Source organism: Platalea leucorodia (assembly GCF_965183815.1).
Source record: "Platalea leucorodia genome assembly, chromosome: 9".
Classification (NCBI taxonomy): domain Eukaryota; kingdom Metazoa; phylum Chordata; class Aves; order Pelecaniformes; family Threskiornithidae; genus Platalea; species Platalea leucorodia.
In genome coordinates, this window is record NC_138831.1 from 7,634,610 (window position 1) to 7,778,497 (window position 143,888).

The window sequence follows — 143,888 nt, forward strand, 5'->3', positions numbered from 1 at the left end:
TGTGTTTGGTAACACCCTTTCACCAGGGTTTTTATGTTAGTGGACTTTGCCTGCTCTCTGTCCTGCACGGTCCCCTGGTGTTTCTTTTTCCAGCAAAGCGGGGGATGGGGTGTCTAAGTTCTTCAAAACAGAAGACAATTATTTTCTCTGCAATTTCATGGACTGTGGGTGTTTGGACAGCTCTAAAAGGCTATTTCTAACCAGATGGGAAAGCTAATTTATCCTGACAAAAACTGGGTGTTGTTTTATAAGTAGGAATAATACACTGTCTGGTTCTCTGTGCTTTACAGTGCTTAAATAATAACTTTGGGAATATTAACTAGATTCCCTCAGAAACAAATTGAGAAGAGGGGCTTTCCCCTTTCACACTGTCCCTGGGACAGAGGGGAGCCTGGTCAGGGTTTGTCTAGTTGTGAGGATGCAGGCTCTGCTCCACCTTTGTGGGCACCTGCGAAGCTGCAGTCAGCTGTACCTGGGAGTACCTGAGCCCTCATTTGAAATGAGGATGCAGCAGGGCCTGGGAGCCCTTGGTGGGGAAGGGAGACCTCAGTGCTGCCCATCTTGGGCTGGGGAGAGCTGGTGCTGCGCTGGGGGAGCTGCACCCCTCCCTGCCAGTGTCTTGCAGTGCTGGCATGATGCTGTAAGGAAAAAATGAGCTCAACAGGCTGTTGGAATGGGTGGTAAAAGCTGCTTTTTTTTTTTTTTTTGATTTTAATCCTTCCACCAAACTTCAAAAACAAGGTGAATTTTTTTATTAGTTTCAATTTGATGAAACACAAATTTAAAACCCTACAAATTTAAAAACATAGTCCTGGGAGGAGGGAATGGATTTCAGTGTTCTCAACAGTGCTATAAATAGTATGTCAGCAACCAGCATGACTATTGCAACAGCTTTAGCCAGATTGCAGACCTGAAGGAAATTCATATAAAGTTTATCATGAGAAAGGGATGTTATGTTAATTGTTATGAAAAGGAATGTCTCCAGTTGTTTTTTGGCGGTTATCTATTGTTCTAACTAGTTCTCTATGACAGGTAATAAATCTTCTATTTTGAGGTGCTACTGATAATCTGACTTCAGCACATGCTGGCAAACTAGTCATACTGTTAGCAAAACTTCCAATTAAATCCAGCAATGTTCCTTATTCAAACCTGAAGGCTTACAGCACTGTTTCTTGCTCAACCCCAAAGCCTGAGAAAGCAGTGGGGAAAACTGTAGTCGGTGTGATGAGAGCAAAGATAACGTGAATTGCCTGCAAGGAGAGCAAGAGCAGGGGCTGATGTTCAGGGATGTTATAGGCAGTCCTTTTGACATCTGAAGGTTCTTGCTTTCCCATAATTTACACTTGTCTAGTCCATTTTCTGTTTCTGATCTCCAAAAGTGGGATGTAGAGAACTGCTCATTTCCTAAAAGTTTATTGAAATCGTGTTGCAGATTACAGGAATCGGTGGCATGCCCTACTCTTCTATCTACCCATCAAGTACTAATTAGATGCCTTTTACAAGAACATCCAAGTGGGTCAATGTCTTTAATGCCTTGCGTGGCCAGGCTTTCACCAGTGAAACCTGCTGAGTATTTTGATTTCATTTGGAGCGCGCCCCTTGCTGCTGTGACCTTGCCTGGGTTGCGCAGCAGATGATGCTTTGCCTCTCAGCCGGGCCTCATCTGCAGCCCTGTGCTTGCGGCACCCTCTGCAAAGGATGATGTGAGTTTGAACTTTCCCTGGCTGAAGAAGAGACTGAATTTTCCTCCTGTGCTTTGCGTGAGAGCTCAGATCAGCAGGGTAAAAGGCAAGTAGCAGTTTTAAGGAGAAGGAGCTGTTGTCGTTCTCTGAAGTGGTGGGGTACCAGCTCCTGGCTCCAGGCTGTGGGTGCATATGGAGTTACATGGGTATGCCTTGGAGAGCGATGGTGTTTAGGATGTTTCCTATCCTTTGCATTTTTAGTAGCTATCTTACACAGCCAGCTGTGAAAAATGCCTTCCAACTTGCAGGGCTGTGCTGGTGTGAATTTGGGGATTTCGGTGAGTTTGGTTTTTCCACTTTGTGTTTTGGGAAATTTGCACCTACTGTGCTGCCAAATTGCAGAGCTTTAATCCAGACTGAGGGAGGCAAATAGATGCTGCCCTAGCAAGGAAAGGACAGGGGAAATACCTCTTGGGATACAGAGATGTGCATGCAGTATGCCTACCTCATCCCTTTCTAAGGATGTAAGCGATGTGTATGTCCTTTATACCAGTACTCAGGGGCAAAGTTTGGGTTTGCAGTATTTCTCATTCAGTCCTGGAGCTGGCAAGGTGAATCGTCCCACCACTGGCTAGCCCTGACCCTCTAATCCCTTACCCTGAAAAGAGCTTTTCTCATGTGAAACAGCAGCAAGATGGGTTCAGGGTTTTGTTATTGCTCTGATGCCCTAAACAGGAGCTGGGCCAGGGCACAGCACAGATGTGCAGACCTGTCCCTCGTGGGGCTGGGACAGCTGAGGGCATCTTCTCCATGCAGGATGTGGTGTGAGCACCTTCCTCTGTGGTTATCCCAAAGCAGCTCTGCTTTCTGCAGCTGTACCTCGGAGCTGGTGCACTGACATTTTCCCTCTTCTTTTAAGAAAAAAAAAAAAACCCTAGCACTTAAACATTTGCTTTGGTAAAGGATGAAATGGAAAAGTAGGTCAGATTTGAAGGATCCCAGCCCTGACAGCATCCCTTCTAGAGCTCCAGACGCAGGTTTTTGGAGAGAGACAGAAAATGACTGCAGCGGTGCTTCTCACGCTCATTTGTGCTCTTTGTGTTCCTGTGCACAAAATCACCCTCAAAATGCCCAGGATAAATTATATCCCCATGCTTTTAAGGGAAGGATTCGGTTGCCAGCAATATATTTATGAAATGAAGCTACCCCTGTTCAGCTCCTTTGAAACTTCGCTGGGTTTTACCAGGAAGCAAGGTTATTTTTTGCTTTTAAACAGTCTAAGCTAAATTAGCTGGAACCTAATTACAGAATGCTTTTGATTAAAGCCAGACAATGCGCTCTGGAAGCTAGGATCAAAAATGACAAGACTTGATGTCAGTGAAGGATTAAGAAGGAAAAGAAAAATGACTGATTAATTTTTAAAATCAAATCAGGATCACTCTTTGTACATGGAACAAAGGTTGCAGGGAAGTCAGGCAAACGTTCTGGACACGGGAAAACTTGACTTTCAATAATACAACTTTTAATTTCATTTCACGGCCACATAACTGAAATCCAAAAAGAAACACCAAAGATGATTTCTGCAGCTATTCTTAGAGATTCGGAGAGAAATAATTGTAAGTCTTGTGTGAGATCTAGAAATCTTAAGATAGTTTGACTTGTAGACATGATACTTTTTGGTCAACATCAGCTGTGCAGCCAAACAGCTGGCTGCTTGCCTTAATCACTGAACCTTTAGAGAGTGCTCCATAATTATTTTCATACCATACTCTGAAAATAACCCTGCTTAAAGAAATTGTGCATGTTGCTAGAAAAACAAATGCTGATTCAACAAAGCTCCTTTCAAAAATACTTTTGTACCTTTAGCTTAATAATGAGCAATGGCCTCATTGCTGTACTGATTTGAATCCTGAAGACTTCTTGTTGTCTGTCTGGCAATATACTGAGACATGCGTTTTTTTCCAAGCTATTTTGCTCTGAAACAAGCACACGTGGGTTTCTGTATGCGGACTTTTTTCAGCTTCTGAGGGTGGCATATTCTGCAATACTGTGGCATTTCAGTTTATTGACCTTAACATACGGTGTGGGGGATTGATGTCCCTGCTTCACCATATCCTCTGGACACAAGGAAAACTGGGAAATGAGGTTCCTTGGGAAATTAGCTTTATTAAGGATTATTTATAGGCAGGGGTGCAAACCTAGAATTGAAAATGGAACAAGGGGGGAGGCTCAGGGGTGCTGGGAAATGTGGTACAGGAGCTGGCTGGGACCTAAGGGGCACAGACTGGTCTCTCCCATGGATCCCCGCACGTGGTTCCTAGTCACATGGATGGCAATTCTTGGCTATCCCAAGGTCTCATATTTTGTTGCTTGTCTTCACTCTAAAATTTAATAACAGATATCAAACAAATGAAGCCAAGCCATGAAATGCCTGGCAATTGGCATCAGGATGGGAGAGTGAACTCCCCTGTGCCAGGAAAAGGTTAAAAGCTCCCTGGTGTAGAATACAGCCCCAGGGGAAAATATTGTAACCTAATCAAAATGACTGGTAGCTTTTGAAACAACGGAAAGATCCAAGAGATGGCACCAAGCTCTCCCTTTTTGGGGGATAATATATTGTGAACAAATTTGATGGAGACCCCGAGAGGATGAAATGACCCTCAATAGTGTGGATCTTGAGAAGAGTGACAGGTAGAGTGTGAGACTGAGGCCTGGCTGGAGCTGGGAAATCTGGTGTGCTAAGCGCCATATGGTCCTCCTAGCGCGTGTGCGAGACCTCATTTCCACACCCAACTGCTCACAAAAAAAATAATGCTGGTGCTATCGCCAGTTGCCTTAAACTCGCTTTAAACTGGGTGACCTCACCGTCTGGTCCTTGCTGCTGCAGCCTGGGTCACCCATAGGTCACAGGCTTTGTCCTCTGCCACATGCAAAGAGAAATGCATTTTCAGGATTTACTTCTTATAGGTGTGTGTGCATGTATATGTAGGTAAGTATATCTGGCTTACATTTAATGTCCAGTCCAGCAGAACAAGAGATCGTTCCCTGCCATTTCCCCATTAGGAGGTGGAAGTAAAATTTAAACCAAAGATGCCCCAAGCAAAGACAAATCCCCGCTGTCCTCTTTCAGCCCCTGGAGGTTGGCATGGCTCTGCCTGCTGCAGCCCTGGGCAGGGGCAGCATCACTACCATCCCCGAAGTTAGCGTCCCCTTCTGGCAATGACCATTTCTCCATTTCCACAGGGACAATTTGGTCCTGAGCCACATGCTCAGGAGTGGTGCTCGCACAGCCGTGCTTGCATTGAACTGCTGCTTGCATCGATCTGATGCTTTCCAGCGCAGTGTGGTCTGCAGTCCATGGGCGTGGAGTGAAAGGCCAAATTTAGTTGGCCTGGTGCTTGGAGGACACAGTGGGAAATTATTTGCCAGAATACAGGTTCAGGCAGGTCAGAAGTCTAATGTATCTTTTGGTAAAGCCCTGGGAGAAAACCTTTCCAAGGTAAGAGTGAGAGGTAGGCACCTCTTGTTGCTTTTCCTACTGATATATAACATCTAACAGATGTAGTTCTTGCACTTGCCATTAATCAGGGAAGCTTCCCACCCTCTGTAGGGTTCCTAGAAATAGGAAAGAAATCACTGCTTGTAGCTGGACAAGATGCTAATCCTGAAATGAGGACTTTAGCTTTTAAACTTGCCATATCAGGATTTCTGCCAATTAAGTTGATTTTTCCAAAGTGAGGAGGGAAGAGCACTCAAGCAATAGTGTCCTGTGGGGGGCTTTGGCCCCCAGCAGTGATGCAGGACTGGTATTGTCGTTTCCCCTATGGCACTGGTGGGCCCTCTCCAAGGAAAGGAAAGGGTGGGAGGTTTCTGTCTTTAGGGAGCATGCTCGTGGTGGGAGGTCCTGTCCCTGTGAAACACTTCTGGTCTCCCCAGACTCTTTTTCATTCATTGTGGAGATTTGTAACTGCACCTCTATGGCATTTTTTGATTAATGCATGTCAAGCACAGTCATCCAGGTGTGAGAATAGTGAATATAATTTAGTATCTTGGTGTATAGGTTCTTGCTGTATCTCCAGTAATTGCAGACATATCTCTGCTAGTTTGAACATATGTTTCAGAGTGTGTTTTATTATGTAGTATCAAAAAAGCGTGGATCTCTAATGTCATTTGCAGAGCAAGGTTTGTACTAGGAGGCTCAAGAACTGAGAAGGAGATGCTTTTACTTCTGAGATAACTGGGACCGTGTGTAAAGAGAGCAGCTGTGAAAGGCAAGAGAGATACCCTGCCATATTGAAGTACAAATACTAATAGCCATCTGGAAGACTGAATAATGGCAAGAAGAGGCCCCAAGCACTGACTAAAAAATCAGGTTGCTGCCATGGTTCTGCAGGGATTTCCAGCCCAAGGGGGAGCTGAGGTGGGGATGGCCAAGCACTGCAGAGCACCAAGCCAAAACACAGCTGGGATGGTAGAAAGGGAATGGAAAATGCAGCTCGAGGGAGCTCCTGTAGCCGCGCAAGCCCAAGTGTGCTGAGCTAGAGAGCAGTGGGGAAACCATCGAGTTTTCAAGAGAGCCCAACCTGCCAGTGGTGAAGGTCTCAAGAATGTTTGCTTTTGTTTTTCTGTCTTTGGCAATTTTTGAACACTGAAGTTTAAGCGCTACTAAAAATCTCAGTATTATAATAGGAGGTAATTAATAAAGGGTTGAGTGAATTAGGCTTCCAGTTTTCCATGGCAGTCAATGGAGATTGGGCATACGTTTTTTCAGAATATACTACCAATAAAATGAAGGAAAAAAGATTCTCTACATCTCTCCCATCTAGTGCTCAGTTATGCCTTTACTAAATGTTTCGGTATTTTTTTTTAATCTCAGGAGGTTTTTGAACTGCTTCAATACATCCACAGCTGTAAGTCTCTCCATGAAAGAAATCTGTTATAGGAAACAGCATGTGAGAGTCACGGTAAACTGCAAGCAATGAAACTTCCCACAGCTGAGAACTTTGGTGGTTACTTGTGCCGGTGCAAACTAACGATGGCTGATATCAGGTACCAGAGCTGGAAATCTCTGCAGGCGGGAGCGTGGATACCCTGTTCTTCTTGGGGACTGAACTAATTTCTTCTTCAGGTGTGAGAGCCGAAGGCGGGTGGCTCGCAGTGACCTGGCCCTGCGTCTCTGCACCAGTGGGGGAAGCTGTGGCTGAAAGTCAGAGGGCCAACTTTGTTTCAGTACCTGCTTGTGCCTTTTGGAGACTTAGGGATGATCTGTCCCTATGCATCTGTGAAGGCACTCTGCCTCCCATGGCACCACGCCACCAGCAGGCAGTTACTAGAATTGCTGAGAAGTGTTTTGGATTTCCTAGAGGTTGTTATTTAAATAAATAAAAAAGCTTACTTGATAATGTTTTCCAAGGAAGAGTTCTCCATTTTTCTTTCCTGTTTTTTCTCCTAGGGCAGAAAGAAAGGAGGGCGCAAAATACAACCACTGTTTTGTGGGGTTTTTTCCTTGAAAAAATGAAATGTAGTTGTAATTCTGACCTCAAAGTTGGTTTTGATAGGGTAAAAAAAGATTATTAAAAAAAAAAATAGAATTGGACTCAGTCCCATTGCTAGCACAGACTTCAGCTGGGTTTGTTGCAGATCCATGGCTTTGACACAAAATCCTCTGCCTCAAATTCCAATGAAACCTTTAAAAGCTCATCTCCCTTGATATGCATCTTGTTTACTCCAAGAATACATTTGGATTTTTTTTTTAAAATAGGGCTTTAGTCTGAGCAAAACTAATTGACTTATTAAACTTTTGCAGATGGCTGATTCCGTACAGGGCATAAAAGCTTCAGGTATTTTTTTAGGCAGATATCGCAGTCTCTGACCTACTTAGGGCCCAAATCCTATTTGAGCACTGGTGTCCTTCTGGTGGCACAACTGGTTGTCAGGGTGGCAGTGAAGTGAATATGCAAATATTTGCAGAATTGGAGCCTAAATCTAGTTGCTGGATATGTGCTGTTAAATAGGGTGATGGGTTTGTGCCCTCAGTGCTTTCCTGAGCCTTTGCTGGGGCAGGACCTGACTCCATCACAAAACCCTCGTGGTGATGTTTTAACGCCACAAGGAACTGGAAACGCTGCCGGCGAGCAAGGGCAACACAAGCATGGATGGACAGAGGGAACTGCTGCTCCTTGCCAGGCTGTGCCACCCAGGATATATTATAATTATTAAGGCTATGTTGGGAAACGAGGCCAGAACGATGGCAACGCAGGACAGAAAATGCTGTTCTGCTGTCAAGGAAATGCTACAAAAGCAGGAGCGAGCGCTGAGGGAGCAGGCGGGCAGAGCCGCAGCCCCGCTGCCGCGGGGGCGGCTGGCAAGTTCGCCCCGGGAGGACGAGAGGGGAAAGAAGGACACGGTGCAATGTGGTGCCGTCCCCTGGCCCTGCTGCTTCCACGGAAGCATGAATAGTTTCTTTGCAGGAGGGCGGGGGGGGGGGGGCAGTTTATTTTCTTCCTTTTTTTTTTTCCTTTTCCTTCCCGCCCCGAAATAAAAATGATTTAAAAAAAATAAATAGTAATAAATTTAAAAAGTGGCGGCGTGAGGGGGAAGCGGGCGCGGGCGGAGGCCGGGGCGGCGGCGCGGGGCGGCGCGGGGGGCGCGGGGCCCCGCCCGGCTGCTCCGCCCGGCGTGCGCGGGGGCAGCGCCGCGCATCCCCGGCTGGCGGGCGGCTCCGCTCCGCTCCGCTCGGCTCCGCTCGGCTCCGCGGGGCTGCGGCGCCATGGAGGCGGTGGACCAGGTACCGCGGGGCACCGCGGAGCCCGGGGGGCGGGATGCGGGATGCGGGGGGGGGAGCGCGGAGCGGGCGCGGTGCTGACTCCCTCTCTCTGCCCGCAGCTCGCCTCCGCGGGCACTTTTCGCGTGGTGAAGGAGCCGCTGGCCTTCCTCAGGGTGCTCGAGTGGGTGAGTCCCTTGGGTGGGGGGTTCGGCCGCGGGTGGGCTGGGGGGGGCTGTCCCCAAAGTGCGCTGCGCCCCGCGGAACAGGTGGGAGCCGGGCTGGGACGGCGGCGGGGGCTGCGGAGGGGCTGGGGACGGGGGACACGGGGGGTAGGGGCGAGGGGCTGAGGCCGGGGACCCTCATCCTACAGCGATGTGGCCGGCGGGGCGGGCTGGAGGCTGGGTTTGTGAGTGCCGCCCCCCCCCCCCCCCCCCCCCCCCCCGTGCTGGATGTAAAAGAATTTTTTTTAAAAAAACGAGGAAAAACCAAAAAAATCCTCATTATGCATTTAGCAAACTTGTCTCTGGGCCGAGCGGGGAAGGAGGCAGATAATTGGTTTGAGGAGCAATGTCACTGTTTGTTGCTCTGATGCTCATTTGTAGTGAAGTCTGCAGGTCAAATGACATTCATCGCCAGTAGGTCTGCGGGAGGAGAGAGCCTCTCTGAGCGGAAAGTTCAGAACATGTCATGGAGGATTAATCACATTCCCCTAACGCCGACTGGCTGGGGAATTATGTAAGCCGCGTATTTTGGGGGGCGCGTCCCCGTGCGGGTGCGTTTATCCACATGTTCACACCCGCCGGGCGCAGCCCGGCCGCGGGCTGTTTGCGAGGGGGTGTTTTGGCATGTTGGGGGCAGCTGCTCGCCCCGGACCCGGTCCCTGCCCACGGTCAGCAGCTCCTCTTCCCTGCTGGTCTCCTCGAAGCACCAGGTCCTGTGGATCTGGGTGATGGGGAGGTGGCGGTGCCATGGGTTTGGGACAAGGTGGCCCCGCAGCAGGGTTACCTGCGTGCAGAGGATGGACAAAGTTCCTTGTGTTCCTTGCCCAGAGCTGCCGCAATCCCACCCGATGCTGCTGCTCTTGCCTTGAGGAGAAGTCAGGACGTCCAGGGGTTGAGCCCCAGACACCGGTCAGGGGGTGCTTCAACCACTCTGCAGCGCTCGCCGCGAAGCAGGAGAACGGGGAGCAAAGCTATTTCTATGGCAAATAGCTGCTAGGACCGTGGTCTCTTGACTGTCTGGCCGGTGAAGCTGTGTCTGATGGTGGTTGGGAAGCGAGGTGCTCCGGGAAGGGCTCTGGGCCGGGGGGCACAGGCTGTGCCCTCAAGGAAGCTGTTCCCGCCGGTGCGTTGGCGTCCTTGGGACAGCAAGTGGGAGCTCTTTTCTCTCTTGGCAGTTTCCTAGGTCTGTAACTTCTTCTAACAGCCGAATATAAAAGCTGCCTTTGTCATGGTTGATAGCTATACGTAGAACTCTTCTGGCTGCTCTATCTGCACATTGCCTGTTGGTATATATATATAAATGCACATGCGGCTGTATGTAAACAGGCTGAGGTGTGTCAGTCCTTGGCAATAAGGGAAGGAGGGAGAAGGGTGCAGAGTGTGTTAACACTTAAGATGGTCTGAGAACTTACTTTGTCCCCTTTTGACGTGTCTGTGTAAGTAGAAGTAAGCACATTTTAGTGTATGATATCTCAGAGTGTGGAAGACTTCGTTTTGGTTTAGGTTTTTTTTAGCGTACTTGAAAGGCTTTTTAGATTACCCAAATTCTAGCTCTATTCACTTCATCTTGTTGCTCCCATCTTCCTTCTCCTCTCACCATGCCTACCAACTGCTCTCCACCTCTCTCTACCATCTCGTCTCAACTAAATGTCCATTCCTTTTATCAGCCTAATTATCATTTTAAACTTTAAAAAAAGACTCAATGCTCCAGCCAATTCTGCGTCTGCTCCCACATTCCCCGGCAGCCTTGTAGCCCTCAGTGCGCTTGATCAGAACAGGCAAATTACACCGCTAATTGCTGGATTTACAGCTGTTTCATTTCAGGTGTTCAATGATGTGTGAGTGGGGTTTTTTATGCAGAAAGTGCTGGTGACAGTGGAATTTATTAAACCTGCTGTTGTTAACGCTGATGAGTTTTCTGGAGCTTTGCAGCAATCACCTGTCAGAGGGTGCGACCGGTGTCGTGCCAGTGACATGGCAGCTGAATCATAACGCCCAGTTTGACAGAGTTTTAGGAACTGGGAAAGCAAGTGCAAGTAATTTTATTGTTGTTTTCTTTTGGCTTATTTGTCATCTAAAAGGGAGGTGTTAACTTCTGCTTTTGGAAAACTTAGGGTTTTTAATGCATATTTCCCAGAAAGCCAAGGTTTGGATTTCTAGTGTGAAAAGCAAGCAGGTAGGACACAGAGGTGGGGAAAGCCCTTTCTGCAATCTAAGAAGGGGAAAACTGGCATTTCTGCCCTGTTGTTTGTGTACTATAGCCCATATGCTACTCATGGCACCTCTTAACACCTCCCACTTGAGTCCTAGATTGCATCTGCAAAGAAATAAAGTTCATAGCCCAGCTGGTGATGCAGCGATTCTGGGTGTTGGGTGGCTCTTGTGCTCGGGGGGAGGCTTTGGGGTGTTGCAGCACAGATGGCAGAGGTGTGGGGGGGTCCTCAGAAAGGCTGGTGGGGTGGCAGTGGTGTAGACCGAAAATGGCCTCAGCTGGTCCAGGCAGTCCAGCTTTGAATGTGCAAACTCATCTTTTGGGCAATTTGAGTAGGCCCACGGTGGCTCAGGGGACAGCACGTCTTTATTCACAAACCTCTTGTACAACGGTGCTGCTGAAATTTGTGTATTAACGAGTGCAAACATCTGCAAGTCTGGAGACAACCAGGGTGGCTGTAGGTTTCTCAAGTGTGAAACTCTAACTGTTGCAGAAGCAATCTATAGGTGTGCAAATTCCAGTTTACCTGTAGTCTGGCTCAGACATGGGCCTCTGTCTCGAGGAGCAGGGACTTCATCTGACCTTCTTCAATCTTCTGCTTTGACTGTCACCTAACACCCAGAGAGAAGATGCTGAGATAAGACTGATTCTTCTGAATATTCACAGCACTGTAATATGTTTTCATTTGTATTTCTCATGTACTTTGTAATCTCATTTTCAGCCAAGAAATTGCATTTAGAATTCATTAAAAGACAATATTGGCTCAGGCCCAGGGAAGATTGAGAGAGAGGGAAGAAAAAGAAAAATTACTTTTAGCAATTAAGCAAGAGTTGCATTTTTTGAACTCTACCTTGGTAATAGGTTGTGTACCTACAGTATGTGGATCACAAATCTGGGCTTGGAAAACTGCACACAGCTGTACAAGATCGGCCCTAGGTGTTTCCAGCTTTGAGTCAACTCTTGCTTCGTGGCATGTGCTGGGGGCAGGGAAAAGCTGTTTAAAAGCCGTGTTTGTTCTTGCTCCTCTTTATTCTCTTGGCTGCTACTCCACAGATCTTTGCATGAGAAGAGGGTCTCCTTCTGAAGCTTATTTCTCATGGTAATCTGCTGTGGCACTACAACCAGTTGCAATGTCACTGTTACAACTTCACTTGAGAAATGACTGTTCTATACGTGCACCTGACAATAATGAATAAGGAAAGATGAAAGAGAAGAAATATGTTCATTCGTCTCCCTGGATTAATTTCAGTCCTGTGGATCTCTGGATGTGTTTAGACTGCTTTTACTGGGGTCCGCAAAAAGTAAGCAAGACAAGCAAGTTTGTTGTGGTCTGTTTGTTTTGCAGTCCTTGCCTCTCTGGAGCCCTACAAGAGCAAATCCAGTGAAAACCAGGGCTCTGCCTCCCAGTGGGATGTGTACATGAACTACCTCCTCTATAATCAGGTGGTTACCTGCGAAAATATTTTTGTAAAAATGGAAACTTTGTATCACTAGGCTGAGGTTTTTTCATTACTTTTGCTGCTTCCTCACAGTGATTTGCCACAAACAACTTTCCTCCTGCAGACCCAAAGCAACCTGACATTTGTCCAGTTTTCGTGTGAAATAACAGGAGCTGCAGTGCTGCCCGTAACACCTTTCCCTGTAATCCTTGACAAATAGCAGAGATGCAGAAACTCCACCATTTTGCAAGTTGGGAGGCGCTGCGATTGCCGTGCTGGTTATCTGCAGGTTGTTGTTTTAAAAGACCGTGCAACAAGCTCCCTACTCGGCTGGCTTGCAGCCCTGCCTAGGCTGGTATGGGCACAGCAGAGGGGGTATTTTGGGCACAAAGACCGTACAAGTGGCTCAGTCTAAGCCAGCGCTGCTTGCATCAGGGCAGATGTGAGTCATTTATGTTGCAGGACAAATCTTGTGGATACTGAGGCTTTTCTTGATAGGGCAACTTGGAAGTGGGCATTAGGATGTTTAATGAACCCAAATGAGTCTGAGGAGTTGTTTTAATTCTTGCCTTTGTGCAGAAAAAAATACATTCCAGGCCTTGCATGAGTGCAGATCATCGCTGCTCATGAGCATCTTCACGGGATGTGCCAAAGATTTCCAAAGCAGCTCAGGGCATTTGGACAACAAATCCCCATCCACCTCTGGTGGAAATCGGACAAAGGAATTGCGAGGCGGTTTCAAAACTCTGTGTGTACATGGACCAAGCTAACTTTGCTTTGCTTCCTTGCCTTCATGATGTGGTCATTTGACTTGTGAGCCAGGAAAAAGGCCAGGCTGTTGTCAGCCTGGCAAGAGTCAAGCTTGCTTTGATTGTACAGCTTCTGAAAGGGTTAGCAACCCTTGCCTTGCAAACAGATGTGTATTTGGAAGGCAAAGGGAATCTGCATCTTGAAAGACTGATAATAAGTCTTGTCTTTTGTCCTAATGCTGATTGCTCATCTGGCCATGGAGCGCTTTTGTTGGATTATATTTGCATGCATATGAATGGACATAAGTAGCTGCATGCTTTCAAGTGTGTCCTAGAAAAGCCTAAATATCTTGAGATGCTGAAAATAAATGAAAAATAAGAAGGTAATGCTTGCGTGAGGCATGTGTGATTAGTAGCTTGCTCTGTATAGTGTATTACAGGCCTGAGATATTTTATAGTTGCTTGAGACTCTTCATCACGTTTGCTTGTGCTTGTTTCATTTTTGATTAACCAGAAGGCTGCTTTCTACTATGGCACAGGCAGAGACTTTAGGTGATGGAGCAGGGTAACCTTGCTGAAGCTTAATGCTCCTCATGGATGCAGGGCTGCAAGAGTTGAGTGTTTGATCTTCTCTACCCTCATATTGAAAGAAAAGCCTTAATAAAAAGAATATTTCTTTCTGCCTGCCGATGTTGCTTATGCAATGCCAGGATGAGAAGCTGCATTTAGTGCTGGGTCCATCCATTTTGATGTGTAAGATACACAAGCAGATGTAAAAAACGTATTGTCAATTTTTTTGATGTCTGCCTTGGGATGTAGGTATCTGGCTGTTCTTGAAAACCTGGTCCCAGTTACTGCCTCAAAGGTCTTGTATGTGTAGAGTCAGGTCAATAAAACATGTGCCACTTAATCAAAAAATGTAAATCCATTTCTATGGTATTTTAATATTAGAAAGGTAATTACCATGTAACTAACCCTTCTCTGTAAGCTGCCATTAATTGGATGATTTCTTATAGGCAGCTTAGCATAATGCATGCAAAATACACTGCAGCTCTGTACAGACAAAAATTGCCACAGTGAAACAACGGGATGTGAGCATCCAAGAGACCCGGGCCCTGCGAGCAGGCTTTATCGGTCCTTGCCATTGGACGTACGACTTCTGAACACGTATCGGGGCACCGGTAATCTGCAGGCAGGAAACTCTGTTGGCCAAGTTATTTTTATGAGGAAGAACTGGGAGGTGGATTTTGCCATTAGACATCAGGCTCTGTTTTGTGCGATAGGAAAGATCTGAAAAGTTTTTGTAGTCTCGCTGAAGACAGATGTGAAAGCCATAGGTCACTCTGTCAGTGAGACTGGATAAAGGCAGCAGAAGAATAACAGTGTCTACATGGTATTTTACCTTGTGGTCTTAAAGTCTCAACTTCTGGGAGTCTTGTGATTCTGAAACCTTTGGCTTTGATAAACCATATGCTTTTAGATCTAGAGCAGAAAATCTGTCTTGTGATCCCATGGCTTTATGCAGACTGCGGAGAGTTGGCTGTTCTGCACGCTGTTCACAGGCGTGTTTATCTGTGTGCCTATCTTGTTGGAAACTGAGAACTGTGCTAATCTTGTCCCATCGAAAAGTTGCTGTTAAAATGGCACAAACGCTGGTACAGGCAAGGAGGGAAGGAGAAAAGGTCAGCAATGCCTGACCACGTTGCAAATAAATGACATCTTTCATCTGAAAAGTACCTACCATTTTCCACTTAGGCTCACGTTGTGATCGTGGAAGAGTTGATTTTAAAAGGTCACCTAACAATTCATTTAAATCCTGATGATTCTCAAGCAGCCCACAGTGGGACCTGGTATAAACGAGTTATGTAGGATTAGCACATATGGTTGAGATACAGTGCTCCAGGAGGCAGGAGTTTTTGGAGTTATGTACTGCTTCCATGGAAATCTCTGGGTGAAACTGGTAAAATCTCCTCATGGTAAGCCACCCTCTCAATGGCAGAATCCTCTGGCATTATCCAAGTGTGGCTGTTGGAAGCATTAAGAATAGAACATGAGGAGAGAGACTCATTAATGCTAAATTTGATTATATATGCAAACCAGGTTTCTATGAAAGGAAGAACAAAAATGATCTGACTTTCAAACTAGCAAGAAGATGCATGGAGTTAGAGGGTTCTGCCATTAGACATACACGGTTAAAGTCTCCTTACCAGTTTTTATAAGGGAGATGTTTCAGCCATCACTCCTGTAAATGAGCATCTGCATAATTGGAGCCCCGGGTAAAAGCCCTGCATGTTGACGTTTCTGGATTCAAATGTTGCAGTCTGGGGAGGACAGGCTTGGAGGTGCTTGTGATAAAACCCTTTCATCGTTTGGATCCTGTGGTCCCTAAGTTAACCTGGATTCATGGCATTACGTGTGATCTCAAGAGGCAGGAGACCTCCTGGTTGCGGGCTGAAGTCTCCACTCTGCTCCGGGAGAGGGGACCCCCTCCTGACACGGGAGAAGCAGAGAGCAGGTAACGCTGGGCTCTGCGCAGGGCTGGCGATGGAAGGCAAAGTGCTCACGCCACGCCTCTGCAAGCGCAGCTTTCTCCTTTGCCACTGAATAAAAGCGGTTAAGTAGTATTATGGTCCTGGGGTGCAGTGTGGAAAACAGCACTCGGCCGGCTGTCCAGCCCAGCAACTGGCCAAAGGGGTCTTAATGGCTTTTACTCTCAGGGGGGATCTGCAAAGTGCTGTAAAGAACATTATGGAAGGGAACATACAGTGTGGAGGTGCTGCTTTTAAGGTGTCTGAACAGAGTGGCATATGTACTGCAAAGTGTGACATAGTTGCTAAGGTGACAGCTTGCTTGCTTTTTGGCAAAAGCAAAAGAATACTGAATATAGACAAACTGTAAGCTTTTGCTTTGTTTAATTTGCACGGTTTTATCTTCTGGCCATTGTAGAGACTTCTCAGGTTTCTTTGGAAGCAGTGTTTTCCCAATACTTCACTCGGTTAGAAAAGCTAATATTGCTCCCCATTCTTAAGGAAATGCTTAAACCGCATAAAATGATGGGGGTTTCAATGATTATAATTGTAGATACAAATTATGGCATTAAAAGGGTTTGGTAATGGCATTCAGTCAAGTAAGGAAGTATTCTCTAAGAACCTTTTATATAAACAAAAAATATTAGGTGTTGCCTCATTAGCAGCCTATGGATGTGGGCACATCCATGGGTGCACAATCCAGAAGATTTTTACATGTAGTATTTGTATGCATTTGCAAACTGCTCAGACCTAAGCTGAAATGCATGGTGAGGTGAGAACTCCTGTCGGTCAGGCTCAGAGGCTGGTTGTGGTGAGAGGGAATGAAGTCCAGCCAGGGACTCTTGCACCGGACAGCTTGGTCACTGCCATGGTTGAGTATTTTCATAATGCTGCTAGGGGAGAAGGATCAGCAGAGGATTAGACTGACGTGACCCCTCAAGAGTGGGGGTTTTCCAGACGAGCAGCCATCTACGGCATGAAGCAATGCTATGGTCCTCAGTGTGGAGAGGAAAGCAGAAAGGTCTCACGAGCCTGATGCTAATTTTGGTCCTTGAAGCAGTTGGGTATGTGCACAATCCAGGAAAACTGGCCAGGAAAGGCTGAAGTAATGTGCTCCTTGCCCTTTATTGTTTTACCTTTCCTTTCTTTGTGATGTTCTAGTGGATAGATAAATGTGTTTCTCTGAACAAGCTGTTCTGTCTGTGCCTTTTCCAAAATGCCTTAGCATCTGGGCAGAAGGCTGTGTTAGAGGCAGAGCCTGCGGGAGCTGCTGAGCTAATGCTGGGGGAAGGAGAAAGTGCTGCAGCCTGGAGCTTGGGATAAAAGTTGGGAGGAGCTCTGTGGGCTCCTGTTCCCAGATAAGTACTGGTGCAGGTGCCCCAGACCCAGTTTGGCAGTGCCATCGCAGAGCAGAATTTAGCATGGGTATTTTCCGAGTGGTCAGAGATCATGACACCCTATGCAGGGAGGGATCGGGGATGTCTCTTTGCTAAGAAGATCCCAACGAGCATCCTAGGCACTGAGATGTGCCAGGCAGCAGTGGGGAGGTAGTCTCCTATTTCTCTGCGTTAAGGAAGCAGGAGAAAAGCCGTGGACCAGGAAGATTTCAATGAAGTGTTATAAATTTTCAGATGGGAGGTGTACAGTTGAGACCCACTGTCAGAAATAAATCTGGTTTGACTGTCTTGCAAAACTCCCGACCTGTCAACTTGATCTTTATTCCATGAGAAATACCAGAGCCTGCTGCAAACAGCCCGACTCAATATTCACTAGAAGCGCTCCTGAAGTATTGAGGGTGAAATTCTGCCCAGATCTCTGAAAGAAATGTTACCTAACATCGGCAAGATCATTGATACATCAGGAAATAATTTATAGTAACATCTCTTCAGTAGCTCTTTGAATTTCAAAAAGAAGTTTGTGTCTGTCCTCAGTCTTCACTTCTCCTGATGTTAATGCTCTGCCCTCCTGTGTTATTTCTCAGGTGATGCAAATCCAAAGTATCTTTGGCTTGAAGGGATAAGCCTCAGCTCAAATCCTTTGGCACTTGCATGTTGGGTGCTTGTATTGGGGCCTCATGTTTGACACAGCATCCGAATATTAGGTGAAAAGCCTCTGTGGCAGCCCAAATAATACTATAGAAGTAACAAAATCTTCCTTGCCAGGTTCCCAAAAACCAAGGAGACAACTGGCTTCTTGGTTCAGCCTCCCTGATGTGGGCCGTATTATGGCCTATGGCGGCTTTCAGCATCCAAGTCAAAATACCCCAGGATACCAGGAAATATCTTACAGTTATTTAACAAGCGAACTTGGGCCTTGCTTGAAGTGTTTTCAGAATAGTCTTCTCCCTGGCTGTGTGCTGGAGGTATGCTCGAAGCAAAACAAAACAAGCCAAGCCCCTCATCTGTGTGCAAGTTCAAAACCACATAGTTGCTTCCCCCTGCTACTGCTCACACAGAGGTGATGTTGCACACAAGAAAGCACTGATCTGCATCGGTTTTTTTACCCCATTTAAAACAACCCTCGTATGGAGAGAGTGGTGGCTGGGAGCAGTTGAACATGGCAAGGTCACAGCTCCCTGTTGGGACTATAAGGGGAATGATGCCCTTGGGTGTATGTTGTGCCCAGCCCAATGGGGTTAGGTTTGATACCGGAAATTGGGTTATTACTGCAGAATACATATATTGCAATAATTATCCTTTGGAGTTGAGCAGTTTTGTCAAGTGATTTTTTAGAGACTGTGCTTGAAAAACCTCTCCTTGCAAAACTAAAGCCAGTGTGGGATTCCCCCACTGCCAAATCCAGCAGCCGATAAATCCGGCAGAGCTCTCCTGATTGTCATCTCCAAGGGCAGTCAGCGTGCTGGAGTGGAATTAGGTCCCGGTTTGAAAGAACACGCCTGCCAAAAATTAAACAATGGATGCCTTCCTATTTAATTTTAACATTTTAATTAAATTCTTTGCTGCTGTGTGCCTTTGATCTCAGCAAGCTGATATACATGGTGTCTGCTGTTGTGTTGTAGCAGCGTTTTGTTCTAATCTTGCACGCAGACGCAAGGACGCATTTGAGTATGGATAAAAGTGCAGAAGCTGCATGCTGCCAAGTACTGAGCGCATCGCAAACTGACTTTTCCGATTGGTGACCAAAGGCATGTGGACAGGGAGATTATTCATGAATATGGCTCAATAGAGCTTCTTTCTGAACATATTCTCTCCCCATTTTTAATCTCCTGTGAATGGTGCTGCAAGAAGAGTTTCTGTGATGGAATTACTCATTGAGAGCTTTGAGGTCAGGCGCTGAGAATTTTATTGCAAAACAGAATCAGTTTCAAGTGGGATAATTAATAAAGTTTGATCCCCTAGTCCGGGAGCAGAAGCAATGCCGTATGGCTTTGACTGGGCACGTCTATTGATTAGTCCCAGCCCCGTGCCCGGTTTGAGAGCATTTGACAGGCTGCTGGCCTTCTACACAGCCGTGCAAAATGTGGGTACCGAGAAGCACATAGCCAAGCAGCTCCACTGCAGCTGATTTCTGAATGTGTGGAAAAGTCTTCAAATAAAGTCGTGGTTACACATTTCCCCTGCGCTGCTCATGGCTGGGCTTCGATGGTGATGGGAGGAGGTAAGCAAGCTGGGAGCGTGCGGTATTTTCACGGCGAGGAAAGGTATTAGAGTGAGCTCCTGCGTGTTTTATAGCCTGGGGCAGGTGACTGAGGGGTGTGTGGAGTATTTGTCCTGTGCAATTTGGGCTTTGCCTTGATGTCAGGGAAGTGGCCGTCATCGCTGCATCAAATAGAGTCATTGGTAGAGCTGGTTTGGAAAAAGGAATTTCATTTCCTTGGGGGAAGGATAATTTTTAACCTAAATTTCCATTGGAAACTTTGGCATTCTAGTGAGATTGTGAATAAAGAAATATTTTTGCCAGAAACTACAATATTTTAGCTCAAAATATTCCTGTAAAGAAACAGTGGTTGGGTTGTATTCTCCTTTTCCTCTCTGCAGCCCAGAGCATCCCCCTGCGATGCCCCAGGCTCGCTCCTCCTGGAGGAGTCGGTGACGGATGACGTCAAGCGTGACCCTCCTGCGCATCGGGGCGGTGTAGCCTGGCCATGGAGCCTGATTTACAGAGCAGGGGCAGTGCAAGGGGCCAACTCAAACTCTTTGGGGGCACAGCAGTAATGTTCCCAGGACAGATAGTGCAAGCCCTTAGCATTGGGGCTTGCAAAGAAGAATTGATATTTTTGGAGGGAAGATGACAACTTTTTTGGAAAAAAATGAGCAAGTCTAAAATGCAGAAAATGTCCTGGTGGAAAATTTTCATCTGACTTTTAAGATGGCATGTGCATATTGGTGTTGTAGTCTATGTTTATATCATGTGCCTAGCCTTTTTTTTTTGTCAAACATGGAGTTTTTGAGAGCTGCACAGAGCCAGTACAGTCCACTTAGCAGAGTCAGCGAGCTGCATTTGTGAGCCTCCTTGGTTTGCTGCGTTGGCTCCGTGGGCTGTGCACGCTCCTGCTCTGCCGTTGCAGCCTGTCACTCGTGGCAGGCGGCTCTGTGGAGAGGGCGCCCGTTCCAGCACAAAATCTGTGCCTGTCCAGATTGCGAGGCCCTGGCAGGCAGCAGGAGCTGGCTTCGCAACGGGCTGACATATGCAGGGGATGCTGGGTGTGCCACGCGGCAGAAAGCCTCCTGCCGCCGCCGCGCGCGTTACGGCACTTCCCGGGGAGGGACGATGCCGTGAAAATGAGCTCCTTGACTGGGGTCCTCCACGGCCTGGCGGCGCTCCCCGCTGTGGGGACCAAGTGCTGTCACTGCTTTTTTTTTTTTTTTCCTTCTTCTTTTTTTTTTTCCTTTCCTTCTTTTCATCCCTTCCAACATGGTTTTCACAGCAGAACAACAGCAACAGAAGACTGAGACGGGGCTTGGGTCTCATGGCAGAACTGATCCAGCACAGCTTGCATTGCTGAGGACTTAAATAGAAAAGCTCTTTCTGCCATATAGCTCACCATGGCATAGTTAATTCATTTTTAAAAATAGTTTTCCATCTTTTTGTTTATGTGCTCATTAGCGCTGGCCACCCATGGGTGCAGTGTTGGTTGTTAACGCAGCTGAAGAGGCTCTGACGAGCTAATAAATGTTTTTTTGTGCAGCTTAGTCCCTGAAAAGTAGTGACTCAGCAATGATCAAACATCTCTCATGGGACAAACAGTTCCCAGCTATTCCCAACTTGCAATAAAACCTGTGTGTCACTGGGCTGCCAGGAGGCAGGGCTCAAGTACCCCACATCTGTATTACTTCTGCGCAGAGAGATTGCTAAGCATGTCCTGGGTGTTAGGACAAGAGTACTCTTGCTTGGTTTTAAAGAGATTTTTTTTCTGGGGATTTTTACACTCCACCCCGTGATGCGCTTTGGGATGCATTCAGCTTTCTCTTCTGAATAGGGCTCCAGATGATGGAAATAAATTATCATAAATTAGAATAGATTGCACTCTTCAGCATCTCTACATCTGTCATTATGTTTCTTTAACAGTTCAGTTTAACATTTATACACACTCTGACAGCAGCTACTGGTGTGTATGCTATAAATATTGGCTTGGAGAAGACATTAATGGAGTTTAGGTAAACGTTTGATGCCGCTGAGATTCTGTTCCATATGGTGGTACACAGTGAAATCAGATTCAACGTGCCACGTATAGCGCTCTTGTATTCCCTATAGACTGGCCTCCTGGCATTTCATCAGCTTACTGCGTTACCAAGAAAGCGCAGGTGCCTTCAAAGAGGAAAGTGAGCTTCTTGCAGTCTATTCTGGTTTTTACCACCTGTATTGTTTTCAATGTTTAAAGCCAACACGTAGCATGGACGGATGGGAAAGGCCCGGGGAAAAGAGATGTCTCGCAAAAGCAGCAGTCAGGAATTAGGCAACGAGCTGCAGGAGTGCTCTGCTTTGAACATGTGTGAAGAAAACCTACGGGATTTTCTGGTCAAAATGCCATTTTGTTAGTAACTGAGTAACAGGGTGAAAGCTTTGCATGTTGGTTGGTCACTGTTGATAAACCTGAAATTTGTGACTCTCAGTCCCTGACAAAACTGTCACCAAAACCATGTGTGGGGAGCACTGCTTCAGGGTTTGAGGAGTCTGGGTTGCATCCCACTGACTTGCAGGAGGACAAATAGCCGAGACCACCATGGCAAGAGTCAGGAAGAAAGACATTCTGGTCCCTCTGGTGTTCCTTCCATCATTCAACAGAATTTAGATGGCTCCCGCAAGTCTTTTTTTGTTGTTGTTTTGTTGGTTTGGTTTTGGTTTTTTGTTTGGGTTTTTTTTTTTTTTTTGCTTTTGCTAATTGCAGCACCTGGACTAGTGTAGCCTGCTCTGCAGTATTTCTGCCTCCTCTGCAGTATTTCTCTGAGTTACCCTATCTTCAAGCTAGCATTAGGGTAGGAAGTGTGGTGTTTGGCTTGGCACTGCGGAGGGGCAGTTGGGGTAAAGCAGCCAGGCAGCCCAGCCTCTGCGCCTGATGTGGGGCCCTGGGAAACATCTGGCTCGTGCCAGCCCGGGGGCACATCTGCTGCGGAGAGGAACGCGGCTGCTTCGTTTGCCCCTGTGTAATGCAATGTAAGTAATGAAGTAACCGTAATGTACAAACTGGCTCAAAGCAGGGCAATCTGAAGAGAAAGTGCTCTTCACACTGTAAATTGCTAAAGGTCTTTATGATGCCAGTGAATTAAAAATCTGAGAAGAAAAAGCCCTCCAGTGCTGTAAGTTCAAGATGCATCTTTTAAAAGCTGCTGGTGGGGAGAGGAAGAGATAAGTTATCTGAATGGAAATGTATTTAAACTCTGTATCTTGTACAGTTCTGGGTTACTGCAAAGAAAACAGTGTATTCCCTGTCACTTGGAGAGCTGGAGAAATATTTGTATAGACTGAATGGGTTTCTGTGATAATGTTACCCCTTTTGATCTGAATCGTTAGCCAGATTTTCAGACCTTTGCAGGTTATTTCTTCTTTTAAAAGGAGAAGTTGCTTCAGATATCTCGGTGATGCACTGGTGTTTATTCACACTGGCAGTGCAGAGGAGCCTGGTGCGTTCCCGCGTTGAGTGAGGGACACTGTGCTCACAGCCTCCTTCCCCCCGGCTGGGCAGAAAGCCCTCTCTTACCTTTTCTCAAGTTGCCAGGTTTTATCGTTGTTCTGACTGCTTGTGTGGTTCTTCTGCCTCAATTTTTCTCTTCTTTCTGGCTCCTGCAGAAAAAAATGTTTTGCAAAACCATTAGCAAAATCCTTCCTCCCAGAGCAAAATCTTGCCTGTGATTTTCCTTTGAACAGCTAGTTGTGTCTGTTTGAGCTTGAGGCTTGCATTTATGTCTCTTGAATGATGCTATAAAGGAACTAAACTGTATTTAAAGAAAGGCAGCATTTACATTCTCCTGATGTTAAAGACATTTTAGCCCAGCCAACAAGATTTCATGGTGAGCCATCCTCTAGCAAGGAACCTTCAGTCTTCTCCAAGCTGAAAGAGAAGCTGGACTCTGGGGAGCAGTTTCAAAGCATTGAAACTGTTTTATTGTTATTTGTTGTATTTCTTTTCCACATCTTTTGGCTCCTTGAGGCCTGGGCACTTCAGACCTGGATACTCTGGGTGCAGCCCCTACCACAGCTATGACAGGCACGGGTTTCTCCATGGTGCCCTCATATGAGCATGCTGAATTTGAAAAGGGATGTGCAGCGGGAGGGAATTAATGTAAACAATCTGCATTGGCTCATTTGTCATGAGAAAATCTCCTTGAATTGTTTATTTAATTAATTGCATTTTTTAAATTTAGCTCTGATCTAGACTGTAAAGATACTCTTGGGTGGAAGGGAGAGAAAGGAGCCCTTATTCTGGGTGGCTTTTTCTGTTTGTTTTCAAGTATACATGATGTTCTCATAGGAAATGGGTCTATGTACTACTTTTTTTATTAAACCTGCCAGATTTTAGCTTTCACATATTACTGACATTCATAAATCCCAAAGCTATTTCTTTTAGGCTTTCTATTCCCATAGTAAACCTGGAGATGACCTATTCACAGTTCCTACTGTCACCTGTACCTGGCTGAAAGGCCCTTCGGGGTAGGATGGGAGAGAAGTCACACTTTTTGCACTCCAATCAGTGCTGGATCTCAGAGTTTAAAAATATCATAAGTGAAAAACATGGATGTGAGTCATACAGAAAACACCCTTCATTTCTAAGGAAATATAAATATCAGAGAAACACATTCTTCAGATGTTTCCTCCCCCTGAGAGGCAGCCACATCTAAGATTTCTGTTTGAAGTGTTCAGTCATAAACATTGGTCCCCTGCTGTCAGAGTGACCACTAGATACAGGAGACGCCTGTTAAATGTTAATGCCAGAGCTACACCAGTCACGAGAGCCTGAGTGAGCTTTGCACAAAGGGAAAAGGTGGAGAAGGCTGCAACTTTGCTTCTTGGGTCAAGATACTCCAGCGATTACAGTCTGCAGTAAATGCCTCACTTCTGGAAAGTCTGGTGCTCACTCTGGACCTCAATGCTCATCCACATCTAACACATTCGTTGTCATATTCCAGGACAGCATATCCGCATGCTTTTGCGGGAGTGAGCCTGCTCTTTTCAGTCATCCCCTTTGCCCCTCAGCAGCTGGGAGACTGATTTTGTATCAGCTGGCCTTAGTGGTATTTTTGAAGCAAGCATGTGTTAAAATGCATATGCATTTTCCTGTGTTTTTACAAGATTAATATTTTAAAGGCTATTTAATACAAAATTGCTGAAAATTATTTAAATCTGAGACATGCTGGAGAGATCAGAGAACTCTTATCAACTGTTGAATTAGTAATGTTGAATTAGACATGAGAAAATCCTTCTCAATTTAAGTGGCTTTTCTCATAACTTTTTACATGTTTAATATCTTCATTCATCCTTCTAATAATTGTTCCAGATTTGGCTCTCCCTGAGTATTCATGCAGATGGGCACAATGCATACAGTTCAGGCTCTGATCCATTCAGCCAAGCTGTACATCCCTGAGGACCATCAGGAACCCCCAAAACCGTTTGTCTCAGGGATACGTTTTCCCCTGTGGATGCAGTGCAAAGATTGAGCCCTTCATGGATAATTTCATACTTGTATTTAAACAACCTGGTTGTGCTGCCGTCTGAGAGAATGGAGATCATGAGTGCCCTTCAGTGTAGACACTTCAGCATTATCTTCCAAGAGTCTTAAACTTAAAAATTTGAACGAGAAATAATATTTGCACAATATTTTGCAAGAATGCTACCATGAGGCTCTGCAAGGGAAATTACAAATATTGCAGATATTGCTTTTTTTTCTTCATAACTCTTGGAGGGGGTCAGCCTCTCTCCAGTCCCCCTTGATAACAAGCTGCTGTGAGAGCTTAGCAGAGCAATATGTGTCCTGGTCGCACCAGATGGATCTCATTTGTGTTGCTGTCCATAGTCATGATAGGCAGCAAATGGAGTGGAGCCTGAGGCAGCACTTTGCTGCCTGAAGTTGGTGCCTGATGAATTACGGAGATAAATAAGGCGAGAGTCTGCCTTTGCTTTTCCCTTTGAGTGTGCACATAAGTGTTAGGTGGCCCATGTTTGAAGAGACAATGTGAAATGAGCTTTCAAATATTTCCTTGAAGTTGTCTTAATTATTTCATTATAATGGTAAGGAACAAAGCAGAAGAATCAATACACCTAATTATTACATCTAAATGCAAGAGAAATTAGCCAGTGAACTCTCCCTTCTCTGGGGAAGATTAATCTTCCTATGCTCTATTTCAAATGTCTTCCAGAAAAATGAAAGGCTTATCACCTAGGAAACACGCGGTCCTAATCGCCCAGGTCTGGCACTTGGATTTACAGGCGGTGAGGGGACTCTTGGTTGGTCTTCTGAAGCACCAAATTCGCTTGTTTGGCTTGTGTTTAACTGTTGTAGTCGGAGTTTTGTAGCTGGGTGATTTGAATGACAAACATTAGCAGGACATGCACCACACGTCATCCCGAGGTGCCTTGGCCAGCTCTGGCTGAGCTGGTGGACCTACTCAACACCAGGCAGTGCCATGTGGAGGGGATGGGTTGGGTCCTAATGTGATGCTGTTAGTGGGGCAGCGCTAATTAGCTCAGCTTCTCAGCAATGAAGTGCTGTATTAATGAGTCTATAATGCTTACAGAGCTGTCTTGTTTACCTCTGCACTCTACCATACAGGCTTTTTTAATAGCTACATGAGACTCCAAGAAGGTATCGTGGCAAACAGCCACCAGATGCTTACAGGTGATCCTGGTGGGACTTGATTCTTCACCCTTGAATTAGTCACTGAATTGAAATAACAAAAATATTTCCCGCATACTAGGTTTAGCATGGCAATAAATTCTGGTTCTAGCTCCTTGCTGCTGAATTGCACCAAGCGAATGATACCTCGTGATACTTTCTCCTAGGTTAATTATAACAATTTCAAGCTGTGACACAGATGTAAGATGATTCCAAATGGAGTGTTAAATGAATAAATTCATCTTTATATAAAATGTGTTTAACTCCCGCCCCCCATAAGGTCTGACTTTCTTTATATTTTTGTCATTTGTTGTCATGTGTCGTCCTGGTGGAAATCCAAGTCTGGAAGTCCTAAGATGTGCTTCCCCAGAATATTACCACATTTTTGCACAGGCAGATCACGCCCAGGAAGAGAAGGGTTAGGTTTATTCCTTGCCTGCAAACCCATCTCAGTGTAAAGACTCAGCAGCTAAAATAGGAAGTCTAAATATGAGAAAAAAAGAGCCATTTCTTTGCATAACGCTGGGGAAATCAGCCTTACAGTTCACAAACTGAGATGACAGCTCGCTGTAGGGAAAACTTCAGTCCATCATTATTTTGCATTTTTGGGTTGCATTACTCATGGCAGTTTATTAATTAGTTTCTATTTTGCACTCTTTCTTAAAAGAAGACGATTTCTACTCATTATGTATCACCCTTGTACCTTTCTTCCTTCGCAAATTACTCTTTGCATCATGGTCAGTTCCCATCTTTCCTGGCTGTCGAGTTGATTAACTGGGTGATGCTGACTGGAGGGCATGGGATGGGCCACGGATGCACCACCTGATTATGTGGTCATGGAAACCCCCGGAGGTAAGACCTCTGTTATGAAAATAAATTGGGATTTTCTGCCAACTAATGGTTGGCGAAGCTTGCGCTAATGCTAGATTCTGCCGGATGATGCACTATGGAAGCCAATTAGCCTTTGCTGATAAGCTAGGCTTTGATTAAGTTTTTCCAGGCTTTCTCATCGCAAGAAACATGTATTACTCATTAAACATGCAAATGCATTTGCAATGTGTAATTACAAAATTTTCTAAAGGAGCAACCTAGTTTGAACAGGGCTTTTGTTTCACTCTTATTCCTTCGTTGCGCTTACCAACTCAGTCACACAGTCTAATTCAGCAAACATAATTGACTGGTTTTAGGAGTTAAAATATCCTGTTGTTGAATGTTTTATGCTTCAAATCCTGAGTATAATGAAGACCACTGCGGTGGGTACGTAAGCTATCTGCAGCCACTCTGAAAGCCTTGCCCTTTGCAGCAAGCCTTTGGGAAGCAGTGGGCTGGCAATGCTGTGATCTGCAGCTTGAGCCAATTTAAAAGTGATCTTGTCCCGATAATGCTGAGAACAAACTCTTTTTCTGCAGCCATAGGCAGGGATAACTTATCCTGCTGAATCTGTAGCTCATTGCACTTGATGGGAATTCGTTTATTGATCCAATTAGCTCCTGACCTCTTTACAGGGTGATTGTGGATGAAACAATGTAATTAAAATTGATTATGGCTGTGTATCATGTCTTTAATCTTTGATGCTAGATTTGGATATCATGGCATGCCTTCTCTAGCTGATAGTGGATTGTGAAGAGCATCAAGGAGTTAATGTATTTTCACACTCCTTAGGAATACGTTTTCTGTGTTACATTCTCATATATCGTGTTGTTAACTGAGTGACAGTATCATGTTTCTTACCTGGTCATACATATTATTATAGCTTTAGTCACTTCATCTTAGAGATTGTGTGAGCTCGTATATCTGCATCTGTATCCGTATGATGGTGCTTCAGAAAAAAGCCTAGGCAATGGAAATTTTGTTTCCAGGTCTAATTCATAGTTATAGTCCTCGAGTGTAGCAAAGGCATTCCTAGAGCTAGATGCATATGCTTCCTATTTGTGGTGCCTTGAGTTTATTGCATGCCTAATAACATGGAAATCAGTTTTCCTACTCAGAGTTATATACTGTGGTACACTGATGTGATCTAAGTTTGGCATAATTAGCATTTTCTGATTGAAACATCTTGCAAAATTCTCAAATCAGATCAGAAGGAAGAAAGACAGAGGTGGGCAGTGTAATGCCTCACCTGCACTTTCCCCGTCGTGCATCCCATCTCCCGTGGCACGGCTGCAGCCTCAGAGGTCAGTAATGGCAGGAACAGAGCTGCTCTATCCGCTGGGCCCATGTGCACCATCTCATGCATTTTATCCCCCAAACTCTAAGTGCTGCACCAACACCTGGGGTAGGGGCGATGCTCTGGCAGCGCTTGTCCCTGCCGCAGGGGGACCAAATCTACTGCTGCTGTTACAGAGCCTCTTAGATGCTATCCAGAGTCCATCAGCGTTAATGCCTTGGCACTGTAGCAGGTGCTTTTTTTTCTTTTTCTTTTCTGGGGGAGAGGGAACCAAGGGTTTGATCCCTGCAGAAAACTGCGGTTTAGAGTCATTATAAGCCCCAATCCTGCAGGAGTAACCTTGTATTTGATACAAGTTTTGTCCCTTTTGCAGATTATGATTGATGACTTCAGCTTCCCATACCTTAGCACTGGGGCTGGTGGGTTCAAGAAATGCTTGATATGAAGGCGTGCGTAGAGCGTGGGCATCCTTCACTTATGGGGCTTTGCTCTCCCAGCCCGCACCCTCTTGCTAAGCCAGCTCCCCCTGCTAATCACACGGATGCTTCCAGGGTTTTAACTAATGATCACAGAGCAGACTTGACTTCTTGCTCTAAAGTCGTGTCTGTCCTCTTCCAAATTAGCAGTTTTCAAGTGTCCCACTGGACATTTGGTGTAAAATAGTCTGAACACTTCCACTGTTTTATTGTCATCGCCAGCTTTCATGCATGTATGTAGGCTCCGGTGAGGCCGCAGTCTAAACACGTGCACCATTGCAGCCTTCATTTAAATTAAATTCCATCTATGGTAGGAATTTTGCAAGGGAAGATTCCAGGACTGATGTTTGAGTGGGAATATCTGAATTATAATTTAAATTCTACAGCATTTAGGCTTAAAAAGAATTTTTATAAAATCTTAAGAATTGTAATTCTTTCCCATTTTATCACTAGTAACTGTAAACTTGAGCATATGCTGCAAAAGGCACGGAGGCAAAGCATTCAATCAGAGAGAGAACACAAGTGCCTTTTTCATCTGAGGAAAATTAGCAAAAAGGAGACAACTTCCAGCAAACTGTGGCTTCCGATCCACAAGCTGATAAAATCTGCATATTAGTCACAAGTTATTTTTCCAGATTTCTAGTTCATTCTGTTTTCTTAATTAAAGATGCTGAAATTCTCTTTCAATCCTTTCAGTCTCTGTTTCATAACTAGTATGCTTGGTGAGGGGGGAAAAAACCAAACTCAGAATCATCACCACCACCATTATTATAGCTCACATCTGCAGGTTGTGATTTGTTTTTGTCTCAACCAACAAAGATGCCAACCTGGTTTTTTATTCAGGAGTAAATCTATGGAAGAATGCATTCTTTTATTGGGACCACATTCTGTAAAAATTAGATTTTTTTTTTTCCCAAAGAGAAGGTGTTATTTTATGACAAAAAAACCCACAAGATAAATTATTGAATCCAGACCCTTCATTGCATGGGGTTTGTGCCTAGCATCCCAGCACATCCAGTATTTGCACACTGGACTTTTTTAAATCTGAGGCAGATCTGCACATTTTATGCCAGCGTGGAAGCATATAGACATTCTGAGTCTTTGCAGCAGTGGATGTGTGTCTGTCCAGGGCTTGCTCCATACTGAATTAATTGCTGTGAGGATTAATGGTACTTCCCTCATTTCATTTGCCTATCAAGGTGTTTAAGTGCCATGAACTTTTCCTAATTATAGGAGATGTCCATGGCTTGGGGAAGGGACAACATCACTTGCCTCGTGTTGTAATGCTGCAATCAAAGGCTCGGGGAAATGGTTCCTTATCAGAAAAGACGGTCCCTTTTGGTGTAGCAGTAATGTCATCAGAGAACCAGCTTTTCTGCCAGAAATAGCAACACTGGCTACAGCATGGGCATTGCTGCTTAGGATAATACGTAAGAGTATTTTGGCTGCAAAGCTTGGCTTTGTACAACTTTGTGGTGTTACAGTGACTGAGGAAATCTCTTGCTCTTTGCTTCAGTCACAGGACGTGTTTTCTGCGCTTTTTTGGCATGTGCTAGTTTGTGTAAAAGTTGTTCAGGTGGTGCTGCTGAGCCTGAGTTTCTGCCACATCATCACCTCTGGAAAAGCATCGGTGTTGTCAGGGTTGTCCGCAGAGCGGGTAGAGCAGCTGGCACAATCAGAGCAAGTACCATAAAATCTGTTGGCTCTCATGGTTTCCTAATACTCCTCTAGTGTGGTGCTGCCTGTTGTTAGTGTATGTAAATTTTTACTGTGGTTTTTTTTCCACTTTTTTACTTTTTCTTACTGTGTTTTCTATCCTAAATTTAAATTTTATTCATTTCCATAACATGGAGGGATACACAACAGGGAGGGTGCATCAGAGGTTGTCAGAGAACATACACAGAATTTGCAGACTGGGAATATTGACCTACAAGCAGAAGACAGCCTTCAGCAAGGGCCAGCTTAATATATACAGCACATAGTTCCAGTTTAGTTAGTTTGCGGCAGAAAACTGTTCCACCGTGTTATGCATTATTTTTCCCACCATCATGGAATCATCCATACTTGTGCTTTTCACTTGTGTTTTTTTTCTTTGCACTCCTCTCTTGCCCTGTTTTCCCTGCTATCAGCCTAAGCATTGCCTAGAGACATACATGCGCTGGTCCATCACTCACGAGGAGGATTTTTTTGGTTGAAACAAGACTTCCCAAAAGGGCTAACATAGGGTTCTTATTTTATTCTTCAATCTGTAACAGAGAAACTAAAAGCTTTTCCAATCCACTCTGACTGATGTAAGAGTTGAAGTGAATCTGCACATTTAGATACAGCAGTGAAGACTTTTTTTATCCCCTATGAAATACTAAAATACTATTAAAGCAGAATGTTTGTAGTAATTTTATGTGTGTGTATGCATAAAGACCATAAAGAGAAGTGAACCTTATCGATTTGATGGCACTCATTATCCTAGAGCTATTTTTTCACAGGGTCCTTCTACCACATTTCTAGACCTTTTTCATTGTCTCTTAAAATTTGCTGTGACATGCTTTGTGTTTTGGAGGAATTTTCCCTCCACAAGATGAAACACCATCCTGTCATCTAATTTATTTCTTTATTTTTTTTACTTGTGGCAAACTCTTAGCAGTTAAATGCTGAATTCATGGTGAGCTAGGAGGAATACATGATTACGTTAACCTTCATGCATTGTTCTGTACTGAAAATGTCCTCTGTTTATTTTCTGTTAAGGCAAACTAATTGATTTGCCCATGCAAGATTTTACCTCCCCAGTGGCATGTCATTAATAAATACAGTGTTTCCTAATAGCTATAGCATTGTGTCTTTTATTATTATTATTATTTTCAGTGTGACCTTCATGTTGGTTTTGACTGTTGTTAGGTTGAGCAAATAACAATGTTCTGTAGTGTTACAACACTATCTGTAACAGCGGTGTTGGGGTATAAATTGTGACTGTTGTTCCACGGTGTGTGGAGGTGATGGGCGATTTTGGTACTCCAAGATACCTCTCTTCTGAAAAGGCCGATATAAGTAACGCGTCTCTTGGCTGAAGGAGGATTTCGGGGAAAAAACATATGCAAAGAAATGTTTTACAAAAGCAGCCTATGCTGGAGGAGTTGGCCTAAACAAACAGGATCAACCAACATCTCGGTGTCTGCACCTGCAAAATCCAGGTGGAAATAATGCTGGATTGGCTACCGATTCTCTCTGAGTCATTTCTACTAGCTAGCATCACCAGAGATTGCCATGACCATCTTCTTGACCGTGCAGCAAATCTGTCATTGGCAATGGATAAAAGTTGATTTTTTTTCACGTTATTGTGGTAAGGCATTTACAGTCACTGCTCTGGATGCATGCAGAAGAGAGAGAATGAGGGACTGCGCGTGTGTGCCCAGCGTGGAGCTGGGCTGGTGTCTGTCACCTGAGCAGGAGACGTGCTGCTTTCCGGAGCAGTCGCAGCTGGGATACTGCCGTGCCGATGCTATAATATTTAGATGTCTGGAAAAGATGGTTGGTAGCAACCAAAAATAAACCTACAAAAATAAACCCAAAGTTTTTTGAATGATGGGAGAAGCTTAAGACATAATTCACAGGGGAGCAGCTCCTCTGGATCCAAGCAAAGCAGGTGAGACAGCCTGATACGGTGGTGATTTTGGATAACAAGCCTTTGGCACGTGCCCTTGCCCTGCATCTCCTGGAGGCAGGGAGGCTTCTGCTTGGGTGCTGGGATACAGAAAAGCCTGCTGGAAACCTTCCTGGCAAGCTAGAGAAATTACTGTGCCCATTTTAAAAATGAACCCCTATATTCATAGTTTAAATTTATCTTACCTCTGACGTGCTTGAAGCTTCACTACCTGAAATGTGCAATAGAGAGCCGTTCTGTGGGGCTCTGTAGGTAAAAAACCAATGTATTTCCATGGATCCCCTGGTTTTTACTTTCTAAAGGCAGAGACTATGATTGCAGTCTGTGTCCCCCAGGAACTTGTTTAGAGCACATATACCCTCTAAAAATTTAACGATCGGAAGCATTTTCCTCTTGTTTCACTATTACTCTTTTTTTTTTAAGTGAAAGCTTGTAAAACATGGCCAAAATGTAAAGCTGAAAGGAAGAGAAGCCAGGAATACTAAAGAGAGAGCAAGCTTGCTTGAAAGTGTTGGCCAAGCAGCTGTTCATGCCTCCTATTTAGCATGAATGGAAGACATAGCCCTGATTAAAAATGGTAGGTAGCAGCTGCACAGCCTGGGCTAAGGATTACCAGATGGTTAACTGTGATTGACTTGTCTCCATGGAGCTCAGTGGGGAGGGAGGAATGGAATATCTGAAATGTGATGAACATGCTAGGTACACAATTTTTTTATAATGAATGTGCCAGATTTGTTTACATGCTTCTTGAATAAAATATGGCTGCTAGTTTGACTTAAGACAGACATCTTTAGTACATGCTATGTTGCAAAACCTTGCTCTTTTGATTGTAGGTGTGATGATTCCCCCTCATCTCCCCCCCGCCCCCGGTGCTGTGATACAGCATAAAATAATTGGTTGACAGAATGTTGATTCTGCAGCACAGGGAGGATTTGCACAGATGGGAGTCAAAATATGTCTCCTTGCCTTATGCTAATGCCACCACAAAGGTTAGGGAGAAGTTCAGAACTGAATGTGGAATCCTCATGCTGCTTTAGCTGTTGCAAAGTGTTTAAAGTCAGTACCTGAAGGAAGAAGATCTGGATCCAAATGCTCTGGTTGTCTACTCCCTCTGCTTTACAGCAAAAGGGTGCCAGCGCTTGCTACATATTCATAGTACAATGGTGATTACGCGGCTGCTTTTTCTTGACATCATGGCCAAAGTGGGGCTTTCTTCTAGCCCAGAAAGGGCTGGAAATCACAGATATCTAAAAATACCGTGGCAAGAGGATGATGCATCAACATGATTCCAAACAGCATCTTCTAATGGGGCTTGGCTAAATTTCTTGCTAGTGCCAAACAATTGGCACTGGTTTAAGCAATATGTTCTGTAGAGGCCGTGGCCACGTGCGAGGTGGTGTATCCATCGTACAGCCTGCTCATTGGGGTGGTGGGAGAAAGGAGGCATTGGTCAGGTTGATGGCGGGAACGCCTCACCCACCTCTTCTCCTGGGTGATCCCTAGGAAGGGGCTGCTCCGTGACTCAGTTTCCCTTCCCCTCCCTCTGATCTCAGCTCCTTTGCTGCGGGCAGCAGCTCTCCCAGGGTGTTTTTGGAGGAGTACCAGAGCCGTGGCGTCCTGAAGGCCATGGGGTTCATGGACAAACAGTCCTGCATGCTTCCAGCCTTCAGCTCCATGTGACTTTCATGGGAGATGGAAATTGCAGGTAACTAAGAATAGAAGCCAGTAATTTGGAAAGTAATACCTTGGCGTGTCTTTAGGAAAAAAAAATAGTAATAACAGCGAATAATTTAGAAATGCCAAGATAAATACTGTGTTTGAGGGAATGTGTTGCCTCCAGCTGAGGGGAGTGGGAGACTTTGATCGTGTGTTTCTTAATCCTTGATGTCGAACATTTTTACTTTGTGCTTGCATTAATTTTTTAAAGCAAATTACAAATATGTCAAAAAGATGGAGTTGTCAATTAAGCCAACTCATTCCCTTGGATTTGAGTATGAATGAAATTGTGATGCAGATTTGTCTTCATAAATGCTTTCTTACCTAGAAAACATTACTTTTGAGCCTGTGACACTTAGTACTTTATTAGTCTCACCTGAATGTTGTCACTGTATATCAACACAAATAAAATGCTAGTTCAAGCTTCTAATATTGATAAGAAAATGGTTTATTTTGACTGTGTTGGATTTTTTTTTTTTTTTTTGTATTTTGGCAATATCAGAGCCTCCCGCCTCCTCCTTTCCAAAATACAAAACCAAACCAAGACCCCGTCTGATTTATTGAAAGTGGCAGAGTCTTAAACGCAATGATTTAAAGGCTCATTATCCTCAAACAATACACGTAAGTGCTGAAAGGAGGAGGTTGGGCTGGGGACGGTGGCCACAACCTCTACCTCTATGTGGGATAAAACATTTGGCTGTGGGTTTTGTGGTCCCCGTGTAATGAGCGTCCTGGCTGCAGTGGCACAACTGCATTTCTGACATGTTTCACGTGCAGAAGGAGAAGCTCATGAGGAAAACAAATCCATGTTTGCCAGGCTGAGTGTGGAGCCCATGAGATTTGTGGTGCCTTCATAAGGGAGCAACAAGCTTTTGGTCTCCTCTTGGACAGCAAGCTGTTTGGGTGCTGCGGTGCGGTGGACGCCCACGGCCGGCTCGCTGGAGCGGGTAGTGGGGTGCTTATCAAGGGTCCTTGTACCTCCCTTTCTTCTGCATGCTGCTGGAAGTCTGATTTCTGGGAAAAACTCATCCTCAGCATGGTCTGCTTCTCAATGTGCTAGAAACGGAATTAATCTTAATGGTGTCATAGGCCAGGTAATAGATGGAGGTGATAAATCTGTTAGCAATATCACACTGAAAAGGCTGAAATATTCTGTGTTTGTGGGGGTTAGGCACTGTTTGTGGAAGATAAACATTTACAGTTGGGCCACAGCTTGCAAAAAGAGCAAAAGAGGTGGCCAAGGAGAGCTTTCCTGCCTGGCGTTTGATTTTAAATTATTTTCTGATAGCAGGGAAAGGTGCAAAAAAAGTGCTGGTGTGATGAGAAACAGAGACTGCTGTGCAAGAGGGAGACAAAAGAGGGCTTGGCTTGTTTTTTCTGGTGTAATGGGCACACTTAAAAATAACTTTGCTCTTTAAACACATGAAGGGGAGAACAGCTGTTTGAGCTCATGAACCAACTTTGTGTGACCGTAGGCACACCGTAGGCTAGAGGAACACTGCAGTCCTTGGGAGGACGCGGCTCCTCTGCCAGCGTGGTGGGAAGAAAGGAAGCAAAGCCGGTTTTGTGAGAAAACTAAGAAGCTTATGAGAGTGATGATGTGGTGCTTCCTCAGCAGCAGGGACTTGGTGACCCTCGCGGTTTCTCCCAGCCCTGTGAGAGCCAGGAGAGCGCAGTGGCTGCGATGCCCTCTGGACAGGACAGGGCAGAGGGTGGCCCTGCTTGCCACAGGCGGGCATTTCCTTCTGCGGCCACCACCGCGCGCTCACAGGGCTGTCACGGAGTGCGGGGCATGGGAGGAGAAAAATCTGCCCTCTCCCTACACGTGAGGGTAATTTCTTCCTCAATGATGCTTGGCAAAGCCACGTGTGAAACAGCCTTCACGTCTCACTGAAAAAAGGCAAGACTGCCAAAATGTTGTCTGTTTTGAGTCAGGAAGAAATGTTGAAAGCTTGAAAGTCTGTTTGCCTTGAAAAAGATACCAACACCCCAAAACTCAGATCTGGTCAACTGAAGTATTTTGATCCATTATACTTTCTTTTTTGTGTGTTAAAATTTTGTAACACAGCATTTTTCAACCAAAACAGTTCATTTTGAGAACTTCAGAACAAGAATTTTGACAATGTAAAAAATTTCTGTACAGAACATGTCATCCTTCCTGCCTACAATTATTTGTGACAAATCAAAATTTTAAGGGGAAAACGCACATGCACAATAATAGTTCCTTGGGAATTTCGTTTCCAGCTGCATCGCTTAATACATTATTTCAATTTTAATGGAAAAGAAAATGGCCAGTGTATACCTGCAGCATATTTTGAGAATCAATAACAATTCTCTTGAGGCTCAGTCAGCCGCTCTCTTGTTGATGGGAAGGGAAGGTGGGTCTTCTGCTGTCCCAACAGGGCTTGGGGGAGCTCTCAGGAAATCATCTCCCACCGTTGCCCCCCCATTAGCAGAAGCCAGGAGGTTTCAGAAGGACGTGGCTGATGGCACCACTGTCACAGTCCCAGTGGGACATAAGGCTTTATCTGCTGAAGAGCGAAGAAATGTTGAGGCATTTGGAAATGGAAAGATGAAACTGAGGACCCAGCAGCTCTGCAACCTTGGCTCTGTGCAGGTGGCTGATTGCAAATGGAAAGGTAAGGAGGAGTGAAGGTCAGGCTGGCACCTTTTGGGAAGAAATATGATTCACAGAGTGATCTTGGGAGAAATGCCAGGGTTTGGGGAGTACAGGTTCACACAGTGCCTCCTCATGGGTCCCACTCTTCCCCTCCAAAAGCAGCAGGCACCTCTGTAACAGGTATGGGGGCAGAGCAGCCAGGAGCGAGTGCACCCTACCAAAGGTGCGTTCCCAAATCGAGAGGAGCCTCCTGTCCCTCAGGTGAAACTACCCATGTGAAACTACCAGTACTATGTCCAGTACTAGTTTTGTAGCTAATATTAACGAGAAAACATGCCTGGCCATCATAAAGTGGTGAAAGTGAGGGGGGATAGAGCTGCACTGGTGAGCTGTCTGCCAGCATAGCTGCAGCTCAGGCTTTACTGTTTGCTTTCAAAATGGTCAGCAAATACATGTTAATGACATGTCATTGAAGCTACCCTTGAAGGTAAGTGCCTATGGCCATGTTTTTATGTGCTGTTTACTGCTGCATGTTGTAAATACCAAGTGAAGTGTTTATACCATATTGCTTCAGCACAGTATTGTTTTCCACTGGTGCAAGGATGCTCACCGATGTCTTTGCCATAAAATATTCTCATCTTAGTGAGCTACATATCAATAAGTGCTTGGTAGCAAACAAAAAATATCTGACTGCTGTTTATGACTCCATCATAAACAGAACAGATGGAAGTGGTTCTTCTTTTTAGTGTTGTGTGCTGAGCTTCAGGCTTTGGAAAAAACAGTGCCGTCCAAACCTATTTACATTCTGTATTCTGCCATTTTACTCGCAGCACAAAACCCATCGTCTCCATGTCATTCCATCACGTATAACTCATTGCTTGACATTTTCCCGGCAATATTTCTAAGCAGGCTTTTTGTCCCTAGTAGCATAAACACTGTGGATCAGGATTTATGCTTTGTAACTCAAGGCCTGATACTCTGTACTGAGAACAGCATCTCGCCATGAATAAAAGCTCGGTGTCCACATGTCAGGTGACTACAGCATCCTACCTTCTGCTCCGCAGGATTTCTCTCAAAGGGTATGATGAATTAGCTCTTTGGCAATTAACTTCTACACGTGTAGTCTGCTTTATGGGTGCTTGGGTGACTCACTAGTACTCACGCAACGTAAATCAAATCTCTCTGTCGCTGACTGAATGCTACCTTGAATGTGGGCAATAACTTCAGAAATTGTCTTGTTAGAAACTGCATTGATTCTCAGCTTAAATTAACAGTTAAAATGAATTGTTTGCAGTGATATAGAAAAATGTGGACATTTGATCTGGTTTAAGACAAGTATATATTGATTTTGTCTAAACTTATTCCATGTTTTGTGAGTATAAAGCAGTATAGCATTGGCTTAAAAGAGATTGCATCTATAATGTGCGATTTTGCCTTAGCCAGATAAACTAAAGTAGTAAAATCTTGCCATTGCCCTGCTGCAATATAGAATACACCTATGTATGGATTATAGAAAATATGTATGTGTAGGGAGAATGTATATATATTTACATGCACACATGCACATATATATAGAAATTAAGTAGAGAGTGCATGTGTGGGTGGCTGTAGAAATCTGGATTTGAAGCATCACCTCTGAGCTTGAAATCTGTACCAAACCTTAACGGGGCAAGATGTCACTCTGCTGCAGTTTGTATTTGGATGTGCCAAGAGTAGGCTGCATTAAATGAGGCTGGATTAAATCTCATCAGCGCTGTACAGGTCAGTAGCAATATGGGTTGGCCCTTGCCCCCCCTCCTTGCCCCAGTATTCACAGCTTCTTTCAGCTGGATGCTTCCATATAGTCACCCTTAAGAGTAATCTATGGATGGAAAATAAAGACCCTTTCTGAGCTGGCTCGCGAAGACTGATATAGTGCAAGGCCTGCATTTGGGATTATTCATGATGAACATGTGCAGACATCCCAGCATTGCTCTCATGATGTGTGTGATCCCTAAAGCCCCGTGTTTAAAGCTTGGATAGCATGGGGAAGCTGGGCAGCAGGTTTTACATGCATCTGTGCCTTGCATGCCTGCATTTTTGTTTCCAAAAGCAGCATTCCCTCTGTCACCCGTGTCTGCGACGTAGGGTGGTGCTGGGCTCTAATACTGGTCCTGGGGGTGTGTTAAGCCACACGGGGCTCAGTGCCACTTGCACACATGGAGAGATGCCTCAGGACCTTGCTGCCCAGATAAGACATCTCTTCTTGTGGTACCCTCCGTCTTCGTACAGCACAAAAATCTCATCACAAGGGATTAGAGGGTTTAGTTCTGCATTGTGCGGTTGAACCAGTTAAGCTGTGCTTGGTTTATCCACGTGCCCAGATATCTTGATGAATTAATCCTGTCCTGCAGCATGTGCACATTCTGCTGAGAATTAGATTTATGTTTTTAAATTTCTGAGAAAAATCTTAAATAAACTAACAGAGTTGAGAAATTGATCTGGATTAATGGGGACCAACTCTATTAGCCTAATACAACACTAATCTGATTCCAAACTGTTAACATATTAAAGCTGCTTAATTATATGTTTGTTTGACACAATGTAGGAATCCTATATGATTTAGGGTATATTGTCACAGCTCTTGACTTGCAACGCCTCACCATTGATAACAACACAATTAAAACTCTTCAGTATGGGTTAGGCATTCACTTCACCCTTTGCTGTATTGAAATGTGGCTTGTTGTAAGTGCTGCCAAACATCCTCCCCGCTTTCATAGGCTGGAGAAACAGTCACCACCTTTGTTTAATGCATGGAAAAGCAAGGGGCAGGAAAGGCTGGTGTTTGCTTATGCAGGAAAAGGGTGTCTGAGCCAGGAATTTAATCCAGGGTTCCCAAGTCCCCATCACTGATTTAATGATGCAACAACCTTCTTCCCCTACTGATGCTGCTAACAAAGCTGGGTTTCATCATACAGCAAAAAACCCCAAAATTCAATAGAGGACGTCTGGAATTGCTTCTAGATTAACCAGTAGGTTAAGGGATAAGAGGATATAGCACTTTGATGTATTTGGGCAGTTGTCTGGTGTCATGCAGTATTTTCTACCCAGTCTGGATACAGCAATGCTCCAAAGAGTGAAAAGCCTCCTCACATCTGCTCACTGTGAAGAGTGGGATAACGAGATGTAAAATCAAAGCAGAACACAAGCCCTCTTTGCTTGTGTGAGCCAGGCGCTGTCAGAGGAGAAGCTACCTTCACTGAGAAAATTGCTCAGCCATTTCTGAGTGCTGTTTATGCAAAGGACCTGATTCTGGGCTTGTGAGGAAGATGCTGCCCTAATCCACTGCGGGAGCAGGGCCAAACCTGGGACATTTCTGCCTCACTCACCGCGCATCTCCATAGCGTGTTATGTTTTTCGCAGCAGAATATGCAGTGTGAAACGTACCATGGGCTTAAAGGCATGATGTGTGTTTCCTTGTGAAGAGTACAGCATCTTTCTGGCTCTGCAGAGAACCAGAGAGGTGCAAGATTTGTGACTCCTGGTGATAAATGAACTGAACACGCCGAGGTCACTCACTGTTGAAGATCTTACCAGAACAATTCAGCTAATATGCCTGTCCTAAAACCACAGTTAGCACCTCTGCTTTTCCAACTGTCAAAATCTCTGCTGTCACAGATTACAAGGGTATTTTTGACACCTTGTACAGTACCCTTGAGATTTTGCATCGGTATCAGGCAAGGCTGGGCTGCAAAATTTACAGAACATCTTTCAAATCAATACAGATCGGAGGCATTTTTACTTACAGGTTTGTATTGAATTGAAAACTTTCAGAATTTTAAATACAATTGAAAATCTTGAAGGGTTTCTGGCAGCTTTGGCAAGAAGATCTTAGCTTAAGCTTGATGTAGGGCTTTGGTGGCCATCCAAAGTGAAAATATTCCTGGAATGGATGCCATATAAAGTGATGCCTTGAAAACAAAGTAAAACATTTCTGGTCTTGTGTCTGTCTTTTGAAGTCAGTATCTGCATGGCCTAGTGAAGCATCTGCAAAAAATTCAGATTCCAAGGATTGTCTTACATGAAGATATGGACAACATCCTCCCTGAACCTAACGGATAGTGTCCGCAGTGATGGTGCCTTCAGTGGACATTATAGTGACGATCTCAAGAATATGATGACATGAGGACCTGCCAGATGGATGCTGTAAGTTCTGGGGTGTTTGACAAGGCTTTGGCATTGGGATGGATAATCAGAGGGAGAGAGAGAAAGAATGGAAAGTCCTCATCTTCATATGATTTTGAAGGTTTCAAGGCTGCTGGTAAGTTTTGCCACTCAGCAAGGTTTTGCTTGCTTCAACCAAAGGACCTTGGGCTTATCGACCAGTAAGGAAGGTCTGCTCCCAGACATTTGTATCCATGGCAGCTCACATCAGAATAAAAAGAGAGTTTTGAGTCTCTCCGGGAGTGTCTTTCACATGATGAGGCAGTGTCAAGATTCTGCAAGAATATTTCCTCATCGATCATCTTCAAAGCGTGGCAATGTCTGTAGGCACCGAGTGTGGTGGCAGCATTCCCAGAGTTAGTGCTGGGTGCTGCTTTTGTGTGTCCCTGCCTCCACATGTGGCGTTGCACTGGGGCCTGGGGTACGTTATCTCCTATGATAACTTTTTTTTTTTCCAGGTAGTTTTGTAACTGATGCAGAAGTAACTCATATTTTCTCTCTAGTTCTTACATGGTGCTGATTGGAGAAATGTCATGCATGTACATGAAGATACAAGACTGTTTGGAAAGACGATTTCCCCCATCTGAGCTTTTTCTTTCCGTCGCTCCCACTTTTGTGTTATTTTGGATTGACATAGGAAGTCTCTGTCTCAGCACCATTCTGTCCAGACACCAGGATAGGTAACTGTACTTTTTACAGTTATCACTTACCTTTTTCCAAGGTACTTTTCAACTCTCATATCTTATACCTTGCTTTACACATCTGGGGGCTAATTCCCCTTCAGCTGGAGTTGTGGGAATGACCCAAACCAGTTCCTCTCTGGAAATCTGGACCATAACTGCTCTGTGGGTTGGTTTTGGACGGTAAAACAAAGGCTGAAATACTGGGTTTCCTCAGAGACTCTGTCAGGCTTCAGTCTGCCTTGTTCGGAGGCAGCACACGACACCCCCAAGCCCCCACATCCTTTATGGGGATGAGAGTTAAACTCGATGGTCAGGTTAGGTTTTCCTTTTCTGTAAGGTGGCAGGCTGTAGGAATGACTGCAAACATAAGATAATTATCCAGAGGCAACCGGGCTGAAAGCTTTTGTACAAGAACGGAGACAAACAGCATCTGATTTTGGAGGGGAAAGTGGCCGTTTTTTCTGGTTGCTGGTGGTAGGTGTGAAAATCATCCCCTTGAGTAATAAATAGCCTGGTAAAGGAGCATTTTCAGATCTGATCTGTGTTAATCAAGAAGTTAGTGACACCTGGTGGCAGGCTCCGGCTGGCTGCGCAACCCGCCGAAAAACATGCGCTTTTCTGCCTGACCCAGATTCAACAATTGCCTTTTAAATGTGCTTCTGCAGAATTTGCTGCTGTTTTCTGACAAGGGCAAAATGCTCCAAATTAGAGTTATTGTTTTCCAGGGTTTTGCAGCGGTAAAACCTGGTAGGTGATTGTGTGCAGTGATGGGAGCATCCCGACTCTGACGTGGTTCCTGCCTCCACAGGCAGGATGATGTCCCCGAGACTGTCCGTGCCTTTTTCTAGCTGCTTGAATTCAGCTGATACCCTCCTCTCAAATCACCTGGAGTGTGCTTTCTGTAAAGGATGAGAAATTTGGGGAAGAATAGACTGTAGCAGAGGTTAAGTTCAACTGACCTCTTATCTAGCGTATTTTGGAGTAACTAAATGCCGTTTCTACTTATTAGGATGCGTAAGTTATGTATTGCTTGTGAATATCTGGCTTATCTTATAGAGACATAGGGATTCAGGTAAAAAGAAGATAATGGTGTGCTTGCATTTATCCATACCTGCTGCATTTGCCAGCGTCTAACTTGGAAGAATACTTTTGCCTGGTTGGGGGAGGTTTGGAGTCCCTGACCCTTTTTTGGTGCAAGCCCCCTTCCTGCGCACACCCAGAGCCTGCCGGGCTGGTGCGCGTATGGAGCAGAGGTTTTGGATGAGCAACAGCGATCGTTCAGGGTGGTGGTTGCTGCTGCAGAGCCAAAGGGAGAGCCTCAGAAAAGTTGCGGTTGGAATCCTTGCTGTGTCTCAGGGTAAAATTGTTCCAGTCCCAAAAACCTGTAAAATGAAAACCAATTAAAATATTTATGAAGACCTCTTGAAAGTGACTTTTCATCCTTTCCAATCGCATCTTCTGGTCAATCGAAGTATAACATCATTATATCAGAAGAGTGACATGAAAAGATCATTCAGAAGGTATTGCTGCTGATGTCCTTCCCCAGTAATGGCTTTCTTGCAAGAGATAAACTATCAAACATATTTTTCTTGGATGGCCTAAAACCCCCAGTGTTTTAAGATCAGAGAAAGAGAGACTTTTTCCAAATTCCAGTCAGTTTAGCTGTGCTAAGGTGTCTTCCCAGACATTATTTAATGTTTTGGAAGTCTTTTATGCTCTCAGTTTAATTAGTTTCCTCTGGTTGAATTTGGATTTTGCATGTTAACCAAGTGATTCTTGCTCAAACCGCCTGAGGCGTCAAGTTGATCTCGACAGAAATGCTGAAGTTAACATTATTATTTGGGAGCTGCAACCGTTCAGAGATGCATCACTGGTGCCGAACTGTTACTGGCTGTGACAGCTCATTATCTCCCTGCTTTCCCAGGCACGGTAATATCAAAATCACTCCATCCATGTTCTTAGTAGATCTTTTCACTTATCCTGGTGGGTTGAAAATAGGTTTGTGTCCATTTTTGCGTGTACTGCTGCTGTCTGTAGTGTAACCATGTTTATTAGGTTTACAACATCTTACTTGTATGGTTTATTGGTGCAGAGGCCAATGGGGAAGCATGTACTGGTGTAAGCTTGTTTTATGAAGTCCAGGGTATTTTATATATATATATGTATACACACACACACACATATATATGAAATACTATAGTATATACTATTTTTTACATATATACAGATTTATAATAGTATGTGAGCAGCTCAGCCTGTGCGTGGATGAAGATAACTGTTTCCAGTCAAGGTCAAGCCTGTGTATAACTCGCAGAAACAGTCAATAAAGAGCTTTCCTGGTCTAAAATACTTAAAGGTGTCTTTTTGATGTCGTCTGGCTTCTACAATAGACAAAGACTGTAACATTGTGCACTCTGGGTGATTTCTTTAACACTACACCAACCAAGCATATCTGTTGTGATCCGTCAGGTGTTTGTTGGAATCACTGTAAACTTTTGGAACTGTTGTGAATCTGTATTAGACTTTTTTTTATGCTCAATCTCAATAAATGTGAAAATATTAAGCACTGAAACTCACTTCAGTACTGTATTATTCAGATTGAATATAAAGATATAAAGGCCCATGTTTAAATGGCAGTTCATCCCTCTTTTAATTTGGAAGATGGCCTTTCATGCATATGTGTCAGGAAAGTAGAGTAGAGGGAAAACTGGTTGCCTTCTCTGGCTGGGGGTTTGTGTTTCATTGTGCTTTATTGCAGCTGGGTCATCTTGGCAATCAAGCTTATTTCCAATGGGAGTTCCCTGGTTTTGCACAGGTGGCTATGTTTACATCAAATCCCATAAAATGTTGCTAAGAGCAAACCAAAAAGAGTTATTTCTCTTTTCTTATGTATTAGGGGGAACAGTGACAGGGTCATAATTGCAGAGACTTTTCCAGGTCAACAATGCTGTGATTGGGGTTATGCCACACGGATGGAGGACTCCAAATACAGAATGTATTTTTGATAAAACATCTCTCAGCTTGAACAGCTGGAGCAGCATCACCAGGTTGAAGAAAGTCACTGATTTTAATTACTTTTTAAAATTTTTAAGGAAAGATGTTACCTTTTTGTTCATGACCTGGGACAACTTTGTGATACTGACCTTTTCACCAAGGAAGTCGCCACTTTTACATGTACACAGAGTCTGTAATCTGCATTACACATATCAGTAGATCATGGCATATTTGAAAAAAAAAAACCAACCAAACAGATACCTGCCCTTATCTATGCAACAAATGGCTTCACACTCTCATTAGAAATATGGAGGGAGCCTTCTTGAAGCCCACAGTTCTGTCTACAGCTGTGGCTTAGAAAACCATTTTTGAAAGCCACCAGCTGTGGCTGGTACTGGGAAACACCACTGCAGGGGAGCAGGGGAAGGATGCTCTGCTCTCACGTCATCCAAACATCTCTTCTCTAAGCAGATCCCAGGTGCAACACATGGAACTTTGCTGGCAACCTGGTCTTTCAAGGCTTGACTAAATGGATTACGTTCTTGCAAGGTGTTGGACTGAGATGCTCCACTAACGTGATCTGTCTGGGTCTCGAGCCCTTACGGTGATGTGTCTTGAAGCAGTAATGTGATTTTATTTAATCAGATAGGGGACATTATTCTCAAAGCTCAGAGATAACAAATGCACAGCTTAATGTGCTACAGATGTGTGTTATGGTGAATCAGGGCCTTGGAAAGCTTCCAGAGAGGGAGACTTTGCTGCTGACGGTCGTGTGTTACACAAGCTTGGGTCGGAAACCAGCCCTGTCATCCTTGCGTGCTTTGGCAAGCAAGCTCTGAGTTTATTGTTTGTTTTGTTTTTTTTGTTTTTTTTTTCAGAGGATGGTCATTAGAAGACTTATCTGCTTCTCCTTAATTGTGTTTTCTCTTCCTTCATTTGCAATGTTTCACCAGTGAAGGAACCAATGAATAATTTTATGAAGATAACTGACAGTCATCCCAGACCAGAATATTTTTTGTCTAAATCTTTCTAATTTTCTCAGAAATGCTTGCCTTTTTCTTCAGCGGGATGGGTTCATTGCATTATGTATGTATCCGTTGTCATAAAAATGCTGACAAAAGAATTCACCAAAATAGCATTTGCATAAATTTAGCATATAAGAACCTACTTGTGATGAAGTTGAATACATGGAAAAGCTTTTTGGTATGAAGAGCAGTGGTGCCCATTTGCTGTGCCATCAGTTATAACTTTTGTATCAGAGACAGCCAAAGGTACTCCTGTGCATGGATTAGTGCATATTTATGTGTAATGTATGGTAAGAGTGGTATTTTAATGGTATTTAAAATAGTGCAGAAGGAGCCTGTTGCTGCAGTGAGATGCTGAGGGTGGAGGTTTGCATGCAACCCCATCTCTCCTCTGGAGTGAACTCTATTCCCCATGCTGCGATCAAGCTCCTGTGCTTGGCAGCAGCTGTAGAGCGGTAAGGATTTGAGAAACTCGCAATTGTCCATGTTCTCCTGTAACATCCAAAATGTGAGAAATGCCTCAGTCCCCACTCCTCTGCCTGTTCACCTACTGCCATCCCCATCTCCAATGCAGGTACTGTCTACGACGTAAGGATATGGAAAAAAAAAAAAAACACAAAAAACCAACAAACCAACAAAACTCAAACCAAAACAAAAACCAGAGAAGGAACATGGGACAGTTTGAAGGCTCAGCCTTATATTGAATGTACACAGCTCTCAGTCACATTTAAATGCTCTTGCTCCTGTCACAACTGAACCTGTGCCATGGGGGATAATTCCCTACAAGCAGAATCTATGTTTATCTGGGAAACTGCAACCACCCTGATATTGAAGGCAAGTACAAGGATGCTCTTTGCATGGGGCTCAATGCAAAAGCTCAGAGGCGAGAAAGGAGGCAGCCTGACCTTCTCTAGCAGCAAGGACTGATGACAAATAAGTGACTGTGTGTAAAAGGCAGGATCACATCCAGCCATTCCTCAACAGATGTGTGTATGTTATATTTGGAGTGGTCACACGGGAAGCCTGGCCCAGAGGGGACTGTCTTTGTGGATGGAGAATACAAAAAGAACGAGCATGTCTTTCCCCAGCCCAGATCCAATGCTGTTTTCTCAGAAAAATGCTAACAGACTGAGCTCGGCTGCTGGAATTGGCTGCTGCTGCTTGTGAAGCAGAGACAGGTTAGAGAAAATCAAACTCTTCTAACTGGGCTCTACCCAAGCACAATTCACCACTTTGAGGGTGCTGATGTCCTGAGCCTGGCCCTTCTCTTGGGCAGAGCAGGGAGGCGATGCCTTGTCCTGAGAGATGCTCATCTCTGAAACACCCCAGAGGAACCAGGTATGCAGCCAGCGTAGATGGAGGCTGGAGGATAACTCTAGAGTGGAGTTGACATAAGAAACGTTTAGTGAGAGTTCATTAATGAACTTTAGTGTCTGCTCTTCATGGGATCTGCGGCGACTGCAGCTTTCCCCAATAGTAGTGGCACGGTAACTCACTTAGGAGTCTTCCCTTGCTTTTAATAGACTTTCTTCCTTAGCTTCTTGGTGCTCTGAGCTATTAAATTACCCAGTTGTCTGCAGCGCCAGAGGGACAATGAAAAAAATGCTGCCTTGTCAAGAGGTGACCACCAGCATTTCTGGGTATAGCGGATTATCCCAGGCTGAGCTCTCTGCGCGTGCCAAAAGCACCTCACTGCATGCATATCCGGAGAGTCAGAAAAGTTAGAAATAAGTTGAAGAAGCTACTTAAAAAGCCCTGTCTGAAGTCCATCACAAGCAAGGCGTTGTTCTCCAGCCGTTCCTTGCTCACTGCTGCTTTTCCCAGCAGGTAAAAGGGGGTGCAGGCAGGGACCGTCCCCAGCCTGGGCTGGTGGCATGGGGAGCGCATCTCCTGGCGGCAGCCATGCAGGATGCCCACGGTCTGGTGGGTGGCACGGCCGCCCCTCCGACGGCACCGCCTGCGTCCCAGCTGCCACAGGTTTGCCCTGCAAAACTCTCTGCCATTGTTTCCTCGACTCCACAGGCTTTTTTACGGTAAGTGCCTTTCTGCATTGCCAGCTTTTCACAGCTCAGGTGTCGAAGCGGCACCCGGGGAGATGCTCCCTGAAGTCAGGCTAGCGCTGCAGAAGTCCTGTGGTTAATCGCACGCGCACACCTTGGGAAACTTGCCTCTGGATATTACATATTGATTCAGGTTAAGGGAATGATAATTGAAAATATTTTTTCCTGGTTACCTATGTTTTGACATCGCACTGCAGAGTTTCATTTTGGTAGTCTCCGTAGTTATTACAAGCATTTTAGTGTGTTTTTTTCAGTGAGTACACAAATGGTGCTCCCTTACAGTAGAATTTAAAGCAAAGCATCTGTTTTCTGTTCTGTGTTTGTTGTGACAAACTCCCTGGCTTTACAGGCACACTCCCTGCTTTCTGTGGTACACCAAACGAGTTTCCTTCTCATTGCTGATCATCAGAAAATTCCTATTCCTCTCCCAAGTGCTGCACTCCTTACCTTGCCCGTGAATCTTGCAGGGAGACTCGTGCTGTTGCTGCCTGGCACCTGTGGGGTGATGTGGGCTGGGCAGTTATTATGACACACTTCAGCTTCAGATTCATACGTCACCCAGACAGATACATAAAATAACGTGTTTCATAGCAAATTCTTATTTACAAAAGTAGAACAAAACTGCACACTGATAAATGGGCAAAAGCAGTATCGTGATTGTAAAGGATATTTTGTTCAGCATCTCAACTAACCTTCAGTTCTTCCCTTTAGGTCAAACTGCAATCTCCCTCCGTTAGTTTACGGTGAGGTTTCTTGCTTATATTTTCTAGAAGTTGCAGCTGTACCTTCTTCCATAAGGAGAAGGGAATGACCTGGGTAGGAAACAAAAGCCGAGTCCTGCACCGTCCCAGGCAAGAACGCAGCACTTGTTCCTATTTCAGAGTATTTCCTGCAGTTGGATATTGAACCAACCCGGCACATGGAGGGAGTGGTTTTCCTCCATCCCTCCTAAGGGTTTGTAGGTTTTTTCCCTTAATTAACGTGTTGCTTGAACTTAGTAACTGGCCCAATTCAAGGTTCTGGCTGCTGTATTCTTCCACAGCCTTCTGAGGGCACACTGTAGATCGTATCACGATAGATACTGAGTGACTCATTTTCCTAACAGGTTTGTAGCTACTCTTCCTCCTTGAGTGTTACACGGGAGCAGGTATGTGACACAGACAGTGAATTTGGGAGTAGGATGCTTGATATAAGCAGTTCTTTCCACAGCAGTGTAACCACACTTGGCTTTACAGGATCTCTTCTCATTTAGAGAAATACAAAGATAATCAAGTAATTGCTCAATTTTGTCCATCCAATGAGTAATAATTTTTCCATGTAATTCAGCTGTTTCGTAACCTTTTCGATATCATGAGTCCATTTCATCCATTCTCCTGCCCCAAGAGAGGATCAGCCTAAACTATTCCTGGCAGGGATTTATCTAACCTACCTATTCCCAGTACGTCCCGTGATGGGGACCCATTACCTCCCTAAAAGGAAAACAGTGCTTCAGTATCCCCAACTACTTATTTCCATTTATTTCATGGAAGTAGCATGCTATGAAGAAGACAGAAGTTTGAAATAGATGACTATCAGTCTTAGGATAGTGTGTTTTGACATAAATTAAACTGAGTCAGTTTTTATATTGCACGTAAAAAGTGCATGATAGAGTAGGTAAAAAAAACTAAAACTATTCAGTTACAGCCATAACCACATAACAGTACTACTGCAGCGGTTGCTGTAGGATTTCAAATGATACAGAAAACGAACACTTCAGTTTCTAAACTCAAACATGTGACTTTGGGGTAACTGGATATATAATAGCAGGCAATGGTGAACAGTCTTTTAAAAAGCTGAGTCATAAATAAATGAATAGCTTTTTATTTGAGGGAACTTGAGTTAAGTTGTAGGGGTCGTTGCCTGATAATGGCATGAAAGTGAAAAGCAAAAAGGAGCAAGAAGAGAAGAGAAAAATGCGACATTTTAAGAAGATGGCTTCCAGCTCAGCAAGTCTTTAACCCACGCATTGATAGAAGTGGGGAAAGTGAGAATCGGTCTGTGCATGCTCTGCTTCTCCCCCTCTCCTCCCCTTTTCCTACGTATTACCTGGCATTGGTCATTCCTCAGCTGTGCAATGTGAAGAAAGGACATGGAGCAAGGTGGACCTGTGGGCTGACCCTGGATGGCCGTTTCTGTTTGCCCTATGGAGGATGCCATGGAGTGACTGCTTGGTGCTGTGCCACGATTGCCATATTTCTCTCCGCATCCCTTTGGACCTCCACCAATGCATTGCTGAGGTAGCGCAGAGCGGCGTGAGGCATGCGTGGTGTTTATGAGATGAGACAAATTCCTCTTGTCCTGTAGTAATAGATTTCACAGACATAGAGGAGTATTTTCTTCATTAGGTAGTTTTAATTTTCTTGTACGGATTTGCATTGCCAGGGCATTTCTTCCAGCCTTCCTTTGATAGGAACGATGTGTTCATGATCCCGGACTGCCACCGAGAAATCTGGGCTCAGTTCTTGGCTGGGTCACAGACTTGCTGTGTGATGCTGGCAAGCAGTTTCTTCTTGTGCCTCAGCTGTAACTGAGGAGATCTTCTTTTCCTCTATCAGGAGCTCAAGGCTGTTTCTTTTAATAAGCCTCGTTGCCGTGATATAAATAAGGCTTTCTTTTGCGTATTTGTGTGCAGTAGTTTGATTCGTCACTTCAAAGTTATCTCTAGATTTTTCATTCTTTCTTTATTGAGCGGTATTATCCTGTCTCACATTTTCATTTGCCTTTGCCTAACACTGATGAAGAAGAGATACACGCAGTGACAAAGTACAGCTGCTGGTGTTCACTTTGCAGGGAGGGCTGAGGTGAAGAGCTTATCTGTTGCAAGGCTTCTTTCTTGTAAACCTGACGCGTTGGTTGGAGCACAAAAATGATTCTTTCTCAATGATGTTGGAGGCAGTGTTCAGCTCATAAATATTTGTGTTTCATCACTGCATCAACAAAAATCTGGAAGGCTGTTATACCCAGTCGGTTCTGTCTTCAGTGACGGTAAAATTTTAATTGGTTTTACTTCTGGTGCTTGTTAACCCAAATGTAACGTCTGCTTTCATGTCGAGTTCAAGGGGAAGTGAAATCCCTTCCAAAATTTTGGAAAGAAATTGCTTAAATAGAGGTCTGTTTTTGTGATTAAATTTTTTCAAGACAAACTGTTTTCTGCTCTTTGCAGAGGAAAAGCCCCCCACTGCCTTTATCCATATCCTTAGTTCAGCCAACTTGTTTACAAGGATTGAGCTTTAAAATCAAAGCACCATAAGGACTCAGCTGTGACTTTGCCTGGGTTATAGCAATGGCAAGATTGCCAAATACCTGCATTATGTTATCACTTGCTGTAAGCTCTGTGGAAGAGGCAGCCTTTGCCCTTTTTTTTTGTACGCCACCTCCTCCAAAACACGGGGGCCTGTGCCCTGGGTGACGCATCCACCCTGACCTTCCTGTGGGAAGCTCTGGTCTGACATTATCTCCATGGGGACCAAACTGGGACCAGGGTTAATGGAGCAGTGGTTTATCCTAATGGCAACGGGAATGGCCAACCTGCTTGAGATGAAACCTGGGGAGAACAAGGCGGATATGCAGAAGAGAAGAGTGATGAACAAACCAGGCTCTGGAGGAGACCCTCGCTTGCCACTGGGTCAGCATCATCTCTGTGTGTGGAGCTGGATCTCCTCACGATAAACCGGTCTGCACCTGACAGGCTCCAGCCCGAGCTTAGGGAGTCCCTGAGGCAGACCCAGCTCCGGGGCATTGCCCAGGGGCATCTGGCTGCTGTGGGAGGGCTGCCCAATACCCGGGGGGACGGAGAGCTGGAGAACAAATAATTTGTTTTTTTAACAAAAAATCTCTTCAAAGAGGGGTTGATGTGTTTGAGAACTGCATGTTCTGTGAGATTTTTGCACAAATTCCTCTGCACAAAGCGCCTCTAGCACTGCTTTCCTGTGAGCAGTGAGCGTTGGCCGTGCCTCTGGCCGACCCCGCGGGGCGCTCTGGAGGGGCTCCCGGACCAGAGCTGGCTGGCACCAAAATAAACCCTGCCGGCAGCAAAGCCAGCTTTCCCAGGAGTCCTGCATATGACAGTTTCAAAGCTTCTGTGCCTTTCCTGGGTCCAAACCTCAAGGAGGAGGAGAGCATGAAATTGCTATGCTCTACTTCTTTAATTAGTTAAAAATCTTGAAGATTCAGTACAGCCACACCAGCTTGGAGTGGCTAGTGACTGAACTCTGCCTTTCCAGGATAATCAAGCTCCAGAGAAACAAGCAAAAACATTGCAAAAGAAGCCAGAGATTTTTTCCACTGTGTGGATACACGGCCCCAGGTTGGGCCACGCGCGGCATCCCCCGTGGGAACTGCATTTTGCTGCCCAGCGTTAATGTGGGAACGTGCTGGCAGCAGAGAGCCTTAGCTGTGGGCTTGGAAAACATGATACTCGGTTTTTAGGGAGGTGGGATTTTTTTTTATGATGGTTTAGAAAAGAAATAACTGTAATTAATTTTGCAGTGCTGTGGTTATTTCAGTGGGCCGGCTGAAAACATGTGCCATATGAATAACGGCCTGTTTCCCTCATCACCTCCCAGCACTTAATGGATGTAAAAGTGAGGGCAGAGTCTGACTTCTGTTTGATTTTGATGCAACTAGTTTTAGTCACAAACAGTATCGATTCCCCCAAAGCTGAGTGAAAGCACTCATTTTGACACCCGTTAGTGTCACTGCCTATGAAGCCTCATTTAATCCTGTGTATGCTTGAAGTCATGTACTACAGAATATTATTGAATTTTGTCACTGACAATCCTTATACGGAGGAGCCAGCGAACTCTAGTTAGAAACAATGTAACCAAAATTTAATAAAATAGTATAATACTACATGACTGGCTGAAATAAACTTAGGACTAGAGATTTTTTTCTTATTTCCCACTCTTTCCTTTTCGAGGTACAGTGAAGTATTTGCAGTTTGAGTTAATCCAAAACATGAGCCCTGGTCGAAGTGACCTGGCTGATACAAACATTTCCAGCCCTGCCCCAAATTGTCCAGTACGAACAGTAAAATGTCACCTCCAAACTGGGTGTTAAAATCACAGTTCAGGTAAGAACCAGCAGTCCATTTACGACTGTAATTATTAGTCTTAACTGAAACTGCCAGGCTGGAAACATAAAGATCTTTCCTGCATTAAAGCGTCTTCAGGTGATGGTAGAACTTTGCAGAGCTCTATAAAACCTATCATCTCTAGTGAAATCAGTCTCTTTGGTCTCAGCCTCTATTTTGGGTTTCTATGAAATTAAACAAAACTATGCAAATATTTGAGATGAGAATCAAATAGTTATATTACAAATAAAGCAACTTTTTTTTTTCTTTTTTATGGAACATGTTTTTATTAAAGCCTGTAAGTCTGAATTTAAAAATACTTTCATGATAGGAGAAATGGGTATGTTAATTATGTGGATTTGCAGCTACAAGGTGATTCTCAGTTTTTAAATGTCACATCCGATATTCCTTAATCCCTTTTTTTTTTCCCCTAACTGATGATATAACTCTTCAAAAATACTTGGCAGCCATATGAGACAGAAGTGAGCTGCAGGTGCGAGGCAGAGAGACAATAGAGGCAGCGACCCAGGGGCATGGGGAGAGCAGTCCGACGTCTGCCGACCCTCCGGGGAGCGCGTGGGGAGCCCGCGGGGAGCGCGCGGCTGCAGCTCCCACCGCCCATGCCTGCTGCCCCAGGCCACCGCTCGGAGGTTGGCCACCACCTCTCACCCCATCCCCGCTGCACGGCTGCTCGCACCCATCTGCCGCCCGCCCATCCGCTCCGTCTGCCTCGCGGCACCATCTGCCTTGTGAGGATGCTTGGAAGGGGCACGTTCCCAGCCTACAGGCCCAAGTCCTCTGCATTGGAGCCCCTGAGCTGCATCCCTTTCCTCCCCACCATGGGATGCAGCGCTGGCTGTGTCCGCAGGCGGTGGGAGAGGCAGCCTTCATGGGCATGGGAAGCATCACGTGAGCAAGGATAGGCGCAGTCTGCTCCGAAACCGCTGCGTGAAAAGGCACCTGCATGCTCCCTCCGCCAGCTCCTCCTGGACGGCCAGCTATGCCTAAATATCACATAAGTGTGTATTATGCACATCGTGTGCAATACGATAATACATATAGCCAAAGGCACCCACATTCGTGCATTAAATTGTTTGAAGACTCTTGTTTACCACTGTTGATTCATGCCAGCTCTGCTCTGATTTTAAATCCATCCAGGCCTTGGTATTCTTTGTCTTTGATGGTTCATACCCCTCAGACAGCAATTTGGATGTGTTTTATTTAGAACCTCATGACAGGCCACAGTTTTGCAGTAATAAAAAGGGTTCTTTACACTTAAAATGATTAAATTGTGAAACAGCTTCTGAACATGCACTGAAAAATTGTCTAAGCTAATTGTACGCTTATGATTTTCATGAGCATTTGCATGTCCAAATCAGATATTTTGTTGCACAACCTCCATATGAGCTGCTGCAAATTCATACAAGCAGGTTTGGCAGGTATATTTGGGCTAGAGTCAAGGATTGCTATATGCTAAAACCTGGAGGGTGGGTTGAACCAGGCTCAGTCTCAGTCCTTAACATCGGAGGGGTGTTATCTTTGTAATGCTGCTTAAACGTTGGCTGGCTTAATTTCATTTTATGCAGGGCTGCTAGTATTTTGTGTTCTCCTTGGCAGGGAGCTAGTCTTTTTATATTGTTTTTGAATCTTTTACTCAAATGCATATACAGTTTATCACTTTTGATTTTCATCAGCTTTTTTTTTTCCCAAGTGATCTGTAATTCAAGTCAGCCTCTGAAAAAATGAAGGTTTTTTCTTCAGACTGGTCATGAGATTTTGCAGCAGACCTGGAGATAAAGTGTAATGAGTTACATGAGTTAAATGAGCCCAGCACAGTGCTCCAGTACCACTGTACATGATAATCAGTCGCAGTTAGAGGATGACCATGCAGCTGGTGAAAGAAATATATCTAATATTAGTATACTACTGCTGCTTTCCAGGAGTAATTTGTTGCTAATTATTTGGGGAACGGGGACAGTATCCATCTTAGCGCTCTGCCCAACTCTGTTTAAAGAAGATAACTGCATGCCAAATTGTTCAGTACACAGAAAGGAGTGAAGGAAGTTTATCTGCAAATCTAGGTGTTGCTCAAGTTTTGCACAAACCCGAAGTTGCCTGCGCTGTGTGCAGCCTCTCGGTGAGGCTGAGCCGGGTGTCGAGGGAGGGAGTGAGCAAGCAGTGATTGATGAGCTGAGGGGGAGCCTGGCCACACCTGCAGTGAGTTTGGGATTTGTGAGCATGAAATTAAATCACCAAACCCTGAATGCCTAAGTCACTGCAGGTGACCTCAGGTCAACTGGACTGAAAGTTTAAGAGACCATCATTAATCACATCTGTGGAGTCTCATTCAGCCATTGCTTTTAAGGGAGGAAGGGAGAGAGAGCAAGCAGCAAATTTGACCAAGTGGCTGGTGCAGATGCAAGCTGAACAGGTGATGTGCTCATGTAAGTCGGACCTGCCTGGTCCTTGCTGTTGCTTTTCTCTGCAGCACAGCTCCTGTGCAGAGATATACAGGGTGGGACTGAAAACATGCACAAGGCAAGCCAAAGTCACCAGTGAGTAAGGGGATCAAGAGATTTTTAGATAATTAAATTGTGCTGTGCAGTCTGACTAGGCTTTTTATGTAGCCAGTGGGGAGAGAGAGAGAGAGAGGCTGCTCCTTAAGGTAATTTAAGGGATGTCTTTGATGCTGAGAAAATATCTGGAGCCATCTCGTTTTGTGTAAGCATCCTTTGGTGAGGTGGAGTAACAGCTTCACAAGTACAGCCTGGGGTGGGACTCTGCAGGGAGGGGAGCTTTGAGGAAAGGGTCTGGTTATGATATGGTGCTTCATGGACTGGAAGTAACAAGTATGCTATTGCAAAGTAGCCAAATAGGTATGGGGTTACAGCAAACTGGGAGGGCTGCCTAATAGGGAGGTGAGGCAATCCTTCCTGCTTTACTCTGTGCTGGTTAGGCCTTGAGAAAGCATCCCACTTTGAGCTTCATCCTCAAAGGAGGAGATGATTAAGGAAACGGAGTCCAGAAAGGTACAGCAAAAATGACCTGAGAGTAGAGGCTGTGGGGATAAAAGCTGTGGGACTAAGGCTGTTTACTGTCAAGAAGAGAGAACTGAAAGGAGATGAGATCACGTTGTTTGAGTTCTCCTGGGCTGCTGCAAAAACGAATGGAACGGCCAGTTCTCTCTGTCTGTGGTGGCTGCGATGAGAAGAAGTGATATTAAGGGATATATAATTATAAGATGAGGATGGAGAAGCACTGGGATAGATTTGCCCTGGGAAGCTGTGGAGTTGCAGTCAATGGGGGTCAGAATTTAGACAAACATCTGCCAGAAAAGACATAGCTGACCCTGCCTCAGGCAGGGTGAGGGGCTGCCTGGCCTCTGCTCTGAGGCTCCTTCCAACCCTCTTTGCTGTGATGGTGTTAAGAGCAAATTGTGCACAAAAATAAGTCCATGTGTTGCCTTTCCCCTGCCAGGAAGGAGATTCAGAGTGTGCCCAGGAGGAAGAGATGTGGAATAAAGTACCCGTGGCAAGGGGCAAAACGTGACTGAGACCTGAAACCAATATAATTTTTATTTCCTTCTTTCTCTTTAAATATTAATGATAGACTTTTTTTTTCCACACTGTCAAGATAGCCAGCGTTATTCTATGCTGTTGCCTAAGACATTAATGTGCTGTGCTCTGAGTTATATTTTGCAGGCATTTTCTTTCCCCTCTCAGGAGAGATTTTATTATGAAGTGCCATTGTAGGCAGCGGAACCAGGTGCTTGGGTACTTTATGAACGAGTTCCTTGGGTTCGGGAACAAACACCGACTTTCTAACGCAAGACTCCTTTGCTTCCCTACTCAACAGTAGGCAGGCCTGCAGGATGACTGATTTTGATAATAATAAAGAAAAGCATACTGTATGCACTCGGGAAATAAGAAGAAAAGGATTTGTGAGTGGCTTGGAGTGGGATTCTCGGGGCTGGCATCCTCATCCATGGGAGCTGTTGGTACCAGGAACGCTGCAGCAAAGTGCAATAAAAAAGTTAACAAGTGTATGCTGTGCAAAAGCTTTTGCATGTAACAGCACGAGTGTGTCAGGTTTGGGAATTACGGGCCCTCCCAGCCCTCCTGAGCGAGGCACAGAGAGCTGAGGTCTGGCAGCTGTAGCAGTGGCTGGTGGAGTCGCTCTCTGGCGTGCAGATCCTGCTGTAGGTGGAGTGGATGTGCCCTCAGACAGTCCTGCTTGCCCAGCGGCAGGGGTTCCCGTGGGCTGTGGTCATCTGCTCAAAACCAAAGCTGAACAAAGCCTGGAAGGTTTTGTCTGTTTGGAAGCATTTTTTTTTCATCTGTTGAGATGCTTAGCAGAAGCCTGGGCAGTGGAGTATCAGTGTGGCCCATAATTTCAGGTCTCTGTGATCAAAGCTTCCTGATGAGTAAAGCCTTTATATCAACATCAGTGATGGGGAGAAAACGGGCTTTGTTCTCTCCCTGCTGCGGAGGTTATTTGTATTGCTCTGTGCACTCCGGATCGCAAGGAGCCAGGGCTGGCCCTGGCTGGCAGTGCTGCTGCTGCGTTGGCAAGAGGCCGTCCCACACCTGGAGGTCTTCCAATCTTAGTAAAGACAGTCAAAGCAAGGAAGGGCAGGCTCTTGGTTAGCTCATTAATGGCTGTGCTTGTGGCTTCTAAGTGGAAATATGTTGGGTGGCTTTTGCATCTTAACAGGCTTTTGATATTGGACAGGATTGTGGAGAATTCAGAAGCTGCTTGAAAGTTATGATTGTGGGTTTTTTGGGTTTTTTGTTTTTGTTTTTGTTTTTTTTTTTAACTCTTGTCTCAGATACACTGAGGGTAAACAGCTCTGCCCTCTAGTGCCGTTTGCCAAGTCTGTTAAAACCTAACACATCAGAGATCCTGGGAACATGCCTCACCCAGAGCATCCCTTGGAGCATGCCGATCTGTGCCAGCCTGGGGCTGCTCCGGGCGTCGTGCCGGGGGGGCTGGGAACGGCTGAAACCTGGCAGCTTCCAGGTAGGAGGGCTTTAGCCCCATGCCAGGCAGGGAAGCGTGGCATGTGTTGGCATACCTTCTGCACAGCGTTCGCAAGTTCACTTCTGTATTTTCACTCAAGCAACCCCGTCGAGTCTGATATTTGCTTTCCCATAATGTTTATTATGCCTTTGAGAGACATGTAGAAGAGCTAAATGATGAACAACCATTTCGGCAGCTTTGCTCTTTCAGCCCCATAAATAATGAATTCATCAGGGTGAGAAAACACGTGCCCAGGCACAAACACATGCAGAGCCTTGTGGAGGAAAGGGAATGAGTACGGAAGCTTGAGATCCAAATGCAGAGCCCTGCGCCAGTAAAATGGGAACTGCTTTTTGGAGTGAGAAAATGTCAGAGGATGGGTATGGAGTTAATTGCCTCAAGAGGAGACAAAAAGCAATTAGGAATGCAGGCGAGTGCTAGCTGAGGTTTGAAGTGATAGGTTGCTACCTGCTTGGCTTTTGGAGAGGGCCATTAGTTCGAAGGGGATGTTTGTTTTATTGTCTGCAAGTCCCTGTCTTTAAGCATCATCTGAAATAATTCAGTTGTGACTCAGCTTGCGTCCTGGCTGGCTCCCTGCAGCCCGACAAGGTGTACAAATGTATTTTGAACCTGCTGGCCAGCTTCAACTTGATGGGACAGGGTGGTGTGGTTTCAAATAGTCTGCATTTCTGGAAGTTTTGTAAAAGTAAACAAATAAATGAAACCTCACAATTCCCACACTACCCCTGCTGAGAGTACTTGTAGAAGTAGCGTATGTGCAACTTCTATAGACACCAGAGAATCCACAGTGGAGAGGACTGAAAAAGCAGTTCCATGGGGCTTCCTTGGCTCCAGTGCTCACAAACAAGTCGTTGCATCTGGAGAAGCGAGGGTTGCATGGCGAGGCATTGCATCACGGAGCGTGCCGCGGCCAGGGCTAATGCGAGAGGAAGGGAAGAGCTGGTTTCTTCCGCTTCATTGGCAATTAAAATGGGGCAGAGCGGGGCAAGGTCTGGTGTGCGCTGGCAGAGTGTGTCAGCAGAGCCCTGCAGACCCAAGTCTAATCGGCTGAAACGCAGAGCTGCCAGTGCTAGCCAGGGGCTGGGGAGACTGTTGGGATTTAATGCTTCATGCTTTTCTTTGCTCTGATATATTTTCCCCAATTTCTTAGCACTGCCAGCTCGTGCCTTCAAAAAAGTGCCTGCCTGCTGTTTCCATCAACAAATTGCACATGGCTTGAGAGCGACAGCCTCTGTCAGAGACCATGTCTCCTCTTTGGCTGTGGGAGCATGCGTGAAGGAGCCAAGCCTGCTGAACATGAGAGGTGGCAGGCTGATTGCCAGCACTGCTGAGTCCTTATGGTGGCGGTGGAGCTGCAAGGCAGCCGCGCTGTGCCGGACACCTTTGCACCTCATCCCCTGCCAGGCTGGTTATGGATCTCTGGGGTTTGCAAGGGCTCTCTCCCTGCTGATGCTCTTGGGTGCCCTTCTGAGCAGAACCAATGTGCAGCAGGAGGTTTGAACCCAGCTGGTGTTGGGAGCTGCTGGGTGGGACGCTGGGCAAGGCAGTGTGTGGGGTGAGCTGCTGGTGCCTGCAGAGCTGCCCAAAAACCATGTGTCTGCAAACCTGGGCTGCATTGGTAAGGTAAATTAAATGCAAGTGGTTCACATGGGCAACCTGAGCCACGTTTTGCTGGCTGGAGAATAGCATCATTGTGATAACTCTGTTAAGCTCTTTTCTGGAAAAATAGCAAAGAAAAATATTCATGTTTACAATTAGTCCTTCAAACACAAGTGGTCCTGGACAGCCAGCGGAGCACACAGGCAGCTCTTTGATTTATGAAATGCTGAGACTTTAATTTTCTGATCCTTCTTAGCTTGATTTGCCCTGATAAGAGCTAGGGCGTTTTCATGTAGTTTGATCATCTGCTTATAGCCTTGTCTAAAATGTTTCAGAAGTCAGCTCCCAAGATGATATCATCTTTTGTGGAGATGGAAATTTGTTTGGGGAGGGCTGGACAAGTCAATTTGGAGGCACTTTACCACTCAGCAGGTGGTGATGAGGGAGAAAATTCATGCAGAGTTTAAAGATCCTGAATTTCTGAGTTTAACTGCAGCTTGCAGTTCTTACATTGGCATCAAAGCCATAACTACTTGACTATTGCTTAAATAGCTCACCAATCTGCTTGCATTGATTGGGTTTTTTTTATTATTTTTTTTCTCCTTGAAACTCAGGCCATCCATGACAATTCTTGATCTTCTGTATTTTTTTCATTGATCTCTGAAGCAAAGGAAGCCTACAAGATCGTGCTGTCTGAGCTCCTTCCTTCTCCCCATAGATTTTGAACTTCATTAGCCTGTCTTAACCAAATTTGACTGAGGGTAAATACTGCATTGCTGTGGGTTTTGTGACCCTAGGTGGCTGGGCTGAGCAGAGACCTCTTAGTGCCTGCAGATGTTCACACCAGAGATAACAAATGGAAGTGGGGAAGAAGGGAAAGAGAGAGATATTAGTAATTCCCAAATGTGGGAAAAGTTCAGCCAGAGCTTCCCCTGGTAATTGTCAGTTCCCTTCTCATCCCCCTTTATATATCTAGTCAGTGTAATGATGAAAGCTCAGATGTAAATGCAAATACAAGGTAATTTTGCAGAGCATCGTTCCTATGAGTGCTACAATCATTACAGGGTGAAATAATATAATTAGAGAGATAATAGCAAAGAGAGAGGAAAATGGAGAGACGTGAACAAAAGAGAAAATAAGTTTTCATCCAGGTTTTTGAAAGAAACAGAGAGCTAATGAGTTGAAGCTCATCTAGATGGCAGCAGCAGGCATTGCTTTTTCCTACCAAGAGAGGTGATGTGTTTCTGGAGAATAAGAGAATTAAAAAGTTGCCTGATTAGTCGATGGTGGTAGAAAGAGCTACAAAGAAGAACTAGGATTAGACTGAAATAACTGAGGTATCATGGATTTATATGTACTTCAGTTTATTCAGAACGAGTGCCTGATACTGGGCAGTTCATAAAACCAAGCTGCTTTATCTGTCTAATCCCTGTCTATTTTAAAAATCACATTTGGGTTGAACAACTTTGATCCTATTGCTACTACAGAGTGGCTAGGGAAGGAGAACAAAGGCGATGGCAGAGGGTTTGCCCCAGCCTGGAGACCAGCACCAGGACACGCCAGGCTTTGGGGCCATCAGCATGCCCACCCTGACCCCCTTGCCTCCTGGCTGACGGGAGTAAATTTTGGCAGCTGGCAGGCTGAGAAATAGCTTTGGTGTGAGCGCAGGGTGGTGCCCCAGCTGCAGGCAGCACATGTGTAGGCAGAGCCCTCCTGCTCGGCTGCAGTACCCCAGAGAGTCAGGGTGGACCGTGGATGTGGCAAGGGGCAAATAGCCCCCAGCATCCTCAGGAACAAGAGGCACGTGTGTTTTATGGGCTTGTTTATCCTCTGCCCTTTCCCATAAGGTTCAACCCGGAGCACTGAGTACCTCAGGGTGGCTGCAGCCTTTTGCCCCAGCGATGGTGCCAAGCAGGGGGTACTTTGCATTTGATGTAGGCAGCTCCTTTGCTTCTTTTCTCTCTCTTTTTTTTTTTTTTTTGTTGTGAATCCTGGTGAAGGAAGCTAACAGAGCCAGCAGCTGTGTGATTAGTGGGAGCAGGTCCCCGTGTTTGCGCAGGGCATTTGTTAGTGAGCCAGCTGAAGGCTGAGCGCACGCAATGCATGCAGAGGTGCTCGGTTGCCTCGCTCTGCCCTCTTACCGCTGTGCCAGACAGAGACGTCGGTGAAGATGGACACAGGTGGGCTGCTCAGTGTGATTGAAAATAATTAGGAGAGCATTAGTTTTAGGTTGAAATAAATGGGTTTTCCAGCTGTAGCTGCTGTAGAGAGGAAGTTGAATGTTAATTAGATGCCACCAGTAATTATGGTGGTTATGTATTTTTTGAATGGCTGTTGGGAATACCTCAATTCACATCCAGAGGGTAATGTGAATGACATTTCTAATTGCTTTAAGGAAGAGGGAAGGTACTATTTTTTTTTTCAAAAACAAGGACAATTACAGTAAAACAAAGCTACAGTAGGATGCAAAGAACCATAAGTGGTTTGATGTAACTAGTCAGGAAAAATGAGTGTTGGATGAAGTAAGAGAAAATGCTTTGTGTGTGGTGCAAGAAATACACCCTGCTTTTCTGCATCCTGGCTCTCCAGAAAATGTCTTGAGCTCAGACCGCAGCCCTGACCAACAAAGCAGGGGCTGGGGGCACTAATCTTTAGTCTTTAGGCTGTGAGTGAACTGAGCATGTAAAAATGTATGGATTTAACAATTGCCATAAATAGACGGTGGCAGAGATGGGACGTACACCTGTTCTTCTGTCTCCTGGTGCTTTTCTCAACTGTGAGACAAGCAGTCCTCCTGAAAATACTCTGAGTTTATTTGACTGGCTTTCAGGCCTGTCTGATGCTTCTTCTCTCCCTCCCCCCCTCCTCCCTGCCATATTACACAGATAAACAAAGGTAATGCCAGTAAAATTCATAGCAACAGTGATTTTGTAAGAGGCTGTTACCTGATATTATTTGCAGACAGACAGTTTTAATATTTAGACTAGAAACCTAATTTTACAGGCTTGTCCATACACAGGGCTACTCTGAAACAGTTGCTCCATGCATATTTATGTAGGCATTGCGATAAAACAAGTGCCCACATGTGAATCTATTCAGGAATAGCTGTTCCGCTCTAAATTCAATTTTTCTTTCAGTTTTTTTCTTTCAGTTGTAGATCAAGCCTCTCACTTATACCCACTAATTAAGAAGTGAACTCATTAACATGCCACCCACTATGTCTGATAACCTAACACTTTCGATCTCAGACAGTCTCAGCTCAAATTCACTCTTGGCATTACTTGTCAAGATTATTTGTAGAATACATTTGCATAAATTCCCAGCAAGCATGTACTGGACACCCAGCCTTTTGTGGAATACTTGACGGGAAATGACTGGTGTGCAAGAGTGTTGTCTTCCATGCAAACCCACTAAGTGCTCCTGGGGGTTCCTCACTTCAAGAAATAATAACGCTTGAATTTTATGTGCACAAAAATGTGCAAAAGCCCAAGGACAATGAGCTGATTTGTACAGAAACCCTCTGATGGTTGGACAAGGACAGTCTCCTGCGATCCACAGGGAAGGTCCACCTAAAGCACTTGTGCAGCTGCCTAGCGTGAAATTTAAAAAATGCACCATTCCCCTTCGTTCACAGGGGAAATACAGTACCTCACCACCTGACCTTCCCGAAGCTGATGTTTGGATGACCCTTGCTGCTGATGATTCAGGTAAGATACTATCTGTTTTTTGCATTGGTTACATTACTTGCTGCTAGGGGCTTGACTGATTTGATTTTTTTTTTTTTTTTTCTCTGGGCATTGGGACCATACAAGATACCCTCACAACATTCAGTGGTCAGCATGTCTCAGGCAGAACTAAACAGATACCCAGCACAGTGGTGTAGCCACCTCCTTGGTCTTGCACTGCCCTGTCTGCCTGGGCATCAATTGGAGAGGTGTAATCTTTCACCAAATGGCCAACCCCTTACCTTCCTCCAGCTTCTTTCTCCATGTGGAGGTTCTTCAGCGGTCCCTCGTCTTGTTACATGGGACCACCTGCTCCTTTGGGTATGACTAGAAGTGCATCCATCACAGGGCCAAAGTGCAAGTGTCCTGTATCACGAGACGGGCATGTGCAGAAAACTCCTCTCCCCTGCACCCAGGCATGTGGGTATGTCTGTCTCATGGCGTGTGCTTGTCAGAAGCAGCTGTGTTTTGCTCCCTTAATGGATGTAGTCACGTGGTGGGAGAAGGATTGCAGATCCGAGGGAGCTGGAGCAGTGCGGTGCCCCACATCTGGGAACAAGCCCTGGGTTAACAGCTGGCTGAAAACTTTTGGTGGGTTGGATGCATCTAGGGGCGCCAGATTTGTCAAAGGAAAGGCTTCCTTCTCAACTGCAAACACAACAGCCCTTGCATTCCTTAATTACTTCCATCTAGGCAAGTTGATGGTCCCTTTGATTGAACTTTGTTAAATGAAAAGTAGGTGGCAAGATGAATGCTTTGCTTTTGCATCTAAAATCCCACTGCTAATTAGATGTTATCGATAGAGGAATGCACTTTTTTTTCCTTTTTCCCTGGCCAACTAGTCAGTTGAAATATATTTTCACCCTTTTATCTCTAGTACTTTAATTTGGGGAATAGTGGGACCCTGCACACATTTTTTTGCATGCTCAGACCAATATGCAAATTTGGAAGTTGTATTGGCCTTCATTTACCCAGTGCTTATGCAGCCTGTACTCTCCTCTTCCAGATTCTTCCTGAAGGATCTACTGCTGTTTGATGGGAAGGTGCTGAAATGCATTGTGCCACATCAGGAGGAGCACAGAATAGCTTGGGACTCTTGTTCCTCTTCTTCTTTGGAGGTGAAGAATTGACAAATCTAAATGGACACACCGCAAGCAGTAGACTCCGGGGGAGATGGAGGAAGATCAGGAGCCCCCGGCAGTGTTTGAGACTTTGAAGAACCGGTCTCCAGGGACGTACATCTAGATATTAAGGCCTGTGTTTATTAGAGTGATTGCTTTGCCATGCTCTCCTTGAGGACCTGGCTGAGCATCCAAACAGGAGGTATATGCTGTCACCTCCAGCAGAGGCAGGATGGCCCATGCCACCCTATCTGTTCTGGTGCTCTGAGCTTCTCTGCATGCTGTGCCATCACCAACACTTGTTCCTGTAGGAGTTTTTGCTGCCCCTGTGCCCAGCAGCCTCAGTTTTCCTTGTCTGCCCTTTACTCTTCTCCTCTCATCCTGTACTTGGACACAGGAGTAGTTCTCAGTCACGCTAATGGGTTTGCTTCATCCCTGATATGTTGGTGCTTCCCTCCTTCATCCTTTCTATGTCTGGCACAGATGTGGAGGCTGTGGGCCCTGCTCGCTGGCCAGGAGCTGGCAGTTCAGTGACAGAGCCATTGCCAGGGCTAACTTTGTCCTGTAACACAGTTTCTCTGGGTCTCTGCAGCTTTCTGGGTGAGGAGATCCATCAGCCTGTAGGTTCATTTGCACAAACACCATGGGTGAGAAAACGAGCGCTACATCAGGCCACGTTTCTTTTGAACCTGAGGGGCTGCTGAGCGTCGGCCAGGGCAGTCCCGCAGGCCCTGCTGGCTCCAGGGCTGTCCTCTGGTAGTCTTGCTGTCTGCACGCTGGGAGGCAGTTGCGTCTCAGCCCCTGGGGACATCAGGACTCTTGAGGCTGGGCTTGCTGGGAGCTCTCCTGGTTTGTCCGAAAGCACCGTGGTGCTGCTTGGCAGCCCAGGCAATGGCATGAAAGATTTTTCTACCCTCTTGTCTTGAACAGTAAAGCAAATACAGTGATGGAGGAAGGAAGGAGTAAGGCAGCTCAGGGAAGAGCTGTGTTCCCGCAGAGGGTTGCACTGAGCACGCTCGTGCTCTCTCAGTGCCCACAGAGGGGTTTTTAACCCTGGGATCGCTCTTGAGTGCTGGTGAGGGTATCTCAGGCTCGTGTGGGAAGCAATGGTTTCCATGGGGCTGCAAAGCATTGTGCTGGGGCTGGTCCCTCCTTGCTGTGGGGTGTGGGAGAGGGTGAGCATTTTTTTTTTTTTTTTTTTTGATTTTTAAGCTGCTTCTCTGCTTTTCTCACTCCTGGGTTGATGGACACTGCAGACCGTGAGTGAAGGTTGCAGTACCGCAGCTCAGTGCAGTACCACCTGCCTGTGGCTGTAGTAGGCAGGGTGGTGGCTCTTCCAGGAGGAAAAACACCTCAGCTGAAGCTGTCTCCTGTGATCTCCCCATGGATCTGGTGGTGCAGCGAGCGTGCTGGCGTGCCTTGTGCTGTCAGGCTGCACGCATCAGTTACAGCAAAGCGAGGGGCCGCTCCGGCAGCGGCTGAGCAGGGTAGAGGCAAGCGCAATGACTCCAGAGCTGGTTCAGGTGCAGGCAGAGCCCTGGCACTGGCTCCCTCCCAGCATGAACACCCCGGGCCCTCTCTCTGGGACACCACTTTGGGAAACTTTGTCGTTTCCCCATCTGTTCCTCACCAGCTCTCAGCAGTTTCTGTGCATGCCCACCAGAGAGCAACCCTGGTACAGGGTTGTTGTCTCCAGAGAGACAGAGACAGGGATGGTAGGTCTGGGTTTGAGGCCAAATCCATCTTCCCTCACCTCGTCCCAAACCTGAGCTGAACGGTGGGTTTGGCCCCACCATGCGTGCTGTGTCCTGGGCAAGAGGAGCATCCTGCCGGGCAGGGAGGACGTGCTGCCATGGGAAGCCCTGGAGAGAGACCCTGCCTGGGGCTTCTGCAGCAAATCCACTGTCATCTCCAGGGAAGGACCATGCTGGGAGTTAGCAAGGAGCATCAGTCCAGTGCACAGGGTGCAAGGAGGGGTTCAGACAGAGCTTACAAAACTTGGATGGATAAAAATCTGGTGCTTTATGCAGTCTCCTGAGCAAGTCCACAGACAAATTGTGCTCACCTCATAGGATCATTTAGGCTGGAAAAGACCTTAAAATCAGAGTTCAACAGATATCTCAGTGGATGTCTTTGGTGCTTGAACATGTAGTTGGGTGTCTCGGTGTGGTTTTGTGTGTGAGATACCATCCTAGCGGTCGGTGTTCAGGGCAGAAAGAAGCCCATGCTTTTCATGCATCCACAAACTTTGCAAGTGTCAGCTGAACTTAAGTCCTGGCACAAAATGCCAGGGCAGGCGGTCACTTCTGGGCTTAGAGGTGGGGCTCAGCTATGCAACATCAAATATCTTACCTGAGCTGCTTGTGTCCGGAGGGAGAGACGGACAGGATTCATCTTGTCCAGGACAGACACACTGTGCAGGGGGGATGACTTGCCTGCTGAAGGACCTGTCCCTCTCCTGGGCTTTGCCTGAGCCGGAGGAGCAGCATTCACGTGTCAGTGGTGGGTGCAACAGCCCATAGCACTGCTGAGCTGCAGCCCTGGTATTTGCAGAAACTGGCTTTGAAAGAAAGCTGAGGAAAGAAACATCTCCTTGCTATTTTTATCCTTGCACCAGCCCCCAGGGATTTCGATTGACAGGATTAGTTATGAAGCCAATATTATGAGTTTAACTATGAGTGAAATAACACAACTTCTGTGGGAAGTGGAGTAAAAGAGGCAATTATACAGTAGTTTAATAACAGCGCTCTGCTGGCTGGGTAGCTGAAAACTTACAGTTGACAGTAATTAGATTTTTTCATTCTTCTTGTTAAATAGCTATAAAAATTACAATAGAAATTCATCTGATTCTCTTTTATTCCATGCTGTTTTCATCATCCAGTCCATGCCCATTTGGCCTTCAGATTATTATTTTATATGTTTTTAGTGTCTGGTATTTAAGACATGCAGAAACAGGACTTACTGTTGAAAATGCAGAGAGCACTAAGAATAAGGGGTGGCAGTAACACTCTTCTGAGCATCAGAAATCCAAGGGATGCTTGGATGGACAGTGGGGGCTTTCCAAATTAACTCACCTTGAATAACAGCTGGAATTCTAAGCATCTATGCCACAGAGTTATTCCAAATAATTTAAAATTACAGGAAAAATGAGATGTTAAAAATTAAGCATTCTTTTGCCTGCCTGTTACTGTAACGTGCCATGCATAGCTAAACTGTCGGGAGGGAGGGAGGTGCCGTGGTGCATCAGTCTGCGTGCCAGTCGCTCGCTGCCCTCACCTCCCTTGTGGGATGGGAGTTGATGCAGTGATCTGGTTTTGGGCTTTGCTCCCACCTTGGGCTCCGTGCTGGGATGGCAGCGGGGAGGGGGGGTGTTTGACAGCTGGCAAAGAGTTGGATTTGTACTAGTTCAGGCGAGAATCTGTGCAGTCCCTCAGGTCTGTGGGGTGTCTTCTCTTCCCAATCTTTGCTGCTCCTCTGCAGCCCCGCAGCACTGCGATGGGCACCGAGGTGCGGGCAGGCTGGGGCTGTACAGACACCTCCCTGTCATTTACATCCCAAATGATGCTTACTTGTCAGCTGCCCTCCTTTCAAGCACTGTCCTTTTTTGTGTCTAGACAGCAGTAAGTTTTCTCTTATTCCATAAAAACTTGAATTACTTTAGCAACTGTGTATTTCCAAACTTGCAGAGTAAAACTTGATGAGCCAGCGAATGTGTGGCATTTTGGCTGCTTATGATCATAGCTTGAAAGCGCTACGCAGCACGAAGGAAAGAGCTCTCAGGTTTGCTCTCATCACTGAAAGCTCAGGATGGGATATTTGCTTGGAGGCTAAAAGCATTCTTCCTCTTGCTTTCCTTTACTTTATAATGTAAAAGAGCCAGGTATGATAAATGATATCCTGGTCCTGATGTTGTGAAGGGGATTGAGTGTGAGGTTGTGTTTTGCAGCTCTGGTGCCTAGTGGGATCTCTGACACATGCAATAAATATGCTCTGCACCAGCACGCCTGACCTCACAGCAGAGCACGTCTCTTCTTTTATTCCTTTTCCTCTGCCATGGCAGGAACATCACAGTTCAACTTCACAATCGTGTTTTAGTTTTAAAACACTCTGGAGATGCCCAGAGCCATTAGCAGGACACAGGCCACCTCCAGGTATGCTGCTACCCCATTTACTTCCGCTTGTCGACAGAAATAGGCTGTGCTTTTGGCAGATGAAAATGCTCCAGATGGCACTGGGAAAAGTGCAAATGAAAGATTTGATTCTAGCCCTTCCTCACTTTAATAAATCCTGTTCATCTCTCTGGTAGATTTTTTTTTTTTTAAGGGGCCTGTAAAATGCATCCTTTCTCCTACCCCTAACTCTGAACTTGTGACCTTCAGCTCATCCCTGTGTCACTGGAAGGTGCGCTGCTGCGCATTGCAGTCTGCCATCCACTGCATGTGCCTTCCAGCATGTCGTTCTGGTGCTCAGATCATAGTCTGTAAAAACTGGATGTAATCCATTAACTGGGGTGTCCAACTGTCTCGGTGGTGGGGCCAGTTGTCAGTTTTGGGCCAGGTGGACAAGGTAGGGAGCAGTTCATGGGGTCTTGGCACCTGGCCATGCGCTGGTGTGGTGCAGACCTTCAGTGCCTACTGAGACAAATATTCCCTTGTGCTCTGGGTTCCCACCACCCCCAGCATAACTGCAGCAGGGGCAGCTTCTGGCTCAAAATGCCTGGTGCTGCTGCTGGGCTTTGCCTGCTGCCCAGGTAGGCAATGTCCTTCTGCAAAGCCATGGTGGAAGGGCAGGGAGGCTGAAAGGAGTCACGCTCTGGGGCTGGCCCAACCCATGGGGCACTACCTGGACCTAAATTTGGCTTGGGAGGATGAGGGAGAGGAGAGCTGTCATCTCTCCCATTAGCTCCAGTGGAATGGGATATGTGCTGTGCTGATGCTCATGCAGTGCCCGAGTCACCACCGTGCATTAGCTTATTCCAGCACATTTCCTTGTAACAAAATTAGATCCATTTTGCAAATTGCTGCTGCACTAGTAATTGAATTGAAGGGTGTTTTTTTGTTGTTTTTTCTTTTTTTTTTTTTTTTTAACTGGAGTAAATCAGGAATAAGTCAACAGAATCAAGCCCTTAGTGCTTTCAGCAACATGCTCATTTAAATTGGATGCAAGAGGGTGTCTGTGTTTACATTTGGCCTGCCAAGAAATCTCTGTTTCAGAAACTGGCTTACATAATATGTCAAAATTGGTTTACTCATTAGCATTGCAAACTGCGTGAAACAAGCCGCAGATTGATAAACTCGCAGCAATATTTGCATCCAGAGCCGAATGGCACAGGGGGAGGGGAGGTTCATTAGGAAACGTTCCATTTCCACAAGAAAAACAAATGGTTTCCAGTTATATGTCTCAGACTTCGTTAATTTTCCGTCTTCCCAAATTTAAATAAAGATTGAGAGGGAAATGTGGATATCTCTGTTGGCAAACAGGCAGCCCATCTTAATATTTCCTGAGCTGGTGGGTTATTTGCAGCAGCAGCTCTGGGTTTGGCTGATTCCCCTCTCCCCAGCCGGGGCTGCAGCCCCTCTGCCAGGCTCCAGCCTGCTCACACAGCCCCTGCTGCCTTGATTGATATTTTCTCTACAGCACAGGTGGGATGGAGGCTCTGATATTATTAAATGTGGAGTGGGCACAGATGTAGCAGCATGGTCCAAAGGGCCTGTGGTGGTACTGCCTGCTCCTGCCTTAGCCAGGCTAGGGTGAGCGTGGGTGCGATGCAGCCTTGGGCAGAATTGAGGACAGTGATGCTGAAAAAACTCCAGCTCAGGTCCTTCATGGAAGGACCAATAAAACTTCATCTCCACCATGCGGTGTGTGATTTTATAGGCATCTGTAAAACTGGATGCATACATGCAAGGATGAAGAGGGCTCCTGGGGTAATACAAGCAAATACGCGAAGAGTAAAGCAACACAGCAATGAGAAGGTCTAAGTGTAATCAGTGCTTTTGGGCTCCCACTGCCTGGGCTTTAGGTACCCTACGGTGGGCTGGGAGCTGTGGGAAGAGATAGCAAAGCGTGGTGGGGAGCCAGGAGAAGAGCAGCCCTGTCTCATGCTGGCCTCGTGCTCGTGACTACTGCTGGAGCCGGGGAGGAGAATTCACTCCCCAGGCTGCAGGCCTCGCCCTTGCTGGTGTCGCTGCATCCCTTTTAGCTACGTTGGCCGTGAACAGGCCGGGGATTAGATCTCTTCAGGCCCTCAAGCGATGTGGCAAAGCTGGTGGAAATCTGCTGGATGTGTACAGCTTTTCAGTAGTATCTAAAGGAGTTCAGGGCTGAAATCCCATGAAGATTTTCAGTCTCCTTTGAAACTACCAACTTAAAAATCAAAAGTGGAAAGCTGTGATACAGCACAGAGAGAGACATGGCATAACAGGGCTGGCATCGGCAATAGCTGTTTTTATGCTTGGTGATGCCGAGTGCCTCATCCAGTATTTCAGATGAATTTTTGCGAAGGAATGTAATAAAGCTGAAGAAAGCACCAGCCTGCGGTGCTGCAGGGTCCGCCGCAGCCTGACAAGCATTTTGCCTTGTCAGCAAACGCCGACAAATTCACTTTCAGCAATATTAGACCTGATCCATAGAATTTGTGGCGTGTCACCGGTTCAGAAAAAAAGCAGGCTTTGATCTCCTTATGCCATGGAGTCTGTGCTGCAGCGTTGTTTGAAGGAGCTGTGTGACAAGATGGGTCATCACCTGCTGCAACACATTGTGCTCTGGCTAAAACTTCATCCTTCACCCCTGCATCCCGTGCAGATGTCCAAGTGGGCACATGTTTTGAAGGGCTGAGACATGGCAGCTCCCAGGGGCACATCTGCAAAACTCTTTCTGTGGATGTTTTTCAAAGTTTTCAGAAGATTTTAGTGAGTTTAAGTAACAGCAGTTGTGTAGCTGTGGGAAGGAAAATAAAATTATCTCACTGGAAAATGAAAATGAGAGGTGTTTGCATTTCACTTACTGTCACACCTTGCAGCAAGAAGCTGGTCACCATGAGATACAGTGAGTTTCAGTGCCAGCTGGAGAGCTGAATGCAATGAAAAAGGCCATGAGCCATGAGATGTCTCAGCTGGGGAGCTCAAGCAGGCTGAGCAGCCTCCTGTCGTCCTCTGCCAATGTGTGGGAGCAACCCAGGCACCCACAGACTGGAGAAGAGCTCTCCCAGGGGTGTGGGAGAGCCAGCATCACCCCTTGTACTGATGCAGTGGGTGGTAAGTTTTGTGTGGTCCTCAGTCGCCTTTGCCCATGGCTGGGTTTTGGTTCACGTTCCTCTTTGGGTCTGTGTTATTCCTACAAAACCTCCTCCACACCTTGCCTGGGCTGCTCTGTCTTTCCAGAGATGGCAAGGAAGAAGGAGTGAGATGTGTGATCCCTGTCCTCGGGGAGGGAGGCGTGTTGGCCAAGGCTAACCAGGCGAATGCCAAGACACTACTGCAGCCTGTGCGGTGTGAGCGTGGCTGCAGAGTGCCGTTCCCGCATGGATAAGGCATCAAAGGGCTGCTCACGGTGCCATGGGAGACAAATTTTGCCCAGCTCTGCAGACCAAAGGCGCTGAGTTGTTTAATCTTTGTGGCTGGGACTCAGGCAGTGTGCACAGTAGCTGGCAAATGCTTCTACATACGTTAAAATGCACCGAGCAGCAGAGCAGTGCTTCAGCCTGGAGAACTCACTCAGCACCACGATGTCTCCTCATTACAGCATCTGCCGGCATCAGGCTGTATCTGTTGGAAACACAGGGCCACATCGTCAGCAGTGACATCTGTCAGCGTGGCAATGCGGCTCCTGCTCGTGGGAAAGGTGCCTGGAGGTTCAGCGCCGATAAAGGGCTGTTGGAGTCTCTGTGCCTAGATTGTGCTAGAAGTGCAAGCCCCAAACAGATAAATTGAATTATCAGATGAATTCAATCTCCTTGGTTTTGTCTTCAGGATTTTCCCTGTGAATTCCAGCTCTTCTTGCACAATGTAAATCCCAAGCCGCTGGGGAAAAGCAATTGTGCTCCAATTTTGCTGCGTAGAGAAGTGTTGTCACCCAGCAGGTGTTTCTGTATACCAGCATGTAACTTCTGTCTCCAAATAAAAGAGAAAGTTCACCTTGTGTCTCATTCTTTAAGTCACATGTATTTGAAAATATTTGATGCAGTGTGTAGAAAAGAGGGCAAAACAGTGATAAACCCAGGGCTGGTAAATAAATAGCATAGAGCATGATTCACAGTCTCAGTTACACCAGCCAGCGCTGGGGCGATGGGCTGGTGATGATGGAGGCTCACGGGGTACGCGCAGAGCTGGGCACCTTGCAGAGAGGGATCCGTGGATCCATTTTGTGCTCTTACCATGCTGAAGTCCTGAAGGCAGAGCGGAGAGACAGGACCAGCCTGAAATCCCTCTCATGAGGAGGTTTGCCGTGCCAGGGCGTGGGGTTTGTGGCTTTGTACGGCTGCTGGGGGGGTGCAAATGTGGCATCTTTCCAAAGAAGGGGCATGCGTTTGCCACTGCTGTGTCCCGTTTGCAAGCAGGTGCCTGTATGTCAGAGGCAAGGAGCTTACCTCCTGCTACCTTCCTCTCCTAACACACATGAGGGCACAGCAAAGGTTTTGTTTGGGTGGTTAATAGCACAGAAATTTTCCCTTTTGGTGCAAGGGCACCCATGGGTTTCCCGTAGGTTTTCCTCTGATACACAAAAAGGGGCAAAAGCTCAAGTTCCAGGAAGACGCTTTGGAAGTCTGGTCCTGTGCGAGCACAGGAGGAGCTCCATGCACGTTAAAGCGTGGGGGACCTGAGAGGTCTTTTCCCCTTTCTGGATGGGCTCCTTGCTGTAGCTGCGGGGCAGATTTCCGAGATGCACTGAAAGGCATCCGAAAATATAACAGAGAGACCAAAAAGCCCCCAAACCCAGCAACGGAGACACACTGCTCCGATGACACTCTGTAAGTGCCAGAGGTTTGGAGGCTTTTTAAGCTTAGTACAACTTTAGCCCGGAATTGTGAACTGTTTCTTTCCTGTAGAGCACGCACAAGGAATAAAGCGATGCGGCGTTAGCGGTGGGGAGGAAGGGGTTGCGTCTCCCAGCCTGCTGTGGTGGTACCTGCACCACAACAAAGCAATCAGCCTCTCACCGAGGGGCAAGTATTTGCTTTTTCTACCTAGGCTGTATGTAGTCATTGTCTAATAATATGAGCATTTTGCCATCCCTCTGCAAATAAGGCTGAGGCTGCTGCCTGATTGGTATATCATCTCACTTTCTCTCGGCATTGATTTTCTTGCTCTCCTTATTTGCTTCATAAAAAGCGAGGCAAGGAGCTGGTGCTCGCTCGCTCCTTCTCCCTCCCTCCCTCCCTCCCTCTCTCTCTCTCCTGTGAGAAGCTTTTGGGAGCCTTTATTTTTAGTATGAGACAAACCTTGCTTTATTTCAGGAGACACAAGTTGGATTATAAATCCTTTTGTAAATGTGTATGGTGATATTTGCTCCGGTAAGTTATATGCATCACTATTTATTTGTGTAAATGTACTGTTTGGGGGAGAAGTGGGGTTTAACAGGAATCGTGAAGCCCACAGAATTGTTTTTAGGTTTGGTTCTTTGTACTCTCATGCTGAGCCCAACTGTTCCATGGTTTTTAGATATGTTGAAATATTTTTGGTTTGTATTTTGCTTTGCAGAGGGGGGGGTGCCTGCTTTAAAAACTTGTTTTGCGCTTCATTTTATAGCAGAAACGTGGAGGGTGAGGATTAAAGGGAAAAGGAATTCTGATTTATGGTGTTCATTCTGGCATCTTAAATCAAAGATGCCTCAAAAATAATGCAGCAATATTTGATATAAAAAAAAAATTCAGTAAGAGCTATTTAATATTGATCAAGCTGAAGTATGAATATCTGACTGCATATTACCTTAGAAAGATCAATCTAAAGTATGGCAGGTTGGCAGCAACATGCTCCTCATCAAAACATATTAATGAAATAAAGAAAATCTTTACAGTAATTAAGGAAATAGCTGTTTTTTCAGAGTGTAACATCATTAATACAGGTCAATAGACTGTTGCTCTGACTTTCTGCTCCCTGCCTCTGCTTTGTATGGCTCAGCAGCCTCATTCCTCAGCACTCTGGGCTAACTTGGAGACCTCTTTGTTACCTGTAAATAATAGCGAGGTGCAGTTATTTATCTCTCCCCATCATAGCTTCTGGTGTGCTTTCTGGGCAGTACAAGACAGTGATTGTAATAGTACAGCTGAGGAAAAGAAGACGTATAGCTGTAATACTTTCAGACTACATAATAAATACTTGAATTTGCAGCCCTATATTAATTTATTTATTGGCACTTTGATTCTTTCATACTTGAACCATATCCATGGGAGTCGATCGCTTTGCTGTTTCAGAAGTCTTTAAAAACTCCAGCTGTAGCACAAGCTGGAGCTGCTGTGAGAACATGCTTGAGTATATACCTGCTCAGAAAATCAACATATTAGACCCAGAATAATCTGCCTACTCCCATGATATCAGGGTATGCTAATAGATATATGAAGTGTACTTTAATAAGATGTTAGAAGACTGTAACTGGGTTTATTAAACCCACAGGAAAAGATAAAGATGTTGTGTCTGCCAGTCCAAGCTAAACTCTTCCAGAGAGAAATTTCAGACTGGCAGTAACTGCTTAGTCATTTGGACCAGTTTAATTTTTCCCGTTTTTTCAAAACGGAATAGTTGTGCTTGCCTGAAGAGCAGCTGATGGGAATATTTTGCGGCGTGCCCCTCTGCAGCGGGCTCGTGAGCTCTGCTGGGGTCTGTGCCGTGGCTGCCCAAGCCCTGGCCGGGCAGGAGCCGGTGCTGGCGCGCAGCATCCCACGGGCAGGCAGCCGGGCGCAGGGCGTTGTACAGGCAAGCCCACGAGTTCGGTTCGGCTGCCTTCCCAAAAATGTAGTTAATAGGCACTCAGTTCAGTGGCTTTTTGGTATTTGCATGATGGCTGTTTCATAAGAATTATATATATTTATACCAGCTGAGTAACTTGAATGTATATGCTCGGCACAGTGTTAGGGAACATGGTACATAACATAATTGTCTTTTTCACAGTTGTTTAGCTCCTCAGGTGTGGAGGGCATAGGTGTCTGAGCAGTGCACATCTCACACGCTTTCTAGGTGTAATCCTGCTTGCCTGAGGACAGCATTAAGCATTTCTAACTTTGCTGAGCCTTAGTGTCTGGCTCAGTGCGGTGTCCTCCAGGAGAGCAGAAGGACGATGGTCAGAGAGCACATTTGAGTGACCCTGGAGGGGCAGGGGCTGGAAAGCATGAACTGAGGAGCACGATTCCTGCTTCCTACCCTGCAAAACTAAAGGCCTGGGGTTTCTGTGCCACGTAACTCATCATAGCAGGGGTGCCAGACTGCCCTGAAAGCAGGGCATGCTGCGGTTTATTAAGAAGCTGGTTCAGCTCATCTTAATAGATTTGAAGCAGGAAAAGTGGCCAGGGATGGTTGGTTTGACTGCAGGCGGGGGGCCTCACCCCTCTCCCTGAAGGCAGGCCGCCAGCGGGCAGGGGAGTGTAAGGCACAAAGTGAATCATGTGGTTAAGTCCATCGCTGCAAGACTTTCCCTTGGCAGAGGAACTTGTGGCTGAGCAGAAATAATCACGTCAGCCCTACATGCCGTCTCTACAGGATACAGCTGAGACAAACTTGGGGGGACAGGAGAGCTTGCCCTGCTCCTCATGTTGTACATACAAAAGTCTTCAGTGTTCATGGTTTTCCATCTGTTGCCTTTTGCCCATCCTAGCGTTGCAATGTGTGGTGCTCCTTCATCTCCAGCTACTTGGTGATAGGAGGTCTGGGGGCAGCTTCTCCCCAGTCCAGTACCCCCAACTACCACTCGCCTCTCGGACCAGCCTCCATCACCTCCCCAGGAGCGTGACATCCTCTTTGCAAGATGACCTCAGGCTGATGTGCAAACCAGGGCTTGGTGCAGCTGCAGGGACAGGTTCACAGCACAGTACTTCACAAGCTCCAGGGCTGAAAACGTGACATTTGTGCCAGTGGGATGGAGGAGCTGCTGTCCCTTTCTAGCAGGTGCATCAGAGTTTGAAAGGAGTTTGAAGCATTATTTTAGGGGTGCCTGGATCCTGGGGAGCTTCTTTTCCTTTGAGATCTGTCTCCTTGGCTGCTCCTCTAGCAGCTCAAACAGTTCCTCGAGAAATTCCTTAAACTCTTAAAAAATTGATTTCTTAAATATCTGGCTCCTCCTGAATGCCAGATACTCTTTTTTTAGCCAAGTCCTTGGAAGACTTAATGAGTACCTTCCTCACCTTGGTTAATCCTGTTCAGATCAATAGGCGCTTTACAGGGGGAAAGGTATTTGTGTTGATATTGGATAGCAGCTGCCTGTCACTGCTGGTGATGGCAGGTGGTGTTTTATTCTTCATGTCAGTCTTCATCAGGAGTTCCTGTACAATTATATGGTCATTTTTTTCAGGGAATATTTCCCCGTATATAGGATGGCAGATGGCAACTTGACATAGAGTTTGGTCATTCCTGATTTTGCCTTTAGGCTCTATTTCCCGCGGCAAGCTGAGCACAAGTCATTTCAAACAGTAGCATGGTACACCCTCGTAAATACAACACGTTTGTGTGTGGTGGGCTGGGGGCTCAGCCCAGCTAGTCTGAGCAGAACTGGGGTCCCTGGGTCCTGCCTGAGCTCTGCCTGGGCGGGTGCCACCATGGGATGCTGGCGTGAGGGAGGGCGTGAGGAGAGCCGTGGACTGGGGACAGGCAAGAGCCACGTCCCCATTCAGGGCATCCCTGCTCCTTACCATAGAATCATAGAATGCTTTGGGATGGAAGGGACCGTTAAAGGTCATCTAGTCCATCCCCCATCCTTCATCTAGAGCTGGCGTGGGCAGCCTGATTTAAGATGAGGAGATGAAGCTACTGCCTACCAGCACAGCACACATGTGTCCGTACGTGGGACACAGAGTTGCTAGAAAGCCTGGGCAGGCCTGAAGGAGAGATTTAGCTCCTCGACAGGGCGTGTGGTGGCATAGCACCAGCCCTGAAGAAGTTGGAAGAGGCCCATCGGTGTGTTGGGCTGCAGGCGAGGTTGCGGCTGAGGACACACACTCCTGCCTGGGCTCGCAGGGTCAGCGGGAGCAGAACTGTGGACTGCTTGCTCAGTTTTTATTTAATTCAGTGTCCAGTGCAGATGGGTGGGTCTGACTCTGCCTGTCTGCAAACCACATGTTTGCAAATGTGATTGTTGCCCTTCACCCAAATGGCTGCTTGGAGCCCTTGAACCTGCAGTGAGACTCTTTGGTGACTGAGCTCTGGGGCCAAAGATGTGACGATACTGTGAAACTCTTCAGCCTTCCTCTCCTGTCATGTGCAACCTCTTATTTTGGAGGCAAAAAAAAAAGAAAAGGAAAGAAAGGTAAATGAGAAAGCTGTGCTGAGCCCTTCTGTAGAGACAAGGGAAGAGACAGGTGATCAGCATGGGGTGCCATATCTGCAGTGCTGCGCCTGTCCTCTCCTCTCCAAACTGCTGGGTGCCGGGGTTGTCTGTCTGTCCGTCCATGCCATGCGCAGGCTGTCTGGGTGGAAGGGCTCTGCGCCACCTGAATGGCTGTGCAGCGGCTCATCTGTCACTAAACTTCCCCGGTGCCGTGGCAAAGCAAATATGCTGCAGCAGGCTGGAAAGCTGTAAACATATGGGCACTAACAACAGATTAAGTGAGTGATTTAGTCTAAGGGGCTTGGTAGATTACCATAAAATGTATCTTAATTAGAAAAGCAATCAAATTTGCACAGAGTCAATGTGGATGAAACGTTCCTGTTGGCAATAGTGAGCACTCTGTCCCCCATGCCAGAGGACGGGGATGGCGATGGATGTATCTCATGCCCACTTTGGGGGGGTTTGCTGTAATTTGCCCAGCCCAGCTATGGGTAGAGGGTGCCCTCATGCTGAACGATTTGTTCTTTGACCCACGAGACCGTCCCGCAAGCCTCTCAGACTGACACTGATGCTGAACTCGGACTCCTTTAACAGCATAAACAAACTAGAAACTGCTGAAGGTGAAAGAACAGAGCATTTGCACATTTTCCTTAAAACTGTGTGCAATTACCCAAAGATATATCTGAGTGTTTGCCATGTATAGCACAGCTAGTCCCAGATAAAGGATTGGGGCTTCTAAGTGCTACCATAACACAAATAATTAATAAGTCTATCTCCCTTGCTGTGTCCTCGTCTTTTTAGTGAGCATGGCCATAATTAGCTTTCACCTGATTCTGAATTTATAGCATGTTCAATTGCTTTTTTCATTCTGCTTGTGTTTTCTTTGCTTTCTTATTTTATTGGCCCTCGTTTTATTCCATAGGCCTGACTCTACCAATAAAAAAAGCTAGATGATCATCTCCAGCAGTGCAGATAGAAAGACTGCAACAGCAAAAAACATATTGATGCATTATTGGTTTTGTACAAGTGTCTGCTTTTTTCCAGGGTCTGGGAGGATTTGAAGTACATTGGGAAGTGGCACAGAAGATGTACAGCAGCTGCTAGCAGTTGAGAGAAAGAAAAGGATGCCTGGTTATTTCAGAATTAAGTATTTTGAACCACGAAGGAAATGGGGAACATTCAGGCAAGGTTTTTGCCAAGGGTTTTTTGTTATCTTTTTATGTGTTTAGAAGCAGGTACGGCTGCAGATTTCAGGGAACACGAATGAAAGGGCGTAAAAAGAAAAAGATAGGCAAGAGGTGTGGAGGAGCACAGTAAGGGACAGGATGTAGAGGAAACGGGACGACTTAAGCTGCCCAGATGAAGTGTGACAAGAGATAGTGAGATAAGGAATATTTCTTTATTTCAATTTAAGGACACTGTTAACATTTCCTAGAAATGTTCGTGTTTAGGTGTTGCTTCTTATGATTAAGCATGGGGAAGGAGAGCAATGCCATCTCTGGGGACAGAGTATGAGAGTAGTGGTGGAAAAGAAGAGGAAAGGGAGGTTTTAATTTTAAAAATGTTTCTTGCTTGAAATGTTCCCTGTGAATTCCCAGAGCTCAGCAAGGCAAACATTCATTTATAGCCCATCATTTTAATTATTAGAAAAGAAATTATTTTTACCATGTGAGCTGATAGTTAGCCAGGAGCAAATTCTTCTTTCAGCCTTTTGCACAGAGGCGGGTGCTGAGGTTGGAGCCAGCTCCAGTGGAATTTTCCATCCAAAACTGGTTTGAGATGAGCAGATGGGTCCTATGTTTGGGTCCCACCTGCATGGGACAGCGGGCAGAGCTCCAGTACGTAGGGCTCAAGCCATCCTCCATTATAAAAGATGCCATGATGAGGCTGGGTCTGGAGCAAGAAGGGGACATCTGTGATGGCTGGATTAACGAAGGACACCCCTAATGGGCCTCAGTGGCCAAGGCTGGGTGGACCCTGCAGGGCTTTGCAGACATACCACCTAGAAAACCAGCCATGCTTTTCCAAAAGCAGAGCCTTGGTTCACAATGGCCCTGCTTGTATGGGTGTTGTGTGGCTGAAAAAAAGGGAAAAAATGGCCAGACATCACCAGAAAAAGTGCTGGTGGGTGTGTAAGGAGGATTGGAGGCCCCATTGCTTAGCAATTTGAAAGCACTCTCAAATCCTCACGGGAAAAAGCTGTTGCACCAGATTATTAATCCCAAAGGTTTTTGGGATTTCTTCCCAAGCTAAATAATTTTCACCCGTTCCTTAAATCTGCTTGAGAAAGGAGACAGAGCCGAATGCAGGCATGCATGCGTGTGGGGCGGGCGGGTGGAGAAGCAGCAGATGACACCAAATAGCTACACAGCAGCACAGAGAGCTGCGAGGAAGCTACTAATGGCCTCTGATGAGCACGGATGTATAATAATGAGGTTAATGCCCTTTCATTCACCCAGAAACATCTTAGCTAAGGTATAATCCCTGCTAGTCAATGGGCGATCATTAGGTCATAAATAATAGAGCGTGACTGAAGGACAGGAACCTTTGCTGTAATAATCATTTTCTTTCGGTGCTGACCCAGGGAGGGTTTTGTTGCAGCCCCCGTGCTGTGCCACGCTGCGGGGATGGAGCTGTCAGAGCATTTTCTGCTCAGAGGAGCGCTCCCACCTCTTGCTTCTGCTGTGTGCATCTGTCATCAGAGCAGGAAAATGCTCCACTGCAGTCCAGGTCTACCAGGTAGTGCTGGGAAAGAGAAGCTGAAGCTAATGGGAAGAACAAAGATACAAAACAGATAACGAAGCAATTGCAGCAGCCATCAGACAGTGCTGCCAGGGGCCTCGACCTGCCTGGTGGTGGTGCTGGGAGAGCTGGGGATGGAGCTGGGCTCCCCGGCTGGGAGAGGTGCCTCGTCCCAGCCCCAGCCCGGGGATGACGGTGTGTGCATTGGGTACAACACTGCTTTTGCAAGCTGGGTTTGCGGTCCCCTGCCATCCAATGCTGTGTCGGAGGAGGTATGGTGTAGTCTTCATTGTCGTTGAGCCCCTGAGGCTGTATTGACCATCAGGGGTTTAGCGACATTAAGTTTGGGGGCACATTCCCTTCCTAGAGTGCTTCCCATGTGTGGATATCACTCAGCCATAAATTCCTATGTTTATTAGAGGGAGTAAATCCTACTTAGTAATAACTTGGATCACGCTCTGTATGCATTTATATTTGATTGTGGGCCATTTTAAACCCAGACGCTTTTAAACCCACCAAGTGAGCAAGGAAATGAGCAACCGTCCAACCTTTTTTATTTTATAATTGAATGTTTACACTTGTTACACAATAAATCCCATATAATCAGCTTGTAAAGCCTGCACAAAATCTGTGTTTTCAAGAGGGAGTAGGAAGAGAATTACATTTATGCATGAACCTGAGTGTTTGCTGGGTTGCCAAACCTTACCTGTTAATAAAAGAAGAATTAAGATCACCTGTTAGAAAACCCCTCCTTTACCTGACCACGGCTTTCCTTGCTTTTTGCCTGTGGTGGTCACAGGTGATTGATGCCAAAGCAGCTCATGAGATGATGTGGGCACACGGGGGGATGGCTGGCATAGGCAAGAGGAAGGGGACCCAGGCTGGGGGGTGGCCACTTTCCTGGGATGGCACTTGCAATGCTCTGGGCACTGTTGCAATGTGGATCCTTAGAGACCACCATGGTTGTCTTTTTTGCTAGTAGTCTAGGACTGGAAAAGTTTTCAGGCCCCAAAAGGAGCACATGTCTCTGCTGAAGTGATATATGTCACAACATGAGTTATTCAGGGATCATATGTACAAATCTAAACAAATCTGTCCAACTTGTGCTCCCACCTCCTTAAAAGAAGAAGGTACAAATGTGGAGTTGTGGAGACTGCAGAGGAAGAGCTGTAGCTTCCAGACTGCTCTACATCTGGAGGAAAAAAGTGCTGCAGGCTGTAAATGCAGTGAAACTACCACTCTGTGATACATCCCAAATGAAGCAGTGTACACCCAGTAATTACCCCAGGTACTCCTAAATCTGTCTGCAGCAGGTATCGGTGTATTTTGTTTCATAGAAGACTTGTTGCCAATCTGTCAAAGTCCACGTGCAGAAAGCAATTTATACAATAAATAGAAAAAAAACCCTCAGGTCCTTGTAAATGTCTTCAATTATCTCAAAGCTTTGACAAATTCTTAGAGGGGCTGGAAGATCTTAGCATCTCTGTCCCACTTGTGTAAGTAGCTTTGTCCTCTGACAACTTTTCATTTCACTGAGTCCAAGAAGAGATGCTCTAAATATGTCTTCATTTTCTGCTTGTTAACTCTTCCATGCATGCCTCCAACCTTAGCATTAGCTTTCAACTTTATGGCTGACCTATTAAATACTGGATGAAACACATCTCATCAGCTTGCATTACATTTTGAACTGAATAAATAGGAAAGGCATTACACAGATTCTGTCTGGCCATCTGGAGGAACAATGTTCTTTACCTCAATGAATGGCTATCTAATCCTCTCATATACAGTTGGGTTTTATTCTATTAAAATATAATGAGAAAAGACTACCATACCATTATGTGGTGGAGCTAAATGGGATTTTTAGAATAATCAATGAAAGATGAATAAAAAAGATAAAGGTTTTTTTCAAAGAAAAGGAGAGAAAATTGTCTCCTTGGGATTCAAGTATTGTAGAACCAAATTATTATAACACAATCTTTACTCACTAAAAATACCCCAATTTCATTTCCATAAATCTTCCCATTAAGAATCAAATGAAGTTGTTTTTTTTTTTTTTTTTTCATTTTAAAAATGCAATGCATTAAATGAAATGCTGTGCTTTAAACAGAGGATGCTGCAGGGTTCCTGCCTGCGGCGGGGTCAGGTCTTTCCCTCCAGCCAGTGGCATCGAGGGCTGCTCTCTGCGGGGTGCCCTAAAATCCAAACCAGAGGTTTGCTGCTGCAAACACCCCGGCGAAGACCCCAGCCAAGTGGAGAGGTCTTGAGGTTGGTCTCTTCCAGGCGGATCCCACCAGCCTCGGGGGCTGGAGGACACGGTGTTTTCCAGCAATAGCTGTCCTCGCCACACAGCATGCATAAGAAAGGGCCTCATTCGATTAGCTCAATGTAAAGCCATCCAAAATTGTTGATGCAAAGATTTTCCTCCAACACAACTGTAGCTGCATTACCATTCCTCTTTCAGAAGACATTGGAAACATTAAGTCTGATAGCCAAGTGACAGCTATGAGGTGCTTTGTGTAAGAACTGGACAGGTTGTATGTCCCCATCTCCAGCATGGTGACACCACAAACCCTTTCCCAGCTGCCACCACATCCTGGAGGTGCCTGTGGTCTGCGAGTGCCTCCTTGTGTGGGACAGTCGCTTGAGTGGTCCTTCAGCAGTGTGCTAAAACGGAGGCACCGCTGGGGTCGATGTTTGGGCAGATGTAGAACATTCCCCAGATGGGGCATATGTGGTTCTTCAAGCCCCAAACTCCAAGATGTTCCCTCATCCCCAGGCTTTCCCCTCCATGCAGACCAGGTCTGGGCAGGCAGGGGATCGTTCTTTGCAATGCTGCTGTTTATTTGTAAGGGGGCACACTAAACCCCAGCAATTAGTGAACAATTGCTTTAGGGTTTATTTCTCAGCAGGAGCAGAATATATTTCAGCTTTCTCCCTGTATAACTGTTGGAGGAAAATGACTCCTGCTAGTCATCGCCTACCCCCCAGCACTGCGTTGGCTGCGATGCTATCCACCTCCAATTCATCAACCAGTCAAGTTGATATAATTAGGAATCCCAAAGTCAATAATCTGATAATCTCCAGTGCACAAAGGCTTGTATGTAGGAGAAGTGATTCCAGGAAGTCTGCAGCTCAGATCTGTGCAGGAAAAATGCCAGATTTTAAAAAAGAAACAGGCAGAGACCTGGAGGAGAGAGTGCTTCCTAATCCTTCACTGGTGACATATTTTGGGCCATCAGCTCCGCAGTAAATGTTTTCCCGTACAGTCATTTTGTGCCGTCGAACCTTCCCTTTACAGTCTTAATAATAATGTTCAATTACTGGTTCTGCTCTATAAATAACTAATCTCAGTTTAACGAGACACTCTGCTGGGTGAGCGATGCTGGCTGCGGGGGCACGTCTCCGGGGCCCTCGGAGCGGCACGCTCCCTCCCCGCTCTCACGTGCGCTGTTGGCCACGGTACGCGGCGGAAAGTGTAAAGCAATATAACATTTGTCAAATGTTTTGCAGTCTCTTGATTATGGTGATCTGGAGAAAGGGAAGTCTTACATCCAGAAATGATGCCAGAAAAATAGGTCTTTGTAAAACACTTTGAATGTGTAAAATGACTAATAAGAGAGTAGGCGTTTCAAATATTTCAGGTTGCTCTTTAAAAGTGTCAGGAGTTCCCCTCGGCTTGCCAGTGTTAGGGCAGGAGTGGGGGCCAGGGGGGACCTCTCCAGCAGGTTCATTACCATTTTCCTCCCTCACCCCCAAGTGAAAGTGTTAAAGACCAACCCACATAGTGAGCTGGGTGTCCCTCACAGCCTGTCTTCGGCCACCACAGCTCCAGGCGAGACTGACATGGTTTCTTTTTAAGATCTCACCATCCTGGAGGAGTGGCCAAGGAGTCCTCAGGCAGAGCGGGGATCTCCCCTTTGCACTGGGAGGGGGAATTTGGGGTGCATCCCCAGGCCTGCTCCATCTCGTCTGCCAGCGAGCTGCCAAAGGCTGCTGCATGGGGCAGACGTGCTCCCGGGAAAAGCGAGTGGCTTATACAAAAGTTCCATCAATTTTAAATGACAGTGTTATCTTCCTAACAGGATGTTTTAGCTGTAACATGCTCTACATAAGCCTTTTAACTCGCCTTGTCAGGAACTGTTCTGCCTTCTTCTGGTGCGTGCAGCGGGCCTGTCGCTCAGTAGGCATTGAGGGGAATTGTCGGAAAGCCAAACGTGGAGAAGCGATGGGAAATCATCCCATTTTTCCTTTCCACGGCGGGATGAGTGATGTCCGGGGTCGCGTGCTGAGGCGCTGCCAACTGTCTAATGCACAGCTGGGACTTCAGCTCCCCCAGGGCATCGCACACCCCGAGCCCCCGGCCACCGAGGACGGCTGGGCTGGGAAACGAGGGGACCAGCCTTGAGCCTGGAGTCTGGATAAATAACAGCTCCTGAATATGAATTAGAGGATCCATTGCCATTGCATTGAAGCCTGGCATCAGAAGAAGGAGGGCTTCCAGCTGATCCCATAAATCAGTTGATGAACCTTTGTCTGCCCTGAGCTGGTGTGAGAAGCATGTGCTCTGCTGGAAATTATATTGCTATTTTTTCTCAATGTGTTAAGGAGCCAACTGATCTTTAAAACACGCTAATCTGACTGGACAGTGAAGGCTGTTTATTATTGCACACTACCATAATAAATATAATTTCTGTTGATTAAGTTAGACTATGGGTTTTACCTGACTTCCTTACAAAAATATACTAATAGCACAGGCCAAGGTTGCAAGGTCATAGAAGGAATATCACCATAACAGGAGCAGGGGATGGAGTGTTAAACACCATACAGAAAGGCATTGCGAGCTTCAGAGATGTGCTGCCTCGTTAGAGATGTGTCTGAAACCATGTGGAAGAAGGGCGATCTTCCAGCCAGGCTGGACTGGACATGGGAGATGTGCATTGCTCTGGTCTGTGCTGGGGAGTACAAATAATGTCCCTTCCTCCCCCTCCCTTCGGTCTATGGCCTCACTGGGTGGGTTGGTAACTGCTTTGATAGCGCACATCAAACAAGCGCGATGCTTGCTTGGGGTGTTATCCCACATCCACCGTGGACCATTGATCCAGGCGGGGAACAGGCATTTTCCATTTCCCTGAAGGGTCCAGGCAGGAGCAAAGGCACGGACCTCCCCATTGCATGGCTGTTGCAGGAGGGATGGGCTGTGCAGGGGACGGCTGGGCTTTGCTCTGCTCCCGTGCCAGCACGCAGCAGCAGCCCGGCACAGCCACGGCAGCAAAGATTTGTTGCCTCAAGGGCACCGTGTTTCTCCCGGCTGCCGCTCCTCTGGAGAAGGCAGGCGCAGCACTGGCCGTCGGGGCTGAGCCTCGAGCGGCAGCAGCCATGCGATAACCAGAGGTAACTGTGTGCTGGGGAGATTTATCTAATATGAACGGGAAAAGCGACATGCGTGCACACTGCAGATGGGACTAGAGCTGAGTGTGGATTTATAGGCAAAGAGTAAATAGGAACATAGGGAAACGCTTTCCCTTTCTCCATAAACTTTTCAATTTCAGAGAGGCCAGATTCAATAAAATTATCTCGCAGATGGAGGTTTTATTGAATCTGGCCCATAAAGCTCCCATTATGGGGTTTACAACTGCCATTTACACAAATCCTGCTATAATAAAATACAGTGGTGTTTACAGCATTCCTGCAACTACCACAGAATTACAGCATGCACAAAAACCGATGAGTAAATCTTAGCTTAATGCACCAGGTGCTCCACTGGCAACATAAAGCAGCAAAACTTGGAGGGGGGCGGGGGGGAAGGGAAAATGCAGAGGTAGGAGAAGGTTGCTTGGGCGAGAGGAGAATTATGCCTGCTGCTTGGCCAAGATACCCCAGGGAAATACCCGAGATTTACAACCCTTGCCCTGCTCTCCTGCAATGCAAAACATAAATATGCTTCCAAAAGGTGCTGCATGGCCTCGGCACACAGCTGTGGGTACTGGATGGGCGTTACTGGCAGCTGGGCGATCCCAGCCGTTAGCAGCATCTGATCCAGCCACGGCAGAGAGCCAAGCTCGGGTTGGCTGAGGCCTTGATGAAGTTTGGTATAAAAATCTCCAGCTGGGGGGTTTTTCCTTTTCCACCTGCCTTGTGGATGCTGCCTGGGTACTTGTGGCAGTGTGTGCTGAGGAGGGATGGAAACTGGTGAGCAGCCCTGGTAGGTTGTGGCTGGAGAGGAAGGAGGCTGATGGGTTGGCTGAACGAGTAAAAACATCTGAAAAGCCTCTGGTTAAGAGCTGAGCATGGGGCTAAAAAGTGAGTAAAGGCTAAATTTGAGCTGTCTGAGGGACTGAGACTTCAGGTGCCCAAGTCTGCTCTCAAAGATGCTTTCAATAGGGGAGAGGAAAAACTAGGAACTCCGGAGGAGATCATTTCTGAGAAGGAACAGCCTGAGCTGCGTTTTTTGAGCATGGCTCCATGGCCTTGGTGAGCAAACATGGTGGCACACATTTATGCTGATTTCCAATCCTTGATTGAAGGCGATGCATTTCAATTGCATATCTTTCCGCTGCTTGTCCCCATGCTGAGAGCTGTAGCTGAGAGGTGATGGCTCTTCCTTTACAGCAGGTCCATCTTGCACTGCAGCCCTTCAGTTCCCTCTTTATATATCACTGCATTAATCTTTGTGCCTCCCTATGTATCTGCAAAACACTTGCATTTGCAACTCCATTAATTAGGCCAGAAAGCAGGTCAGCACTAATCTCTCCTGTTCTTCTTAATATATTGTTTTCTGACATCGCCTCACAAATTAAACTGAGATGATTAATACTGATTTTCACTGCTGTGCTACGTGTAAGGGCAGAAACTTCTTGTATTTACAGAGGAAGTGTCTCATTTAGGATGAAGGAACACTATTCAAGTTATAGTAGAAACATTTATTTCATGGCACATATTTAACAAGTCAATTTGCGGTAAAGTTTAGCTTTCCTTTTTTTCAGTGAGCTCACGGTGAAGAATTGATTCAATCAAAGTTGTTATCAACTTTCTTTATCATTGGGCACCTAAATACCTTTGCAAATCTATCCTCTGTGATATGCCGTGATCACACTGGAAGTGAGTAGCAGTGTGGGAACTTGCGTTATTCTCCTGTTATTCTCTGTGCTCCATCGTGCTCAGCACAGCACCTTGCAGTCGGGGAGGCTCTCCCTACCCCGTGCTCAGGAGTCACCCCTGTAACCTGGCAGCATCTGGGGGAAGGATGCACATGCAAAACTGAACTCCAAGGAGGCTGCTGAAAAGCCTGGCCTTGCTCATGCTGTGAATTGGGAGAACTCAAATTAACAGTGCGTTTTGCAGAGCCTTGTGCAGCAAGGATAGGTCTATTTTTTCTGTTTATTATATTTCCATATTGCTTTTACTGAATCATTCAGTCCCTTATTTTGCCATTACATTTGCTTGCTGTATATTTTTTCAGTTTCCAAGTACACATTTTCTTTTCCAGATGCATGCACTGGTTGTTTCCTCTATGTTGCTGGCTTTTAGCTTATTTAATTGTGACTGGGATCAGGGGTTTACTTGTCATTTCCCATATCTGCCCTGCTGTAGATCTCAGAGTAACTCTGTCAAAGCTGATGGAGTTACTTCAGATCTATAGTGCTACAATCAACAACATCTAGCCTGTCCTTTAATTTAAATTACAACTGCACAAATAAGCTGTCCCCACTTCTTCTCAGGGTCTTCCAAGGAAGCCTATATCAATGATGGTGAACCCTTGATATAAATATAAATGCTGGTGTGTCTCTGGCCTGCACACTCTCTCCTTCACCTTTTTGTCCTGGAAGATTAAGATGCAATACAGGTTTGCATAAGAGCCACTTGAGCTCTTTGCCCCTGTCCAGTTTGCCTGAGCTTATCCTATGTCTTAATTTTTTTTTCCTGTTTTGCTGAGTGTTGGTTTACTGTACCTCTGTATCCATCTTGGGTTATGGTAGTAATTTAGGAAAAATAAACAAAAAATTGTTGTGTTTTTTCCAAGTCATACATTAAATGGAAGAGGGCAGCATGATTCTGTGTTTTACCATGTAATGGGATGGCAGCCACATGAACTGTCTTGGTCTACTATTGCTACTCCTGGTTGCTCCTTATAAATACTTCTGCTAGTGTTTTATTTGGTTTAAGACTAACTCATTATGCTCAGTCAATATTCATCCTTCTCTTGTCCAAGCTTGCCTGTCAATTGGATGATTCGAATAGCTGTCTGGGTTGTGAATCCCAAATGGGGTTCAAGAGAGGAGGGGAGGGCTGAGATGCCTGGCACAGACAAATGGTGATGTTTCTGTCTATGTGTGGCAACAGAGCTTCACGTTTTGTTGTTCTTTGTATCGGCTTTCGGGAAGGGCACAGGAGTAATGTATGGCAATGCCTTGAGTGCACGGAGTGATGGATAACCTGACCCGAGGGGGCTGGTGCTGCAGCGAGAGCTGCTGCACAGATCTGCTTGTGGTGGTTGCTGAAATGAAGTAAAATAATGTTGTTTGTTTTTGACAGCTTTTTGCAATCTTTGCATTTGCAACATGCGGTGGGTACTCTGGAGGACTGCGCCTCAGTGTGGACTGTGCAAACAAGTCAGAGAGTGACCTCAACATTGACATAGCCTTTGCCTACCCCTTCAGGTAACCCCGTTTGGTTCGTGGCGGTTCATTTGCAGGGAGGCAGGCACTTGGGGGCTGATGCAAAGCCCATTTTCAGTGGGGTTTCCCATCATTTGTAGCAACTTTTGGTTAAGCACCAATGTGGGGCTCCTGAATTCTCCTCAGAGTATTGCTCAGGCTCTGGGTGTGCAGGGGGAATGAATCTGGCTACGCCTGGTGTGGATGGGGCCGGGGGAACTGCTGGGGAATGGGAGCTCAGCGAAGGAGAAGAGAGCAGTTGTGGGCATGCAGAGCCTCATAAAGCCCAGGGCAGCTCAGGAGGTGGAAAATAGCAGGCAAGGAAAAAGAACAAAACCACATTGCCCCCCCCCCCCCCCCAAAAAAAAAAAAAAAAGAGATAAAGTAGCCATTTACTAAGCTGGAGATGAGGGAGGATTTCCAGCCATTGGAGTAGCAAGGACCTGGAAGAGCCACTCCATGGGAAGGGGAAGCAAAAGACAAAACAAATTTGAATCATAATTTTGAAGTGCTTTTGAAAATTCTATTGATTGCCTGTCTGCATCTGAATACTTTAAACCTTGGAACCTAGTGACTTAAGAAAACAGATTTTATGCTGTTTAAGTATGTCTGAAAGCTGTAGTGAGGTTAATATATATACAAAAATATATAAAATATTCATGCCGTTTAGGATCCTGCTTCAAAAGAACATCCACAGTTCTGTTTTTAAAGACGTCAAGGCCACTCTAGAAACCTTTCACTTCTGTATAAGTGGTTTCTTTAAGGAATTGAGGTGATTAAGAAAAGAATGCATAATCCAATCTCAAGCCCAGTACACTATGACTCCAAAATTATTTTGCTTCCTTGGGAAATCACATGCTGTTTTGCTTATGATTGCTATGCGCAGACCAGACGTAATAGCATCTACTTTAACATGTTCTAAAATATAGCATCTTACAAACAGCAGAGACTGAATTTGGTTCCTTGAACTGTTGTTCTTCGTTGACACAAATTTATTACTCCAAAGAGTCACATTTTCTGGTATTACAAATGTTTATTTTTTGTCTTGAACTTGTCTGCATTTTCTTTCATTTCTGCTTAGTATGCATGAGATAGATCCTGAAAATTGAGTTATGTGAATTTGTAATGTGATTCACTTCCAAATAGGTCATATCTCCAGCATTCATTACAGAATACACCCTACAGTAAAGTGCTTTTAATTTGCATGATTATAAAATAGTACTTTATGTAAAAAGTTAATAAAATGGAGAGAAGTAGCCAACAAGTATCTCCTGGTGTTTTACCAGGCATGTTGACCGTTGCTTTTAGAAGGATGTGGCTGGATCTGTGATTTCCTCACAGTCTTGCTTATTAGAAAACTGCAAACATTGCTGGGTAATTGTAGCATTCCAGCATGTTGGAAGGATGGTGCAAAGCAGGATTTATTTGCAGAAGAGATCCACCTGAGGCTGTAGCTAGCCCTTGAGCTGTCTGTGTGGCTCCCAGCTGTGGCTGGGTGTGCTGAGAGCAGAGTGGGACATAGGAGGAGCCTGCACCTGAAGACTGGGTGCATGGCATGTACAGTGGGATGGCTGGCCACGTGGTGGAGATATACCTGAAATTTGCAGGTGGCAAAGGAGATGACACTTAGCCAGCTTGTGTTTTGGGAGAAGCATGAAGATACTCAATTTTTGTGCAATTTGGAACTTTGCATGCAAACCTGAGGCACGTGCAAAAAGTGTCCAAAGATGTACAGACTATGTGGGGTAGCAGAAAATCTGGCCCGGTGTTACCTGTGGAACTTGGTGTCATTTTACTCTTTCATCTAAATATTCCCATGACTTCCTCATACATTTGCTCTTTCTACTTTTCTCCACTGCTCCTCTGACAGATTGGAGAGGGGATACTCTAAAAACAGAAGTGAGCTTAGTTGGGAAAGGTAATATCTCATTAGAGCAGTTGATACCCTTGGAAAACGCAGACACATTTTAAGTTCAGGCTCCCTCATCAAGACTGTGATCCTGGAGCTCATCTGCCTGCATGGGCATGTAGGCTTTGTGTAGGTAGGATGAATTTCCCACCAGTTGTCTTGCATCGAGGTCTGAATAAGTCCATATTCACGTGGCATTTTTCTTTTCAAATGCCTTCAGTGTTCTGATTATTGGCTGACAGCTGGGGGAGGTGTAGGTGGAAAGAGAGATGCTGCCGAGCATCTGACACCACAGTGCTGTTGTGGCTGTCAGCAATGACACTGAAGCAGTTGAATACCCGAGCGCTGCTTTTTGAGCTGTGCCTTCCAGTACGACTTGAAATGAAGAAAGCCATGCAGCTGTGCCAGCAGCTGCTTTCATTCCTGTTGCTGCAAGTTTGAGGTTTTGTTTTCTTCTCCTAGAAGTTGAACTGCTAGACCTTGGCTAGTTGACGAGAAAGTGTCAAGAGCTTTGAGCAAGTAAACAAAATTGTAAGGCTCAAGAGGACAGCTTGGTAAAGCAAGAAGACTTGGATGTTTTGGAGATGAGATTGAAGGAGCCTGAAAATGTTCCCATTAAAGCAAGATCAGAATGGGAAGGGAGTTTTCCAGATTAAAAGCAGTATCTTACTTGTGACTATGTGCTTCTGGGGCCCATCACCTTATGTAAAGAAAGGGAGGATGCAGGAGGGCAAAACCAGTGCTGATGGGGTCTGGGGATGTGTGATTAAAACATACCGATTGCCAAGCTGACTTAAAGCAGTCATTCAGGTAGCCCCAGGCCAGTCCTGAATGTACTGAAGAAGCATTGCACTCCATAGCAGGTAGCTCCAGCTGCTGCTGCAAACCAACGAGCATCTCCATACCCCCTTACTGAGATTTTTCTCAGCCCCAACCTACAAATTGCAAGTCTCCAGCAAGCAATGTAAATGAGTTCAAGAGAAATCATAAGTTCCAGCAGACAGGGAGTTTTGAAGGGTACCGTTAAAAAATCAAGAAAGAATTAATATCAGTTTAAAGTTATGGGAAGATGATAGTTGTTCTTGGCTCCTGCATTATCTTACTGCCCAATGGCAGTAAGAATGGCAGTAACTCTGGCAGCAGGAACTTGGGGGTTTTTTTGGTGCTCCACAAAGAAACCCCCTGGACAAGATGGTTGCATCTCATTTCTGCCAGAATCACATTCTCTTCCCAGTTTAATTCTGGACTTGGATTCATTTGCCCTTTGAAAAGGGAGAAGTGAGGAAATACAGATAAGTACATTAATCACTAGAGAAGACCATCGGAGCAATCTGGTGAAGTGGTAATTATGCACAGCTGGGAGAAGCGATCCCTTCAGAGAAAAGCCCATGTGGTGGGTACCTGTGTGGGGCTGTCATGTGGCAGGAGCATGGGGAGGCAGAGCCGTTCTCCATCTGAAGGGTGCCCCGTGATGGGGCTCCTGCTCTGGGCTTGCACTACTGGGGTGCAGCGACCGCAGAGGAGTCTCTCCAGCATCACTGCTGAGTAATTGAACCCAAATCTGGCTCCACCATCTCTCTTGGAATAGGAGGCAAGGTAGATGCTTTTCCCATCTACAACTACACTGATTCATTTAAGCTTCCTGCAGCCCAGATCCATGACCCTGTAGGCACCCTGTAATGTGCAAAGAAACCTGTAATCCAAACCCTAATACCCACCAGCAGTGTCCCCTGGAGCTCTGTCACACTTTTGTACATATCCTGCCAGACTCCTCCGTGTCCAAGCTGATCTTCATAAGGCCGTTTCAAATAATCACCTGAACTTTTCTCTCATTTCTTCTGACTGCTGCTAGTTTTATCACAAAGGATTTCTTTACCTCTTCATGCTTTAAAACACAAATCAGCCTTTTTTCTGGATATCTGGATATGTATTTCAAAAGTTTTACAAGTTCATATATGGAAAAAACTTGTCTAGTCCCACACTAGCAGCTTTTCTCAGCATTAGGATCTGTGCTTGGTACAGTATCTTTGCAAATTTGGCACACATTAGGATGTTCATCAACTTGACCCTCATCCCAGTAATGATTTTTGAGTGGGGGGAAAAAAAATCAGCATCTTGGAATTATTTGTAACTCTTGCAGTCCATCACCCTTTCAGATCAGATTTGTCACTCATCCAAGTGCACTGAAGCAACATTTTTTTCTGTAGTGAGGGTCCTGGTGAATGTCCTGTTTGTTTGTTATTTTCTTCTGATCCCAGCAACATTTTTTCATGTACTTTGCTATTCATTGGTTTTACTTTGATGGTAAGTGGTTGAATAGTATACCTGCCGTGCAGATACTTGTTGCTGGTATTCATCCTTTTAAGGTGCTTTTTAACCAATCCTCCTAAAAGTAAACTTTTTTGGTTGACAGCTCAGTTGTCAGGCTTGACTTACTAAGTCTGTACTGAAGATTTTTGCTATATAATTGTTCATGTCACAAGCTTAATGTTTTTCTTGTAACTGGCAGAGTTGCACTGAAATGTTTGGGCTTCGGCTACTGATTTAAATGAAACTTTGCATAACAGAAATGCTCTCATGATGCTGTGCTGCACAGGCAGGCAGCACGCTGCCAGCCAGAGATATTATCTGCTCATATCATCACCTGCTGCTTTGTGGGTATCATCTCACTTCTGCAATTCCCTGTCCTGACCAAGGGAGGAACGCCTTGCTCAGCTCTGGCTGTAGGGCGATGCTGCCCGTGGCGGGGAGATCACCAGCAGTGGAGGGGTTGGGCTGCACGGCTCTGCAGTGCAATGGGAAGGGAGGAGCATTTCAATGCAATTCCATAAGCGTGCTGTCTGTTAAGTCTTGAGGCAGATCCTGAACCAAAATCTCTTTGTCTTTAGCTTCTGGAGGTGCTTTAGCCCAGCCTACATGTACAGGGTATCCCCAAGTTAAATGCTGCATGGGTATTCATTTGGAGTATATCTTGCCTTTTCTTGTGGCTTTCATCCTGCAAGCTACTTGGAAAATATTGGCCCAGAGGATCACATGATTAAATTTTAAACACAGTCCCACCTAAGCCAAGGGTTAAGGTAAGTATGTGCATAGGTGTTAGGAGAATTGAGCCATAGTTACATGTGGGACAGAATGGGATTGCCTGGTGGTGCAAACGTGGGAGCCTGATGAAAGAATGTCTGTGCATGTCTTTGTATCACAGCAGTGAGCAAAACAAATGTTGCTTTCCATTTCATTTTAAATCACCTATTAGTATCTTTCCAGTGTGCTGGTTAAACTGTCTCTTGAAGTAATCCTTGCTTCTGAAGGAAAAGGAAACTATTTTATGGGAGCTTTTCATTCACTCTCTAAGCATCTCATTTGAATAAAGACATTCCCGTTGAGCACCCTTTAAAGTGTACGCCTCATCTGCATGTGATGGGCAGGCTAGTCTTTCATTCAAAATATGACAGGCAGATCTAAATTGCCTACTTAGAGGCTATAGATGATAATTAAGGAGAAAGTAGCTAACTTGGTGCTTTGCAACTATCTATCTTTGGAAAAAGCCTCTGTTAATATTAGCATATTTCTGTGCCAGAGTGTACTAACCTTTTTTATTATTATTATCCATTTGTGGTAAATCTTGCTTCAGAATTCAGTGAAGAACATTTTGGCCAAAAGATTATAAATGTCTATTATGGCTGGGAGACCAGGAACTGCTGTTAAATAAGAAGTCTTTAAACTAAGTAGTTGCCCACAATGCTGACTTTCAGGCAACTACGGCAGGCTCTCCTCCCAGCTCTCTTGGGCTGCCGTACCAGTTGAGGGTGGGAGATGGGAAGGAATAAAGTCATCTAGTAAGTTAAACTCCCCAAGGTTCATGGTTTTTTGCACGTGTTCATCACAAAGAAGATGCCCCTTCTGCAAAGGCAAATTGTGGCCTCATAACACTTCTGTGGGTAGACGGAAGCAAAAGCAAGCCAGGAGAAGTTGCGCTAGCTTAAGGAGCGCTCTGTGCCAAAATGGAGATGCCCCAGTTCCCAGGCAGATTTGGCAGAGCTCCCAGTAAGGTGAGAGGCACTGGTTAAACTCTGCATGACCCATTCCAGCTTAATGAAGGGAGAAATCTACATCCTGGAACTCCTTAGATCAAAACTCGGTGCTTTTTGAAAAGCTGTGCTTTTGCACAAATAGGAGTTGCAGGGATGGCCGGGTGAAGTTGGGCGGCGAAGAGTACAAGCTGCATGGTTGCAGTGGTCCCTTCTGGCTCTGCAATCAGTCGGTCCATGAAAGTTGCTCAATTTAGTCCCTTTTTTTGCCAAACTGTGACCACCTCATCTAGCACTGCAGATCTGGGGTTAACATCTGAACTGACAAGGAAAGGCGTTCAATAATACAACAGTGAAGCTGGAGATTTCCATCAATACCCCGCTTATATAAACTGGCTCTTTAGGATGGGCACTAAGGGCTCGGTCATGGCTTTAATTATCATCTTCCACAACAGTTTCAAACCCTGATCTCAGCAGTGCTTTTTATACCTACTTTTGGCCTTTTGTTGAATAGATTTGCCTAACAAGGACTTCTAGGTTGTAATTACTGTTAGTGGAAACTGGAAACGATGCGAGTGAGGAGCATAATGTTGCAGCCTGCTGAGCAAAATTCAGAAAATATATCCTTCAGGATACAGATATCTCTGATTGTGATAAGAGACAAAAGTCTCTTAATGTGACCTAATGATGCAAAGCAGACCAAAGCGTTAACATGTATTTTTAGCTAGGAAATACAGACATTATTTTTTTCTTAGTTGTGATGTGTACCTTCTGGTAATTTACAGGGCTGTCCAGAAAATTGGAGCTCCATTATTTCAAAATCTTTTTTTTCCAATGGAAACCCAGCAAAAAGATTTTATTCCTTATTGACATGAACACAAGAACTTTCTGAGCTATTTAAAGTATGATCCCAGCACATGGCTTCCCTGGTGGTGAAGGCATCGGAGACCTTGGTGAAGTCTCTGTACTGAAGCAGGTCCATAAGCAACCTGAATGTGGAGCTCACATAGCCAACCTGAGTCTTCTAATCAATGAGCTATTGGCTTAGCTAGTGCTGTTTGCTCTTACATTGTCTCCTGGGTCAGGGAAAAGCTGATCCAGGTCTGCAGAAGAAATATATTTCTTTTCAGCTTTGAGCAAACATAGTTTTTAATAGGAAAGAATATGTCACATTTTTCTAACCAGCTCTAGTTATTATTATTAGAGAGTGAATGCCATAATTCAGAGCTCTGGAATGATTTTTATTTATTTGTGCATGGCTACAGAATACTGAAGTAATTAAAATCTGCAAATCAGTGTTCTCCAGCATCCATAGGTCTTCAAGGACCACGCTGGCTCTAGGAATACTGTCTTTGGTTTTCCTCTCTGCTCCTACATGTCCTGTGGGATGTTTATTTTAGACCAAGAAGACAGTAGAATGGGAGAAAATGTCTGTGCTTTTGTACTTGGACAGCAGTGGTCTGCAGTAGTGGCTGTCCGTGAGCACAATGTACAATTTAATTCCTGTTGTCAGGGAGTTTGAAATCATTGCTGGTCTGATTAAAACAGATAAAAATAAGGCTGACTTTGTGGCTTTTCTAGTTTTGAGTGCCTCTTCCTGACCCCAATTACAGTCTTCAAAACCCACTTTGTAGAAATCTTCAAGATTGGCAACTTGGCCAAAGAATGGTTATTACTGCCAGTTTGCACTTTTGTTTGAGCTCTGGATAAATGCAAGTACCCTTTTCCCAGCAGTGAGGGATTGGGAGATGCTTCCAGTCACTTGACACTTTGTTCCTGCATGACATCTATAGAAAACTACCAGAAATCTGATACAGATACGTCTTCACCTTCTCTTTGAGGCTGACCCTGCGCACGTGGTCCTCAGCACAACCGATGCACTGTGTCATATGAAGGAGGAGATCCTCCACTGCCCCCACAATTTGCCAGCTGCTCTGAATGGCTTAGCTTCTGTGCCAAACTATTTTGTACACAGCCAAGAGGCCACAGCTCAAGGGTGGCAGAGTCTTTGCTTATTCATGCCACTGGTGTGTTGGCTGCGTGCAATGATATGGTGCTTGAGTAAGTCAGAAGAGGTCTGGCTGCCAATATTTGTAAAACTGTAAAGTCCCCAGTCTGTGGCACAACCAGGGAGAGGCTGATTGCTCCAGCCAGTAGGCTTGGCATGGGGCAGCAGCTCTGTGGACAAGATGACTTTTCCAGATGTTGAGGTCTTCTCAGTTGCTGCTATCACCAGTGTTCTCCAGCTTCTACTTTGTAGTTTTTAATCCCTTAAAACTTGAAGCAAATGTGTCCTTGATTGCTGAACCGGGGCCAGAGAGGAGGCTTGTCTCACTTTGCAACTCTTCAGACTGGTCAGCTCTTGTCTTTTATGAATGTCCATGCACAAACATTGCATGAACACAGAGCTCAGACACACAGCTGGCTGGGAAGTAAATGGGGAAGGGAAGTGGTAGCAGCTTTCTGGAGATGGCGTCTGCTGCAGAGAAGGTGGAACACGGCTTCTTAAATCTTTGTTAAATTGTAGAAGCTTTTCTTTTGGTACTCAAAACAATTGGATTCTTGATGAATTTGGATGGTATTAATCCAGACTGGCTTTTTTTGCTTCATAGAGGCTATATTTTATGCTTAATGCTATTTTAATGCTAGAAAAATTCTTCATTAATACTTTAGCCTGAATTTGTTCTTAAAGTGGAAGTCACTTTTGGATTTGTTAATATATGCAGCTTTTTCACAATTTGAATATTTAATATATATTCATGAATAGTCTCTGCGGTATTGTGCAGTGACAGTGTTTTATCTGTGCCTGCCACAAAGGCTTTTTCTAAAAGTCAGGCTTTTTACAACTTCCCTTGCACATTTCTTTTTGCATGTTTTCATGCTGCCTGTACAGAAGCAACCAAAGCAGAAACCCTTTGGCTTTGCTTTGTTTGGCATTTGATCCTATACCACAGACGGCGTGTGGTGACCCACAACGATCAAACACATGTCTCTCCCCTTTTCCCTGCTCCCAAATGTGCATTTGCTGTGCAGCAGCCCTGAAGGTTTCCCCAGGACCGTAGGGAACGGGGTACGTGGGATGTCTTTTGTCTCCTCTCACCTAGCTTCTACATGAATTTATTTGCCAAGAGTTTAATGCAATATTTCTTCTTATTCAATATACTCTGGAGAGGATGGGCATCCAACCCCATCCAGCATAGCCCCACTCAGTGAGGTACCTCTCCCTGTCCTGCCTGGATTCCCAGAAGCAACACTTCATGGGTTATTCAGTGTGAAGGTGTCAGCAGTTTGTCCGCAGGTCCATCAGCAGACCAGAAGGTCTGCCTTGGCTCCTGCCCTCTGTGCTGCTCAGCCTGCGATTGAGCCCACGGGCTCCCCGAGAAGAGGATTTGGCGTGTGCTTCGAATGAAAATATTGAGTGTGAGTTTTATTGGAGTCATGCAGTAAAACTCTACGGAGGACTTAATGTGATTGCTGTAAGTACCTTAGGACAATATACTTGGGAAAATTACAGGTAAAATACAAATTTAATGTTAAAATACAATACGAAGGAATAAACATTGCTGCATCTTCTGTAATTGCTCTTGCATTTATGTCGGCTGGTCTTGGAGGCGGAATTGCTGCTTTCAGGGTTTATAGAGCTGATTAAACTGTATGTGAACCCTGCTTTTCACAGGGCAAAGGATTTATGCTTTCAGGTGGTTCTGGTTGAACATCAGGTGATGCCCGAGAATTCAGATTGATTTTACATAGACTTCATGGCCCATTTGATTGTGGAAGGCAAGGTGGATTGGAGGTGGTGCGAGTGTTATGAACCCATGTGAGCAGCAGCAGAGCGTGTTGGGGTGCAGGAAAGTGGGGCTCAGCGGTCCCACATCGCTCCATGCAAAAGCACTGCCCAGGGATTTGATACTTCTACTTCCCAGAAATGGTCTTATTAGATTCAATGGCTGGTCTTTGCTTTACGCTTTCTATTGCTTATATCTCTAGATGTTTAGATTTTTTGTAGATTTTTCTCCAAATGGAAGCTTTTGTTCTACTCTGACAGAGGCTTGTTAGTTTGGAAGCTGATTCTCGTGTTGGTCCAGAGGAGAGGGCAGCAGGAGGGACATCAGAGCTATGGGTTCAGTCAGGATCTCATGGTGCGACTGGGTAACGTTGGACAGCTGTGTATGTGGCAATGCAGATGCACGCCTGTGGCACTTCCAGGCCTCCTAATTTGCGTTGCTCCATGGACACGATGCATTTTTTAAGATAATCAAGGGTTACCTTCCTTTAGAAATAATAGCTAAGCTTCCCAGTGACTAGGAAGCAGTTCACCCCAAGGAAACAGCTCAGTGAAGGGAAATCAGAGCAATGTAACCAGTCTGTACCACGAAGAATGTAAGTACCCAATCTGAGAAGGTATTTGGGTTTGTAAAGATCAGTGGAGCATGTCTTTGAGTGCTATGCTCTGCTTGCACAGCGAGGAAAAGTGTGTGTTTCTGAGAAGAGCTGTGAAAATATCTCGGGAGGCAAATCTGGGTCTGGATGTAGGCTTGGAAGTGGGGTTGGGATCACCCACTCAGCTTTGCAAGCGCTCCCGGCAGCGCGTGTTCTATAATGAGCCATTTTATTTCCTTTTTGGTGCTACGGCATAGTACTAGGGTTTGCATTACTGTTACGTGCACAGTCTGGGGAGGTTCATTGCTATGGCTGGCACACGTCCGGGACGTTTCTTCCTCCAAGAGTGCGACGAAGCTGTTGCACAGGCTGTTTTCCAAGAACTTTGTGAAAGCAGTCACCGGGAGCGGGTCCTGCAAGAGGGATCCCAGGCTGCAGACATGGCACTGGTGCACCTCTCCCCACCATTGCTGGGATTGTCTCTATTTCAATGTCTTTAGACCTCATCCTCAAAAGGATTTTGTAGCTTCCCCTCCCGGAGACCTGAGCACCTCAGAGGGTCTCTGACTTGCTGTGTTAACAGGAGAAGAGATGTTAGGTGGAGAGGGATGGAGCAGAGGACATGCGCGTTGCGATGCTCTGGGTAGGCATCGCGGCGTGCCTGCTCCGAGCTGCCGGCGCTGGGGAATTACCACCTCTCCCAGCGCGGCGCACGCAATGTGGTGTGTTGAGACAGCAACTGTGGCTGACAGCTTGTCCTATTAAAAACAGTACTGTAGGAAAATAGTACTGGCCAAATGTTTGCACAACAGCTATGTGCGAGTGAGGGCTGGGAACCTGACAAGTTAAGAAATTGAAAATATGGGGGGGAGGGGGAAATATTTTCCATTATTTTGACTGGACATAAACCAGAAGAGAATATAGGTTGCTACAGCTTTCCCGGTCAGCTTCCCAGCAGCACCTTCTGGGGTTTTTTGGTGATGCTGCTCTGGACGTGCCTTTGGATGGCTATAAGCCACTGAAGGCAGCTGTGACAAACAGGAGATCTTTAGGATGTTCAAATGTCCAGGACAGGAGTTAGGATTAAATGTTTGCAAGATGAAGTATGTATTTGTGTGAAACTACTGGTAGTGTTGAATAATTCTGGAGACACATGGGCTTTGGGATATTTTTTGGAAGAAAATGAGAGGACAGAAGTTCAAAGTGAAATATTTTCAAATACTCTTTAATCAGCAAACCGTATTTTCTTCCTCTAGAAAGCAAAGAAACAAAAGGCCAAGCTTGGATTGCTGAGTCAGCTGGAAAATTTTATTTTTGTTTCCTGTCTCCAGAGAAAAAAATGAACTGATTTTGTAGGGATAGGTATGTGGTAGAAACAAAACGTGCTGCTGCTCTGGAAGGGGAGGAGACCAAGGCAACAAGGGTACTGAAGACACTGTTGGATGCTGGGGAGTCTGGAGGGGGTGTTGCTTTTTGGGGGCTGGTGGAGTGAGGTGTGGAAAATTGCTGGGACAGTTAGGAAATATCGATAAGCACCTCACAGTTTCGAATGGCTGTGGCATATGCAGGCAGTGCTGGGATGTGCATCGTGGCAGATGGGCAGTGGGAAAGGTGAGGGAACGGAATGCTTGAGTAAATGGTAATTTCTTCATCTTGGGAAAAGAGCTGCTTGGGGTGAGAAACAGTCTTGTTGCTGTTAGCAAAAGGATGGAAAACTCTGGTTTTGCCAGAACATCACAGGTGCAAACGGGCCAGGGAGCAGTCGCCTCCGTGGTACCTGCTGTCCCACTGCTGGGCTAAGCCCATCACATCCCCACAGCTGTCCGGGGCTCTATTAATATTTCAGCTATTGGACTTTGAAGGGCTGGAGAGAACTTCAACATTAATGACTTCAAGCAATTCAAATGTGGTATTAACAGGCTGGCTGCCTCAAAAAGAGACTGTTTTCAACAGCTCCAGGATGCCTGGGTACAAAGATTCAGATCCTATGGGAATTACTGGATAATGGTTATAATTGGCAAAAAATACAGACTGAGGGCAACTGCTTAGCAGTGTCTCCCTCTGTGAGAGTTCATGGGGTGTATGAGAGCTCATAGCGTGGCTTCATTGCTGCAGGGTTCCCTCCCTCAGGAGTCTGTCCTTGGGGAGCAGATCTGGGGGGAGGAGGAGAAAGCTGCAGAGCTCAGCTCCATCCTCCCTCCCGAAGGCTGGAAGGAAGCCTGTTCCTTGCTGTGTGGGCAGCCTCTCGGATAGCCAGGATTTAGCACTGAATATGCGGGGATGCCCAGCACCGGGGGGAATGTTCTTTGCAGCGAGGAGTGCTGTGTGGATTGCTTCCTGCTTGAGAACAGGCTGTGAAGAGTGTTGGAAGAGTCAATGGACCTCGATTTCATTAAAGAAAAGACCTTTCCTTCTCAGGCAGATTTCTACTTCCACCTGAGTGTTAAAGGTTATTTTTAAAGTATTTTTCTTCATGCAGGTAATATCTCTAGAGAAGTCTTATGGGAATGATGAGCTCTGCTGTGAGAGGAAAGGCTCCCATTTAGTACTGTTCTTCCACTAAACCTACAAAAAAAAAAATCCATATTTGGCACCTTGAAGGGGCATTTGCCCAGGGACTGGCTGGCTGGAGGCACTGATGTGCAAGCACATCAGCACAGCCCTCTGGAACAAGGGAGCCACAGCGTTTCCAGGGCCAACTAAAAGAAATGCCTTTACTTTGTATCCCAGAGAAAGGAAGGCAAAAACCCTTGCCCTCTTCTTGTGCTTTGCCAGAGCAGTTTGACTTGCTAAGGGGCCCTGTGCATTTCAGCATTTCACTATTGGATTTTGAAATTTCATTTTTCCCTCATTTTGGAGATTATCAGCCAAGACAAACATTTCATGACAAATGCCTCCATGAGTGCTACCTGCAGTAACTAATTTCCAGTGTGTATTTCTCTCATTGCTTGCAGACAGTAAATACAATTGACAGTTTGACTACCAGGAACAAGCGAGGGGGAAAGAAAGCCCAATGAAAGGATAATGGAGCTCTGGATTTTTGCAAGCACGTGTGTGGGTGTTGCAGATTTTGCTCAAGCATGTCATAGACGGGTTGGGGGGTGGATTACAAGATGCTATTTTCAGAAAATAGGACAACCTGCCAAAACAGATAGCTTTTTTGCCTGTTTTTCACCATGTCCTAGTAAAGGAAAGGAGAAACACTAACCCCCATTGAGAATTTTTGGAGGCAAAACTTTATCTGTTATTTATTAATCCAAGCACTGATCAAAGCCCAGGAGAGGAAATCTGTGCCGGTTCATCAATAATACTTGAGCACATACTTGCCATTAATTGCATGTTCTGTTAGTTTGAAGTCTAAGCTCTGTGTGCGCTGCTGAAGGGGGAGGTTTTGTGAGTCAGACGAGATTAGATCACTTGGTGCACACTCTCCTGCTCGGGCCCTTCTGTGTCTGCTGATAGGACGGGGCATGGGACGCAACAGGTCTTTGGGGCGGTTGGCTCTGACCATTTTTGTGCTCAAGGATCATCAGGTGGACTGGCCTGCTCGAAAAAAAGAGGGGCTATAATTAAAAGCAAATTGCGGCTTGAATATTGTACTAAGGAAGTTCAGGAAAGAAAGGCAACTTCACATTAACATGGAGAGAGCGCAGCTTCTGCTCCCCCACGCACATGTAACAGCTGTAGCTTTCTTAGGCGTGTCTGGCTTCACGTATTGTTTTCGGAGCAGGGGTAATTAGTGTCTGAAAATGTAACTGCTCTTCGCTATTGTGGAACAATGTAAAAATCCTTTTTTTATACTGTAAAACATTCCTGCCCTCTTTAGATCTTGTCAAGCTAGACAATACAGCTGTCTTGTCATCATACTTCCCACAGCAATGGAAAGTTTGCCAAATGGTAGGAGAAACCTCAGAAGCCCTTAATTACTGTGACTTCATCCGTGAAACTTGACTGCCTTTGGTGGACTTGCTTCAGATTTCGGTGAATTTGAGGGAATTCAGACCTGGATGGCTTGGCAGTGGCGGCTGTTGTTAACAAACAGACCCAGCAGGCAAAGGGGATGGTGTCAGCAGCGATGAGCAGCGAGGCTGACCTTAGCGCTGCTCTGCTGAGTGTGGGGTGCCAGCTCACCTTCCTGAGTCGTCAGCTTTATTTCTGAATTAATAACAAGACTCAGTGCAATACGAGGCAAAAAGCACTGTTTAGCTCATTTTTGGAGGAACTTAGCAGGGAAAGGTTTTTCATTACTTTTTTCCCTAATTAGGTAAATTTATTACGGAAGTGTTCCTTATTTGCATTGTCCATCAATCAGTGAAAATTACTTCTGCTAATGCAGCCCAACAGTATTGCTCAGATGCTAACAAAGTACAAAGGGTGTGACTGCAAAGGGTCACTCTCAGGGCTCCTGATTTTGTTTAGGGAATGGAGAGGCAAAGGTGAAATGCAGGGGTGGTGCTGGAGATAGAAAAGCAGCAGAAGGAACACACCAGCCAAGGATGACTTGAAGGAAAAGGTGGGGTGTAAAGAATGAGAAATAAGATAAGATGAAAGAAGAATAAGTCAGAGGAAGCAATAGGCAGAACAGGTAGAATTACATCAAAAGTGGGAGGCGGAGGTAGAGGCAATTAGTTTTTTGAGAGTCATCACCAAGGCATCCTGCCCCCAGAAAGGCTGACTCAGCAACATCGGTGGAAAAATCAGAGCTTTCTCTCTGAGATGTTATTCCAGATCAAAGAGGCTTTGATTAGTAAAACTGGATTTTCTGTCACTGATCCTCCCCTGCTTTAAAGAAACTTTTCAAATGCATCTTGCGAAGTCAGCATCCACCCTAACCCCACCCCAGGGCTTGGCTCACTTCTTCACAGGTCTGAGTCATGGTCTATTTTGGGGCCCTTTGCACAACTGACATCTCTGGTTTTGGGCAGAGGTGAGGTGGCCACAAGAGGCACTGATTACTGCACATCCTCTTAGAGGCTAGGGAAATCTAAAAAGAAAAGCAACTGAATAAAAATAACTTGATGGAATAACGCTTCTGTGATCTGATCTCACTGACAGATCCTTGGCCACAAAAGCACTGCTGGGAAGATACGAGTGAGATGTTAATGTAATATATGAACATTTTTTTCTGGCTTATCATGATTCAGAACTAAGGTGCAGTCAGGAAAACAGGTAACAAAAAAGGAAAGTGGCCTCAGTTACTTTACCATGTTTCAGAAAGGCTGGTGTGTTGTTGGTGATGAGGCTGGATGGGGCTGTGGTGACTGAGGCCAGCTGGAGGTGCAGGGGGCAGGCAGCAACTCCTGGTCTAAATCTCGATAGAAACATACCTTAAGCTATTTCACCTTTGCTATGCACAGGAGTTTGAACTGCTACTTGCCACACCATGCGTTGCCCGGTGTGCTATTTCAGGACACCAGGGGAGAATAAAAACCAGCCACCCTAAAGATGTGTTTTACACAATAAAAAGCATGCAGAATTGCCTTGTTCTTTTTTGTTTTTTTCCCCCAAGTGATCGGACTGTATTTAATGTAGCTCAGCTCAGTTCCAGAGTGCTTGTGAAAGCAATGCGAGGGCCAGAGCAACTCTCTAAAGCCTATTTGCAGTGTGAAGTGGTAACATATAACTGTGGCGCTCCCACCATCACAGCAAAGCCTGGCTTTCCCGTGAGGGGCCCAAGCCTTCTCGCTGTGTTTAGCTGGAAAAGCAGATACTGCACTCCACAGAGGGGCCCTTAAAAAGCAGTTGTAGTACCTGAGTGTGGCTGTTCAAACACAGCAAACATGGTTAATTGTTTAAGAGTCAGAAAATGCTATTTAAGTATTTGGTGGTGGGGGTGGGAGTGGGGGGAAAATCCCCAAACAAAAAAAAAAAACCAGCCTTGAACGCCTTTGTGTTGATTGGCAAAGTCTGGGCTGATCGGGGGACCCTGGCTCTGCCAGTGGATGGGAGCACAGGGTGGTCCCCAGCTCTGGCTCTGCACACCATCGCAGGTGTCCTCCCTGCCCTGGGCTGCAGCCCCATGGGCTGGGCGGAAGGTGAAACCTGGCTTGAACCCAGCCTCAAGCCCTGAAGGCAGGACCTGAGGAGGACTGTGGGCATGGTCTCTGGCTGCACAGCATTGCCTTCCCCTGGGGAAGGAGGGATGGGGTCAAGTTTCTTCCTGATCCAAAACTCCACAGAGGCTGCCGCTGTTTTCAAGGGGTTTTGAACCAGGTTCCCAGTTTCATTCTGTGTCAATACAGCGCCCAAGCAGTTGTGCATGAGGAAAGCAGAGAAAGCTTTCTTTTCTGACCATGCAAATCATGCATTTCAAATCTTTCCATATCCCAGTGATGGATGAAACAAAGCCACTTTCTCTCCAGGCTGCAGAATTGGCATGAGAGGCACTAGGAAATCTGCCTTCCCCATTTCCCGCCCCCCCCCCCCCCCCCCCCCCTTAGGAAAGAACAATAAGCTCTGACGAAAAGTGTGTGTGTGCTGATGCCAGGAAGGTTTGAAACCAAGTCAGGAAACTGTCTGATTGTGAGCATTAGAGTCTCTCTCATGTGTTCAGTTTTCATCAGACTTTGCTGTGTTCGCGTAGGGGAGGCGAGTCAGCTGCTGCTCATCTCCGCAATCTAGGCAGACACATTTCTTGTTTTCATCCCACCACTACTATAGCGACAGAAGCTCAGGGAAGAAAATGCCTGAGGCAAATAACCGGCGTTATGCATCAACCACTGATGAAAAGGTTCTGCCTACGCATTCGGGTACATTTAGTTTGGACCAGGAAAAGCAAAAAGTCACGCAATCCTCCAACGTCAATTAATCCATCTTCTGTGATTTCTACTGCGGGTACTTTGTTTTCCTCTGGAGACCTAACTTTTTATTTAGTCGTATATTCATGACTGCTGCTGCCATTGGCTCGCTGTTGCACACATTAATTGCCCTTGAGTAGAGGAATGTCTCCCAGAAGGCCTCATCCTTTCTCTGCACCAGATCACAACTTCTTTAATTGCTGCTGTTAACTTGCTGCTGGGTTCGTCCCCTCCGCTCTCCCTGTGCAGAGCAGAACAGTGTGATCCGACCCCATGGCCCCACTGATGCTAATCTGGGCCATGCAACAGGGCCAACCAGAGCACCTTCTCCAAGGGTCCCCTTTCTCTTTCTGAATCAGAAGCTAAAATTATTAGAGCAAAGAAGTGTCTGGCAGGAGCTGCCAGACAGAACCACAAATCTATTAGCTCGGTCACTGATTACATGAGTACAAGGTTAGGGCTTTGATTCCTTAAACCAGGGCACGTGGATTGTCTCTTTGACCCAAGTTATGTATTTCTGCTGCAGCTTGGTTTTAAAAGCTTTTAACTTAGAGGCACTATATGGCTCACAGCCCCATGGGCTAACAGCCACAGGTAGCTGTGTACTAAGCTATTTGACATAAGGAAGCTGTGAGCTTCCAAATACAGGTATCCCATGGCCTTAATATAGAGGATAAGACCTGTTTTCTGCTGCCTTACTTGTAAGAATTCGAGAATCAAATTGTTTCTCATGTTATCCTTTTTCAGTTGTTGCCATGGCAAAACCCCAGAGAGGAAGGGGTGAGGGGGAGGTTGTACCAAACCATTGGAACATCAACTTTTCTCTGAGATTGATTAAAAGACGTGTTCAGGTCCTCAGTCTCACCTAGACACTCGCATGGAAGTAACCTCATGTGTACAAGCAGCTCTGAAGAGCACAGCCCACAAGACTACTTATGAGACCAGTTATTCAAGCAGAGGATCAATGTGCATCAGGAATGTGATAGGGAGACAGAGCAAATGTATTTATATCTTTATTCAGGTAACGGTTTCCTTTTTCTGTACTTCACCTGCTGCCCTTTGGGATGTTTTCCAGGTTGTATCAAGTGAATTTCGATGCTCCCACTTGTGAAGGCAAGCGCCGAGAAAAGCTCTCCTTGATAGGGGACTTCTCCTCTTCGGCGGAGTTCTTCGTCACCATTGCAGTCTTTGCCTTCCTCTACTCGCTGGCTGCCACCGTGGTTTATATCTTCTTCCAGAACAAGTACCGCGAAAACAACAGAGGGCCTCTAATTGTAAGTGTGCATTTGCAGCATTTTCAGACGTAGGTCTTAGCCTCTTGCTTTTTTGGTGGTTGAGGCTGTGGCATGGTCTGGGAGATCCAAGTAGCCCGATGCCCAAAGCATCTCTGCATTCACCTGTTTCTATATCTTAATGGTGATTTAAATTTCTAACATCAAGGGTAACAGAGACTATATGCAGGTGGAGTGTAGTCCCAATCTTGTACGTACTTGTGGGATTCCCCGCTTCTCTCCCGCTGCCTGCAGTGATGATGTTCACACAAATAACGAACATGTAGCTGAGTGGTTGCAGGACTGGGGTCTGAGCCACTTGTCTGTGACAGCGGAGCTTCATCGCTGGGGAAAAGGGGAAGAGATCTTAGGCATCATCCTAGCAGACAAATGAAACCATGCCCTTGACCAAAGCCTAGCCAGGGAGATTGCTTATTGCTAATTATTGCTGGGTTCAGCCAAATGATTTTGCTTTGGAGAATTATGTGGCTGGTTTTCCAGTATTACCCTGAGCTCCCAGCACATTTGAGTCTCCACTGGTTTTTGAGGCTCCTCACTTCCCAGTTATCATTCTATGCACCCATCAAGCTGTGGCTGTTTGTGCCTTTATTTTTCTTTTTACTGATTCCTGAAGGCTTGTGATAAAAAGCAAGTGCTGCTCTGCATTTGTTTTCTTATAAATCAAGGTTGTAAAGCCAGTGAGAGCTATTTTGTTCTAGGTGTCCGTTACCTGTTAGTGCATCATGCCCTGGGATATACCCCTTGGTCTTGCTAGGCAGCTGTGTGCTGATCCTCCGCTGCACTGAGGTTGGGCCAGGTCTCTGCATCTGCGGGCTGTAGGGTTGCCTCATGCTCTCCCTTCCCCGGGCAACTCTCTCCTCCATCACTGCAAGGATAAGGTTATGCTAAGGTAGAGAAGATATTTCTCTGAAGTCTTGGTGTGAAGAGCAATTCAAAGTGAAGGCAGCGGGAGTTTTGTGAGGAGCGACATAAGGAAAGAGTTAGTTCTGGCTTTAAGAAAAAGCTAAAGTTTATGATTGACAGAAACCAGACATTTCGCTGAGACTTGTACCTTAAATGACTGAAAGCCACCAATAAAGAGCATCAGAAAAATATAACAGAAAGGAAAATAAATCACCAGCACAGAAAGGCTGTACCTGTTAAAGGCAATAACTACAGTACAGTAAGCAAAAGATTAAACTGTAGGAAAGTAATCTTAGCATCACAGGGTTTCGAGGGTAAGATTTTCCTGCTGCAAGGAGATGGGAGTTGTTTTATTTAAGTTTGCATAATTCAAAAGTGAAGAATTGATAGAGAAGGAAAAATTCTCATTCCACATCAAAGGAAATGAATCCTCTTCATTTGGGGTTGTTGGGACCTTTCCTCTCTCCTTAGAAAATGGTGAGGAAAGGAGGGGAAGTCTTCACAGAGGAGAGGTAGAACAGGCAAGATAAAGAGGTCCCTACAGAAACAGTAAATAAATAAAGTGCCTTGCTTCTGCTTGATTCAGTTGATATCAAGTAATATCTCATTTCAAACTGTCTCATCAAAGGATTAGTTGCAGAGATCTGCCATTTTAATTTTCTTGTGGAAAATAATTCTTTCTTCTGACCAACAACATTATCCTGTGTAGCAACAGAAAAGGGAAAGTGGAAAAAAATAATGCTAATATGTCAGATTGTGATGCGGCCATTTGCTGTTGTCCAGGACTTTCCTGATGCAGCTGCTGCGGTCGTGTTTGTCACAGGGTGCACAGTGCAATCCGCTGCAGCATTAACATGGCATTGATTTAATTTGTTCTGTGTAATGGATTGTAATTGAATCTACAGGTTCAATTTAACCAATGTCCATTACCAAAGCCACTGTTTGTAATTTCCCAGTCTTTAAACCAAGCCTAAATGACCTTATTTGCTCAGAATATAAAGATGCTTCTGAGTGTGTCCTACAGCAAAAGCAGCTCCTGCCAGTGAGCGGTGTTGGGAAGTGACTTAGGGTTATGCTCAGCTTACACCTGTTCCAGCCACATGCTCCAGCATCTCCTCTGCACTGCCACCTCTGTGTGTTGGGTATTTTTAGAAAAAAGACCCTTTTTAATGTGGAGAATGTCCCTGCTAGTCTCTGCCCCGTGCAATGATTGCAACATCACAGCCTGATTGGGACAGGGTGTGAGTTCTACTGTGCAGTGGAGATGTAGGGAAAGTGCAGAGCCCCAGGCAGAGAACAAGCAAGCAGCTGTAGCCAGGAGGAATTCAAGGGAAACTCAGAGTGAAAACCAGCTTCCCACAGCTGCAGGGCTCACCTAAGGGATGTAACAGGCAGGCGATGGATGCATCCTCCAGCTCCGGGCAGATGCTACACTGAGCTGACGTACCCAGCAAGATCACACGTATACCAAATCAGATGTGTGAGTATGTCTCATCCCTGAGATTGTTCCTTCCAAAGAAAAGTGCTGCAGAAATCTGGGGAGCTTTGTGCACGCCCGAGTCCAGCCAGCAGTCGCTCGGCACGTGTCGGTGCAGGTGGCAGGGCAGTCCTTGCTCCCTCCTCGTCACCGTGTGTCAGGCGCCGTTTCCAGACTACCCGTTTTTTTCCTCTTAGTGAAGAGTTAGAAGATGATAGTTTCATCTGTCTTTGCTTCTGCTGCAGTGCCTGATCACAATCTCATATTTAAAACCATTCCCACTTTAAGCCTTTTACTTCCTCTTGGCTTGATATTTGCTCAGTCTGGGATGACAGCTGCCTTTAAGCGGCACCCTCTCAGAGCTGGCTGCCTTTCCTCCCGACAAATTTTCAGGATTTGAAAAAGGAGTATGACGAGAGAAGTGGAGAGAGGAAAAAAACTTTCCCTTGAAATTTTACAATATTTTTTCAAAAACCCTTGCACAGGCAGTCAGAGCACCATCAACACGTTACCAACTTGCAGTGGCCTGACTGGATGCAGAATATATGATTATAAAGAATTTAATGACCACTAAGTCACGAGAAACTCACAGAGAAAATTTCAGTTACAAATGTTTCAAGTTTACCTTGTTTATACAAATATAGGGAAACCCAACTGCATGTGCTGAGATCTCAGCGAAGCATCACTTTAACTGTCGAAAAATATTTTAACGTTCAGTGTGAAGTGAGACATCATGGCAAGGAAATATTTCCAGTAGGAGAAGCTGTTAACTCCTTCCACGGCTGTTTGGATGGCACTGGCATGTTTTATTCACTGTGCAGTGAGCCATGTCTGTTGCTAATGTGTCCTGTCAGGTTTTGGGGATAAAAATCTTCCTTTTGGTCTCACAGGGCCCTGGTTGTGTTACTCGGCTGCGATGGAGGTGGGAGTCACCCCTTCCCACGGGGCTGTCAGCAGCGAGCCCTTGCTCTGTGTGCCCTCCACTTGCCTCAGTGGCTCCACGGAGAGATCATTCGGGGGGCTTCACACTAGATAGATAGACCTGAGAGGACCTTGGATTCCCAATTCCTAAAGAAACAAGGAGCAGTTTACCAGGGATTAAATACCTAATCGATATGTGTGATGTGTTTCTGAGCTCTGCAAACCACAGCTGTGATTTTAATTTCATTGCAAGCTCTTGCTCGGTGCACGTGTACAGCGAGGAGCTGGGGGCTCACCTTGGCGGTTACAAGAAGTGCAAGCCAGTTTCTCAAATGGCTGATTAGTGCTCAAGAGCGAGAAACATTTTAAAGAAATTAATTGGAGATGGTGATTTATATTTTAATGAATACAATGTACAAAATCTCACCAGTTTTCAGTATATCTGCATCTCTAAGCCTAACCTAAGCTGATTTCCACTTGTGTAACACCATGTACGCTGGGGAGGCATTGCTGGTTTGAAATGTGAGCAGCGATGAGCTGCACCCTGGGACTGCCACCCCCAGCACCTCTGTCTTGATGCCCTGTTTCAGATCTATACGTTTGCAGCTGCTTGCAAGCAGAGAGTAACCAACCCAACGGTTAGTCCTGTGCTGAAGTTTTAGGGGATCAGGGGTAGGTGCTTCCATCTATCTCTGGAGTGGGAAAATAAAGGAAAAAATAGTCATGGTCAATGTGTATCAGTACCCATCACTCAGACTTCTTACTTTTTCTGTAGTTTCTATACCCCATATGTGCTCCACTTAAAACCCACGCTGACAACTCTGTCTCTGCCTTCAGGTTTGTCTTCGGGAAGTTATAGATTGGCCATGAAGAACCACATGCATTCATGAACAAATGTAAATCACTTTGTTAGTATTCCAATCAATTAATATAAAAGCGTAAAATTATTTAGCCAAGAAAAGTGACTGACGTAGCCCTGAAAAGAGATATTTCATTTTTGTAGTGATTACTTGATAATCTCATTCTTACAGTGCGCAAAGATGCTTACACGTAAGAAGATGAGATCTTTCCTTTGCATCTGGAGTCCTGTGAATAATCACATTAAGCAGAAAGGCATTTGGTTCTTTACATGTGTTGCAGACCAAGCGAGTTAAGTAAGCTTCTAGTCAGCTCTTTGGAGATGTCTTTGATTAAACATGTTTTATTTCCTCCCCTTTGTCCTGCTTTCTAGAAAATAGATAGGAAAAGAATAAAGAGCCATCTGTAAAAACAAAGACTGAATCCTTTGCAGTTAAAAAATGAAATCATGAATAACCTGAATAATTCTTTGCATTTCAAAGAGCTGTTTCAGCCTGCTTTTGTCGTCTGCTTTCTAAAACACAAGCCACAGTGACCTTGCTGTACACGATGGTGCCTCCCAAAGGGTTCCGCACGTCCCTGCAGAAGTAAACTCACAAGGCCATAAACTGTTGCAAGAAGCGTGTAATTCTTTCAGAGCGTCTTTTGGCAGAAGATCTGGGGTGGGACCTTGTTCAAACCAAAAAAAGAGCTAAAATGCCACCGTAGGAAGGTGTTTGCTGCCTGCAGCAAGCTGCTGTTGGCCACTTTCCTGGCCTGGGGCCAGGGCTATGGCTCTCACTGGGGTGGCTCTTGAATTTTTAAGTTGGTTGTGACTGTGAAAGCAAATCCTCTGAGCAGTTTGCCCCTCCTGGGGTAAGGAAATCTCCCTCTGCTCCTGCATGGCTGTGCCTCAAAGCTGTTGGCAGTGCTGCTGGGCTAGACAGGCTCTGGCTGGGAAGGTTTATAGGCTTTGGCGTTTGAGGAGTTGCTCTCTTGTATGCTGTAAATGTACGAGAGGGTTTTGTCAAATGAAAAGGTTTTGTAGCATGAGAGTTAGTGGATGGAAACGCTTGCGGAGAGGCACTGAAAGCCCTGCGTGGAAGCCAGTTACGGGGCCAGGAGCCGCGGTTCAGCGAGGGAGGAGGGAGTGCGAGCATGGCAGGGATGCCAGGCGCCCTCCGGCCAGGCCAGAGCTGAGGTTTTGCATCTTTTCAAACATAACAGCCCAGGGCTGTCATGCCAAACTTGGACCATGCTGGCAGGGAGGGAGAACAGGGCACAGAGAGCGCATGGGGCCACGTGTGTTACAGTGCTCCAGGGGTTGCAGAAGCCACCGACCGGCTCAGAGCAGGCGAAACCTGTCCCCTTTCCGAGCGAACAAGCAGCTTCTGCAGATGCTTTTGGCTGGGTGAGATTGCGCTGGACACTGGGGGATTCAAAGTGCTCGGGAGACTTAAGCGACTGCCCCCTCCAAAGATGGGCATTTTGCAAAAGCCAGTAGCTTGATAGCAAGGAGAAATGTTTCAGTTAGCATGAAAAGAAAAGGCACATTCACAGTTCTATTCTAAAACACATAATACATAAAATTGTTCTAAGTAGACATTTTTGGCAAACTCAGTAATAGCAAGTTTCAACTTGAAAAAGGCAGCAAGATTTTTTTTTTTTTTTGTTACACATACTTCAGGCTCTTAAAAACTCCCTCCTTGGATATTCAGCATGTTTTAAATCTTGTTTTCTGCTTTCTCCTACATGTTCCTATTTTGCTTCCTTCCCAAAGGCACCTGTAGGCAGACCAAAGTATCTCAGCTGAGATCTGAGAAAGAAACTTTGCAATTAGGAGTATAGCGTAACCGTACAACAATACACACTGAAGAGATCTGTAGACACCATTTCAAGAGAGCAACTACAAAAATTACTTTGTTCCAAAGGAAGAAAAAGATCACCCATGCTATGGGGATATTAAACATTCAAATGCAAGATTTGTTTTAGTATGCAGACACTCTGGCTTTAATTACCAAGGAGAAATTCCCTAGATAGACATTAAGCTCCAGAACAGCTTAGCTTGAAATTCACTTTTATTTTCAGCATGTCATTATCTTGTAACTCTGTTCCACCCAGAGCTGTGAAAATGTTCAGCCAGAAATCCAAACCCACTTGAAAACAAGAGAGGTTCAAGTTCCAGCCAAAGCTGAAGGTTAGCAAAGATTCAAAATAAACAGGAAGACGCAAGTTTGCTGTAGTCGTATATTTTGCTCCTTGCACAGTGCAGAGGAGATGGAACAAATCCTCCAAGAGCCTGAGTCCAGCCATGTAGCCATGGTGAGAGCACCTGCTGAAAAACCCCTCGTGTTTCATTAGCCTTTCTGTCCCATCTTCTTGATTAGCTGTTGGCCTTGTAAGACGTTTCTGGGAGCAGTCATGTCCTCTGGCTGGTGGAGGGGCTTGGGTGGGTTCTTCTCTGAGTCCCACTGTGCAATCTTTCCCTTTTGGCTCGGTGTGTTTCTTGCACCCGGCCAGACTTTACAGTTTTGGGGAGTTCCTGTATAAAAGGGCTGATCCCAGCCCCCCAGGAGCGGGGACCCTTTCCCCAAGGCTCTGATCTGCTCTCAAATAGAGGAATTGGAGGCAGAGAGGGCAGGATGGGGCAGGGTTAGGCTTGTATGGACACTCTGCTGCAGGGAGCAGAGGAAGTCAGCAGAAGGCTGGAGGATGGGGTGAGATGGGGAAGCCGACCTGAGAAATAATATGAAATACTTAGTCCCTTTAGGACCATCCCATCGCTGCACAGTGCTATTGGATGTTCCTAGCAGTATGCTATAGCCCAAGAGATGAGCTACCAGCAATTAGAGTGAGGGACTCTTGCAGATCGCAGTCATTTGTGCCAGGAGCTGTGCAAATGCCTCACGAACACGGGGTCAGGATCTGTGAGCTCGACAGCAGGTCTGAACCCCTGCTGCTGTCACCTGCTTGAAGAATTTTTCTCACTTTTAAAACTTCTCTCTTTTTAGCAAGTTTAAGTGCCTAAATTGTGTTAGTTTTGGTCAATTTGCCTCTGTTTGCTTCAAATTTCTACCTGCTGTTATGCACTTATTTTATTGTTATAGCCAATGCACTGGTTGCAGAGCTTGATTTAGCTTGCAAAGTCTAATAGCGTGGTGGCATTGAGAGAGAGTTGCTTGTCACTTAAAAAATGTATTCCCCAGAATTCTGGTGTGTCCCTGTCTATTGTGTCAATCAGGACTTATATGGGGGCTTGGCATAGGTAGATCCAGGCATCCAGGTAGATAACATGTGAAGCTTTATAGCAAATAAAGACCATATCCCATCATAATCCATAGCTCAGTGAATATTTGGTGTTTCTACCAGCTGGAATTTTTAGGAAATGTTTGCAATTGAACTGCTGCCTCTAGGAGTCCATTTCTCATTCAGTTACTGCTAGGACATATAAAATACAATAATTTCTTTTGCTGGAAATCTCCCTGAGAAGAAAAATTACTCTGGGCTATACGCCTCTGCCTACCCAGAGTCCCTTTGGGTGTTAAGATAGTTGTCAGCTCCTGGGCTTCACGCTCTTCAAGAGAGCCCATTTGGCCAGCATGAAGGGAGGTCAGAGGAACTCAAAGCTCGGTGGCAGACACAGGCCTGCAGGAAACAAATTGTGGCACTGTTAAAAGAGAAGGATGTATCCTTTGGGAAAGCATCCAAGCACAGTTAATTTAATCCCATCTGCGTGAGCGGAGAAATCCTTTGTTCATGGCTCGCTTGTGCGGGTGGTTTATTGACTGGTGCGTCTTCCATCGTGGAAGAAGCTCGTGTCCTCTGTCCCTGCGGTGTGGCAGAGAGCTCCTTTCCCCAATGTCAGCTGTGCTTGTAGAAGAAGAAAATGATGTTTCCCAGGGATCACTTATTTCTTTGGATAGCAACCTGAAACGCTGAGTTCTTAATGAACGTTTTCTCTTCCTTCCATGTACACCTTTACTTTGTAAGGGGGAAGGGGAAGCAGCCCCTATGGGAGGTGGGATATCAAGACGCAGCGATGCAGTTAGTGGTATGTTAGACTTTGGCACCTCTACCATCTGTTGTGGGCTGACAGATGGGATGAAATATGACAGCAGAAAGGCTCTTCTGTTTTAGCAAGACACAAGAAAGCTTGAAAAATCACACCTCCTCCCTCCTTTCCCCCCAAACCCACACAACAACAGTGTCACTTGGCCACTTGTTCTGGCTAAGACAAGGAGAAGTTTATGCCTGTGCATGCTCCTGAGAGTCTTTCACGGGAAAAGTGAGCAGAGTGGTTCAGAGCAGAGCTGCTCGGGGGTGCTGGATCCTGGAGGGACCGCCACCGCTTTTCCCCTCTTTTCACGTGGATGGGAATTCGGAGCAAATTCTTTACCGGGACAGAGAGGAGCTGAGGAGTCTCTGTGCTTGGCAAGTCTTGCTGTTTATTTGTTCACTTGTGATAATTAGCGGCTGCACGGCTCGTGCAGAGCAGGGACATTTGGCCTTACCTGTAGCTGGTGAGAAAACTCCTCATCTGGTAGCTGAGGATTAGCCAGTTTCAGGTTCTCCCAGAGATGCTGCCGTGGATGGAAACTCTTCCTATCGGAAACCTGCTCCGGCTGTCTGTATACAAGCACCCAGGGCGAGAGCCAGCCCTCAGGAGGGCCCAGCTCCTTTCCAGGCATCTATATTTTTTTAATTGATCCCAATTCATCAGCCAGGTGCCATGAACGGCTGGATTTCCAAGGCAGTTCAGCATCCTGGGTACCGGCCACATGCTTGTGGGAATCTGGCCTCAGGGTCGGAGCTGCAAACGGCAGCCGAAGGGCTCTGCCCCGTTAGGGACGTCAAGCATTTCTGAAAATTAGCCCTGTAGGTGATGACAGTAATCACAGCCTTCCATGAAATAACAAGTTCTTGGTTTTTCTCTCCTCTGACACAAGCTTTCCCTTTTCTGGTGATTTTTAATATATTTTCTTCCCAATGGACACATCAGTATAATGCTTCTAACTAATTTGTCTTTTAGGATTTCATTGTGACAGTGGTCTTCTCATTCTTGTGGCTAGTGGGCTCATCTGCTTGGGCTAAAGGACTGTCAGATGTAAAGATTGCGACCGACCCAGACGAAGTGCTATTACTGATGTCTGCCTGCAAACAGCAGTCCAACAAATGCTTGCCTGTTCGCAGCCCCGTTATGTCAAGCCTCAACACTTCGGTTGTAAGTGACTGATTACTACTTTTCACCCTTACCTTGCAAACGTATTTTCATCTCTTTTACCCATATATTGACCTAAATTGGCTGGTGTAAACCGGTTAGCTGAAATTATTTAATTGGAAGTACAATCTTGCTGTGGGGAAAGGCAGAATGTGAATCATGACACCTCTCTGCTGTGCAGCAGCAGCGGGATGAGCGTGCGGGGTTGGGGCAGGGAGAAAACAAAGTGTCCAAGTGTATTGGTTGGCCTGTCCGCTTTTAACTTGCCCCAGCTGCAATGCCTTTGAAAAGGGGTCTGTGCGCTCCTTTAGGAAGAAAAGGTTTTTTGCCTTAAAGATTCTTTTAAAAATCCTCAAAAAAACAACATAAAATTGGTCTTCAGAATGTTTAAAAAAACAAAAAAAAATTACTTCAGGCCAGCGGAGCAATCAATTTCTCTCCTTTTAAATATTTTCTTTCAATTTTATCTTTCCACAGTTTCTTTAAACTAGATTATGTTTTCAAACAAAAAAAAAATTATTTTGCCCTAAAAACTCAACCTTTTTTTGAAAACAAAAAGGACAACAGACACCTTGTGAGTTACAGCTAAGGGAGGTGAATTTGGGAGTTTGCTCCAAAGCTGAGAAAATTTTCCAGCAGGTTTTGGGAGAAGGGTGGACTGGAAGAAGCTTTGACTTCTCCCAGGGCCGTGCAGGATCCATAACGTTAGGCTGGGCTGTGAGACCACGGCTGCCAGGTGATGAGTTCCTCTTCTCCCCACCCAGGTCTTTGGCTTCTTGAACTTTATCCTCTGGGCAGGCAACATTTGGTTTGTGTTTAAGGAGACAGGCTGGCATTCCTCGGGCCAGCGGCACCCTCCGGACACCATGGAGAAGCAGTCCAGCAGCTACAACCAAGGAGGCTACAACCAAGATAGCTACGGGCCAGCCGGTGGCTACAACCAGCCGGCCTCCTACAGCCAGGTGGGTGAATACGGCCAGTCCCAGAGCTATGGCCAGAGCGGGCCAACCTCCTTCGCTAATCAAATTTAGCGTTCACGCAGCACGAGCTCTTGCATCCCTCACATGTAGAGAGTTTAACAGGTCTCAAGTTTCAGTGGCATCAGGTTTTTAAGGGTTTTACATAAATTAATACTACAACACGGTGTTTAATGCTGATTGAAGATCTAAGCCTGCCTCCTGAGACGGACGGGAGGTGGCCAGTGGGATGGAGTTGGCCTTTTTTTCCCTGACTAGCCAGATACAGGGGATGTGCTCATCGCGGGTGGTGACCTGGAGTCAGTGTTGTAGTATGTACTGTAGAGATAACTTTATGGTAGTTTTGTATGTGTTAAGATGGTAGAAGCATTTTGTAGCCTCAAGTCTGTAGTATTTAATATGCATAATAGAATTGAATTTCCTTCTGCATTTTGGTGAAAAACGGAAGTGTTTTACTATTATTTCTACAGATTATTCTATATATCCATGCATGTAACATTGCACCTAAATTTTCAAAACTGCCTGTCTGTGACTCTTCAGAGCATTTGTTTTGGTTATACCTTTTTGTTTCAGAAGATTTTATTATTATTTCAGTTAACCAAGTCATTCGTAACTTAGTGCATGGATAAGCAGTTTCATACTACCAAATGTCTGGACCGTGTAAACGGAACTTCTCAACTTCTGCCACTACATTTTGTTAAATGTATGTTTAAAAGAAGTATGCATCTTTTATATATTTTGCAGAGTTGAATATATGGCTTACCCAAGTTCTGAATGCTTTGTAACTAAAATGTTTTTCCTTGAAATGGCATTCAGTAGTATATATGGTACCGGACCAATGTTTATTCTGTTTAACTCAGCTAAGTATTCATTCTATAAATCACTATTTCTATGGATGTTTTGTGAATCTTTTAACGTGAGCTGTGGAAAATAAGGACCAAGTAACTGTGTTATATGTTTACAAAGGTATTTATATAACTAAGATAACAGAGGTGCAGATATCAGTATACAAAACCATGGGAAAATGCCCTGTTGCTTAATACAGCAAAACATGACAACTGCACGTATTGTTGTGACCTTACAAAGCATAAATATTCCTTTAGACCCTCTTAGAATAAGAAAACCTTTCCATCCGTGCTGTTTCAAGATTGCTAGGTATCCCTCTGTTCTGTTGCTGCTCTGAGCGCTAGCTTGGTGCTACCGGAGAATGTAACTGGATTGGCCAAATAACCCAGGCTCAGAGGAACTCATCCCAAAATAGCCAGAGCCAGACTTGTAGCCCGTTCGGATTTCTCCCTGGGAAATTCAGCCCTTCCTCACTACAGCATATGAGACACATTGACACAAATGAAAGCCTGAAGCACAATATACTAATCAAAACTGATCATCTGCATTTCTAAATCAAAGTGTATCAGTATATAATCTTATTGTATGAGCTGTAATGTGGAAAGCATCTTAGCTTAAAACAGCTTAGTCTCTTCTATGATTGTTGTAACCAATTTATGGCTACTCGGTGGATGAATCTATATTGTGATATCTATTTGACCCTAATAAAGTTATTGCATACAATGCATGTTTTTGGAGTATGTTAATACTAAAATGTCGCTGCAAAATAACTAAGAAGAATACTATTAAAGATAAATAACTGTTCCTGTGCTTGACCTTATTGGTCATTTTCTTACTGTTTTCCAATACTTTTATGAGGACTGTTTTAATGTACAGTGGAGTACGACACTTCTACAGACACTTGTCATTAAAAGTCAGTATCACAAGTTTAAAAAAAAATTAAAACTGTGCAATTTAATACCTGCCTGCCTCTTTACCTCTCTTTCCACCTGTCAGTAGGACTAGCCCAGTACTGTGCTAACTATCCCAGTTCTGTGGATTGCTGGAAAGCCCTGTTTGAGCTGTAGAAAGGACAAACTGGGATATCTAAATGTCCTGGTATTCCAAATGGGAGCAAAATACGATTTTCTGGGTCAATGAAAAATTTTATTTTGGCCTTCAGTTCTTTTGTTCCTTGTTTTTTTAAGTTTGGGAAAAGTTAGATACAGGCAAGCCAGGAGAAAGTGAAATCTCTGTGTGGCAAGGGATGGGGATGGGATGTATGCCCTTCATGCCCCCTCCCACATAGTCCTACTTCTCTTTTTTCTTTTTTTTTTTCATTAGTTGATCAGGAATATACCAAGTTGGGTCATCTAAGCCTCTCCACTAGAAATAGATACTGGTTTGTGTCAACTAGCTTTCTCTTCATCAACTTTTCCACCTACACCAGCAGGTTCCCATTTCCAAACTTTTCTATCCAATGCTGAGGGTAAGAAACTTGAATTTTCTGAGGTTCATTCCTGCATTTCAAACAAGCTGAAATTCTTGTGTAACCATGTGAGCACAGGAACCGCACCTTTCAAACCCTCAGGAGGTGACATCCCTGGAGAAAGGGCAGTTTCTAACACAAGACTGGGGACACAATTAAGATGATTACTTGTTTTGGGTATTATTTGCAGAACTCCAAATCTATGATTCTCTCGTGAAGGGCAGAGCTGGTGGAAGAGTTGACAAAAGTAGTGAAAGAGGCACATGTTTTCATGAAAGACTTGCCCTTTGCATTAGCCAGTTGGCCAGACATTCGCAGGTACATTAGCTCCTTGCTGACACGCAGAACAGTTCAGCTGGTTGTGATCCTTTGGGGACTATAGTCTTCCCTGTGAATTAGGAGGGAGGAAAAATCTCTTCATCTATAGCTTCTCAGATTAATATAGTATAGCAGCAGCAAAAGCGAAAACAAAAATGATGCATGCACTTGTCTGTGTTATATAAGAAAATGTATCTGTTTCCTCCATGTTCCTCTGGATTCGAGTCTTATCGCATCTTTTGGCAATCATTGAGAAATTTGAAGTTTATTTGAACTGGGAATAGTGACTGTATAGCAAAGTGGTGAGCAGCAAGATGGAAAAGATTGTATTTGATGTTTCCTGGGTTTAAGACAAATAGCTAAGCAAACTCAAGGATCCTCTGTAAAACTGCTGCTGGCAGACTGATTGCTTTCCTACTTCATCATTAGTGAGTATCTCTGCCAGTTAGTTAAATAACTAGGTCAGCCTGAGAAAAAAACATGTTTCTTGGTCTTCTGTGCTGTCCCTCCTGTTTTCTCATGTGTTTCTCTTTATAGCCCATTTCTCAGGTACCCGAGACAGGAGCGTATTTGCATTATCAAGTGTAGAGCTGTGGAGAAGAGGCAGGTACCTCTGTGAGTGCGGCAGGGGAGGTAGGAGCACAGGACTTTCTCCCCAGGTGCCTCAGAGGCATGCTCCCATACTGGTTTTGGGTTTCCCCATTGCTCTTGACTGGGGAGGGGATGCACTTTGCAAAGCTGCAGCATCATCCCCTCCGCGGAGAGGGGCTGGAGAGGGCAGGGAGCACCACTGCGGGTGCCCAGTGGCTCTGCAGCCTGCTTTGCTCCCTGCCCAACACATCAAAGAGACAAGGATGAATTTAGATGTAAATCCAGCCCACGGGGCCGTGCCCCTACTTGACAGGGTATTTTTTTTTTATTGTACGATACTTGCCTGATGACTAATCAAGTCTCCTTAACTGGCCATTGAGCTGCCCATAGCAGAGCCTGGGTGATGGCCAGGACTTGGAGAAAGTTTGTGCTCCTGTTGCATGAATTCATATTGCAATCGCCTGACCTGATTAGGTTAATTATTTCCAATCTGTATATGCTCTCAATTTGAGTGAGCAAATAGGGCTCTAGCCCTGAACTACTCCTGGCTGAATCCCTGATATACTGATGAAAGAGGCAGTCGCATGAAACACTCATAGCACCTGTCTATATCTCCAGTTTCACAGTTAATATTGCAGACAGATCAAGAACTACTGAGTAAAAACTGCCACATATTGTTTCATCTTTTTCTGAAAAAGTTCTTCTCATATTATGCCATGTCATAAGTGCTCAGTCCTCTGTCTACTAGTCTCAAGCCAGATTTTAATCAAAATCTTTATATATGTGAATGAATGGGCTACTTAGCTTATGCTCTCCCTGACTTAACTATTCTTTTTCAGGATTACTTTTTATTCCCTCCTGCTACTAAGCCCAAGAGCTTTTCCTCCTGGAATTTTCTAACTGCAGCAATAATCTGTATTTTACTATTAATATCCGGTGCTGATTGTCCCATCATTCATCAATGCCATACATCCTCAGTATGAAGATCTTGATTTTGATCTTGATCTTGAAGGATTTTTATATGAAATTTTAACAGTTGACTGGGGGGGCATCCCATTTATTGCATTTAGCTACCAGTTTCTTTTCTTACATTTTTATTGTTGTGTCCTCCTTTAACAAGATTTTAGTTTTTTATGAGTATAGCTGCCTTTTTAAAGTCTAAATGTCCTATAATGAAACATTTCTCAGAGGAAAAATTATTTGGTAATCGTATTTTCAGGCTTCCCTCTGAAAATGAATATCATTTCCCTGACAGCCCCCGTATGAGGCACGAGCATATTTTGGCCAAAGTGCTGTACCGCGTCTGAAAAATACCTGGACATGAGATGACAAACGATGTTTCCTCACAGACAGACCAGCTCTAATAGCTTTTCTTAAATGACATTTTACCTGCTCTGTCTCAGCAATGGCTGAGGTATCTCCCACGTGTGCAGCAGGGGAGATGGGCTGACCCGTCGGTGCCTCCCAGCCAGGGTCCCCTCCTCACCCCGACCCCTGCACCGACCCGCGAGCGTGCCCTGCGGGGCAGCGTCTGGCATCAACCTGGTCACAGGTTAATCATCAGGCACCCGTCAGCAAACTGTGCCCAGCACAACCAATGCAGGTAAATACTGGTGCACATCTCACCCTTGAGTGAAATCAAATGGACTATGAAGAGGTATTTAAAAAAAAAAGGGGATGGCCAAGAGGCAAACGTTCCTGGGACACACAGCACATCACTTATGCCAACCCAGCGCAGATGGGAGCAGCAGCATGCACCCCAAAAGGCATGGTGATGGAGAAATAAATGGGTAGGAAACACACACCCCGTGATTTTATTTACCCTCTGCATTCCCTACCTCCTGGAATAAATGCAGGGGTTCAGGTTTTGTGTTTTTTCTGGATGCTTAGCAGTATGTTAGCACGGGTAAACCAGCTACCAGTGAGCAGGAGCCGGTTTGGCTCTGCAACCAGAGGGGTACAGTGGCCATTAGCTAATCTACAGTTGTGCAAAGCAGACTGCTTGTTGCAGCAGCACGGCCATCAATCCCTTGAGCTGGTTAAATTCCCCTTAAGCTGCGCTGGGTTGTGTCTCCGAGAAGGAGAAGGTCCTTCCCCAGCGGGGCTGAGCCCGCTTGCCCGAGCAGGAGGGGCATGGACAGTGTGGGGGCACCATGGGTTGTGGCTGGTGTTGAGAGACCAACCACAGTGAGCACATTAGACCTGCTGCTTCTGCTAGTTTTTCCCACATTAAGTAATTGATTTCAAAGGGATGGAGCAAGAGGAAAATAGTATAAGGTCGTGGCAACCAGTCCTGCTTTGGGCTAAGATGGAGTGGGGGGCTCCTCAGTCTTGGCTCTTTGGAAAAAAATACATGTATCATGTAAGATAAAAATGACCAGATTCTGGTCACAAAGAAATCAAGCTATTACCTCCCTGGGTGCAAGTTAGCAGCCTCTGTCCCTCGGCTACGCCTGCCCGCCGCGGGCATGCCCGCGCCTGCCCCTGCCGAGTGTGGCAGGGTCATCTCTAAGGGAGCCGGGGCTCCATCACACACAAATATTTCAAAACATAAGTCTTCTTGAATTGCAAAAAGTACTTAAAAAAGGGTGGGAAAAGTCTGGGAAAATACCAAAAGTGAAGCGGGGACTGCGGCTGCAGTGGCAATTATTTTAAGTGAACTGCCTGTAAAGATTTTGCAATTTTGAGTTGCGTATTTTGTGGAGACAATATTGTTAATGTGTGAAACGTGTTAAAAATTGACTGATAAAAGTACCTGGGTATTTCAAACATAAATAGTGTATCTCAAAATAGATACAGAGCAGATGGCCTGGCTCCCCGCATACCTTGCTGACCAGAATACTCGAGCAACACATACAGCCAAAATCTTGCTGTCTTCAAAGCTGATCATCTGCAAAGGCAAGGGTTATCCTTGTGCTACCCTTTATCTGTCAGGCACTAACGCTCCCGCATACGCTAATTAGTATATCCTAGAGGGATAACGTACTCCAGACTTGCTTGGACTTGTTAATACCCCAGCAAAGCAAATCACCTGTTCTGGAGTCAGGCTCTCAAAAGTCGGTTAGATTGAAAAACCTGCGAGCTGAAATCTGATCTCTGGTGGAAAGAGCCCAAAACGCAGAGGGCTGCCTTTGCCAGCCAGCTCACAGCACTGCCTGTGGCTGATAAACATGCAACAGAGTCTGTTTCTCACTCTCATTTTTACCTTGGACGCTAAGACCAAACATTACCATTCTGCGGATTAACGGGGATGTAAGGCTTTTCATGCCTCGTTGTATGGTTCAACAGATGTGAAAGGGAATTATCACTTCAACATGATATTGAGACTTTTTTTTTAGCTGATGGCAGATTACTAAGCCTGAATTCTTGTTTAATTTTAGTGTGTTAATTGATGGGATAATGAGCATTGATTATATGTGTTTTGGCTGCGTCATTGCAATTACAGGCTCTGTTTTATTCATGAGCCAGTCCTAAAGAACGCACTAGAGATCTAAGACAGCTTAAACCTCTCAGAAAAAGGCTCTGAATTGTTTGAGTAATGACACTCTTAGATGGAAAATTAAAGGTTCTCTTTTCCCATGCTTTTTAAGATAATTAAAATCCAGGAACAGTAAGGTGGTGAACATCCTTATTCATTAGCCTTCAGTAATTTAGCTTCTACTAAATGAAGAAAACATTTTAATTCTCTAGGCCATCTGTTGCAGTCTCCTTTGCGTGTCCTGTTACATAAAGTCTCGTCCTGGGTAGTTTTAACATCAGTATTGTATCCTTTCACCAGGAATGATGAGCTGGATGAGGTAGTTGAAGTCACTACCTATTAGCAGACCACCCTGGGATTAAAACGGCCACTTGGTCTTTTAGGTCGAAGTTATCCTGTCTAGACACCTCTAGGCAAAGGATCCACAGAAAGGAGACCATGCACAGAGATAGGCAGTGTGACAAGCTGTGTGTTTTCTAATAGCGATATCCATGCCAATAAATAACAAAGTTCATCGGAGCCCTTCCAGTTCCTCTAAAGTGCGACTGCTCTGCCATATGGCTCCGTGCTGCTTTTGGAAGCAGGCAGTATCCGTTCGGGTAGAAACCGAAGCAGAGGCTCCGTGCTGGGTGCTGCTTTGCAAGCGGTTCGGAGGAAGAACAGATCTCCTCTTTGCACTGCGCCGGGGGAATAAATACTAGAGCAGGAGCGTGCTCACCTGGGATAAATGCTGGGTCAGGAATTGGGAAACGCTTCGTTTCTGACTCTGTCTATAGAACAACTCACTTTATAGCCTGGGGCAAGTTACATTAGCCCACGCTAGAAAGGTTTCCCATTAAAATGATAATGTGTATAGCTGAATGGATTCAGTGTCTTAGTTATTCCTGATGCAAACTTACATCCCTACAGATCTAAGAGGATTCAGACTCCTTTAGTTTGGTTTGTTTCTGTCAAATTCTCACATAAAATAAAAGCTACGCTACTTGCCAACCCGGCAGTGCTGCCTTACAGGGGCTACTTTAGACCGATGTATTTAGCCAGCTTCATGGTCACCAGGTCGCATTTACATTATTGATAGGGCAAGGCTGCAAGCAGGCTGCTTTCACAGGGCAGAGCTTGAATTCACCTGTTTGCTATTACTCGAGTTGCTTAGAGATCACAAACACCCCGGCCCCGAGATGTGTGGCTGCAGAGCAAGCGTTCCCAGCACGAAGCAGTACTCGGTCAATCAGCCAGCTCCTGCTTCCACCAAAAAAAGCCCTTCGGCTGCAGCAGGCATGCCCAAGCGGTAAGTCATCACTTTTTGTTCTTTGTATCTCTGGTGATCTGCGATTTGTCTTCAAATTCATTATCTCCATGTATTTGTCTCTATCACAAGCAAACTCTTCCGCTGTGTGTTGGCTGCTCTGTAATTAGTTTCCAGCACTTTAGCAAAAGTAAGCAGGCTTTAAGTTTTAATAGAAAGCAGGGAGGTGCTTCTCACAGATGTGAGCCCTGCTGGAAATAAAAGCTGTGTGTCTGCTCCAAACTGGGAGCACTGGTGAGTGGGGGATGACAGACTCTTCTGCACTTCCCTGGGGATGGGCTTAAAACAGAGACATTTCCTGGAGCTCTTTCATGTTCTGAAGAAATTACTTGAAGGATGTTGCAATGCCCCTCCCTTAAAATTGTTTAATAAGCACCTTTAATAACAACTCCAGGCTACTTGCTCAGGTGAAGAATTAGGAGCTGTGTGATGTGTGCTGCATGTAAAGGCCATTTTCCTTTCCACTGTGAAGGAAAGCCAGTTTCCCTTGGGAAGACCTGAGTTCCCAGGGGGTTAAATGAAACAGAAATGAGCAAGCTCACTCATGGAGAAACTATATATACACACACAATTCACCAGGTGATAACTGTGCCTCTCTTCTCTCTCACTACCAGCATACCTATAGCCAAGCAGCTGGCATCAATAAAAGGTAAGAGGACCCATTCCTTGCCCCTTGGGGGTTCAGGTTGTCCAAGGCCACAGCCCAAGTGCAGTAAATCCCAGTGATTTAGCACAGCTGCAGAGGCCATGCAGACTCTTGTCCAGTGCAAGCCAAGAAGGTCTCGTGGGTCCCTGTGCAATGTGCTCCTGCATTGATCTGCATCTCCTGTTCTGCTTGCCTTTCCATTAAAAATCACGACCCAAACTTGATGCTAACAGGGCTGTGAGTGTGCAGTCTTTAGGAGGCGGCTCAGGAGTGGGGGGAATGAATCCAGCCAAAATCCCAAGTATACTGTAATGCTGAAGTGCAGCACTGATGCTCAGATGTGGGTGTTTCTGTTCAGCCAGGCTTCCCCAATGGGCCATGTTTTCCCTGATACAGCATCCTGGGAGTCCAAACGCACCCAGGAGATGGCCAGCACGGCCTGTCCCAACGGTGTGGCAGGTCCTTGCTGGATGCCCAGGCTGGGGGTAGACCAGATGGGTCTCGCGCGTCACTTTGCATTACTGCCCCAGCTCTGATCGAAAGCTTCCTTTCGGGCTGTGTTTCCATGGGACATGAGGCATGCTGCTGGCCCACTCCAAATAAAATCTGGGCCAGGTCCTCTGTGGGTATAACCAGTTTCAGTCTCATTAACTTTAATGAAACTACACAGATTTCCACCCACTCAGGATGGTTCTGACAGATTCCTTTCAATTATATCTCAAATGCCACTTTTTCTGATTGATAGGCTGGTAACTTCTCCCCCCAGCTCTAGGAAAAGGCTCAGACCTTGAAAAAGCTTTTGCTACCGTGGCGTTGGTGTATAACAACTCTGCTGACCCCGAGGGCAAGCTCAGCAAAGCTGAAACCAAAAGGTTGCTGCAAACCCAGTTTTGGGGTTTCATACAGGTGAGGGGCTTTGGGTGAGCGCGTGGCGCTGCGCTGACACTGGCCAGGCGCTTCGGGTGCAGGAATAGCACCTCGGGCTCTGTCCTGCAGCTGGGCAGGCATCGGTCCATGGGGTAATCCCAAGTGAAACTTTAGTGATTTGGTACAAATTAGTTGCTTTATGTTGAGCCTGTGTCTAACACAGGGCTAAAGGAGGGGGAACAGCAATAAACCACGATTGACGTGCCTGCTTGCATTTTTTTTTTTAAAGAAAATAGGACAATTAAAAAAAAAACAAACAAACAACCAAACCAAAAAAAACCGCCAAACAAAAAATCCTCAGATGATGACAAGAGACTGTATTTTGTATGGAGATGGACTTTTTACAAGGCAACATAGTGATAGGACAAGGGGTAGTGGCTACAAACTGAAAGAGGGTAGATTCAGATTAGATGTAAGGAAGAAGTTCTTTACTATGAGGGTGGTGAGGCAGGGGAACAGGTTGCCCAAAGAAGTTGTGGATGCCCCCTCCCTGGAAATATTCAAGGCCAGGTTGGATGGGGCTTTGAGCAACCTGGTCTAGTGGAAGGTGTCCCTGCCCATGGCAGCGAGGTTGGAACCAGATGATCTTTAAGGTCCCTTCCAACCCAAACCATTCTATGATTTATAAAGAGAAGAAAGCCATTGCATTTAATGAGGTGTTTGGTAGCTTGCCAGGGCGCTGACCCAGTACCAGGAGAGCCAGCCCCATGCTGCAGCTCTGCATGCACTGCGGTTGCTGGTGGGGCCGCTGGGAGAAAGGGAGCAGAAAGCACCTCTGCATCGGTCACCCATCCGATGATGGCATGTCAGTGGCAGATGAGTATGGTGAAAAAGAGCTATATCGGCACTTGTGGCTGTAAACTTCTTGCAGATTTTTTCCCCTCCCTAAATAAAAAAACACAAACCAGTTTTATTCAAGTGGTAGAAAACACTATACAGGACTAGTAAAAAGAGCTTAATAAAGTAAATGAGAGAGATGTTTAGGAGTAAAGACATTCTTGACAATACCTTTGCTTCCAAGAATAACAAAATCACATGACTGGTTGGGGAGAGGGAATTGGTACCAAATTAGAAACAAGGCACCTTATGGAAAAGGTCTTGAAAATATCAATAGCCAATCAAATTTGGAATCATGAGATATTTTGAAAATTATTAAGCTAAAAAAATATCCTGGAACTCTTTTTTTTTTTTAATAAGGAAATATGAATAATAGACATGATATATAATTTTAATAATCACTTCCATTCCAACAGTAATGTCCAAGAGGACAGAGAATAGCAGCTACTGAAGTTATGTCTGTAAAATCAACAGTTTTGAGACCTTCACAGTATATATTTGAGGATCTGTCTTGAATATCAAGGTTAGGAAGGTGGGTTGGTTGGTTGTTTCCTCTCCCCGGTTTTATCAAGACACAGGACTCCATTTTCTTTCCAGCAGTTACCAGCTACATCATCATCACTGCCAGATTTTCAGTCATGACTAGGTGTCTTTTAAAAGATGTATTCTGGATTCAGGTGGAAACTTTGGGGACTGGTTGTTCTCCTGTCTGACTGCAATAATATTTCTGTTTGAGTTTCTTGGGATACCTTTAGAAAAACCAATATAAATGTGGACATGAAAACCTGAATGGGAAGATAGAAAAATACATTTTACGTAGGTGTCTGTCTGTCTGTCTTTTTTTTCTATGAGGCAATAAAAAAGGAACCTCATGCTTAATCTTTTTTTTTTTTTTTTCTTTTTTTCTTTTTCATTTAAAATTCTCCATAGGGCCAAGAAAGCAAACCAAAATACCAGGAAATAATTTCTGCCCTGGATGAGGAGTTGGAGAACAAAATTGATTTTGAAGATTTCATGATCTTGTTAGTCAGTCTCACTCTAATGTCTGACCTGCTGCAGGAGATCAAAAATGTGAAAACCACAAAATGATCAGTGCTTTACAAGAAGAAATGGCTTGGCACTTTGTAAGGAAAGCAGGAGTGAACCACACACAGAGATAACACTGAGTGCCTGGATACCCTGTGCTGATCCCTTTTACACGGAATAAAGTCTTGTCCAAACCTGGCTGAACTTACTTCTCTGTAGAAACGGTCCGTGGAGTGAAATGTTGGTGCGCAGGGCTTCATGTCCACTACGTACATGCTTTGGGAGGGTGTGCTGACTGGCTCTTGGTGAGTCCTGAGGCCCCAACACCAGTTAGCAGCTGGGTGCAGCCTCCAGCCCAGATTAATGCCAGGGAAAGGCAGCCCATGCTCTTCCAGACCTCTCCGTCGTCTCCCGCACCATTACGGGGAGATGATGGGGAGACCGCTACAAAAACGTGCAGCCCCGCTCCCTTTGGGGCAGCAGCACGCATGTCATGGCCGGTCAGCTCCCCAGGGCTCTCCCAGTTACCGCAGGGTGCTTCAGCCCTGAGCAGAGTGACCCCGGTGACGGGTTTCACAATTGGCAGTGACCACAAGATCTGTTGCAGCCTTTGGTAAACATTGACTTTAGTCTGCGTGGTTTCCAACCCGCCATTAACCCTTCTGAAAGGAGCATTTATTTATTTTTATTTCCTCCTCCAGCTGGCCTCTTCACTGAGTGATCACTACAGAAGGAATTTCAAGTCCAGCATTTGCAATGCATCTTTGGCAGCACTGTGCTTCTGTGGCCAAAGGGATGAGTTAGTTAAACATGTTAGTGGGCTCAGTCTGTTGTTTCATGAAACTGTGAAGAGGAGAAACCAGATAAGCCAAGAGGTGGGCCAGACTAGGGATGGTGGGGGAAAAAGGGTGGCCAATAAAGTGTTTGTATCGGAGCTGAGTGATATTGGCTACCCAGCCACAGGCTTGGTTAGGGCCAGAGCCTCAGTATTAAATGCTCATCACCCTAATCTTTGTTTTGATTTCTACCTATAAGGTCCTGGCTCAGAGCCACTCTTTAGCCCACCGTGACATTCCTTTGGGGCACAAAAAGCAATCTCACACCCCAGGAACAGAATATCCTCTGCAAGAATTTAACAAGCCTCTACCAAGACAGTTAAGATGAGCGAGCCAGCAAAACATTGCAACCCTGTTCATTTTCTCTTCTTCCTTGTCTGGAAAGGAGAAGAAAAGAATGATTTAGCTTTGGTGCATAATTTTTTAAACAGGAAGGGATCAAAACCTTTGGTGTTAAAAGAGGGAAATTAATGCCAGCTGAGTAACAAGATTTAACTCCTTGACATAAAAAGGCTCTTAGTGTTTACAGAAGCTAAAGAGGATGTTTTGTAATGGATTTTGGTGCAAAAGAAAGACACATTGCAGCAGGAGGCAGGCAGCCAGTTGTTTTGGGAGGGAAGGTCTGTGTCTTTGTGTGGTATGGGACGGAGCTGACAGAAGAAATGGAAATGGATGCAGCGGGTTTTGAAATGAAGGTCAGCAGGTAAGGTGCTGCTCCGTGGGGTTTGAACCTCAGCCAGGACATGGCCTGGCCTGGAGGCTAAATGTTCACAAATGGTCTTCCTACACATAAAAACTCATATTAGCCAAGTCCCTTGCTTTGATGGTGGGTTGCAAGAATAGGCAATATCAAACCTGCGGCAAAAAGTGACAAAGCCAGCAAGCAGCTGTTTCTGTCCATTTGCTTGCTTATGGAGATGTCTCTCCTGTACACCTCCCACTGAGGGACCAGTGGCCCCGTGCTGCGAGGCTGACTGCCCCACGGGGTGCACGTCAAATTTCCCAGAGATAGGATATGGGAGCACAGGCATGGAGGGCAAATCTCTCTTGGAGACCATCCTTTCTGGGCTTGTGTCTTCTGAGGAAGCGGACCTTGACCAAGCACCCTGGATCAAACTGAGGACTTAATCTGGTAGCCTCAACCATGTGGGTATCACAGCTTCATGTTGAGCATGTGTCCCTAGTGTTGCTCAGTCTCTTCCCCTGTCCCCTTGGGTTTTGGCGAGGTAGAAGATCTGTGAAAGCTTAAAAAATCAGCTGATGCTTCTTTTCTGAGGTAGAAAGATGGACTGAATGTGAGAGTCCCTAGAAGGGTTTCCCATTACTAAAGCAAAGAAAACATGGTACAGCCCTGAAAAGCTTGTTTGGGAGCTACTGGTAACTCTGAAAGCATAAATTTCCTAATATCCCTCTGTTAGAACAAGAAGATGAAAGGAACAATATTGTGAAGCCAATTAAGAAAGAGTTCTTTGAAACTGCTAAGGCCCTAACACAGTTTCTGTTATTGCTGAAATGTTTCTTAATCTTGCATGACTTGAATTAATGACTTAAGAGCCTTTTATCAGATCAATTCACTCTGTCATCTCATTGTACGCAATCCCTTTTTGTTCTAATGCAGTGTGTTGTGAGCTAGCATCCTGAGTCCCTGGCTTCGATCAAAAACCCCTTGTGCTAAGCACAGTGAGAATCCAAAGTAAGAAGCAGTTCCTGAACAACTCAATAGCCAAGATGTTCAAATGGTAGGGTAGGAATCAGAAGCACAGAAAAACCAAGTGCCTTGCTTGGCACATGTAGCAGAGCTGGAACTGGATGCCAGTCTACACTGGGCTTCTTGCATAGAAGACCATGGCTTTCCAACAGGCACTGTGATGGTTTCTGCAAGAGTTTCTGAACAAAGTGAATGGGATGTGCAAGGCTTGATCTGCATCAGTCCTTGAAAGTCCCACCTGATGCTCAAAAGCAGAAGGACGTACTTGGAAGAGCCCCAGTATCTTCTTATAGTTAGGAGTAGGCAGAAGTTTGCAGCTTGGCTGTGGAAGATGCTCTTTTATTAGCTCAGACTATTTGTGGCTGCCCTGAGCACTCTCAGCTAACGGCTTTGAAGCTGATCTGGCGTAGACAGCATGTCTGGCTGCATCCTTGGGGAGCTGGCTAAAAGCTTGCTTAAAAGGCTACTGTTGTGCTTTATTTTGTTCCTAGTTTGCTCCTATTGGAAGCAATGGGAGTTCATCATTGATTTCTCATAGCAGAGCCCACGCAAGTGCTCAGGAGTTGAACAGGCAGCTGAACTGATGAAATTTGCAGGCTCCTCTGCCTCAGCAAGTGTGAACATCATATCAATATGTGATACCCTCTAGAAGTGAAAGCAGCATGAAGAGCAGCTAGTCAAAACCTGACCTCTGTGGGCTTGGGGTTGGGATTTATGCAGCTACACTGTCCAGGTGTGAATAGCCACCCTGGGAGGCTCTGCAGACTTTGGATCTAAGTTTAAAGTTCTGTTCTGAAAAGTCTGAGTCATCTCTGCAGTTACGTGAGCTTTCAAATGACTGCCAGAGGAGAAATGAGGGTCAGGGAGAGCTTCAGCCTCAGATCTTCAGCTTCCATTTCCAGATATCAGCTCAGGAAGGCAGGGTCATTCTCATACTTTAATTAACACACCTATAGCTTCTCCCTGTGACTTCTTACTTCATATCTGGCCTTAACTCTATGGTCTGCTGGACTTGGAAGGTTTTGTAAATCTGGCTTTAGTCTAATCCCTAAGGTGCTCTCCCGGATCGCAGGAGAGCCCTCGCATCCAGTCTGCTGACTTTCAGGGGGTGAGTCACGGCAGAGTTTTGCATGTTGAGTTTTCTGCCGGGAGCCTACAGCCCCATGCGCTGTGCGTGCAATTTTGCATAAATCTTTCAGGAAAGAGAAATACACTGCCCAGCAGTCTCGCTGTTATTGCACCTTCGGTAAGACCTCCTGTCTGGGCCAATGGAGCCTGGATGCTGAGGAAACCTTGCAGTTTGAGAGACATTTTGCCTGTCTCCTCCTCCCTCAAAGTAAGTGTTGTGTTACTTTTTCACATAAAATGAAACTTGCCTTGGCTGCACACACTTTGCAAGTATGTGTGTGATGCACACCCCCACCTCGGTACTTCCCTGTGTCGTGGCCCATGAAAGCTTCTCAGCAGCTGCTTGCTACATCCACTCAAGTGGTTATTGCAGCAGGTCACTGTGCAGAGAGAGGCAGAGGTTTGCATCAGAGCCTACCAAGGTAGCAGTTAAATTGTGGCTACATGGTAGGAAAACCTTCAGGAATGTTGGAATGACTCAGAAAGATGCTACACGGTGCATCCCCTTAGGAGCTCGCTATAGAGCAGATGAAAAGCTTTGTCGCAGAATTATGTTCTCTCTAAAGTGTGCTAGTTTGTGAGCCACAAAGGAGCACTCTGAAACGCCTCATGGAAAAAAAGAAAATCTCTTGTTTCAAGCTCAGTCAGGGAAGCTAGATAAAGAAGCAATGGTGTTTTTATGGCTTTCTGAACTGACAGCTTTTAACTCCTGCATTGACTTTTATTGCAGTCAGTGGTTTACAAGGTTTCCAGTGAAGCTGTGTCTTCTCTCCTCGCTTTGTTCATCTGCTGTTCCCTCACCCCGCAAGTGTTTATAGCCCTAGTTCTGAGTCCTCCTCCAGCCAAGGTAGACAGCAAATGATGTTCAGCAGCCAGATATATCAGTCTGTCTCTAATCCCCAACTGCACGAAACAGCCATTAGACTTAGATAGATTCAGAGCCACGGGACTATCTTTTATTCATTGTTATTGTAGGAGTGAGTTTATGCTAAGCATAGTCATAACGAGAGTCAGTCCCAGCATCCAGCAGGAGCTGAAACTGTCATCCTCTAAACTGAACATAAAGAAACTCATGGGAACTGAACATAAAGAAACTCATGGGATCGGCCGAAGCCCAGCACTGGGTGTCTGTAGCAGAGGCTCATTGTGCATATCTGGTATAGTTCCTCGATCATCGTTCCTCCCATTCAAAGGTCCCAAAAAGGCCAACTTGGAAGAAACCTCCTGTGCAGGGAATCACAGGTGGTGCTCGGTTCCTCTGGGCCAAAACAAAAATTGGGTTTTATAGCAGATGGGCATGTAATAGCTTGCCAAAGAGTCACTGAGTCTCGAACAGGACCTGGAGTACCGAGGGCCTCTGGCAGGCAGGGACCCCCACTGCCTGAGCTGTCCCCCAGATGATGGCTCCTCATGCGATGGCAGCAGGAGCTGCAGCCCCTTGCAGGGCTGGGTGGCACCTTCACATTTCTGACACCCACAGTGCAACCCCTGGAGCCAAGGGACCAATTTCCGTTTGTGATTTCCTCTTCGTTTTATTCTCCTTGCCATGATCCAGCTTTCTCGGTTGCTATCTGCTGGATCTTGATGTCTAGAGAAACACAAACCACAGCACATGCTCCTGTGAAGCTGCTGCTGAAATCAATGAGAGGCCAGGACCTCTCGGGTGGAGAGAAGCAGCTGCTGAAGTGGGCATGTTTCTGACCCTCCAGTAAAACCAGCAGCTCAAATGGATGCAGACGTTCATCAGTGGACAAAATCAAGCCCCTGCTTGTCCTGAGATGATCAATAAATGACGTACAGCATACCAGGAGCTCTTCTACCCTTGCAACCTCCTGCACGCAGCAGCTAGTTGGCCTCTGGGCACCCTAGCATCACCAGAGCAAAGGAGAACAAGCATCATAGTAAATGATCTTTGGTAAAAGTCTTGCCTTGCTGCATGTGATTACTGTGTGGCTTGTTAAGTATTAGTCAATTTTACAAAACAAAATATGAGCTCTCTGGAAAGGAAGATAAAGCTAGGACAACTCCTTGACTGGATAAGTTGATGTATGCTAGGTCTCTGCTTGAATTTGAAAAGCAAAGCTCGCTAGTACTGGAAATGGTCCAAGTATTCTTACAGTGGGGACAACTAGAAAGATCTACAACCCAACCCTGAGACCTTTCCTCTCCTCCATCAGTGGCCCAGAGGGCCCTCCCACTATTTCTTTGATTCCTTTTCCCAGGAGTATGAGATTGGTTTACTTTGACACCTGGGGCTGTTGGAGGAAGCCTGTGTACAGATGTTGACCTGTTTCCCACATCTGCTGGTGGATTTCTCTTGATCTAGTTGTTCTGCCTCCATCCCCACATGAGGCCTTTTTGGGGTCTGTTTGGAGATAACATGCAGTAGTAGAGACATCCAGGTTAAGCATTATATGACAGAGTTTGCTTCTCCAAAGCTGGCAGGGGCAAAAACCACATCAGGGACAAACCATCGACAGCTAAATATCCCTCTTTCGTTGGACACTGTAGCTGGTGTCACAGCTTCCCTGCATTTATACCCCACCATGTGGATTTTATAGAGTTTTGCCTAATTAATTAATGAAAACAAATTGCAAAATTACCTTCTTATTAAACTGATCTCACTACGGAAATAAGGCTGATTACTTCCCTGACAAACTTTAATTAGGCAGCTACAACAAACTGTAATAAAGAGCACAAATTAAAAACAGATCATACTAGACGTGGCTTTGTCAAATGCTCTGTTAATACCGGGCAACATACGCAGTGATTAAATTATAAGGAAAAAGCTTTTTTTCTCCTCTGATGAAAATCTATCATATTCCTAGAGAAAGAAGAGTTTATATAACAACATCACATTAATAACCAACACATCAGTGAGTATTTATCAGTAATTTCTTTCCAACAGCAGCTCTTAACTTGCGTGTTCTGCAAGACTCAGCCATTACAGCCCTCTTTATCTCTTCTCTAAATTTATGCTTGTAGTACACATGACCCAAGGTTATTGCAAAGCCTCTGAGGAAGAGAAAAACTTTATTACCTGCACATATACTCCTCAATTTGTCTTTCCTCTTCTGGCTTTTTAGTGCTTGGATTCAGCTCAGCTGAAAACAGACCACAATTTGAGAGCAATTTGCATAAGAATTGTAAGCAGAGGCCCACATAAATTAGGCATTAATTAATGAGCACCTAAAGCCTTCTGCTGAATGCATCCTGAGGTGAAGCAATGCTGGGAGTGCTCAAGTATATGTGAGGGAAAGAGTGGGTAAGCATATCAAATAAAAGAGCAACACTTAATTCTTCCTCAATATTTATTCTAGCCCTTGAGACTGCAGGAGAACAGCAGACTTTTTACTCATGTTAGAGGATGATGAGGGTGAGAGCTGCCTCTGTGGCAGAGCTGGGTTAAAAGGAAGGCTCTTCCACATGCATCTGAATTCATCCAGTAAATCCCAGGGATGTGGATAACATGCCGATGCCCCAGGACAGGTAGGCAGCACCTCAGAGATGTGGTGGAGGAGGCATATCTCCCCTGCCTGATGCAGGGTCTGGGGGGAATTTACCTCTCGTGTGGGAGTAAAGAGATTGCTGATATAACAGGAGAGTGGGCTTTGGACTTGAAGGAAGCTCAAGGTTGGGTCTGGAGACTTTTGAAATCTGAAGTGACCATTTTTCTTATGATGTTAGATGCATACATCTGACATGGTGGAAAAGGTCTCCTAAGGAAACTGGCTTTCAACTTTAGTGGGTGGCAGCCATGCTCTGGACATGCCTGCTGCCCCCAGAGCTGTTATAGCCAGAGCCTTCAAAAGAGAACGTTTTGGCTCTGGTTCTCTCCTTATTTCTAGCCTAGAAAAATGTTTAGCAGCTCTTCCTTAGGCATTTAACTGGGAGCTCTCAGCTGCTGAGTGTTTCAAATCAGCTCTGAAATTCTGATAAAGGGAAAACACTCTTCTTCTGCAGAGCTCTTGGGAGAGAGGTCAAGGTGCTGGACTTCCCAGGCTGAGCAGGTGGAAGAGTTGTTTCGTACTGCCTTACAGGTAGGTAAAATGTCTCCTTGTATTGGAGATTTATTAATATGCAAGAAAACAAATGCTGGTATTAATCAGAGTGGGGGGGGTTGTTGGTGTCCTTGACCTAACTCAGTTGTGAAGCTGTCTTGAGCACAAAGCTTGCATCCTGGTAGCTTTAGGAAGGTCCAGTCTGGCCTTGCTTCTTCTTTTTGTAAACACCAGGAGCTTAAGAAAGGCAGGATTGTCCCCTTGACCTGGAAGCCATGTGAGCTGTCTGTGTGCTCTCCTGTGACCTGGGAGCATTTTGCTATTGACAATTATTTCATAATAAGATTCTTGGCTAGATGTATGCATCCTAATGAGTGCTATGAGCTAAGATGGGCCAATAGGTACTTTAAGATCAATTGAAGTACCCATCAGTTTGTTAAAATAATAGACTAGAGCCTGAATTATTAGCTAATAAACAAATGAGTTGAAACTTTTTACACTTTTAAACTCTGTGGTACCAACTGCTACATCATCTCAGATCTCTGTAATGACTCGTAAAAACAGATGCTGCTCTTACGGGCTCTTCTGGAAACCGTTGTATGGCCGTCGGTGGAGAGCAGCTGTCCCGGTTGCCTGGATGGCTGTCTGGCTGGGATGGAAACCGGCTGATGCAGCCTGGCTGTGTGCGCTGCCCCAGGGGAGAACAGGAGGGTTGGGCTGCTGGGACTGTAGCGGAGCCCGGGCTCAGGGTTTGGCACTTAGGAATGCGTTTAACTTGCTGCTGAGATGCTTCTGCTGTCATTGCTCCACGGAGCCCTGCATGCTGCTGTGTTGCATTTGGTATTGCTAACTGCCTCCCTCCACATCTGCCCTGTGAGGGTGGCTGGTCCCAGTGCCCAGGGAAAGACCATAGCAAAGGGGGTGGCTGTTAGCTTATATGTACTTTTGTGTGTGTGTGTGTATATGTATATAAAATATATATGCTAAAAATAATATATAATATATTTTGGCTTATATATACACAGGCTATAATACATTATATATGTAATACATATATAGCTATTAATATATAAGATATATATAAAAATCTCTGTGCATATACATATATAAAATCTCCTCCAGTTTTCACTATCCTGACTTGTCCCACCTACAAATTTTATCTTGCTTCCAAATGACTTTCTAGGCCACTTATGGCTACAGTGAGCAGTACAGATCCCTGGGTACATCCCTCCTCTGCGGAAAAACTGGGGTTTTTTCCTACCCTTGTGGGTTTTGGTTTTTTTAATCCCTCTAGTTATCAATGCATTAAAGGATCTTCCCTCTCATCCTGTGATATCCTAGCAGCTTTAAGTGCCTTGGAGAGGAGCTTTGTCAAAAGCGCAGTGGCATTAAAATGCTGCTAAATGGAGTAGGCAATCACTCTGCTGGTCACGGCTCCTCTTGCGTGCTGGTGCGACGGTGCCTTCCTCTGCCAGGAGCCGTCCCGGTCCCTCCCTGCTGCTGATGCTGTTCTTGACAAAGCTTTCCCCCAGTCTGCCAGGTACTGAAGCTAACAGGTCTCCATACCCCTAGCCCTATCCCAGGCCCTCTCTTAAAACCCGGTATCGCGTTTGTCATTGGTGTTGATGTTAACGAGAGAGGGGTTGTCACTCCACCACAGGCAGTTGTGGCTAGCATCTGTGGGCAGCAGATCTTTGAAAAGACTTTTTTTTTCATATGTGAGCTGAGTACTAGTTCACTGGCAGTAAGAGTGTAAAGAGTACAAAGCCAGTCTTTTTCATTGCTTAATATTTCTGTTCTTTCCTTTCCTGTCAGTTAGAATCCAAAAGGTGCCAAATATTTTGTGAAGGTTTGGGTTTTTCCTGACATGGGCCACTTATTTTTTTAGTCTGATTGTTCAGAAACTCCTCAACTTTAATATAGCCTGTTAGTTTACAGGGAGATGGCAGACTTGCTGGTTTGCCATTTTGTCTGTAACACACTGCTGTTTTGTAACTGCATCTCGCTGAAGGTAATTACCACAGAAAAGTCATTGGCTTTTTCTCGAGAGACCCCTTTTCGCAGGTGCATGTGGTGGGAGCCAAATGCCGGGTCCCACGTGATGTGCGCTCAAGTGAGCTCTGAGGCACTACTCCAAAATCAGGTCTCAATTATTCATTAGTTAATGGTTCCTTAGGGATGTAAGGAAGGCTGGGACTTGGGAGCCTGTCTAGAAATACAAGACCAAATATACAAAGGTTTTATATTATTTACAATAACAGAAGTCCTGGAGATGCTCTGTGTGAACCTGGTTTCAAAGAGGGGCACAATCCTAAATCTTCCCCTACAGTGAGTGGATTGACTCAAGGAGCAACCACCAAAAACCCAGCCAGCTGAACCCCCAAACCTGCGGAATGGGGCGAGGAAGGGTGAGCAGGGAGTCCCTGGGAAGCGACCTTGCTGGGACGGCCATGCTGTGGTGGAGCTCTAGGAGACAGACTACTGATGAACGGTGCCTGTACTGGGGTAACTGGAGTTACTCACACACTGAGGTGTGTAGCACAATACCATGCGCTCTCCTTAAATGTGTGTCAGCCCAGCCAAATCCCAGCTCCCAGTGCCCTGCTTGTAGGCGCTTGCCTGTGTTAACAGTGCCAGCCACAAAACTGCCCTGACATCTGTCATTTGGAACAAATATCCTACATTAAGTGTATCCTCATGTCTCCTGAAGCCGCTATACTAAGCCCTCTCCTTCTGTACACTTCAGGACATACAAGCCCAGCTCCTGGCTGTTTGCAATGGTTGTGCTAAGGGAGCCTTCCTGACTCCCCCTGCCCAGGCTTTGTCCCAGGGACTCTGTTGTGTGACTGCTACGCCACAGAGTAGGGGTGCTGTTGGTTGAAGTATCCAAAACAAATGCATGGAATATTTAGCAAGCTTTTCTTCCAACAAGTTTTCTCTGCTTTACTGCAGGGCTCTTAATTTGATGAATTAACATAATACATGCTAATGTACCAGCAAAGACAGCAGGCAAAGACCTTTCTGCTGATCCCAGACATGACAGATTTCAACTGCGCTGCTGAGCATGGTGCATGCTGATGCCACTAAAAATTGCCATAAAGATAACAGCAGTATCTGTGCTTGCCTCGGAAGAAGATACTTGTGGCTTTTCATTTCTCTTCTCCCTCTGTGGTAGGACTGTGAGCAATTGTCTTTCTGAGACAGGAGCAGGCTGGTGGGAATCCGCTCCCCAGTGCACGGGACAGAGGTGTGTCCTACCAGCCCGTACAGCCCGAGACCCCAGCGTGGGTCCCTAGCTCGCTGCAGGGGTCTTTCGCTCCTGAAGAGATTGTGGGGGTGTTTTTGTGTGTGTCTAGCTCAGTGCAATACAGGCTTTGCAGTGCATTTTATTAAAAGTGTAGCAAAAAAAAAAAAAGGCTCAGACCATTTCTGACTCCACCACAGAGCTGATGTTAGGCCAGAGGTGACAGGCACAGAGCTATTTTGCTCCACCTATACTTTTTTTTTCCTAGTCTGTTTGGTTTTTACCAGTGTGTTATCAGTCCTTAAGTGGTGATATTATTCCCCTCCAGAGGGTTTCTTTTAAAGATGTGGAGGGTGAACCCCATCCTGGAGCCTGCTGCATGCCATGGTTCCTCCTGCACTGGTTGCCCAAGACGTGCATCCTCCCTGCTGCGAGGGCTCTGGTCCTGCAGCAAGCAGCTGTGACTGCCTGGTGCTGGAGCTTGAGGAAAGGAGCTCCCAGCTCCTACGTCTGCAATTCAACTCCAGGGGAAGATCTAGATTTGAAGACAAGTCAGGAAGCCCCATGCTCCTGTTACTGGGCTTGGAAGAGGCCAGGTTAAAGTGCCTGGCGGGGAGATGCTACCTTGGTCCTGATGTATTTGAATAGGTAGCTCATTGGCCCAGGCTTTCCATGCATAACCTATATAAATAGAGGTCTGTTGCTGGGATAAAGGAAACTCTTACTGTGTTTCTAGAAGTAGCTCTCCTGTGGTCACTGTGCACAGTGAGGCATTGGTACTTTCACAGCATACAATAACGACTGCGGCTTGCATATTGAGAAGCAACTTTACAACTTTGCTGTCTGCTTGAACTTGCCCACAGCAGGCTCTTAAATGATGCATATTGAAATGGAGCCACCTTGAGATGCCTGTGCCTCAAGAGAGACCTCCAACCAGAGAGGACAAGATTGCTCTGTTGCTATTTTGAGAGATAAATGACCTGACTGTGAGTGGCTGGCTGCTCACGCAAGGAGCATTTAGTCATTTGGCATAAAGCAGAATATCTAAACCATTAAGATGTGTGGGCTTTGCAGTGCATAAATAAGTTACAAATTAGGGATTCTGAGAGGCTGCTCGCCCCTTGTGTGCAGTGCTCCAAGTGATTACTGTTCTCCTCTTTGTCTAATCAAAGATCCTCAGCTCAGAGCAGGTTTCTAATTTAAACACTTGAGTACAACATATCTCACTAAATTAAATAACCTTTACTCAGACAAATCATTGCAGAAATCTGTCTCATGCACAACAGATTCTACCCTCACCTTATGTATGACTTTTTCTCCCTGTTTCTGTAATACAGCTTCTTCTGAAGGGTAAATGATTCTTAATATAAACATAAATAACCTAAGCTTTGTAGTATTGTATCTTCAGACGACTCATTTTAAGACATCTACTACAAAATGCAGAAAGCACCCTATAACTTTAGACATGATGCCTTGGTTTATAGGGTCTCAGGCTCCCCAAGCTAAAATTGGAGCTACCTTGGGACAGGATTTGCAATGGGAAATCTTTACTTGGGGGCCTGAAACACCTGGGACCCCTGCTGTGTCTTGCAGCTTCTGTCTGTATTGCGATACTGGAGTAACTGTCTAAATAAAGCATGTGTGCAAATATCATAGCACTGCTCCATAAAGGAGCCCTCCCTGTATAAACACACTTTTATGTAAATAATTGGTAAGCAAAGTCAGCAGGTGGCCATCAACACAGAGTACCTCTAGAGACTTAACAGCACGTACATCTTCCCTACGCTGCCGCTGGGTCTCGGCTTTTGGCGGTGCTGTCTGCAGGGTTGAACACAGACTTTAAGCCTGCCTGATGAAGAAGCCGTGCTACGACTGGCTCTATTCCAAATTAGAAATGACTTTGGGTCTGTATATAGTAACAGAAAGGTATTTAAGGTATCCAAGGCCCATGAAAGCCTATAAATACTGGCTCCTGTGCCTGACCCAATGAAGGAGGGAGTGTGCCATGCTTGATAAATGGCATCACCTGGCAAAAGGTACATCCTGGGGGTGGGGGATGCAAAAGCATCCTTGTAAGTAGAGGGAGACACTTAATAAGGCTACATGTGTGCAGAGGGAGAAGATTGTCCTTGCATACACAGCGGATGAAGTAAATTAACTTAGAGCCTGATGTAAGTGTGTGCTTGGGCTCTAACTCACAAAAAGGGTGGCTTTGTTGGGTTTCTTTTTCCCTCTGCCAGAGGCAGAGACATCTCAATCAGCTGTAAAGCAGCTGCTGAGCTGCTGCAGCGCACAGATGAGCACATCAAAGCACAGCCAATGCAAGTTGGCTCAATTTGCTGAGCTGGGAGCTGTGGCTACTTGATAGATGCCCGAGATGTACAGCAGCAGCCATGGGAATGGGTGTGGGGAGCAGGCCGCAATTACTGCATTTGTTCCCAAATAAGCTGTTTCCGCGGGTAAATCAGAGCTAGGTGTGTGTGTACACGCATTTAGAGTTACAAACACAGGCTTCTGGCTTAAGCTTGAAGTTACGCAGACATACCCTCATGCTGCCTTGATTCTGGTCATGTCTCGATGCTTTCTGCCGCCAGAAGATAGATCTTATAGGTGGAGGTTATCAGTTAACTGGCTTATCCTAAAAGGATAGTGAAGCAGACCTTTATATGCATGAAAATATTCAAATATATGGTTTTAAAAGATTCTTGAAATTGTGACTTAAAAGGGATGGGGGGATTGCAGATGGGACCTTCTGGGACCCTGTGTGGAAGGGGTCAGCCCTGTGCTTTCCTTCTGGAGGGTGTCTCGTTGCCTCTTCTGAATCAGTTCTGGCTTTTATGGAGCTCGGCTGCTTATCATCTTGGGAAGAGTTACACCTTCCAGTCTGCTGGTTTTTTGGCCACGTTTCCCTATGGAGCTCTCTTGCCAGTTCTGCCAGGCATGGGGATGGTGCTTGGGCAAAACCACTCTGTGCCTGCCCAGTTTTGCTGTAGGTAAAACTTTGCAGGCAGCCAGGGGCTCGTGTACAGAGGAGCTGGGCTTTCCTTCGAGTATGATGGAAGAGTTGGAGGGCATCTGTGTTAAGAAACACCCGTATTTCATGTACAGTTCATCACAGACCAGGGCCAGTCTGGTTTTATCTATGATTTGCTAATCTTTCCGTCTGTTATCTTACCCACACGTGAGCGAAGCTGGGGGGAGCGCCTCGGCGTGTGCGTGCCTTGGCCCCTGGCAAGGAGCGGGGTCTTTACAGCAGCACCGTGGCCTCAGGGAGAAGTGCCACCCATTGGAGCTGACACAGTCAGGTGATGAGCTGCAAATTATATCTCCTCCTCAATAAGCAGATCATTTACAAAGCATTTTTGGTTTGGTGTTTGTTTGGTGTGTTGTTTTTTGTTTGGTGTTTTGGTTTTTTTTTTTTTTTTTTTTTTTTGTCTAAGTGATGAACAACTCACTGCTTCTGGATGTGTATCCATCAGATGGGAATTGTTCCTGCCTTCTGGTTTTGATCTAAACCATGCGCTGATGAATGAGAGAGATATTTTTAAGGACAAGAGGATGGTGGATGCCATATTTCTGGTGTAAACTTTGAATAAGGAGGCATGTGCTAAAACTCATGGAAATTTTGTGAGCACCTCTCAGAAATGCCAATCTTTCCTTGGCATGAGAATAATCCTTAAAAATGAATAAAGCTGTTGATATCCCAAAACAAATGTGAGGCAATAGTTTGCCAAAGGAGCAGATGCTGTGTTGCATCCCATTGTATGGTTAAAACTCCCAGAAATGACTTCTCAGCAAAAATTTTACTTTTCCACTACGTGATACTTTAGAGAGTTGTTTC

At 45.5% G+C, this 143,888-nt stretch overlaps 2 protein-coding genes across 2 annotated transcripts; both read left to right on the top strand.

The window, feature by feature from the left end:
* Window positions 1-8,305: 8,305 nt before the first annotated feature.
* SYNPR (synaptoporin) lies at window positions 8,306-117,741 on the top strand (the record flags this gene model as incomplete). Its single annotated transcript, XM_082321514.1, has 6 exons — window positions 8,306-8,469; window positions 8,568-8,633; window positions 88,824-88,948; window positions 107,138-107,336; window positions 116,522-116,713; window positions 117,475-117,741. Exons 1-6 carry the CDS (start codon window positions 8,452-8,454, stop codon window positions 117,739-117,741), a joined length of 867 nt encoding a protein of 288 aa, XP_082177640.1. The 5' UTR covers window positions 8,306-8,451.
* Window positions 117,742-125,566: 7,825 nt separating this feature from the next.
* On the top strand, window positions 125,567-129,193 carry SNTN (sentan, cilia apical structure protein; the record flags this gene model as incomplete). The annotated part of the gene is made up of 4 exons (XM_082321675.1): window positions 125,567-125,676; window positions 126,309-126,343; window positions 127,107-127,246; window positions 129,035-129,193. 4 exons carry the CDS (start codon window positions 125,567-125,569, stop codon window positions 129,191-129,193), a joined length of 444 nt encoding a protein of 147 aa, XP_082177801.1.
* Window positions 129,194-143,888: the final 14,695 nt, after the last annotated feature.